At 38.2% G+C, this 144,179-nt stretch overlaps 7 protein-coding genes across 8 annotated transcripts; 6 read left to right on the top strand and 1 right to left on the bottom strand.

Annotated features, from left to right (window-relative positions):
• The first annotated feature begins 35,547 nt into the window (after positions 1 to 35,547).
• hey2 (hes-related family bHLH transcription factor with YRPW motif 2) lies at positions 35,548 to 43,605 on the top strand. Its single transcript, XM_026923851.3, has 5 exons — positions 35,548 to 35,848; positions 38,987 to 39,065; positions 39,176 to 39,259; positions 39,388 to 39,469; positions 40,928 to 43,605. The coding sequence occupies exons 1-5, from the start codon at positions 35,766 to 35,768 to the stop codon at positions 41,467 to 41,469; spliced, it is 870 nt and encodes a 289-aa protein (XP_026779652.2). The 5' UTR covers positions 35,548 to 35,765; the 3' UTR covers positions 41,470 to 43,605.
• A 5,207-nt stretch (positions 43,606 to 48,812) lies between these two features.
• pex7 (peroxisomal biogenesis factor 7) lies at positions 48,813 to 93,613 on the top strand. Of its 2 annotated transcripts, XM_026923339.3 has the most exons (10): positions 48,814 to 49,247; positions 50,206 to 50,263; positions 50,353 to 50,503; positions 51,089 to 51,166; positions 53,543 to 53,651; positions 65,754 to 65,860; positions 66,554 to 66,667; positions 68,504 to 68,559; positions 81,856 to 81,955; positions 92,158 to 93,613. In XM_026923339.3, exons 1-10 carry the CDS (start codon positions 49,142 to 49,144, stop codon positions 92,236 to 92,238), a joined length of 960 nt encoding a protein of 319 aa, XP_026779140.1. In that variant the 5' UTR covers positions 48,814 to 49,141; the 3' UTR covers positions 92,239 to 93,613. The 2 variants fall into 2 exon arrangements, with proteins under 2 accessions (XP_053098171.1, XP_026779140.1); XM_053242196.1 differs by lacking the exon at positions 81,856 to 81,955 and having other exon boundaries at positions 48,813 to 49,247.
• A 145-nt stretch (positions 93,614 to 93,758) lies between these two features.
• LOC113532199 (solute carrier family 35 member D3) lies at positions 93,759 to 103,410 on the top strand. The gene is made up of 2 exons (XM_026923435.3): positions 93,759 to 96,394; positions 98,444 to 103,410. Exons 1-2 carry the CDS (start codon positions 95,959 to 95,961, stop codon positions 99,256 to 99,258), a joined length of 1,251 nt encoding a protein of 416 aa, XP_026779236.1. The 5' UTR covers positions 93,759 to 95,958; the 3' UTR covers positions 99,259 to 103,410.
• Positions 103,411 to 106,392: 2,982 nt separating this feature from the next.
• Positions 106,393 to 112,225, top strand: pbk (PDZ binding kinase). The gene is made up of 8 exons (XM_026923384.3): positions 106,393 to 106,462; positions 106,629 to 106,702; positions 108,515 to 108,608; positions 108,695 to 108,834; positions 109,008 to 109,177; positions 109,793 to 109,922; positions 110,010 to 110,189; positions 111,770 to 112,225. Exons 2-8 carry the CDS (start codon positions 106,633 to 106,635, stop codon positions 112,003 to 112,005), a joined length of 1,020 nt encoding a protein of 339 aa, XP_026779185.3. The 5' UTR covers positions 106,393 to 106,462; positions 106,629 to 106,632; the 3' UTR covers positions 112,006 to 112,225.
• Positions 112,226 to 113,244: 1,019 nt separating this feature from the next.
• esco2 (establishment of sister chromatid cohesion N-acetyltransferase 2) lies at positions 113,245 to 123,056 on the bottom strand. Its single transcript, XM_034313826.2, has 11 exons — positions 122,881 to 123,056; positions 120,208 to 120,271; positions 119,046 to 119,919; positions 118,602 to 118,686; positions 118,477 to 118,513; positions 117,778 to 117,919; positions 117,561 to 117,692; positions 116,809 to 116,898; positions 116,319 to 116,462; positions 115,344 to 115,528; positions 113,245 to 114,011 (listed from the first exon to the last, which is right to left on the bottom strand). Exons 2-11 carry the CDS (start codon positions 120,264 to 120,266, stop codon positions 113,879 to 113,881), a joined length of 1,881 nt encoding a protein of 626 aa, XP_034169717.2. The 5' UTR covers positions 120,267 to 120,271; positions 122,881 to 123,056; the 3' UTR covers positions 113,245 to 113,878.
• A 584-nt stretch (positions 123,057 to 123,640) lies between these two features.
• On the top strand, positions 123,641 to 130,079 carry ccdc25 (coiled-coil domain containing 25). The gene is made up of 9 exons (XM_026923583.3): positions 123,641 to 123,807; positions 125,283 to 125,330; positions 125,418 to 125,457; positions 126,269 to 126,320; positions 126,408 to 126,483; positions 127,641 to 127,744; positions 128,060 to 128,262; positions 128,387 to 128,432; positions 129,491 to 130,079. The coding sequence occupies exons 1-9, from the start codon at positions 123,783 to 123,785 to the stop codon at positions 129,518 to 129,520; spliced, it is 624 nt and encodes a 207-aa protein (XP_026779384.3). The 5' UTR covers positions 123,641 to 123,782; the 3' UTR covers positions 129,521 to 130,079.
• A 4,241-nt stretch (positions 130,080 to 134,320) lies between these two features.
• Positions 134,321 to 138,779, top strand: LOC113532135 (uncharacterized). Its single transcript, XM_026923320.3, has 3 exons — positions 134,321 to 134,709; positions 136,884 to 137,092; positions 137,821 to 138,779. The coding sequence occupies exons 1-3, from the start codon at positions 134,460 to 134,462 to the stop codon at positions 137,995 to 137,997; spliced, it is 636 nt and encodes a 211-aa protein (XP_026779121.3). The 5' UTR covers positions 134,321 to 134,459; the 3' UTR covers positions 137,998 to 138,779.
• The last annotated feature ends 5,400 nt before the right edge of the window (positions 138,780 to 144,179 follow it).

Here is a 144,179-nt window from a genome sequence, read left to right as displayed (position 1 = left end):
TGGGTAAGAAAGTGTATAGTGAAAAAAACCTACATAGGATCAGATTTAATTTCCAGACCAAGCAGCGGTGATTGGCTCAAAACCAGATAGACCATGATCATTAGCAATATGCTTAGCATTCGGTGCTTGCTAGTATTCTGCGCTTGCTAGCTTGACGTAGCTAGTGTAACCATTACGTGTTATGATTATGATTTAAAAGTGTGTGTTCGACTGTTTTTTTTAAATACAACATTGCCTACTCCTGAAAGAATTTTGATCAATCGCGTCCGCTCCTGCATTTATTTTTGGTTGTACCTGCCCACGATATTTTCTAATATAAACAGATAAGTCATTTGAACAACAACAACAACAACAACAACAAACCTGACCAGTTATTAATGATGAATGAATGAATGAATGAATCCAAAAGTACAACAGATACAGTGTACATCCAATACACTCCGTGGCCTTTCTTTATCCTGCGAGCTTCATATCTGACCGCCCACTCCTGCACTTATTTATATATATATATATATATATATATATATATATATATATATATATATATATTTATTTATATATATTTATTTATTTATTTATTTATTTATTTTGCTTGGGTCCTTTAGGATCATAGCCTATTTAGTGCAGCTATTGCACAAATTTATTTATTTTACCATTATCAGTGTAGCATAAAGAAGTCTGTAAGATCATTATGTAACTGTACCATCAAAATAGTCCAAAAAAAAGTGATGTCCTGTATTAGTCTTTGCTTTAACTATGGAAGAGACAACTAGTCAACTGCTATTTTTAAATTATTGGTCAGCTAGTATAAATTAATAGTCGTGCAACTGCTAGGCATAACCACAATTTACTGCAGAATATTTTCTCGAGATTGACGTGTTCTGAAATAAGTAAGCTGAAATATTTACTTCTCTGAGCAAACATATTATATAGCTATTTTACTTGTCTTTAATGCAGCAATGTTTGATTGGTAAAACCATGGAGTGATGTAAGGTGTGATGTCATGATGTTGAGGATGTGACAAGCTGCAGAGAACGGAGTACACTGAAGAATATTTTAGTGAACAAAATAAGCAGAATATCTATTGAAATAAAAAAGAGGAAAACTGTAGCAGGAAGAGCATGGCCAAACATTTTCTTTTTTCAAGTAAGAGTGAAAATGTTGAAGTATAACACGTTCACAATGTTTCTTAAGTAAATGTAATAACTGTAAACAGAGTAACTATAGTGTGTTATTGTATATATGTGTATTCTGTGGTGTGCTATTTTCCATTTTAGAGTATGTGTGTATTACAATTCTATTAATTCTCCTTGCAAACTATTTTACAAATGTCCTTCTTGTTACCTGATGCATGATGATCAACCTCTGCCTGATCTTCTTGCATAGCGATCGTATTTAGTCTTTAAGTGGCCAGGAATATTTAAAGCAAACAAACAAAAAAAAAGTTTCAAGAATGCACTTGAACCCTCCAAGCACTAGAAATGCACTGGATGCTTGAGATACAAGATATCTACATGAGATATATCTCAGATTCCAAAGGTGTGGACATGGTGTGTGATGTGTGATCCAGCAGCTTGATCTCCCACCCAAAGTTGACACACCACTCCAACATTATTTCATCTGTGTAACCTGAAGGGGGAAAAGGCCCAGCCGTGCTCTGATAAGAGATAAGAGATGGAGAAATGTGCCGAGGCCTGATTAATCTGGGTGCTTTCCCAAACTGCTCAACATCCTCCTGCTCTGGTAGACTGCACCAAAATGGAAAGGACATTTACTTGGTAATTACTTGGTACTTACTGTATCAGTGGCTATCTATGAAACGGTTATTAAACTAACGCATGCATTTAGTCCCCGGTTACTCTAGTTAATAAAAACAAAAGAAAAGGAAAATACAAAATAAAATAAGTATGTAAGAAATTAAGTAAATAATAAATAAATAAATAAAATGAAATTAAATATTATCTTTGACACTGATAATAGAATTAAAACAAAAGGTCAAATCAAAATTGTTTCTGCAACTATTTATTTATGTAATTGAATAAAAACTGTTAAGTTATGTAAAATGTAATGTATTATTTATGTGAATTAAGCTCTAGTTAAGTCAGTAATAGTGTGAGTTTAATGTGGAAATGTTTTGAATATGGTATCAAAATCCAGGAACAAACTGCACCAACTTGATAGTGCATCTACACAGCAATTATCCATAAGCTTCCCAAAATAATTAGAATTAGAATAACTAAAACAGAGACTAAAATATCAAACAAAAATCATAAACTACAAAATAAAATGAATAGGAAGTAACCAAACCAAACTGAAAACTAACTTAAACTATTAGAATTTTAGATGCAAATTGAGAATGATATGAGCATCAAAATAATAATAAAAAAAATACAGCTATAATAATTTTGATTTAGAATAATCAATGTTTCTTACAATATTTTGTTACATGTTTCTTGCATATTTATAAGACATATGTGAGTCCTCTACCAAAATGTTTTAAAAACTAATACTAAACTAAAACTATTAAGTTTTACTCGACCGTACTGTAACATATCACAATTTAAAACTCAGACACATCGCTATCTGTGAAATACTAATGAAAATAAAATCTACTGTGTCTGATTATCTCATTTCCTTCCCATTCCTTCATTTGTTTTGGACAGTTCTTATTTTTGTTTAGTGGGAAACACTGATTAAACCAAAAAGAAAAAAAACCATCATGAAGTGAGCATGAAGGAATCCCTTCACTTGTTAATACATTCACATTGCAGTTCTGATTTCATGGAGGAAATTAGAGGACCTTTGCCAGGTGATACACACTGTTCCGGAGGAGACACAGTCCAGGAAACTAGCTCTCCTCTACCATATCACAGTGCACTACAATCTGAATCCCACAGACCGATGTCAACACGCTAATTCAATTAAAGCATGGAATCTGTCTTCCACACAGAGACATTGTATTGTCTGTGCGGATGGAAGTCACCAATATCTGCCATTTCTCATGCTTCTTATTTTAGACCTGATGGGAAATGGAGAGAGGTGGCATTTATGAAGGTCCTCTTTCATCATGGGCTTCAACAGAGTCAGGACCTGTGGGCAATGTGGGCCATGTGGGCATGGATGGAAAGTTAATTCATTCATTTTCAGTATCCGTTTCATCCTGGTCAGGGTCACGGTGGATCCAGAGCCTATGCAAGGGACACTGGGCATGAGATGGGAATATACATCTCGGATGGGATGCCAGTCCTTCTCACAACACCATGTACACACACATTCACACCTAGGGGCAATTTAGCATAGCTAGTCCACCTGGCATGTTTTTGGGAGGTAGGAGGAACCTTGAGAACCTGTAGGAAACCCACATGGACACAGTGAGAAGATGCAAAACGTAACAGTAACCCAAGCTCAGGATCGATCTGGGCATCCTGGAACTTTATCGTGGCAATGATACCCTCTGTCCCATGCCTAAAAGGAAAGCTTCAATTACAATTTCTTTACTCTTCTCCGAGCGTGGTAGCTCTGGACAAAAGACTTTAGATGTTTGTCTATTGAGGTTTTTCTAAACGATCTCTGAACCTGAGCTTGGGTTACTGTCTGTGAAGAGTTTTGCATTTTCTCTCCGTGTACACGAGGAAACTTCTAGTTTCCTCCATCCTCCCAAAAACATGCCGGGAAGTGAACTAGCTACTCTGAATTGTCTGGAAACTGCAGAAAGCCTACGTAGACATGGGGAGAACATACAAACCTCTGCACAGACTGTTACCTATCACCAGCTACTCTTATTTTTTTACTTGTTTTACGGATGTTTCACAACATAACTATAAATGGATAAAATGTGTAATGTCTCATTCTAATATAAATTTTTAATTGTTGACAAATTGTTGTAGTATGACACTTTGGGATGGTGAAAGTAACTCCATTTTTACATCAGGCCACATCATCCCACCTGTACTGATTTCCTATAATAGTACATCCCCAAATGTTTTATGATTACCTGATGGGGTTACTTACATGATGGGGTGAAAATAATGGGTTTTTTCCTGGTAGTCTTAGACACTTTTATCATTGTAGGCTTGTAAATGAGAGCAGCTTTCACACTGCAGCTCCTGATCCCAGCCTGTGTAACATATAGGTCCTGTTGCTCATTCATATGGCCAGCAGCTCCTCTCACGCTATTATTTTCAATGTAATCCAAGCCGCAGTATTGTGTAAAAGCCAGTAGAGTGTGTCTGTTCATGCAGCTACTTACTCTGATCGTATGTCAGGTCTGTGTGAGATTACTGTAGATGGTTTATTTATAATCCCACTTCCAATTTTCTTATGCTTCCTCTATGCAGTCTAATCTATGCAAACATCAGACTTGGGTAGGAGTGTGGCTTTAATCTAATTTAATCTATATGCTGAATGGTTACCAAATTGTGAAATAGTTTCCATTAAAGCTGGAAGTCATGGAAACAATAACATCGTCTGCATATAGTGCCAGTTTATGTGCTTTAAAAAAAAAATTTTGAAGGTGGAATGGTATGTTAGACTTGATTTAGATAACAAAGATCTGATTTGACTTGTAACAGGGTGTGTGGTTATCCTATCAAAGTTGATGCTTATTGGTTATTTTTCTACAATTAATAACATTATTATTACTGATAATAATAGTGTGTGCCAAAGCGTTTTATTCCTCTTATACCACAGCAATTTGCCAACACTGACAATTTTTTGTTTATTAAAGAACAATACGTCATAAGTTTTATCTGTTTATCTCTTAATTTTGTGGAATATCCATGAAACAAGTTAGTTCCTGCTCTTCACCGGCGTCTCTTTTTTCTTTCTCTTGAAGTTAATAACACAAAATTTGCATTTTGTCTTGTTACTGAGACCTGCAAAATACTCTGTTCTTCTGTTGGGAAACAATTTTTTTTCCTGTATCTGGAACTACTGTCACTACTGCTGCTAGAAAAAAAATTAATTAACACATTCAGACCAATCAGATTGAAGAGTTGAACAGATCCGTGATAGATGTACAGTACTGTGCAAAAGTCTTAGGCACATGCAAAGAAATGCTGTAGAGCAAAGATGCCTTCAAAAATAATGAAACTAAATGTTTCTATGTTTAAAAAAAATACTATAAAGTGCAGTAAACAGTAATAAATGAAAGAAAGTCAATATTTGGTGTGACGATCCTTCACTTTAAAAAAAATTAGTAGTCTCAGGTACAATTTGTGCAGTTTTATAAGCCAAACCCAGCAGCCTTCATTATGTATATTATTATACTAAAAAGATAGGGTGCCTAAGACTTTTGCACAGTACGGTATATTTAATACATTTATTTGTACTGTATGTTTATATTTCTGAACCAAACAATATCTTTTGAGGTGAATGTGTTATGATTTAGAGATGGAGTTTGCACAATGCTGAACATTTAGCCTCAAAACTCCAGGACATAACTAAAAAAAGAAACTTTAGATAGATGTCTTGGCTCATCAACTATATTTGCAGTACTGGGAAATCTGTGTAAATATTATTTTTAGCCAAACTATTGGGTTAACCATGATTTAGATCCTTGAATCATTCTGGATGTAGATGATCCTCAATATTTCACAATTGATCCTTTCTTTGCTCTCAATTTAAATAGGTTAATTATCATATTTAGCTGATGAGCTGTCAGGTGTGTATAAGCTGCAAAAATACTAAATGTGCAACACAATGCTCTGAAACACAAGGCACTTCCAACAGGATGTCATCATGGCCGGATTATCAGGCCGCAGTGACTTCAGGGTAGAAGGATGTGAGCTTTAAAAAGAGGCTGCTGACAGAGACGGAGACACTGAGTTCAACACGTAATTGCAATCAGCACTATCTCACTCCTCCGCTGCCGGCCACTCTAATTGTGTTGTGTTGGACGTGGCGCCTTTGGGCCATCCAACAACCGAAAAAAAAAACCAGGAAAAAAAAAAAACAGGCACAGCACCACAGAAAGCTGAATAGAAGCCATGGGGATTTCACTGAGCACCCTTTCCCACTGTTAAATATTCAACAGGTGGTGGGAGCATATGTTTCGAGCCCAGATCACATGAGCGTGACATACTGTAAGCTAATCACCTGAGCCGTAACCACAATCTCAATAAACACAGTAACCGCAATTAAGCAACCGCAGGCAAATGTGCGGTCAGCAGAATCAATTTATCATGCATTATTTTCTGTTAGATTTTTTTTCTTTAATCAATCCATCAATCATTCAATACCTGAATGAACACCTTCAGCATTAACTCTCAGAGGTTATGTCTACTTTTGCCTTATATTTCACAGATATATGTAGTGTTTCATATCTGTTTTTTTTTTCCAACACAGATAGGGTTATGTTAAGCGACTGCATAAAAAAGCTAAACCAAAAAAATACAAAAAAAGGAAGAAGAAATTATCATATTTTATTATATATATTTTTTTCTACTATTTTTTTGTAAAACTAACTTACATCTTAAAAATCCAACAGTGAATAAATACAAATTCAAAACCTGGGCAGAGTGCTTATTTATAAATCAGACAAAATAGCGAAAAAAAAAAAGTTGTTTTTGTCACTGCTAAACTGCAAAGCTATGGCCTTGGATTTGATCTCGGGTCTCTGTGACAAGATGCATTTAATGTTAAGTCTCTATGCCAAAAGATTTGTAAATTATTGAGCAATATGTAATTTATTGAACAATATTTACGATGTTTCATGTCACAGGCAACATTGCAGACCTCAGAAGGGTAAAGGAAAATAGTTTATCCTCATTTTTCCCTTGCAGCCTAATGATACCTCGGCAGTCACTAAAGCCGAGCGTTTAATCAAACCTCAGGCCACTATTGCTTCTAAAAGGCAGGACGCTTTCAAACTTTCAAAGTGTGATGCCAAGCTGTTGTTGAGTCTGTGCGTGAAATAGATGTGTTTCTGCATTGAAGCTGTAGGTAATGAATCATGGTTTACATGTCAGCTGAAAGAATGAAACAGTCTTGAATGTGTAAATATATTCAGCCTCCATTCTCTGCGAGCACTCTCTGATTTCCACCGCCTCTCATTAACATGGCAATTTCATTAGAGTCTCTAAATGAACCACAAAATGTAATTAACCTCGATTTCACAAAGCCTTCAGTGATCTCATGACATGTCTCTGGTTACAAGATTTATGCTCAGTCCTTTTGCACATGCACGTTTTGTCTTACACGTTCACAAGCGCCAAAAAAAAAACAAAAAACAAAACAAAACAAAAAAAACAAGCAGCCATTTTGAACACCATCAATAGGCAGAAAATGGCTGCACGGTTTCAGATGCTAGTTTAGTAATTTGCATGATGGTGGTCTGTCTCGTCTAAATAAAACTCATTTCATTTCATGTACAAAGGCTTTTTTTTTTAATTCAGGATGCAGAATACATCAGCGAGAACAATTTACATTAGCTAATCTACCGGAGATGGCAGCCGATCACGTTCTGCGCTCTTCGTTTGTGAACTTTCCCCACAGGCCTTGACCTTTACACAAATGCAGACTGTACCAGGAATTAAACGTGAAGCCGAATCAGCTGATCCAGAGAGAGGCTGCAACCTCAAGGTCTTTCCCACACCCCCTTCCTTCTCCTCAGGAATGTGCAGGACTCGAAACTCTGCAGCTCTGGAATGGGCGAGTGAGGCCACTTTAATAAAGGCCCAAGTCGCAAAATAAAGTATTTTGCATAATCATGAGCCACAGCGACGACTTCGGCCCATTGTGCAGAAAAAAAAACGAACCATCCTCTCTCATTGGGCGAGTGGGTCGGTGGTTTTGTGTGCTCCTGAATGCCAGCCATGTAGTCTATGAACTCGGATAATGGAGCTTTTCTTCATTAAACGTGACTGGATTACACACTTCTGCCATGCCCTGTCACCAGCCATTTAGAGATTTAGGTTTATATGGCAGATTTAAATATGGAAATGGCAAACAGCTAGCCAAAAGCCCTATTGCGATGGTAATTTGTAATGAATAATTCGGATTTCATTATAATAACAAATCGCAGGCTTGTGAAGGCAGTCCTGTGGTGGGAGTGTCGTCCGGATTACTTTCATGTCACACTGTAAAAGCGAATCGGACACTTGTAATTATTTATATTTTCAACGCAGGACATGTTTCCCAAAATGAAATGTTTGCTAAAGCAATTCAGACTCTTGATATTTCCCTCGCAAGTGCATGGACATGAAAACCATAAAGAGATGTGTATCTACGCTGCAGTCTCATAACACCAGGGCAATAAAGGATGCACAACACACACTTCCTCACATATTGCATTCAACATATACTCCAAAGTAAGCCATTAGCTTCCCTTCTCATGATGACTCATGATGGGTAGTCAAAACAAACGTGATATTTCATTATTCCCCAATCTACCAAAGCCTAATTAGAGGTTTCTGGCACGCCTGGGTCTTTTGAAACATTGGCCACAGCCTGTACCTATGGGACCTGGGTGGTTGTTTGTCTCTCACCGCTCTCTTGCTTTATAAATAGGCACGAACAATGGCTCAAAAAAAGCATTGTCTGCCCAGTAGACCACAAAAGTGTCACAAGCCGGAGGACTGGAATGACAATGGTGTGTGGCTGAGACAGAAATGTCCGCCGTGTGTAAAAGAGTGTATTCAGCAGAAAATGTGCTGCTTAAGGAAACACGTTTTTTAAAGCAATACATTATGTGCATTGCGTAACTGTCGTGTAGAACACGAACTACACATCTTAGAGTCAGTTTCAGGGTCAGATGAAGGATATTTCATTCAATATGTAATAAATACAGAATAAAACACTTGGGGCATGCTGGTATAGGAAAATGATTAACGATGGGATGGTGTGATGCAGCCTAATACAAAGCTGATTATTTTCCAATAACAGCACATTAATAATAACAATAAGTGTTTTATTCCTCTTATACCACAGCAATTTGCCAACAGTTACTTTTTTAAAGAACAATGTCATACATTTTATCCATTTATAGTTACATTTAATGTTCTGAAATGTTAAAGTTTATTAATTAAGTTTTAGCAGCAATAAATATTCCTCATTTCTCACACAAGTCTTTCCTTTTTTTTTCTCTTGATGTTAAAAAGGGACAAAAATCACAGCTTGTCAAGCCCTCTGTCCTGTAGACTTTCCTATGACAGAAAAATTACTGACTGTTACAAAGTGCTAACACTGGAGACTCCTTCCATAACTATTAAAAATAATCATCTTACAAGAAACCTTCACCATATCAATGATTATACATTTTCTTTGTTAAATAACAAGACATTTTTATGTTTATTATTAATCTTAGATAGATTATTCGCCTAACATGTCACTGTGCATGAGTTGCTACTATAGAAATATTAAATATTAAAATGAACTTGTTAATATAAGCATGTGAACTGAATTACAGCTGGAACTACTGTCAGAGATGCTGTTAGAGAATATTAATCAACACCTTCTGACCAATCAGATTCGCGAATGCAATGATGCTGTGGTATAAAAGAAGTAAATTAGTGTTCTGTATGCCCAGTTGTTCCTTTTAAAGGAACAGTTAAGCCAAGTAAATGATGGACATCTGACCCTAATTCGTATATGAAATGCACTCAAGAGCACACACTTAAGCCATGTTCTTCTCAGAGCACCATGCATTACTCATAGGTTTATTTCCGAGTCTTTGCAGTCATCAGTGCTCCTGCTATAACGCAATGTTTTTCCAGCTCTAAGTGCTGACACAGGGCCGTCCACACGCTGCTCGCTGTTGCTACTCGAGAGTCCACTGGGTCCATAAGAAAGCGTGTCTCAGAGACTTTATTTAGCCCTGAGAAGAATGTCTGCCTCCCTCCTGCGTGATACCATAGCCTTTCTCAGTACTTGGCATTCCCGAGGTGAGTATAACTTTTTACGGAGTGTGAAAGGACAAAGGGGATTTGAGCCAAACACAGCGCCTCTGAGGAATGGCATGGATCTGACAGAGCCTCTAAAAAAGAGGAATACATTTAAAAAGGTACAAACAACTAAAACAGAGTCTGTTATGAAACGATTAAGCTATGTGAGTCTAATAAAGTGAAGAGTACATAGCAAAAGCAAACAGTTCTAAACAAATGCTAAACAATTCTGGGGTTTTTTTTCAGCTTCTCAGGGCATTAGGTCAGTTTTCACTGACCAGCCGTTGAAAGTGGACGGCCAACAGCCGCCTTTCTCCCAGGCTCAGTGCGGCCACGTCTCATTACAGAGCTATGTGTAACACAAACAAAGTGGCGCTCCCAGGGTGTTTATCTCATGGCGCAGAGCGCAGTGTGCCCGCACATCAAAGACTGTGGGAACAGACGGGCACTCGGCGCAGCAGCTGCACTCGGATCCTGTCCACACCCTTCCTGTTTGCTGCCGTGCTCTACCTTGGGGCTATTATTTTCTCCACTAACGCCACCACGGTGGCTCCCTCCTCCTCCCCCTCCTCCTCTGTACACCAGCATCAGCAACATCACCACGGCTGCAGCAAGTCGACCCACGCTCCCACCGGGCTCTTTTCTCCTGAGACACGTCCATTGTTTCTCTCCTAAGGTCAAGGCTGTGATAAATGGGCCTTTAATGAGTCATTGAAGATCATTTAGAATATCCTAATGAGGATGCAAATAATAGTTGCATGAAAATGTTGAAATGTTTCTAAAAGAAAAAGCAAGCAAAGAAAAACTTCAGTACTCCAAATATAACAGCTGGGAAAAGAGGGAGTTCCTGGAAACGAGGGTCAACAAAGATGATATCCATCTCAGCTTACATAAAATAAGATTAGCATAAATTACACATTTTCTGTCACAAAATATGCAGGAAGTCTAAGATGTCAATGGAAAATTCATGTTTTTGGATCAAAAAGGGTTCTGAAAAATGAAAGATTAAATAATAATAATAATAATAATAATAAGAGTTTACTTTGTATTAATTATAATTTTTTTAACATTTAATGTTACAATTGTAATGCAGATCATCTTACATCTTGATACTTTAAAACTTTATTTCTTAACTTTTTATGCCATTTTTCCTGTAAACATCTTCATGACACAAATTTGAAGTAAGAATGTAGTGATATGTAATATTTAACGTATATTCCTTTACCAATTTGTTGTAAAATATGCAGATTTTGACAAGAAAATGATAAAATATTTGCATGTATGAATTGAAATATTAGTAAACCTACACTGATAATCATCTTGTCGTCGTAAGTCAACATGACTTTCAGTGTGCTCTTTCCATCATTTGAGGGGCTTCATCAGACATTTAGACTTCACTATACTGCTTTAAGTCTCCTCGAAGACTCTCATCATCTCTGGGATGAAGGTCACAGTGCAGATAAAGAAGTAGCAAGTGACTTTCCCTGAAATTCTGATGGACAGAGCAGTTGAGCAGGATGTGAGGTCGTGACTGTGTGGAAGTGACCACTCTGATCTATCGTAAACAGCTGCACGTCTGTCTTATGACATTAAATATGAGTTCAGACACTGAGGTGTTAAGAGTTCACTTCCTCTCCTTGTGTTGCCCTGTTATCCTTAAATGCACAGGTTGCTATTTGTATATAACAAGGGGATTTTCCATATTGTAGCTCAACATTTAACCCATTGAATCCTGGCAGTCACAGTTGTGTCGTTTGGGGGTTGTAAAGCTCTGCAATAGTTGTTGTCTTGATTTCACATGAACATTTTTATGTGGGAGGAATAGTTAGTCACATGATCAAAGTCATTTCTTTCAAAAATGACTTGAAATAAATGACTTCTTGAAAAATATGTACCTGAGACAGAACCTGCATTGGAGCTCTATAAAAGGGAATAAGTAAAACATCTAATAATACAGATACAACTAATATGTTTGGTTATATTTTGAGATATTTTAATATAACATTAAAATAATACCTTGTGATATTTTACTAGTGCCACATTATCATTCTCACAAATGAAGTGCAGGCTAGTGTGAATAGTGATTTACCCTTCAGTCACAACTTTGACCAAGAAGACAACATTTCTAAAACCTTGTTTTTTATTTTTAACCTTGTGCTAAAAATAATGAATTTCCTTTTAACAAAAGATTTACAGTAGGCTTCAAAATTCTAAAATTTATGGTAGACAATATGTTGGTAAGATTATAAATTCAATTTTAATTTTATTTATGTTGCCCTTTTAACAATGGACATTGTCACAAAGCAGCTTTACAGAAATCCGGATATAAATTGAAAATTGAACATTTTTAAATGTCCTGGGTTTACTATTATGGGACATTTCAAAATGACATTAAAACCCTCACAGACTATTACATAACCAACATATTTTTTCTTCATCACATGACATTCTCTCTGCTCTCATTTTTTATTCTTTTTGATGCATGTAACGCATGTAGTCAGAGGATTGTTTTTTTCAGCCTAGAAGTTATACAGATTGGCCCACCTCAAATGGTGCGTAATTAATAATAATAATAAAAACACAATATATTGCCTTCTTAAATTAAAAGCTGCCCTTCTGACTCTCCCTAATTGGGTTACTCTCTCTATATTCTCCACTGAACATCTAATACGCTTCGTACACTTTTCTGGCACAAGCTTCAGGATCTTGAAGGTGAAATCTGATTGGCTCTCTGCACTTCTGTGCACTGCTTTCCAGAGGAAAACCTGACACTACTTACTAATAATCTGACTGAAGAATCTACTGTATCAAGGGATCAGATTAATGTTGGCTAAAATGTTATCCCCTTATTATTATTATGGATTAGCGCTAAAAGACAGGGAGTACTATTTGGCTAAGCTAACACTTTTAAATGGTGTAACTCTAAAAGATCCTAATGGCTTAGCATCCTGTCAGTGGTTAAACAATGCCAAGTGGTGGAATGCTTGGATATATATACGTACATATCTCGTAGAAACTCTGAACTTTTATAGCAGAGAGAAACTGAAGATATACAAGTCTCCTGATGCTTACAACTTTGTTGTTTGTGGGCACATTCAAGATATGTTTATAACATCGTAAACAATGTCGAACAAAGTTAGTTTGCTACACACACACGTTATACTGTAGGCAACTCCTAAAGTTAGCTACTTTCCAAGCTCCTAATGCAACGATGCTCCTGCTAGCATTTCAGCAGCTCAGACTATGAGCCTATTCAATATTCTCAAGCCTTTAGCTGCATCCTCTTAGAATCCCCTCTTTATTTATTAAATTATTTTCTTCTTGGCAATTACTATTTCCTCCCGTTGCCAATCTCACCTACGCTTCCACCAACTGCAAGATAAAACGCTTCAGATTTAATCTCATACATGACTAAATATTTGTTTGTGATTTTGCCTTAACCCCATTCATCTCTTTGTCCTGTGTGTGAGGGTGTCTGTAATCCCATGTTTCCTGTATGTGACACAGCAGGGCAGGTTTATAAGGAATCAGAGAGTAATTGGAGCTCCAGCTGCTGTTACACACACACACACACACCCGGAAGGCAGAAGAGACGTTCACACGTGTCCTATGGCATCCATGCTGAGCTACATGAAGGCCTCAGTGGCCTGTCTGGACACTCTGTGTGACCTCACATGACCTCATGTGACCCAGGCTGTTTCCAGAACACAGCTCAGGGTCAGACGGTGTTAACACGGCTCATTAGTGCGTCCTGAATTTCACACCACAGCTGTGGAGGCTGCATCCCAATCCCAATGTTTTTCTGGCATTATCTGCACACTCCGGAGATAAAGGCTGGGCCATTCACAAGGAAGCTCCAGTCTGAGGGCCTTTATTTTGGCAAAATTTGAGGGAACCATTGCAGGTATCCTACTCAGTGTAAGCAAAACATTTTTCAACAAACATGGCGGATAAAAGTTCTTTCAAAAACGCAAGTGATTTACTTGTCTGCAAGCCACAACAGTGTTTGTATTTGTGTTCTTATTTTTGTGCTTAAAATTAAATAGTAAGCATAGCACAATCTTAGTTTATCTTATCCAGCTAGCTTAAATGCATCTAACTTGCTAGCCACCAAAGCTAGCTTGATAGTTGTGCAGAGTTCATGGCGCCTTGTAAGTGGTTATTTGAAGTTGTAATAATGTCATTTCCCACCTCAGAATGCTTCACGTGCGAAGTGGAAAACACTGTCAGAGCAGGTAAAGCTAATAAAAAGTTCCTTTAATGCACTTTTACAGTTACAGGCCTGAGTGGCTACTGATGCTGTTCTACTATAGTGAACTTCAAACATTCATTCTGGTCTGAAATTGCAGCACAGCAACAACAGCAGGCGCCTATCTCAGGGGACCTGGGGCACAAGGCGGGGGACACCCTGGATGGGGTGCCAACCCATCACAGTGCACAATCACACACATCTACTCACCATGGAAAATTCAGAGCCTACCACGCATGTCTTTGGAGGAAACCGGAATAAACCCCTGAAGCACAAGGAAAACATGCAAACTCCGCACACACAGGGTAGAAATGGGCTTTGGGGCTGCAGTTGCCACGAGCAGCTTCGTACTCAGGACTCCATCAGTGGACAGTGGATAGATTTTAACCAACCGGACTTCTTGTGAAAACTGTGATGAATTTACTGGTTGCTCAATTGCACTATTTGCCCATATAGTACACAATAATAGAAGGGATTTATTTATAATTGCACTATCCATTGCACCCAGATGAGGATGGGTTCCCTTTTGGGTCTGGTTCCTCTCAAGGTTTCTTCCTCGTATGGTCTCAGGGAGTTTTTCCTTGCCACCATCACCTCTGGCTTACTCATTAGGGATAAATTCACATATTTACTACGTATATTTTAATCCATTTATTTCTGTAAAGCTGCTTTGTGACAATGTCCATTGTTAAAAGCACTGTACAAAAAAAATTGAATTGAATTGAATTGAATAGAAGTGGGAACTGAACCCCAACCCTGGAGGTGTGAGGCAAATGTGCTAACCACTAAATCAACCACTAAATCTATACCTAGACCAGGTTTTGCTTAATGCACTAGTTAACGTGTAAGTTAGCACCACCTTGCGTAGCATGACTAGACTGTATTACTACAGCATCATAAATGGAGGAAAAGGTTTGTTTTGAGTTTAATTTCTGATTGCTTCCACACCAGCCATGATGTAAGTAGTCACCTACTCACTACTGTATTATTTCATATTATTATATTGTCCTATAATTGACAGGAAACTAAAACTCTTTTAGTCAAAGCACTTTAACTCGTCGTTTATGTTCTAATGTAGCAGAGGGCAAACCAATCAAAGCATGATGTATGGCCCTGACCTTTGCGACATCAGCCAGCGGGACAGGAAACACACACATGCTAAGGCAAATTAAGAGCAACACACGATTTCCACTTGATTGATGTGTTTCAGCTAAACAGACGCCCGAGGACAATACAGGTCTCTGCAGGAACCACACTCACAAAGAACCAGCATTTTCTAACAACTACTGTGTAGAACAAAGTGAATAAGAGTATAGGTTTATTTTTCTGGGTAGGATTTCAATAGTTGATGTTTGGTGTTGTGTATTTACCTTAAAATATTTTCATCCTGGATTTTTTTAAAAAGTTTTTGATCCTTAAATGTAAAAACATCTGTCGTACAAGACTAAATTTAACCTGAAAATTGTTAAAATTGTTAAACTAAATTTAACCTTAAAATTGTTATTTATCAAAACCTAAGCCAGTTTGGTCAGTTTATATTTCTCAAACAAGATTTAATTTACCATTAAAAATCTGTGATGGTGTCTGTGTGATGAAACATCATGTCTTGAATATCGTTTAATAATTTAGGAATTATTTTGCATAGAGTTTTACTTTAAATTTTCGAGAGATCCATGGTTTAATGGAGAAGAAGATTATGATTGCAAATTCATGTGTAGCTTCAGAGTTTCTCAGTAAAACAAGATATTATTTGGTTTGGATTAAAAACCAACACTCTGCAGAAGGTTTGTATTTTTAATTATTCAGTTTCTACACCCATCATACCAACAGGTTTGAGTTAATTATCTACCTATCTGTGCTGAAAACATAATATAAAACACCACATAGCTATATGAAATGGGAGCATTATTGCTTGTTAAACCTAGCTATGAAAAATTGGTAAGTTCATGGCTGTAAATCAGACAATGGTTCATAGTGGAACTTGACATTACCACTTTTAAATCATGCCACAGATTCTGGACAGAGTTTTCCCCCCTGATTTTCTCCCTAATTTAGTCTTAGTTCTTATATCAGATACAGTTTATCTAAGTAATCAAAGCAGTTCCTCGGGTGCACTCAGATTTGCCTGAATGACTAAGACACCCCTAACTCTCACCATCAGTCGAATGAAGTTCACAGTGCAGATAAAGAAGTAGCAGGTGAATCTTCTTGAATGTGTGTGATGAGTGTGATTCCCTGAAGGTCTGATGGACAGAGCAGTCGTACAGGATGTGAGGTCGTGACTGTGTGGAAGTGACCACTCTGGGCCATCGTAAACAGCTGCACGTCTGCCTTATGGCATGAAATATGAGTTCAGATGCTGAGGTATTAAGAGTTCACTTCCTCTCCTTGTGTTGCCTATTTATCCTTAAATGCACAGGTTGCTATTTGTACTTTACAAGGGGATTTTCTACAGACTACAATAGAAAAGAATGCTTTTAATGTCATTGTACAAGTACAATGAAATTAAATTCCAACTCCCCATGCTTATAAAGAATGAAATATATACACATAAGAAAAGCAGATAAGACAATACATATAAAAGTATCCAGTGTCACCATAAATACATGTAATATATGGCAACTACAATGTATAATAGTACTTGCTGTATAATACACATAAGCAGGGTATTTACCACAGCACTGTTGAATTCTCTAATCTGATTGGTCAGAAAGTATTGACTCATTTTCTTAACAGCAGCTCTGACACATTTGTATAGTAACAAATTACACAGGGACTTGTATAGCGAACACTCCACATATACCGATGTTAAAAAGTATGTAATTGTTCATATGATGTGGTTTCTCAGTAACATGACCAGCTACAATTTCTTGTCTTATTAACTTCAACAGAAAGAAAAATGAAACGCTGGTGGGGGAATTGCTGTTTCTAGCTGTTATATGTGATTACAAGAACTCACTTGTGTCATGGATTTTGCACAACATTAAGCATAACTACAAATGAATAAAAAGTATTATTCTTTTTATTTTTCAATGAAAGAAAGAATGACATACTTATAATAGTTGTTAAAGTGTATTTATGAAAGCATCAAACTGATGTGGTATAAAAGGAATAAAACACTTCAGACATGCTGTTATAGGAAAAGAATCAACTTCGGGGTGATAACAGCATCACACCACCCTGTCCTTGATTATTTTCCTATAACAGCATAACAGCATGCCGTGACAAATCAGATATTTAAGTTACAAATTTAAAATATGTTTTTTTACTGGCATTCCATGGAGTACAAATGTTAAAGTCTTCATTTTAATTATTGCCACATCCTACTGACTAACACATGTATTTACTTAATTAGTGTGTTTTTCTGCATCAGAGTGTTTTAACTCCTGTCCTGGGGACCCACTTCCTTTTGGACAAATTCTCCCTTCCCCCAATACACCTGTGATCTGGTCCAAACAAAATAACTGAAGAGTGCCTAAGGGGGTTTGAAGGCAGAACACACAACAACCGTTTGTAGGATCCAAACTCAAGTATGGAAAAAGGGCCTTTCTAAGTAGTTATTACTATAGGTGGAATATTTTTTTTATTCTGGAGATTCTTTACAGTGTATTATATTGAGTGTATAAATTGTGGCAAGAGGAATACTTTGAGTTCATTTTTAGGCCAAGCTCACGTACGAATTATATTATTGATAAAGTTAATAATAAAATGTGTATAGCAGCGGGAAAAATCCATGGAAAGATTCACATTTTCCCTCTTTTATTTTGGGAAATAAAACCAACTAAATTATTTTAAAAATATCACAAACAGGTACATAATAGAAGAAGACAAATAATAACTGCGTAAGATTCCCATGCACATCTCTAAAAGAGACCAATTATACCAAATAACTTGAGCGATGTAGCTGAGGTTGAGAAACTGTCAGAGCCAGAATTTACACACTATGCTGGTATTTCTACTGTACCTCTGTTTTTCTTAACTTAATTTAAAATAAAATCTCTGGTTTAGGTAGGCCATGCCCACTCTAGGTTCAAATCCAGATACAGATATGGATATTTGGAGCACTAATCAGATACAGATAAAGGCACTGTGTTATACCTCAGGTGAACTTGTGTTATTTAGTTTTTTTTTGTGGGTGTAAATAGCTGTACTATGTCGAAAATTCTATTTTTAAAACCCCAAACCCTAGGCATGTCGTCAATTATAGTAAGTGAGCCTGCCAGCTGTACATCAGCTTCTGCTGGTTCTCACACTTTCTCTGTGCTAGCCAGCTGCGCTATATACGCTGCTTTGAAGACTTAGTTGAGCCTCCACTTCCAGAGAGAGAGAGAGAGAGCGAGAGAGAGAGAGAGAGAGAGAGTGCTGCCTCATGCAACAGCAGCCACAGCCTGTCATATCCCATGAAGCAGCAGCACCGAGCTCCACGGCAGCCAGACACTTGCCCCCCACAGCTGTTTGGTCAATGGTAGTAATAAAAGTCTAGCGTGTCATTATTCTCCATAGCGCTCTGGCCTTATCCTGTTACTCGGCCAAACAATGAACTGCCACTTCCACCTCCATTCACTGCCCTCTTTCTCACTGACATCATCAAAATATTTTCTTCAATAGGCTGCCAATCTGCATCTCCGGTATCATTTACGAGAGGAACACTGAGGAAAAACAGTACATTAGCACATAAACATGTAAATCATTCACATGCAAAACAGTATTACTTTCCACTAATAATATTACTGATCTACATTTCAGTTCAATTCAATTTATTGATATAGCTTTATTTGTATAGCTTTTAACCACAGAAAGCGCCTGTAAAGAAATCCACACGTAGATTTAGATTTACAGTACAACAGTACTAAGTGTGTTGAAAGAATGTTCAGATTGTGAATCAGAGTCTTTGAATGAACACAGGACAATCTTTTATGATTACAGCAGCAGTTCTTAGGTACGAATCTACAGTATCCATCCAGGTGAGCTTATCCACTGAAGCAAGGGTGGGACTTGGGTTTACACTATTTATATCACAGATCCCAGGGGGTCCTCAGAACAACTGCTCAAGATCCACAGAAAGCCATAATAATCATTGTAATCAATTTAGACAGATAAGGGTTCCCACCAGAAAACATCAGGAACACAAATACACAAATAGAAACTAAAGGAACAGGAAGCAAGAGACTATGAGTTGAAGGAGATGCACTAAAATATACAGAAGATTAGAGTTTTGAAGGATTAATCACCATACTTACTTACTTATCCTCTTTGTCCCTGTTGGGGCTGCAGTGAGGCACCTGTCTCTGTCCTGGCCTGCTTCATGTACCACACCTCATGAGAGTCCCATTCTATCTAGGTCTTCTCACAGTTCTCCACCATGTTGCTTCAGGGTGACCTGGCATGCACTTCACTGCTGGTGTCCAATGTAGTGCCTTCTTTGAGGTCCTCTCAGCTGGCATCCTTAGGACATGGCCCAACCACCTCAGATGGCATTGCTGGATCTCCTGGACAATGCTGCGACAACCTGTCTTCTGATATAACATGATGTTGCTGATTTTGTTCGGCCAGAAGATGTTGAAATCGATGATGAAATGCTTCTTTCTGTCTCATATCTTTCTTTCTAACCCTCCAGCACTCAGCGCCATAGAGGAGAACGGACCTGCTTAGATCTGATTATCAGATCTGATCTGCTTAGATTTCCAGATGGATTGAAGTGGGCTTAAGGCTGCCAAGTCTGGTCTGGATGTCCTTTTCTGTCCTACTGTCATGGTTGATCACACTATGCATGATAGATGAAGGTAACCTCCATACAAAACATAATATGTAATACAAAAATTTGTGTATATATACAAACTGGGGTAACAGGAAAGACATGTGAGGAAAACTGATATACAAGCACACACATCTGCTAAGGGGACTTGGGCAAGACAGAGTAGAAGTAAACAGTATGGAGAAGTAATTGTTTCTAATTAAAGCATATTAACAATAGTTTCATGTAATTTATTGCTTCGACAACTAAAACCATCTTCAACTGAAGCGCTCCCATTAAGTGACCCTGCATTCGATGGTGATAAGCAGCTGAAAAAAAAAGCTGTAGGAGAAAAGAGAGTGGAGAAGGAGGGATCTGGGAGATGTCACGAACACCTCGCCCTCCATTTCATTGCTGGTGTGAAAGTGTGGAGATTCCTGATCGCAGCCCTTCTGATGACAGGTATTTTCCAGGCCTGGACCACCACAGTCACAGCTGTAGGGAGTGTAACCAGGTTTCCCCTGCTGTATCTGTGAAGGAATAGTGTTCACATAACTGATCTGGAGTCTGTGCATAGCTGTCGTGCCTAGCTCTCGGGCTGATAACGCCAGCTGAACCAGTGTCGTCACCTTCAGCTAAAGATTCAGCAGGATCTGAGAGTACAGCAGCAGGCCAGAGGTTTAGAGGGTCAAGCATGTGTGCTAGGGCTTTTCAGCAGCTCAGACCACTGATAAGGCCGAACTCCTAAACCAAGGCTGAGATGTTCAGTCAACAGCAGTGGTATTATAATGAAGAGATTATCAGTGTGAATATTCATAATGAATGTGCCATTTACTTAAGAAATACAGTACTACACTACCATTGGGACAATGAGCATAATTTACATCTGAACAATTAAACATTTACGATATTTGCTTATTGGAAAGATATCAGCACCAAGGTATTTGGTAATTCATTTTCATGATCCACAAATTTCTGTCAAGGCTTAATTGATGTAGCCCATTTTTTGGTGTTATTTAGTCAGATAACATCGTCAACTAACTTTACAATTTTTGAGGAACTTTACCTTATGAACTGCAGTTGAGGAACTTTACCTCAATGTGGACTTTGCTTCAAGAGCTCTAGCTGAGTTCAAAAAAATTTTTTTTCAAGGCTAAATTCACATATTTTATGAGATACGTTTGCCTGGTTAATTTTTATGAAGTATAGATGTTAAAGTTTTTTATGAGTTAAGGTTTCTCAGCTGCTGAGGCGAAGTCCTTTTTGTGTCAGCTAGATAAAATTGTTGACTTTAGTCGGCAAAAGAATAAATATTCGGAATAATATAGGTACATGCATTAACAGAGATTGAAAATCCATGTTGCAGTGTTGTTTCCCTATTATGCAAATAAGCTACTGACTGATTCTTACATTCCTGAGACACAGAATGTTATAAGGTGGACTTAAGCTAAGGGTGGCCTTAGCTAAATGATTGTTTTGAGAGAACACCATGAGTGCAGTTTTGGCAGAACTGTCCGATGTGGACAGTAAAGTGATGCTTTAATGATGGCACATATTCTGTTTAAATGGGGTGTACAATAAATAAGGGTTGTACTGTATATGGTACTAGTGTAGTCATCCATGCTGTTGATTAAAGCATGGAACCTATTTATAGTCAAATTTATCTGCAACAATTCCTAAAACTACTAATTTTAGGCCTCTAGAATGAAAACTACAGAATATATGTTGGACCTACAAACATTAAGTTCCTAAGGTTAAGTTGCTGAGCTAAAGTTCCTGAGGTAAAGTTCTGTGCTAAGATTCCTGAGCTAAAGTTCTTGAGGTAAAGTGTCTGTAATAAAGTGTTTGAGGTAAGGTTTTTGAAATAAAGTTCTGAGGTCACATTCTTAAAGCAAGGGTCTTGAACTAAAGTTCTTGAGGTTAAGTTTCTGAGGTAAAGTTCTTGAGGTAATGTTCCTGAAATAAAGTTCATTTAAATTTTCAATTTATTTTCATGATATATAAAATATATAATCCTTTTGGTTTGTTTACAACTTAATAATGGATGTACTTTTACTGCATCCCACTGACCTATTCAGTGAAATGTTTTTTTTTTAAATCTCAATTTTTAACAGCTTAAAAAAATAATTAGGGGAATTTAGCTCAAAACCTACCTTATTATCCTCAAGCGCAAAATAACTTACTGATATGTTTCTTACTGAGAACTTCCTGAGGTAAATTTGCTGGGCTCATGCTGAGGACACTGACTCACTGTCCTCTCACGTGCATTATGTTCTGTAGAACAGCTCAGATGAAGCTGGCTCATTACAACAACACCCGGTGTTGTTTATCACCAGCTGTCCATATCAGTGTTGTGGCGCTGCCGAGTCTTGCTCTGATAACGGGAAGTTTCCTGAACGGATGAAATAATGTGAAGGCCTCACCCAAGGAGAACTCCTGAGACTGGGATGCTGCTGTCTGGAGGCCACGAGCCATGTTTTTCATCAAAGGATGTTTGGGTTTCTTACATAGAAAAAAGGGAGCTGAAGGAATATGGTAAAATAAGCACGTGTCAGTGTTTGGAAATACACTTCACCTTGTACTCAGGTCATAGCTCACACGTTAAGTTCATTGTACAGGAAGTTACAATCTGCTTATTTTGAGATGTTTGTAATAATCAAATGTGGTCACATAAGGTGTCAGGGTAGGATTTATATACCATGCAGGATATTATTATAAATATGTAGTGTTCTGTTGCCAGTGTTCTGTATATCTTAGCCTCATTGTTTCAACAGAATTTTATATTGTTGTCTTTTATTTAATCAATGTCTTGGCACTACAATACCCAGCATGCATCACACATAGGATATTCTTACCACATCCTCCTGATCTCCACATTGATTTAATACCAATACAATGCAAAAATTATTTTTAAAAATACCCAGTGCAGGGTGGTGGATTGGGTACCATTGTCACGTCACAGGTCCTGGGTTCGATCCTGAGCTCCAGTTGCTGTCAGTGTGGTGTTTTGTTCTCCCCATGTTCACGTTAGTTTCCTGAGTTCTCTGGTTTCCTCCTACTTCCCAAAAACATTGTGAAATGACTACGCTAAAACTGCCCTTGGTGTGAATGTGTTTGTGTGTGTGTGTGTGTGTGTGTGTGTCTATAGTGCCGTGCAATGGACTGGCATCCCATCCAGGGTGTATTCTTGTCTCATGGCCAGTATTATTAATTAAATAAAAATTAAAATCACTTTTTTTCCCCCAAAGACTGATACTTTTTAACACTTTCATTTCACCTTGTTACTCTCAGTGTTAAATGATCAGGGCTGAGCGAGCAAAATGAAGACTCTCTCTCCCAGTTAAGATGATTATAACCCTACAATACTTTTGGAAAACTGAACATCTATTCTAAAACATAAAAAATTACTTTTATGAAAGCACATTAGAAAAATTGACCCACATGGAAATTTTCAAAAAATATTTTAATGTTGTTCCACTTTAAATAATGTTTTAAAAATGGGTTCATTTTATCCGAGCTGAACATATCATATCTCTGGTGATTGGGCCTAGTACACACAGAAGACCTGCTCCTAGGTAAAAGTCCCATGTTTATTTAGTTTGGGTGTTGGGTTAAGAATAATGCTCAGCACAGATGTCGACAGCTTCTCTGTCCTCGTTTAGTTTGATGTCCTTTGCAGAGGAGATGAGACATGGCTGTTGGTTGCGTTGGTCAGTGCCACGTGCATATGTCTTTCCCAGACTGTATCCTGCTGGCCGAGCCTGAGATTTCACAGCGGTCGGGTCACTCTATGTGTATCCAATGACTTCCTCCCCCTTGGCTGATAATGACTTTAACACATTTACTTCTAGCCATGGGTGTCCAGAGCAGCTGTAGTGTGGAGGCACGGGAGCAGACAGCCACTAATCCAGCTTCCGCTTATCCCAAACGTAGTCAAACAGCCAACATATTAGTTTTGCACAGGAGCTACAGTACAAGGCTAATATAGCTAACAAGTAAGGAAAGCTTTTAGCCTCTAGCTTAATGTTGTGCCAAATGCATATCTAAATCATCACACATTTGCTTTAAAACACATCCAAGTATTAGACTTGCTGATGACACTGTATGACACATAGTTTTATATATCTAAAAACTCATAAAAGAATGGATAGAGAAAGAACAGTCACAGCAGCCATCTTGAAGATGAATCCCTTTCTTCCTAAGCATATACTGTAGTTTGGAGTCACTCTGAATACTCTATGAACTCTGGCCCATAGACTGAAGGCAGAATTGTACATTAAGAGCTATTGGGATAATATACACTCACTGAGCACTTTATTAGGAACACTATACTAATACTGGGTAGGGCCTCGCTCTCAAAACTGCCTCAATTCTTCATGGCATGGATTTCACAAGATGTTGGAAACATTCCTTTGAGATTCTGGTCCATGTTCACATGAGTGCATTACGCAATTCCTGCAGAATTTTCAGGTGCACTTTCATGCTGCGAATCTCCCGTTCTACCACATCCCAAAGGTGTTCTAATGAGTTCAGATCAGGTGACTGCGAAGGCCATTGAAGAACACTGAACTCATTGTCATGTTCATGAAACCAGTTTGAGATGACTTTTGCTTTGTGACATGGTGCATTATCATGCTGGAAGTAGCCATTAGAAGATGGGTATATTGTGCAATCATGCCACTAAAATCATATTTGTTCCCCATTCTGATGGTTGATGTGGACATTACCCAAAGCTGCTGGCCCGTATCTGCATGAATTTATGCATTGCACTGCTGCAACGTGACTGGCTGATTAGATAATTGCATGAATGTGTAGGTGTACAGTTGTTCCTAATAAAAGTGCCAAGTGAGTGTAGTTCCAATGTGATTTGGATATTTATTTATATATATTTACAAATGGTGTTAATGAGGTAAATGATGTCTTTTGAGCTAAATGTATGATGCTAAATTGATTGTTCTAACCTTGTCTTACTTAGCTAGCTATGTTTATAGTTTATTTTTCTATGGCTTATGTGTATGGTCTCACAAATGCAATTTTCCAACACATATGAAGGGTTACAAATAGTTGAAGTAAGTGTGAGGGTGTGGGGATAAAGCTTATGGATTTCCTTATTTTGAGTGACATTGTGTGTGTTGGTTGTTTACAGAATTGGCCATCAAGACAGCAAGATTGTCATACAGTACATTTCATATCTGCTGAAAAAAAAACTCTTCCTAAATGGACTATGATTAATCTTTACCAGTAACCACTGGTTTCCTTTAGCCGCATCTAATGATATTACTCGTTAATGGAAACCATTAGGCCAGTTCTCTTCAAGAAGTGTTTTATTCTAGCAGCGATTATGTTCAGAAATAAGAGGCAAAACAGACACATCAACAACTTCAAAACAGCTCAGAGAGAAAGTGTGTGTGTTCTGCTGGTGCCACACAAATGTGTGTATCATTGGGAGGGGGGATTTGAGGGTACGCTTGAACAATGGGGGGCTGTATGCATAGAATGGAAATCCAAGGCTTCCTTAAGCTTATGTATCCTGACAGGAAGCTTAGGTCCTAGGAACAGGAAATAGAAAGAGGACACCTGTCTTGTATGTAAATCTCTTTTGTCACGTTGATTCAACCTGTGAATATGATCTATAGGCCGTGCATTAAAAGTTCTCATATTAATGTAACATTATGCACTTCTTTAAGAGCTGTTCTGTATTTCTACTTAAAAAAAAAGACAAAGAAACAAAATTCAAAAACACTCTGCAGCCACGCAGCAGCAGGCAGCAGCGGATGAGATTAGCTGGACTGAAATCTTGCGCTGAAGCTGAGAATGGCAGGAAGGGCCCTATTATTCTAAGCCATTCTGTGCAACGGTGAGCCGTGCGACGCCTGGAGCCCGTCTGCCATGTTCTCGCTCGCCAGGATATCCGACTCGCGACCGCCGCTCCCACTCAACGCCAAATATTTCACTCCTGAGACGGACAGCGCTTCCTGATATAGGATGCACTCGCTTGTCTCTGTGTGACCTTAAACAGTAATAAAGGGCCTATAATACGTCCCGGGAGTCAAGAGGTGCCGAGTCTAGCGGCCAGAGCTATTGTGAGGCTCCTGCTCACTGGAAAAACAAAAAGATGCTGGTTTGTCTCTGAGCTGCTGGACAACAATAAGAAAGACCTGAGTCTCTGTTTTCTCAGAGAGAGGCTGTTGTTTCAGTGAGTGTAAGGAAAACTCTTCTTGTGCTCATATTCTGATGGAAACAATCACTTCCTCGGATGAAGTCACACCATGAGCTTGTGTTATTAAAAGCAAGCAAAAAGGTCAACATTTGCCAAATGTCAAGAGTAATCAGGATGTCCGTGCATGGTGTACATTTCTGAATATCTAAATATTACACATGCACATTGTGTCAAAATCGTAACTCTGATACACTCCTCTGAACTTTCTATTTACTCAGACTCAGAAATGAGTAGTTTATGTGCAAAATGGATACGCTGACTGCTATGTTAGCTAAACCACAGCATTTTTGCCTGTCGCAGCCCAATAAACTACATTTTACCTTGAAAATGTATGTTATTGCTATAAATCGTATCATTTTTGCATAAATCCATGAATCCATTTAACATCTTGTGCTTCAAAAATATAGATATTAGTCCTTTTCCATTAGTCATTCATTATCAGTTATGAAAAAAAAATATATATATATATATATATATATATGCTAGTCCTGTTACTTGAACATATTCACCCCTGTGAAATATTTGGAATATTCCACAAGTCACATGTTCAACAAGGAGTTCATTATCAAATTTTCCGAAGATCACGGGAAGAAGAAAAGTAAGTTCTTCTATTCTATTTTTCTTTATTTCCAGTGATATTGTGACAATGACTGGCAAGGTCACATTGAAAGTAGAAATCTGTTACCTAAATTATAGATAGCATGAGAAATTTTAGTTAAAAATAATGCCCTTAATGTCCTCATACCATTAACATGGATGCTAGTTTTATGTATTTGCTAATTCTATTATATTCTAAAAAAATAAACTAAACCTTGTTACTTTCTAAAAATGAGATTTTTGTCTGAGATGAGTTTCCATGAAAAACAAGTTACACTTTTAAGAGTTACATGGGCTAAATGACACCTCAGAACCCTTTTAACTTTTCTACGATTTTACGGCTGAATTATTTGTTTGCTACTTGTTTGTTTGTTACTTTTTAAACACACATTGCAGACCCTACGCAGAAGAAGCTGGTGCCTGGGCAACACTTGGTTGCCACGAAGCAGTTAACTTTGTAGAAGCAAAGGCCACTTTGCAAGTGACTAAGGGCAGCCTTGTGTTAGGAGGGAGGGCTCGAGACCGTGGCCGCTGCTGTTGTTTTCATTGTGTGCTCGGGACGCGGGGAGGGCAAAAAAACAATAATGCATGTAATGCTGATTTTGGAACTCATCCACCTAGCTTTTCCCAGACTGGCCAGCCTTGGGAACGGCTGATAGCGTGGCACACCAGGGCCGGGTGTCTCTCTCTAGGCACTGGGGCCGAGTCGGTCGCCTGCACACGGCAACTATGTACGGGATGAAAGGAATCCTTCCTCCTGCCTGGGAAAAGAAGAAATGCACAAACACAGAGACTGAACCTTCACGCTGAGCCGTCTTGCAAGGCTGGAGCCGCTCTGAATCATGCTCTAATTATTCCCAGAGGGCACAGCGTCATATTCTCTGCTGGGGGCTGAATCAATCAGCTACACACTCCTGTCTCTCTACTAATATGAGTGGCTGTTGTTTTTTTAGGGGATGGACTGTGCAAGCAAACCAAATAACAAAGGGCGTAATAAAAGGAAATACAAACACTGCAATTCACAATTAACGTTCAATTCAGTTTTATTTGTATAGAGCCTTTAACAATAGACATTGTCACAGAGCAGCTATACAGAAATCAGGATGTAGATTTAGATCCCTAATGAAGAATCCAGAGACAACAGTGGAAAGGAAAACTACCTAAGAAGACATGAGAAAGAAAGCTGGAGAAGAGCCAGACTCAGAAGGGAACCCGTTCTTTTCGTGCTGCGTTGCAGGGTGGAGGAAGGCGCTATCTACCCTCTTCCACATACATGAGCTCACAGATGCCTTTGATTAGCTAGTGTCGCTATGATTGACAGGTGAGAGAGTATGCCATTCCTCCCACCCACATACCATGAACAATATTGCTTCCTTGGCTCTCAGCTACAGTACAGATGGCAAGGAAAGACATCTTTTTATTTTGATTTAAAACCTATTAGTAATTAAAATTTCATATCAGCTATATTAATGCCCACCATGCCTGTACTTATTCTGACAGAATAATTATTTAATAAAGACTTCATTCAATAACAAATGATCACTTTAATGAAAAGGTCATTTCCGTTTTGGTCCTGAGCTTTTTGAAGGCTCTATGGTTGACCACTTCCGCCACTTCAGAGTGACATTTAAACCACAATTTGTGCTTTACACAGACTGTAGGCAGTCCTAGTCACAGTTTGCATGATGATCTACAGCCTTAGCAAACTTAACGTTAATTTCAGATGCTCTGTGAAGGCATTTTGCGCTTCAGCTCTTGTCATACGTATATCTAGCCTACAGTCTGTAAATCCTACAAGCATTGAAGGTGTTGTCAGCTATTTTAACATAAGTTACCTAAAGGTAGATCTTCTTAAAAACAAAATCCAAACAAATGTTCCCTCCATGACACATGCCTAGGCTAGAACAGCTGAATGCTAGTGAAATAGGCGGAGCTTTCTGAACTGGGTGGATGCTGATGGTCCAGTTCTTTTACAAGAGTTTCTCTTACAAGGAAATATTTTAGTATTTTTTTAATTTATTATTATTATATTATATATATTTTATTTAGTATTTTTTAAAATTATTTTTATTTATTTTATTTATTTGTTATACTGTGCAAAAGTCTTAGGCACATGCAAAGAAATGCTGTAGAGCAAAGATGCCTTCAAAAATAATAAAATTAAATACACTGCCCGGCCAAAAAAGAAGTTGCTGTTTAGATTTTAATAGGCAAATACATAAGAGTCTATGAATGGATCATTATTAGAGTGATTATAATGTTTCTAGCATGTTATATGTTTGGCAACAGTTCTTTTTAATCTTAAAAGATCACAACATTTATTTCCATCAAGCGGTGCATCAGTTTTTGGTCAAGATCTTGTACTGACAATGCAAGAGATGAGCACTGTTTAAAGGCTCCTCCAGCACATCCCAAAGACTTTCACTGAGGTTAAGGTCAGGACTCAGAGATGCCAATTCATGTGTGAAAATGATTCTTTATGCTCTCTGAACCATTCTTTCACAATTTTAACCCTGATGAATCTTGGCAGTGTCATCCTGGAATATGGCCATGATACGTCTTTCTACATGGTTATTAAAGAACTAAAAAGCTACACACTTCATCTTTTAAGATTAAAAGAACTGTTGCCAAACATATAACATGCTAGAAACATTATAATCACTCTAGTAATGATCCATTCATAGACTCTCGTGTATTTGCCTATTAAAATCTATACAGCGACTTTTTTTTGGCCGGGCAGTGTATTTCTACATTTAAAAAATACTATAAAGAGCAGTAAACAGTCATGAGTGAAACAAAGTTAATATTTGGTGTGATGACTCTTTGCTTTAAAAAAATTAGTAGTCTCAGGAAATTAGCTGCAGAAGCAGCCACAGTTCTTCTGGAGACTCTGACTGTCACACTTGCTTTTTATTTTTGCAGCAAAACCCAGCAGCCTTCATTATGTTTTTGGTCTGAAAAGTGTCTCTTATGTAGTATGCTGCTTTCTTTACTGACATACAAACATTTTCCTGTAAAATTTTATTTTGTTCTGGAAAACTAATGTTTGGAAATCCCAAAAGTTTTTGTACTGACTTAATAATGTAGAAGTCATAAAATAAAAATCTATAACAAAGTTTGTACTACAAAAATAGGGTGGCTAGGACTTTTGCACAGTACTGTATATAACAAAAAGTGCTACAAAAATAAATCACCAACTCCAACTTTAATATTTTTAATATTTAGAGCCTAAAAGGGTTCAGCTGAGATTGAGGGCTGAAAATAGATTTAATGAGACTAAAAGGACTCAGACTACTTAGATGTGCTCTCAAATTACCATAAGATTCCAGCAAGTTCTGTGGGCAGCACTGTCCTTAATTCATAACCTCATAAGATTTAAAAAAAACCTTATAGAGGGACATCCATCAGCAAGGGAAAACGAGGGAAACTCCGGGGTGCGTAAAGCTGCTTTAATTAGCTCGTGAGTTCACACACACCTGGAAGAGAGCTGTGCTATGAGAGGCTGCTGACAGGATGATGGGCGGAGAGCCAGGGGCACGGGGTGAAGTCGGACCCATAAAATTTGGAGCTATAAAAGCTTCACCTGGTCACAGTGATGACAGGATGGAAAATATACTTTATCGCTCGATAAAGAAGGAAAACAAGAGGCACTCCAGCAGGTCTGGATTTACTGAGTAGAGCTCCAAATGAGAGAGGATGCCACAAAGGAGAAAAAAATAAAATAATAATAATAATAATAATAATAATAATAAAATCATATCTCTTTTATTTAAATCATTATATGACCAAAAACTTTTTTCTGCAAGTTGTTGATTCAGGAAAAAAAAAAAAAAAAAAACACTACTACAGATACCACGTCTACAAAAAAAAAAGCTAGACAGATAGTTTATGCCTGATAACCAGCATGAAGATGCTGAATTCTAGATTCTGATTGCTCAGAAAGTGTTGATGTATTTCCTATAACAGCAGCTCTGACAATGCTATACACAGTAGCTTGTATAGTAACAACTCATTCACATACATAAATTAAGCCTAATAAATACAGATCACTGTCGATATGGAGGAGTTTTCTGTTAGGAAACTTTTTTCGAAGCAGTTTCCAGTGTCACGATTTCTAAATGTCAGAGATATAGTTCTAACTTTAAGTTTTCCACCATAGGAAAGTCATCGAGACGGAGGACATTGTGCTGTTTGGCTTCAAGCGAGAGAGAAAAACAGGCTGGTGAGTGAACGAGTGTTTACAGCTGCTATAACGTACTTGATAACAGAAACAAACTTGTTTCATGGATGTTCCACAACACTAAATGTAACTATAAATGCATAAAAAGTATGGCATGTTATTCTTTAAAACCAAAGAATAAATGACTGTGTTATAAAGAAGAATTAAATACTTCAGGACAGGCTCTTACAGAAAAATAATTTACATGGTGAAAACATCACAGTACCCCATCAGTGATTATTTTACTATACCACCACACCCTGTAGTGTTTTATTTCTTAATTAACCAGTAACATTAGCAGGAAGGCTAGCTACTGTACGTAAGTGGTTTATATGGGTTTTTGCTGTAAAAGTAGATTTCTGGCATCCAGATTTTTCTAATAATTTGACTACTGTACATCATGATCTTGGAGTTCTCATTTCAGACCATACAGCAACCATTAGGTGCGACTTAAAGCATAAACAAGACACCTTGAAACATTTTAGCACCACAGGCAACTGAATTAACATGGTTGGTTTCATTAGTAAACTTTATAATAATCTCTCCAAACTGAAATGCCTAGCTGAAGTCCAGGCATAAATATTGGACCCCTGGCAGTTGCTGTATGGAACATGGCAGAATTATTGGCCATGGTACTTGTTGGAGCCTGTTAGCTGAAACATCATTCTTTTCAGGCAGCTGATTGAGGGGGCTGTGGCAGCCAAATCCGTTGGAGATCTTTGTGTGTAAAAAAAAAAAAAAAAAAAAAAAGGCTTGTTTTTGCAGACAAATCCTAGCTAGCTGTCACACTGCATGCTTCACATACCCAGTGTTCTCTATGTTGGTTGTCTTCTTGCCTCATAATATGGTTTGATATCGTTGTAGCAATAATGACAAATTTGACATGAATCAGTGATATGCATTAAGATGCTTTTTTTTCATCTAAAATGTAGCTAAAGTGTGTATTAGTGATCTTGCTTAAAGGGCCTTCAGTTCATGGAAAGTTTTCTCATAATATTGGTTTTGCTGTACTAAAATATCCTAATAGTTTTAGTATTTATTATTATTATTATTATTTTTAGTTTTTAGCCAAAGAGAAAATGGGATAAGTTGTCTATGACTTCTCACGACAGTTATGTACTTTCTCAGAAACAATCCAAACCACTAAGCTGTGAAAAATTAACGTGAGAAAGGTCAAGCACTGCCCTGGTTCACAATGGTAGCTGGGCATTTCCCTGGTTTTATGTCATGTTGGTTCAATTGGGCATAGAGCAAACACAAACAGTGTGGAGAATACGGTGGCGAGCGGGCGCCTCACGGCTGGCAGCGAGATCCCGGCGGCCCCTGACGGCCCTCGCTGTGCCTTCTCTCACATGGTGATTGGGTTTCAGTGTTGCGCCGAGCTGTGGGAACAGAGCCTGTTACACTGGCAGGATGCCTGGGAGAGTGTGTTACGCTCCACCAGGGCGAAGGCACATGACAGAGGGGGGTGTGTGTGTGTATGCGTGCGTGTGTGTGTGTGTGAAGGGAGGAGGGAGTGTGTGTTCCCCCAGACAATGTCCTGTTAACCCAGGAAACCGCTTATTGAGCTGGAGTCTCCAGTATGCGCTTGTATGGGTGCATGTGTTAATTTATGTGCATTGTTTTTTTGAATATTTATTCACAGAAGCACAAAAAGCAGACATTTCACACTGGAGACTCATTATATCAACATAATATACACAACTTAATTAATATAAGTTTCGTAGAAACTACAAGCATCCATATTTTATAATTCCTGATTAATTACTTGTTACCCAATGTATAATGTTGTTGATGTTATGTAGCCCACAGTATATTTCTTATATCTTCATATTTGAATAAAAAAAATGAAAGCCATAAATTGACACCTTTCCTAGACTAAATGCATAATGATATTCAAGACAATGAAATGTTTCATTTATAGTCTGTGTATTAGAGTCTCCATAAGCCCTCATTAGTCCTAGAATAAAACACATAGGCAGAATAAGGCCATGTGATCATCAGTAATTAGTTTGCCTGCCTTTAGATTTATTTTAGGGCTAGAAAACATATGGGGGGTTGTTTTGTTTTTGTTTTTTTAATGACATTTATTTAATCCTATATGTAGATGTCTTTATTATGATAAGCATAATCATGAAATATAACTAAATATACTTTTCGCCTCTGCAAACTTTTTTGGTACAGTTCGCCTTTCTAATACTTTAATACTGCATTTTATGCTTAAACAAGATTGACCAAGAAAGCACTAAGAACAGGAAAGTTTCATGAGTCACAGTGAACTTTTAATAAATACTGCTTTAATAAAATGACTTTGCCAGACCAGGCAAAAATGGAGATTTTGGATATTTGAACTAAACCTAGCATAAATATTGCTGTATTTTTGAGGCATATTTCAATCTCTGCAATATTCAGATACATTACAATATTCAGAAAAATGTTTTGTACTGATGCACTCTCTTAGCATTGAGTTTCATGGGTCAGGGGGAAAAATCTTTTAAACATTAATTAGTAATTAAATAAATAAGCTGATATCTTGCCTTAAAGGTGAAGTATTTATTCACAAAAGTGAAGTGTTTATTGTAGCTCTATAATGTGGTGCTCTAAATGACAACGATGATGCATTTTAAATTTACAACTAAGTGGATCCTCTACAGCAGGATGCAGAGTTTCTCAGTCCAAAAACTTTCAAGCACTTTGACCAACATTCACCAAATTGAATGGTTTAGTTCTCTCTCTCTCTCTTTCTCTCCCTCCCCTGAAGTCTTTTTCATGGGAGACTTTACGGCTGCACTCTCAGAAACTGCACTTTTCCTTGTCACTGTGGTGATACCATCAAGCGGACATGTTATACATCATTTGACTTGTAATACACATGCATGTGTTATACCTATAATTAGATTTTAGAGTAATGATTTTAAGATACATCAGTGGTTCTTTAGGTATCTTAAATTCTTAAGGTGTAATAGTTAAAAAAAAAGATATGTCTTCTTAATGCTACCACCAGAGCAACAAGAAAAGAGTATGTAGACATTACTTCATCCCATATACTGTACATCTGGCAAAAGTTACAGCCCGCTGATGAATAAAGCAAAACGCTTCAGAAGCAGTTTCTTTTCTTCTGCCATCAGAGAACTTATAACTGCTGGCTCTTTCAATCTGATCTGCTGTAATGCTTGCACACACTACACTTTATCACTCTGTTAAATCTGCACTCTGAATTCTGAAGATAATCACTGCTGTTACACATCGCCTTTATTAATCTGTATATAAATCTGAAGACACTAACAATAGTCAATCCGATTCTGTAGCAAATGGAAAAGACTGGAATTGGATTTGGAAAAGATTTTTACGGAACTGGAAATGTTTACATATAAAGATACATTATCAGACATTTTTTTTTGTAAGGATTGATTTTATTATATTTATACTTTATTATATTTATTATATTTGCCATATACAGTAGGATCCAAAGTCTGAGTACTAGTGAAAATGCTTCTATTTTGCATTCTTTTCTAATTTAATACAACAATTTTCATTACAAATGATATTATTGACAACAACCTGAGCGAAAAGTTGAATCTTTGAAATGTTTACATGAATTTCCGAGTTTCTCAGTATTTGGTTTGTCCTCTTTTTTGCTTTAATGACAGTGTACACTTGAGCTGGCATGGAGTCCACATGTTTGTGCAAAACCTTATGATCCATTTTGGATTAAATCCATCAGGGTGTCGTCTGAACACATGCTTCAATAGAAGAGATTAGGCCTGAGGAAAATCTGACCTTTTGTACAGCAGTTAACATGCTCAACATCACTCATTTGCTTATATTTAAATAAGGACCTAGAAATAGTGCAGAATCTTGAATAGTGAATATCCGAGATATTGAACATTTACTTTCTTTGTTTTAGATATTTTAAAATTCTAAAAACTTCTGTTTATTTCCAATTTGAAATAAAAATAATCCCAGATATTCAGTGTGGTCTCAGACATTTGGACTCGACTGTATATGTGACAGAGTTTAACTGAATTTAAAGAAAGCTGCAGTCTGGCGTATGTCGTCTTTTTAGCTATGCATTTTAATCGAAGTACATTTACATTTACATTTATGGCATTTGGCAGATGCCCTTATCCAGAGCGACTTACAATAGTGCTTTGAAGTCTATCAAAAATACATTCTGATATTGGCTCGCTTGGTCACAAACTAGGAATACCATCAGTATTCCTAACGCAGAAGTGTTTATATACTGGATATTAGTAATTTAGGTATTTATAAGTAATATTTATAAGTATATTAAGTTTTAAAGGAAAAAAATATGTGATGGGCATCGATATCGCCGGATATTCAAGCTTTGAGTATCGGTATTGGGAAAGGATCAGTGGGATCGCTCCACCCCTGATGTTGCACATCCTCTCCTGCCCTCACTCACTCAGTGTTAATGCACTTGTCTTGCACTTTGCTGTTTAGGTTATTGTTTCTTGCTGATTATTAAGCTATACAGAACTCAGTTAGCACGAAACACTGTTGTGTGTCAATAGAAGAATCCTGAATCGTGATTCTTGACTCGTTCAGAGCACTGAGTCATTCTCTTTCTCCTCCTGCTGCTGTTATGATGTTGTGATGTGGGCGTGCCATAGCAGTGGATAGTGGGCGTGTCCGGTAAGGGATGTGGGCGTGTCAGGAAAGCGCCCAAGGCTCGAGCGCTCCGTGGGAAAAGAAGCTCAGAGGGTTTCTGGAGGGAAGGGAAGAAAAAAAAAAAAACGAACAGATTACGCAGAGAGGCGCGCGCGCGCCACGACCAGCTGTGCGCACATCGCTCGCGCTCCGGTCTCTCAGCCCCTGAAGCTCGCGCTCGCGCTCGCGCCGACATGAAGCGGCCCTGTGAGGACAGCACATCCGACAGCGACATGGACGAGACCATCGACGTGGGCAGTGAGAATAACTACCCCGCGTAAGTGCACTGACATAACTTTATTTACATAGCTCTCAGCGATAGAACCGTGCTTCACTTTTATTCTGGAAAAAAAATCTATTATGCTTTAATTATCATTTGTTTATTGTTTATTATTGATACTAATGGGGGTTTGTTATAATCAAAAATGGAGACAGATACAGGTTTCTTGGGAAATCTGTGTAGGAAATGACACTGCAAAAAAAAAAAAAAAAGGGTTGATGAACACCTAATGAGATCATTTCTGTCCAGCTGGACATGTCAAAGTCCACATGCAGAGAAAGAGAAGTATAAAGGAGTGTAAAAGGTTTTGCATGGAGGAGTGTCTCTGCACAAGTGCCTCCAGCCTTGTTACAGACACTGCAAGACTCAGTGCTGTTATTCTCTTCATACTGAAACAAGTGCTCTGAAGAAGAAACTGCACTACTTAAGGAAGCATGTGTGTGTGTGGTGTGTGTGTGTGTAGTGAAATGAAGAGTAGTACAAGTGGAAAAAAATCCAAAACCCAAAACCACTGGTTTCTCTTCCAAAACCCTCAGAAGCACTTTGCATGGACAGCTGATACCAGACTTTTATCCAAAAAACATTCGGTTTCTCTGGAAATTACATTTCATTTGTATTACGTCTTCAGTTGTTGCTGAAGGACAGGTTTTAAATCAACAGGCTGAAATAGATGTTGCAAAAAATCTGGGTTGCTTTTTTGTTTTCTTGCTTTGCTTTGAAGGGTGCCAATAATTATCAAGCTGAAAGAGGCACTTCAACTCTACACGTGTTAATGCAGTTTTATAAGACTTCATAATAATTCGGTCCAAGTGGATATTATCATGTACTCCGTCATTCCAGATTGTAATATCATAATCCATGATTTGACCCTTTATTATTTTTAATTATATTAAAAAAAAAAAACAATAAAATGAACTTCATTGAAGAAAATGATGTTGGAACTGGCACACAACCAAAAAAAAAAAAAAAAGGTCCCTTATGGTTGATTTAACACCCACAATGTTCAGTTCTGTCCAGCTGGACTGCTAGATTCAAATAAATATATATAAAAGGTTTTCTTAAGTAGTTCAATTTCTTCTACTTTCAAAAGTTTTAGCCTGCTACAGTTAATATTTGTTGAAACCGAATCTCCTCTGAAGGGAATAGTTGGAGAAAAACAGCACTGAGGCTTATAAGCTATAAAAAAAAAAAGACTGGAGATAACATTGCAAAATATTTTGCAATCCTTTCCATTCTTTATTTTGTGTATGTGGACTAGAGGTGGGAAATATATCACATCACCATTCGCAAAGGCATTCCTACGATACACAATATGTATCGTGATATATAGGTTTGCTCACAAAACTGTTCGATGATACTTTATGGCTATAAAAAAATAATGTTGTTTTTTTTTTTTAAATATGTAATGCTGAAAATGGTAGTATGTAAAAATCTGACTAACATTTTGCCATTTTAAAGATACAAGTGCTTTCAATTATCTTGTAATTTTTTAAAATTCAAACATTTGATTAAAAAGGTATCACAATATCCATGATATTAGATGAAAAAACGCACTTATCGTGACATGTCGTGACGTGATTTATTATGATATCGACGTTGTCACATTATCCGTCCCTAATGAGGACACCATCTTTAACTTCATCAGGGTTCAACTCAAGAACGGAAATGGACACTACAAAAATCATTTTGTCCATTACGTTTGAAGGGTGCCAATAATTCTCAAGCTGAAAGAGACACTTTAACTCTGTAGGTGTTAATGCAAAAGTCTAAGATTTAATTCAATGGATTTTACCATGTACTCTGTAATTTATAATAATGAGCCTTAATCATTTTATTGCTGAATAATAATAATGAATAGAGAAGATAATTCAAATGAATCAGTTTTCAGGAACTGGCACACAAGGAAAGCCCCCGCTGAATTACACATACAGGGTTCATTAGTGTCAAGCTGGACTTATAAATATAATATAAATATAAGACTTATAATATATGAAGAATGTTAGAGATAATAAACAGTGTAAGAGTCAGTTCAACACTGTATGAGTTGATTCAACACTGTAAGAGTCAATTTAACACTGTATCAGTCTATTCAACACTGTATCAGTCTATTCAACACTATAAGAGTCAATTTAATACTGTATGAGTCTATTCTGTACTGAGTCTATTTAACACGAAGAGTCCATTGAACACTGTATGAATCTGTTCAACACTGTATGAGTCAATTTAACACGAAGAGTCTATTCAACACTGTAAGAGTCTATTCAACACTATAAGAGTCAATTTAATACTGTATGAGTCTATTCAACACTGTAAGAATCAATTTAATACTATAAGAGTCTATTTAACACTGTATGAGTCTATTCAACACTAAGAGTTAATTTAACATTATTAGAGTCTATTCAACACTGTAAGAGCCAATTTAACACTGTAAGTGTCAATTTAACACTGTATGAGTCTATTTAAACCTGTAAGAGTCTATTCAACACTGTAAGAGTCAATTTAATTCTGTATGAGTCTGTTTAACACTGGATGAGTCTATTCAACACTGTAAGAGTCAATTTAATTCTGTATGAGTCTGTTTAACACTGGATGAGTCTATTCAACACTGGATGAGTCAATTTAATTCTGTATGAGTCTATTTAACACTGTAAGAGTCTACTCAACACTGTAAGAGTCAATTTAATTCTGTATGAGTCTGTTTAACACTGGATGAGTCTATTCAACACTGGATGAGTCAATTTAATTCTGTATGAGTCTATTTAACACTGGATGAGTCTACTCAACACTGGATGAGTCAATTTAGCACTGTATGTGTCAATACCTAAAGCGTTAATTCAAAGGTAAAAGACTCAAAGATTCTACAGGTGTTAATTGCACATAGCACACTTCAGTTTAACACTGTAATAATCACTACATGTTATATTCGACACTGCATGTGTTAATTTGACTCTGGCAATGCTGGACTAATTGATCACTGGTAAATCGCTGTGGTATAAGAGGAATAAAACATTTCAAGAGTAGTAAGAGCAGGTCTGCTGTGCATCGGGTCGCACCACACCACGTTGTCATTGATTATTTTCCTATAACAGCACACCCCGTCATTTAATGAGTCCATTTCCATCTCTCTCGTTACAGCCAAAGCAGCAGCTCTTTTCTGAGATGTGCTTCTCCCACCACCACCTCACAGGTCATGGCCCGAAAAAAACGCAGAGGGGTGAGCAGCTCAACACGATTATTACAGAAAAAAAATATATATATATGTGTGTGTGTGTGTGTGTGTATACAATGAAATGTTTACACTACAGTGCTGATTTATTAATGCAGATCATCGAGAAGCGACGGAGAGACCGGATCAATAACAGTTTATCGGAGTTGCGTCGCCTGGTGCCGACTGCTTTCGAGAAGCAGGTGAGTGTAAATGAAATGATTAGGAGTGATATGTGTTCTGCATGTAAATAGCCCCAGTACAGGTCAAGAAAAAGATGCCTTAAATTAAAAATTGAGAAAAATATCAAAATAGATTTTCTGTTTCTTAGGGCTCTGCTAAACTAGAGAAGGCTGAAATACTGCAGATGACAGTAGATCATCTAAAGATGCTCCAGGCTACAGGAGGAAAAGGTAAAGAGTTAATTGACTTCCCCTCTCTCTCTCTCTCTCTCTCTCTCTGTGTGTGTGTGTGTGTGTGTTGTGAAACATGAGCGCTCGGCTCCTTTCGGCTCAGATTAAAGGAGTGGAAGTCGACGCTAATGGCAGGATTGAGCCCGTGGGAAAGCGCAGGCAGGACAAAAGCATCACTTGACCCCGAGCTTGTGTTTGCTTTGATAAACCAGTGGGAGGCGAGCGGGCCGCATTCACACACCCCACCGCTGGGGGTGTGTTTGCTCTTTACAGCGAGTGTAAACTCGGTGCACTGGGGAGACAAAACAAACACACAAACAGTCCGAGCGTTCGGCGCAGAAGGGATCAGCGCCATGCATCAGCTGTTGGCTTCATTCTGACCTGACTGAAGAGCCGTCTTCATAATCATATGTTCGGATAATGATAATCATAATAATCTTATTTATATTTTTATAGCACTTTTCATTTTGAGTCCAAAAATCTCAAAGTGCTGTACATGAAAGCTTTGAATTAGATAAAGAATAAAACAATCAAGAGTCATAATCAGTACATATCAGGAGACATGAAAATAAAAAAGATTTAAAAATATAAAAATTAAATGACTTAAATGACTGATTTTATATTTTCACTAAAATTGGAGTAATTTAAAAAAACTAATTTCAATGTGAACTGATAGATACTTGGCTCAGTTTTACTAATGAATCATTTTTTAAATAAGTTTTAGATTACAGAAATGATATTGAGATATTCAGAGACATATTCAGAGTAACAGAGAGAAATAAATGTCCTAATAAAAAATTTTTTAAAAAGGGTTAATTCGTCGTCACATTCCCTCTGTCTCTTATTTCCACTCCCATTATTTAAGAACTAGATTCTTCTTTTTTTACCAAATAAAACATGGGTAAACCTTTGAGGAGCTTTTTTTCTAAGAGTGTGGGAAATCTCTGGGTGAAATTCATAATATTTGAACCTCGACAGCGGATTTTTAAATCTCTAATAAACCACACGAGGGAGGACGTACCATAAAATTCTGGGACAGAAAGTGTTACCTCAGTGGGTAAGGCTATGGGAATGTTTCTGAAAGTTGTGAGCATCATTGAGAAAGATCTTTAAGCCCTTAATTGCTCAAGTTTTCTCAATTATAAATCACTTTGGATAAAAACAAACATCAGCCAAATGAATAAATGTAAATGTACAAAAATGGAAGATACCATGTTACCAGTGTATATGCAGTGAATCAGCTGATTGTTGGGATACACAAGTGTTTTTGTCTGATCTGCTTCCTGACACACTGGCCACACTTACAGCCAGTGAAAGTGTTGAATCATCCATGGTTCTTTGGAGTTTAAAAGGTTAAGCCGATAAACAATATCATAATATACTGTTTTCATGACCACCTTAATAACATAAGAACTGCCAGAGTAAAGGGTAAACCATGCTTTCTGTTTTTCTCATCAGGTTATTTCGATTTCCATTCTCTGGCCATGGACTTCATGAGCATCGGTTTCCGTGAGTGTCTCACCGAAGTGGCTCGCTATCTGAGTTCGGTAGAAGGACTGGACTCAAGTGATCCGCTGCGCATTCGCCTCGTCTCACACCTCAGCAGCTGTGCCTCTCAACTCGTCGCCTCATCCATCACACACCACCCTCAGGCCCTGCATCCTCTCCACCCGCTGCACCCGCTACCCGCAGCCTTTCTAGCACACGCCACACCATCGCCTTCCTCCTCATCTTCCTCTTCAGAGCCACATCGCGCCTCCTTCTCTCACGCCGGGAGCATAGCACCGCCACTCTCCACCTCCCTGCTCTCGCTCTCTGCAACCTTCCCCCTGTCTTTTCCCGCTGGATTCCCACTCTTCGCTCCTAGCATGACATCATCGGCGACCATCAGCCCCTCCATTTCCAGCTCTTCCACATCGTCGACGTCACAGCAGAGCAGCTCCAGCACCAGTTCTGCTAAACCCTACCGGCCATGGGGGACTGAAGTGGGAGCCTTCTGAGCGCTGAGACTGTGAACTATAAACGCTGCTCTTTCAGCCACAATCAATTCGACAAGTGCCTGGCTGTGTGTATCATTGAAGTAAACCTCATGGGAGGGGAAGACAGTGTGGATCATGTTTTGTACGCATCACACATGGATGATTGATTGGTATTTTCAATGAAATGGGCCCATCACTGTCTTTTTTTCTTATCTTTACCCTGACATTTCCCATGGAGAAATACCACGATTTTTGTTTCACACAAACTTTACATGAAGGGATGATGCTGTTCTGCAGGACGGTGTGACTGAAATGCAACTTAACACAACAGACAATAGCAGCTAAGATCCTAGTAATGCTGAATCGAATACAAGCTCGATAGTGTCTTTCGTCGGATTTGAACTCACAACCTTCCAGTCACCTTTACTGCTGAGAAACAACTGTCCTACTGAAATATCATGTCTGTGCATAAAGTCCCAGGAAACAGTGCAAAATATTAAAAATTATTTGTAGTATGTAAACATTGTTAGTTATATTAAATATCCAGAAAATGCTTGGATGAGGGAAAACTAGCAAAACACATTAACAAGCCAAAAACATGACAGCAAATTCAGAAACACAAAATGGAGAGTATAGTTCCTTATTAAGCGTCACATTCTTGCTGATGATTGGACATGGCGTATGACTATCACAAAGACAAAGAATTGCACTTTTTCAGTCTGGTATCTAGTTTAACCTAGTGAAAGTGATTTAATGAGAAGTTACTTATGTTATTATTTCTTTCCTTTAGGCAGGTTTTCAGCTCTGTGTTTTCATATTTATAGTAATGCCATGCAAAACTGACAGCATGTCTATAATAACATCATATGAATGCCCTTGATTTAAAAAAAAAAAAAAAAAGCACAAATAGAAGCGTAAGTCGATTTAGGCTCATATTCCTCTTACTGTAAAGATCCTTCAGCTTTTTGTTTTCCATGGTCTCTCGGACTGACACATGCCGTAACCAATCAGCAACGAGTATGTGACGTTCAATAAGGACATACCCTTTTTGACTTAATGTTGATGTGTTTTCAGATTTGCTGTTATGTTTTTGGTTTGTTAATGTGGTTTGCATTTATGGGCCATGGTTAAAAAAAAAAGAAAAAAAATTGAAATAAAATAAACCTGCTCAAACACAAACACTAACCACTCCAGCTGAATTAGTGTTCAGAAGTGTCCTATTGGGCGTGGCTTAGTATTCTAATGAGCATGCTTGAGTGACACCCGTCTCTCTCAGACACACCCAGCCTACTACACCACACTCATTGGTACAACTTTAATCAGACTCAAAGGACACAGAAAACAAGTCGTTTCTGAAAGCTGTGTGGAACAAGCGATATCAGCCTTGTGATTGGTGACGGTAAAACTGACAGCAAAGCTCGGGAAGTGGTAGCTCAGTGGTTAAGCTGCTGAAGTCCTGCTCAGAAGATTGAGAGTTCAAGCTGCCACTGCTGGGCCCTTGAGCAAGGCCCTTAACCCTCAACTGCTCAGTTGTATAAATGAGATGCTTGTAATGTGCTCTGGATAAATGCTATAAATGTAAAACATATGCAAATCTACCCTGAAATGAGCCCCGCCCACTTTACATCTGATTACATGTAGACCTACTGAACATTGTGCCCATAAGACCAACTTTAACCTTAAAAAAAAAAAAATCACTCACAGATTTCTCTTTCCTGTGACTTTAACCATCAAAACCACTGTCTGATTTTCAAATCTTCTATTTTCACTTTTAAAAAACCCAATAAGCCAAAGGTTTTCCAGATAATCACAGAACAGTTGAGGTGTGAATGAGAGTGTGTGTTGTGAGGAACTAACCACTCGGTGTGTAAATATGTACATGTGGAAGAGTGTAACTAGAGTTTATACTGGAGCTGTATATTGTTATGATGATGCACTTCGGTCACTACTGCCTGGAGAGACGGGATTCTCTCTACGATATCTGCGCTAGAGCTCTCTCACTGTTCGCTCGTGTTGTATGTCAGATTTGCCAGTAAACCCACACTACTGTATCTTTTTTTAATCCCCATCCCACTCTTTTAATATGTAACCGTTTTTCTATGCAAAATGAAAAAAAAAAAAAAGCAGATGTCACAGATTAAAATTCAGTCCTTTTTATTTGCCCTCGTCCTCATCCTTTCTTTCACCCTCGCCCACAAACCGGAGGACAGACTTGTTTGTTGAAACGCAACCCGAGTTCCAGAAACTATTTGGTGAAGGAAATAATATGCTTTAGTGTGGTTTTATAATAATGCAAAAAGAAACCATCAAAGGACAGAACAAACAGATGAAGTTATGTGTTCCACTTTGGAATGTAGATTTTCAGAAGCGAAGCACTTTCCTGATTTACTCTTGTGCATTTCAGTCTGAGCGGATACAACAACAATGTAATTATTGCCAGCATGCAAAAAAAAACACACTGCAATGTTGTTGAATGATCAGTTCTAGTTAGTCACATGGTGGTGATTAATTTTCTATAATAATAGATGCGTCAAATAAAAGAATTAAACACGTATAATCGTTGATCTGGTGAAGTTGTACGTGAGGAGATGTTTATTTAGCATTTATGGAAGGAGTCTCCAGTGTCAGGGCTTCGTTGCAGTCAGAGGTTTGTGACTTTATGGTTTCTGACATCTTCAGGACAGAGGAGTTTGTGCTTTGTGTGTAACATGACAAGCTACGATTTTTATATTGACTTGACAAAGCCAACATTCTGTTCTGCTGTTTAAGCTTATTATTATTATTATTATTATTATTATGAGACCCAAAATTTCTAAACACTACTTCTTTAAAGCTTTCAAGCTATACGCACCAACCTCGCCCCAGACCTTCAGTCTGTTCTGATTTAGTGTGCTTTGACTTTTCTAACTGATCGGAATTACAGATTTCCCGTTACTGAAGCTCAAAGTGGCCAAAATTCCCACTGACTTCCACTCTGGACTGTTACAACTCCTCAAGCTTTCAAGCTGCATTCACCAAACAGCACAGTCCTTCACGCTGTTCTGATTTCTCAAAGCTGTTTTTTTTTTTACTGATCAGACTTTTCAGTAGCAGATGATCAAAAATCCCAAAAACTCCCAGAGACTGGCAGGGAATGTTCAGAGCCTGGCTAGGAGTGTTCATGATTTCAAACCCCAACTATCGAAACTCACACACACACACACACACACACACACACACACACACTGTGTGCACATGGCCTGAAGCTCGTCTTCTCTCCTCTCTCTCTCTGTTAATGTACCTGTAACAGAGACTCTCACTTCATCTATCTCTCTATCAATGCCACACACACTCTCTCCATCCATCTCTCTATCAGTCTACCAGTAGCACACACTCTCTCTCTCCTTCTGTCTTTCTACTAATAACACACTCTCTCCATCCATCTCTCTATCAGTCTACCAGTAGCACACACAAACACTCTCTCCATATACTTCTTTCCATCAATCTACCTGTATCACTCTCTCACTCCTATCTGTCTACTAATAACACTCTTTCCATCCATTTCTCTATCAATCTACCAGTAGCACACACACACACTCTCTCTCCATATATTTCTTTCTCTCACTCCTTTTGTCCTTCTACCAATAACACACTTTCTCCCTCCATCTCTCTATCAATCTACCAGTAGCACACACACCCATTCTCCATATACTTCTTTCTATCAATCTACCGGTATCACTCTCTCACTCCTTCTGTCTTTCTACCAATAACACTTTCTCTATCCATCTCTCTATCAATCTACCAGTAGCACACACACCCACTCTCCATATACTTCTTTCTATCAATCTACCTGTATCACTCTCTCACTCCTTCTGTCTTTCTACCAATAACACTTTCTCTATCCATCTCTCTATCAATCTACCAGTAGCACACACACACACACTTTCCACATTTCTTTCTATCAGTCTACCTGTATCGCTCTCTCACTCCTTCTGTCTTTCTACCAATAACACTTTCTCTATCCATCTCTCTATCAATCTACCAGTAGCACACACACACACACACACTTTCCACATTTCTTTCTATCAGTCTACCTGTATCACTCTCTCACTCCTTCTGTCTTTCTACCAATAACACTTTCTCTATCCATCTCTCTATCAATCTACCAGTAGCACACACACTCTGCTCTCCATATTTCTTTCTATCAATCTACCTGTCTTTCTCACTCCTTCTGTCTTTCTACTAACACTTTCTCCATCTATTTACTTGTGTCACTCTCTCATGCCATCTGTCTTTTTTACTTGTATCACTCCATTTTTTCATCTATCTTTCTACCAGTAACTGTCTTATCTGTCTTTCTGTCTGTCTGTCACCCTTTCTTTCTTTCTTTCTTTCTGTCTTTCAACTTCAAACTATCTTCAAGCTTATGAAACAATTTCACCCTTTCAGACTGGCTTTGTCAAGCCAACATCAAAGTTTGCCTTGATGAACTTTATCTACAAAGTTTGTCTTGTTAACTTAGAGAGAGAAAAAGAGAGTCTGGTGAGGGAACGACTGTTTATAGCTGCAATAACATTACAGAAACTACCTTGTTTTGCAGACACTCCATAACTATAAATGGATAAAAAATGATGATGTTCAATAAGTAATTAAAAAAAATTGCAATCATTGGTAAATTGCTGTTGTATAACACTGTGGGACATGGTGTTATTGGAAAATAATCAACTCTGGAGTGGCAAGAGTAACTCTGCTCAGGGTCAGGCCTCATCACACCACACCATTATTGGATTATTTTCCTATAACTGCATGCCCTGAAGATTGTGGCCAATTGACCACAAGTGGGTAAGTGGAATATCATCATGCTTTTCATTATTTTTCACCAAACCATCCTTTTAAACACTGAGTACACTTAGAAAAAATTAGATCTAGAGCTTTAAAAGGTGGAGAAACTGCTAAAGATTGACTGTTGATCCCTGCAACAGTATGTTTTCCTGTCAGAAGTGAGTTCCAGGTAGAACCCTTTATGAAAACACTTAATTTAAAAAAAAAAAAAATTCTTGATGAATGACATGAACTTCACATGTGAATAATATATTAAATTCACGCATGTGCCTTTATGATATTTCATTTCATTTTCTACATTTTTCACACTTGGCCTTTTTTATTTTTCCCACATATGATTTTTTCAAGATTCATTTATTTTCATGTTAATTTTTCCCATGTAGGGCGTGTGGTTTTATTTTCATTATTCCCAACATATTTTTTACATGATGTCACATGTGCAATTTGAAGCCATACCATGCTAAAATGCAGCTTCGCATGTTTTCCACATCTGATCACATACTGTATTATTCACATAATGACATGTCACGTGAAATGTGTGTGATTTTTCTGTAAGGAGGTACTACAGTCCCAAGACCTGCTCTCTGATTAAAGCAATATTCAACTGATCTACTATAATTAAAGCAATTTCACTGGCTTTTCTCAAACATTCCTAATGAACTCCGTCAGAAGACGCCGTTTAAGCCGTGCAAAGAGCAAGAACGCGTCTTCAGAGTGAACTTCAAGCTGACACACTTATGAACTGCAGCCGTTTTGGTGTGTGTGAACCTCCGGCCTCAAAACTTGCAACCTTCAAAGCATTAACTGAGAACAAGAGAGGTCACTCCTCCCCAGAATGGCTCTCTGTGCCCCTCTAATCCACTCCCTTTATGCTGGACAGTTTTACACGAGTAAATCACTGTCACGCCATTAAACCCTGTCCTTACATTCCTAAAAGGGAAAAGTATCAGCATTTCCAAGTGAATAGGGATTAGGGCAGACGGCGGCTGCAGACCGCAGACACGCATGGGAACGGAGCGGGGCCGTAAATCCGCTGCTTATCTGCTTTAGAACACTGCTTCTCAGGCCCATGGCTTTGAAGAGGCCGTCGTATATCAGGGACACACGTGATCTTCACATCGCACACCACTAAAAACACCGGGGTGAGAAAATCCAGCTGGGTTTACAGTGTTCTTTGCACTATGTGCTTAAATTAGCAACAGAAAACGAGAAAGGACTTGCATATTAATCTTCAGAATTATTGTAGTGCCAGTGAGATTTCGCTCTCGCTTCATGTCTACCTAAAGAGAGCGATGCAGCAGCGCTTTAGTCCTTCAGTCTGTCCAGCTCTCTCACCTCCTCATTTATACACTCCGCTCAAACAGATCAGCATCCAAACTTTCATGCTAATATCTCCGTCAATGTTATCTCCATCACGCTCGTCATCCTGTAAAAATCATTAACTAATCGAGTCTCTGTCGTAACTCGGCGCAACCGCATCCGTATAGCTGCACTGCATTCTGGGACTTTGAATCTAACGTTTGCACCAACATCTCCACTACTTCTCGTTAATATGATGTTGAACGTCGCTGGTGAGCGAGCAAAGGAACCTGTGCTCTTTTGTTTTTAGACTCTAACAGCGAAACCTGACTGTTATTGCTTGTGTTTGAGACTGTTGATTTTTTTTCCTCCTATTAAACACCATTGTAACTGTGCTAGCAATGTCACCCTGTGACATCAGAGCGATACAAACGCACTAACTTCTCATAGGAGTAATGAGAAAACAGCACCAACCAACAAATTAGCACCAGAATCGCAAAGAAGGTCACAAACATTTCAATACAAACATTTTGAATGTGTATTAAGCTGGAGTTTTCCCTTAAAATGAAGCTATTTGCAGTGTTTGTAAGAACACTGGCGCCACACAGTGGAGAAGCTGTGTACTACACCTCATACCTTACACGTTCATTAAATAACCTGAAAGTGCTTGAGTAAATAATGTCAGCTTGAGAAAACTGAAACAAGAGACAAAAAAAAAACCTCTTGCTACCAATTTAACATCTTTAATCAAGAAGTCAAGGCCATAAAAGCACTTTTTCAACTCATATAGCGCTCTTGAATTTTGTGTACTGCCTTACTAACAAGTATACAAGTGTAACATCCGGGAATTTTTTCCAGATTCTCGGTTGCTATGACGACTGTAAAGTAAGAGCCCTTGCACTAACGGAAGTGTGTGGTTTAACCGTCCGTGTAAGAAAAAACACTGTGGTACATACGCTTTAATAAACAAAAATAATAATAATAATAATAATAATAATAATAATAATAATAATATCTATTTCGCTGTAGCCTTTAGTAGAGAACCTATGACAAACTTCTAGGCCAATGAATGTCCTTAATGTTGACTCTGTAACTACAAATCCACCAATAACCGCTCGTCTCTCAGGGCTGAATCCCAAACTACCTCTTCTTGGCTAGATAGTGCGCAACTTAAGGGTTTATAATCCATTATTTTATAGCCTACATAGTGCACATGTGTAGAGTATATGAGCTATTTGTAATTTGGCCTCTCTTCCTAAGAACCAAAACAAGGAAGGAGTAGGAAACATGTGAAGCAGCGATGTTAGCACTGGATAGTTTATACTTTATACACTGACTGATTTTATTTACTTAAAATACACAAATTACGTGAAGTAATATTTTAACGAGTCGTATAATTTCGTAATTCTTGTTGTATTAATAGGAGTGTGGATATTTTGGGCTAAGAATGGTTGTTAGCTAGCTAGTAATTAGCTCATTTGAAATGCTGTAGCAGTAATAGCATGAGTTAACGGTGAGGCAGTTTCTCTGGATGTTTTCGGAGTAATGTCAGTGTAGATGAAGGAGAGAGAGGATGAAGTGGTTCCGGTGTCCAGCTCGACACGGTTATGCGGTGGAAATGTCCCCGTTTCTCCCCAACACACTGGCCTGCGCTACAGCTCAGTATTACGGCATAGCAGGTATTAGAGCTTTATCCTAGCAGCTGCCAGCTCTTTTCAGGGGAAAGTAGCTCATACATGCTCAGAATGTCGCTAGAAGTCGTCAGATGACGCCATACCCTAATTTACATATTCATTGCCTCGTCATAATCATTTGCATATCAAAACGTTGATTTTCGTACAGCAATGCGTCCCAAAGGGCTTTATTCCTCTTATACTTCAGCAATCTGCCAACAATTATGATGTTTTATTTATTAGTTGACCATACATCGTACTTATAGTTACATTTAATGTTATGAAACATTCGAGAGACAAGTTAGCTCCTGTTATCACTTACGTTATAGCAGCTATAAATGGATGTTCCCTCACCAGCGTCTCTTTTTTTCTCTCTCTCTCTCTGTTAAAGTTAATAAGGCAAAAAAAAGTGCAGTTTGTTGTGGTACTGAGAAAGCGCAAAGTGCAAACTCGGTTAAAACAGTTAGCCAAAGTGAAAATACATCAAAATATCACTGAAAGAAGTTTAGACTAAAAAAACTCAATTCGGAATTTCATTTTAAACAAATCCTTGGGGGTCACGGTGGTTTAGTGGTTAGCACGCTTGCCTTGCACCTCCAGGGTTGAGGGCTCGATTCCCGCCTCCACCCCATGTGCATGGAGTCTGCAAAGACATGCATTGTAGGCTGACTAGCATCTCTAAATTGTCCATGGTGTGTGAGTGTGTGTGCGATGGGTTGGCACCCCGTCCAGGGCGTCCCCTGCCTTGTGCCCGGTGTCCCCTGGGATAGGCTCCACGCTCCCCGTGGCCCTGTGTAGGATAAGTACAGGAAATGGTTGGATGGAAATCTTGGATGCTATTGAAGGTCACATGTTAATTATATAAACCAGTATGCATGTCATTCAGGGTAAATCTTTCCTTTAATGTAGCCAGAGTGCATAAAGTGTTTATTTTGAGTGTTTAAAATTTCGCTGTACGTTTCAGGATGTGGAACGCTGCTGGTGCTGGAGCAGAGGGAAGCGGATATTGTGCTCATGAGAAGGTTTAGTTTGGACATGGCTTTTCCATTTCTGTTGATTCATTTGTCACAGAGTTCTTAACCCCTTGCTGTGTGTTCTTCCTTATGCACAGCTTTGACTGGAACGATGGGCTCTTTGATGTGACGTGGAGCGAGAACAACGAGCATGTGCTGGTGACCGGAGCTGGTGATGGCTCACTGCAGATATGGGACACAGCCAACCCACAGGGGCCTATCCGAGTACTGAAGGAGCACAGTCAAGAGGTGAAATGCATGACTTAGTTATTCATTAGGATTCTATACATGGGGGAGCAATTCTGCGTGATGTATGTCAGAATGATCCAAGTGAAGTTTTATTAAAAAAAAAAAAAGGCAGCTCTGTTTGGGCTGGGAGCAGAGCTAATCTTAGGGCTGGAAAAATATACAGAAGAAACCAGCCAGATTTCTCTCATAGCACTGTTGTGACAATTTTTCTAATCTTTGAAATTGCTATTATATGTTGAGAAACACTGTTAAACATCACAGATTGCACTGTTATAATTATATGTAAAGGACAGAGATGATGGTCAGGCAGTTTTGACCTGAGATTAGGTGAAATAAAAAGAAATGGCAGCTTTTATTGCTAATCCCTTGAACTCGTAAGAGCATCCCAGAACATTAGAAGAACTTTCTGTTAAAATGCAAAATTTTAATATTGCTAATAATACATATGCAAATCAAACGTTTTTGATATTTTACTATTATTTCTCCCGGTGTGCTTTACAGTTTAAAGACACTGCCTGAGTCAGTGAGACATTTGTAAGAAGTAAACAGCAGAGCCGCAGTGTTGAAGTGTTACTCTGTGTTCAGGTGTATGCAGTGGATTGGAGCCAGACACGGACCGAGAACCTGGTGGTGTCAGGATCCTGGGATCACACCGCCAAAGTGGTGAGAAACACAACAAATCCTAATTAAACTTCACTTTTTTAGATAAGATTATATTTTACATGCATTACCAGTCAAAAGTTCTTGAACACCTGAGTGATTTAGGATTTATTACAGTTTGATTAATCACTATTACTGCCACACAGCACAGAATATAACACACAAACAGCAATTACATCTGCAGAACATATTAACTGCTCGCTCTCAGATCCTCATGCGACTGTAAATGAGAGGTTTGTTAAAGTCAGGAGAACTTGAAGAGTAAGATTTTTAAGCCTGTAGACAAAACATAAATTAAGGTTTTTGCCTAGATTAGACTAGATCTAGATTTTTGTTCAATTAAGTCATTGCTTAAGGAAACGTTTAATAATAAATATTTCTCGATTCACTTATACCAAATCCTTGATTAGTTTTTGACATTTTAGAGTATTTACACTACAGGGTCCCTGGAGGACTAGTGGTCAGGCCACATCGCTCTCACCGCTGCGGCCCGGGTTCATTTCCCGGCCAGGGAACCAACTCCAGCTGCTGGGGTTGCGTGCAACAGTGCGCTCTCAGTGCTGGTCCCAGGCCCAGATAAAAATTGTGTCAGGAAGGGCATCCGGTGTAAAAACTGTGCCAAATCAAATACACTGACCAACAATCTGCTGTGGTGACCCCTAATGGGAGCAGACGAAAGAGGAACAACAACAACAAAGCATTTACACTATGCTCATTTGAGCAAAAATGTTAAAATATAGTCTGCTCACGAACATTTGATTGGCATTTTATGTAAAACATAATGTATGTTTTCAAGTTGTTGAATGTTGTCTGGGTGAAAATAAAGTTAATATAATTCACCACAGGCAGTTTTCTTTCACCAGTTTTGATTAGTTGTTAACTATACTGTTGACAGTTATATCAAATTATTCCTAAAACGATTTAAGAAAACTGGGCTCCTTTTGACGGAAAATATTAGGGACAAAAAAAAAAAAAAATCAGAGCTGACTGAGCGAATATCAGATGTTGTTCATTTAGAAAAACAGTAGTTAACACTGTGTGTTGTGCTGCAACTCATGAACTTGGAATTATCAGCAAATCCCACTGAACTCGGAAGTCAGAACGTAGGGTAAAATGCATTCCAGTGTATTTACTCAGGAAAACCGAAACAAACGAACGGAATGTTGGACTATGAATTTTTAGTCCAAGGTCATCTTTTTCTTGATTTACACGTACAGTAAAGCGCAGCTCACACCTGAATTAGATACATGGTGTCACAACAGTGTAACAGAATGAAGTAAATGGTGTGTGAACAGTGGAAACAAAACGAGACAAACCCACCGGTAATATTAACATTTTCCTCAGATATGTTGACAAAAAAATGGAGGAAGAAGCTGTATAACTAAAATTACACTGTAATTACACTTAACATCGGCTGATATCGCCAACAATGCGAAGCAATAAGTAAACTCGTAAGCCATCAGAAATTTTCAAATATCACGAGAGAGCCGTTGATGTGGAAACTTCTCATAAACCGAGTGAACACAGTGACACTTGAGGTTTCACATTTGATACGCGAAAGTGATATTCGTGAATATTAAATAAAGGAGCAGTCTTTACATTTCATATTTTTGAAAAAAAAAAAAAGTTAATTAAATACACTATGTACAGGCTTATACTGGGAAGCAGCCGAATTTAATTATAATTTTTTAATTGAGAAGAAATTCCTAGTCAGCTTAAAGGTGCAATAGTTTTTGCATTTTTTTTCTTACTAATAACACGAATAAGCTGGAGAGTATGTAGAGTGTGTTAAAAAATAATGATGGTTTAAGCCGTGACCTCAGGAGAAAAGTATAACATGGCTGAGAAAACTCCTTTAGAAAACCCCAGTCCAGAAAGTATGTTTGTGTTTACATGGCCATCCTGTCAGTGATTTTATAGACACTCCCTCACACCCCTTCACTCCGCACCCTGCTAACATGTAGTGCTCATGAGAGATTATTACGAAGAAAATAGGACAGTGGCTGCACTTGTGACCATTCTTATAAATCAATATGAGCCAGATTTTGTGTGATTATAATGTTATATATTGCACTTGAAAGTGATGTCATGCCAATCCTTTATAATGCTTTCTCGAGTTGAACCTCTGCTTTGTGTTTATGGGTGGGGAAAAACAGGGTGGGCTCAAAGTGTAAAAAAAAAAAAAAAAAAAAAAAAAAAAAAAAAATCAAATCTTATTCAGCTCCAACCGCTTAACCAATAGAGACCTAATCTCGACAAATATTGAAAAATCTTATCCAATATAAAATTAATATCTCACTTTAGCCCATTAAAAAATGATATGTACTGTAAGCTGTGAACTATATGGCGTGTGTTTGCAGTAAAAAAGTGTTTTCACAGTGGGATCCAGAACACCCTCAGTCCGTGTGCACACTTCAGGGTCACGAGGGAGTCGTGTACAGCACCATCTGGTCTCCACACATCCCAGCCTGCTTCGCCTCAACCTCAGGTAAGTGCAGGACACACCGACAACGTTTGGCGTTTTGGCATTGTGTACATTTTTACTGGTCCACAAGCATTGTGTTACTGGGCTCACTGATTTCTTGATTAATGCATGGAAAGACATAACGTTATAAAAAAGAGCCACAATGTAAAAACAGGACCAGTAAATGCCAATATATACAGTACATGCACCTGTAGACATGCACCCCATGAGGTTGCCATGTTTTATATGGCTCAGTAACAAACCCGTGCTAAGGTCTAACAAACACCACCATGTTAATTTACGACATAAAGAGACAAACTACTGTAACTGCTGGAGTAGCACATCTACCGTAAATACTGTAAGTAAGGGGAAACTGTTGGAATAAAATGCCAACACTAATAAATACACACAATGAGCATTAGAACAAATATAAAGACTCAGGAAGAAGGAGAAAGAGCTGTGCTTTACAGTCTGTTTTTATATCTGTTGTTTTTCATAGGCAATAGAAGATAATGGTTTGCCATAAAGACAGCAATATGCTAGTAATGAAAACTTGAATCTGTATAACGTTAACTATAGGCATAACTACAGTTAAGCACATTGGTCATTGGTATTAGTATGATTAGGACAGATGTCGAGGCTTGTAGGCCTCAAGAGCTGCTACTGGATGAGAGGACGAGCTTGTGATTTTTAGGATAGGTACCCTGTGATTGGATAGACAAACAGAGACAAAACTGTGTAGTACAGTGAATCAAAATTCTTAATCTCTTTAAGATGATCTGAGTACCACTAAAAGAAAAGACCTAATAAACCGCATACGTATGAAGGACCCCTGAGACGACACCATCATCAGCAACCTCCAGTCATCAGATGTGAATAGAGTAGAGCCCCACCATACACACACATCACAACCTCTCCGAAAGTATTGGAACAGCAAGGCCAATTCTTTTGTTTTTGCTATACACTGGGTTTGAGATCAAAAGATGAATATGAGATGATAGATCAGACTTTCAGCTTTCATTTCCTGATACTTACATCTAGATTTGCTAAACTTAGAACTTGGCAGACTACCAAATTTTCAGGTGAGCAAAAGTATTGGAACACATAGTCTTAAAGTAAATAACACTTCCTCTCATCGTAAACCTGTGTGATGTTTGGAATGAAATATAATGTTCTTTCTGTCAGACAAAAGGATAAGTATCACAGTGACTAATGATGCAAAAGTCAATAATTACAGACACACTGTACAGTACTGTATACTGTACTGTAGTACTGATACTGTAAACTCTGTTAATAGTGCTGAGCAGCAGTATGAACATGTCAAGTGATTGTGTGTGCATGTGGCTTTGTCAAACATTATGACTTTTTCATAAAGTGATCTGGGCTGTAGAAGGTTGCTGTGTATTATAAGATGCTCGGACATTATTTAAATACTAAGCTGAATAAAGCGTTGTGCTCAATACGTAGAGTAACTGGAAACCAACGTCAATGAAATAGGAAGGGACTAATGTGTTTAAACATTTCTAGCTCTTATAAGGACCTGGGCTGCTGTAGTTTAGACTAACTGGAATTTCTTAATGGATACATTGGCATTCATGCAGAAGTGCATTACAGTAATTTAATTCAGAGTAGAGCTGCAACAACTAATCAAAAAATTGATCAAATTCAGTAATAAAAATATCTGGGAATGAATTTCATTATTGATTAGTTGGACTGTGCTCTGAAGCCTGCTGTAGTGCCACTTCACTTCACTCAGACACATTTGATGTAAATGGCTGGGTATAATAACACAGAGAAAACCTCCTCTAAAGTATGGGAACTCTTTACATGACACTACACTGCTGTTCTCATGACATAACTGATGTGTGTTTTCATGTGAGTAATATTTTGGTTTTAATAACCATTTGTTTGAGGTCATTGTGAGAAACAGTGGAAGTGCGATGTCTCAGGTCGAATCATGCTTATTAACCACAGTATAGTATATTGAGTTGTCCTAGCTTATCCAGTTTTCTAGTTATATCTTATATTTATGGTCATATTTATCGATCTTTCTTGCACTATCAGAAAGCATCATTTCATAACTGATGCTATTTGAATCAGTTAGCTTGTAGTTCAACTAAATATGTGCGTCAAGTCTTCAAGTCTCCATCCTGCTTTCAGTTCACATCGAAGTCGATCCCAAAAAGAGTCGATTCACTGATTCCAGGCATTGAAGCTAAGACTAAGAGGCAACCCTAAAGCTTTGGAGTCAATTCCACACACTGAAAATGATTCACCTCATGCGTGCGCACACACACGCGGCAAGCAAGATGAATTTAGCCTTGGGGTGTTCCAGCCAGAGAGACAGGCAGTGGATATTTATTTTGCCTTTGTTTTGAATTTGTCTGGCTGGAATAGAACAAATTAGAACAAATTAGGGATTGAAATGCAGATAAAACATACTGTAGGTGTAAAAAAAAAGGGTGCAGAACCAGTAAAGCCGTACAGAATACAGTCACCTTACGTTAGTTTGGGTCTCATTTAGTTGACAAAAGCACTTCTCATGCTGTGACAGATTATCTAATAAATGGCAATAATGTTGTACTGTAGTTTAGTGACCTGTTATTTAATTAAGCCTAGCTAAGAGTTCTATAGTAGTGCTTGTTGTTCAATATTTTTTAAAATAATTTTTACAATTTAATATATTTTAAATAATTATTTTTTTTAGTCAAAGTCAAAAAATTGATTAATCAAAAATAAGGAATTGATAGATTAATTAATTATCAGAATAATCAGTAGTCTTAATTCAGAGCTGATAATCCCTGAGCTGAACTTCTCTGCATGGTGCATGGACATGTTCCCTGTTTTGACAAGCAGAGGGCAAAAGTGCGCTGAAGAGACGTTGTAGTAAACTGGGGTTTAAGTCCGAGCATCAGAAGTTGTCTGTGCTCTTCTGTAACACATAACGTGGGTGACGGTGCAGTAGATTTCGAATAACTGATAATTAATAATAATAACTTGTATAAGTAAAATAACTTAAGTAACAGTAAAAAAAAAAAAGTGCAGTAAAAGTAGTCATTGTCATATTTACGTGAAGCGAGGTGTTGTGCAGTATTGATGGTGTAGTCTGGTACGTCCTGTGAAGTGCATGCTGCAGTATTTTATGCATTCAGTAGTGCACTATGTGTAAGGAGAAGACAGAGATGGGCGTGGTGGATGGTGGATTTCCTGGATGTTCTTGCTGTAATGCTTTAGTTCTCTTTACCAGGCTTTATGAGTGTGAGCCGTCCCTGTGATTTTCATGGCTGTGTGGATCACCCTCTGTCCTGTGCAGTAAAGTTGCCAAACCACATGTCAGAGCAGCAGTTTCATATGATCTCTGTGCACCTGGAGATGTTTTTGAGGATCCCAGGTGACATGCCGAATTTCCTCAGCCTCCTCAGGAAGTATACAGGACTAGCTTTTCCTTCAGCACGAGTTTTTCCTGTAATTTCCCACTTGAGGTCAGTGCCGAGCACCTCGTCATCATCATTCACGCACTCTCTAATTCACTGCACAGAAAACAACCTTTGACTGTTTTAGCTGCTTTAGTCTTTAGGTGTACACGTCTCCAACAGCCTTTCGCAATAGTGTTGCTGTTTGTGAAATAATTAGGTTAGTTACACAAACGCCTGTGCCCTGAGCTGCTAAAGTGAACGAATACAAGGTTTTTCATTTAGACTTGTTATTCTTTTGAGAGAAATATTAAAAATGATTTTTTGTCATCAGAAAAGCGAGAGAGAAAGTTGAGAGTGCTAGAGAAAATGCTGCATGTGTGTGTGTGTGTGTGTGTGTGTGTGTGTGTGTGTGTGTGTGTGTGTGTGTGTGTGGAGACACTGTACTGTACTTCTTGAGTGCATCATAAGGTTCTGTCATCATGTCCCGGAGTTGTTCAGCTCCCAGCTGCTCTGTTCAGATCTTATCAGCTCACACAGAGAGTCTGCAGCTCATGTGCTTCGTTACCTCAATGTTTCAGCCAGCGGCTGTGTTCCAAATAAAGCAACGCACAACCCTGCTGAGCGCCGGTGCTTCAGAAATAAAGCTCTCAACGGTGGCTGCCTGTATAGCCGGAGGTTATCATTGATTCTTTTATTTTATAGTAGATAAATATAAATGTAGCAGATCGTGAATAAAAGAATGGCAAATTGTTTGCATTTATTTAAAATTTTTCTTAGGGGTGTCAATAATTTATATACACACACTGAGCACTTTATTAGGAACACTATACTAATACTGGGTAGGGCCTCGCTTTGCTCTCAAAACAGCCTCAATTCTTCATGGCATGGATTCCACAAGATGTTGGAAACATTCCTTTGAGATTCTGGTCCATGTTCACATGATTGCATCCCGCAATTCCTGCAGAATTTTCAGGTGCACTTTCATGCTGCGAATCTACTGTTCTACCACATCTCAAAGGAGATCTGGTGACTGGGAAGGTCACTGAAGAACACTGAAGTCATTGTCATGTTCATGAAACCAGTTTGAGACGACTTTTGCTTTGTGACATGGTGCATTGTCATGCTGGAAGTAGCCATTAGAAGATGAGTAAATTGTGTCCATGAAGGAAAACACATGGTCAGCAACAATACTCAAATAGGCTGTGGCATTCAAGTGATGATTTGTTGGTATTGACGCTCCCAAAGTGCGCCAAGAAAACATTCCCCACACCATTACACCACCTCCACCAGCCTGGACTGTTGACACAAGGCAGGTAGGGTCTATGGATTTGTGCTGTTGGCGCCAAATTCTGACCCTACCGTCTGTGTGACTCAGCAGAAATCAGACCAGTCTATGGTTTTTCAGTCTTCAACTGCCCAGTTTTGGTGAACCTGTGCCCACTGCAGCCTCAGCTTTCTGTTGTTGGCTAACAGGCGTGAAACCCAACATGGTCTACTGCTGTTGCAGCCCATCCGCCTCAAGGTTATGCATTCTGAGATGCTTTTCTGCTCACCACATTTGTGGTTGTCTGAGTTATCTTTCTGTCAGCTCGAACCAGTCTGGCCGTTCTCCGTTGACCTCTCTCATCAACAAGGCGTTTCCGTCCGCAGAACTGCCACTCACTGGATGTTTTTTCTTTATTGCATCATTCTGTGTAAGCTCTAGAGATGGTTGTGAGTGAAAATCGCATGAGATCTGCAGTTACGGAAATAATCAGACAACCCTGTCTGGCACCAGCAATCATGCCCCAGTCAGAATCACTGAAATCACATTTTTTTCCTCATTCTGATGGTTGATGTGAACATTACCCAAAGCTGCTTGCATGATTTTATACATTGCACTGCTGCCATGAGATTAGATAAGAGCATGAATGAGTAGGTGTACGGGTGTTCCTAATAAAGTGTTCAATGAGTGTTTTTGCTTATTTTTATGAAGTTTATACACTCTCCATCCTCTTGTTGATGAGAGAGGTCAGAGTAGAATGGTTCGAGCTTACAGAAAGGCAATGACGACTCAAATAACCACTCTTTACAACCGTGGTGAGGAGAAAGGCATCTCAAACCGTGCAGCATATTCAAACCATGAGGCAGATGTGCTCCAACAGCAGAAGACCACTGTAACTGCACATTCAGGCCCTTGCAGGGTTTAATAGCTCACTTTAATGCACAATTATTAATAAATTGTAAATTGCTCACATTAATGCGTACGCATTGCTTTATTCCTGCTGTTACACACAGATGTGATGTTGGAAAGCCCTTTTCTTTCTTATTAAAATAGGAGCACCAAAGCCATAAGCATGTGTGTAATGAAAGATGTCTGAAAATCAATGCGAAAGCCCCAATGCTGAAGCAACACTGAATTTGATCATGTGGAAAAAGTGTTTGTGCCTCTGCTGATACAGCGTTTCTCAAAGGTTACAAACATGCTGTGCAGCCCGTCATTTAAAAAAACACTGCTGCTTTTGATCAATATTTATTTTAAGAGTGTTTTGGATATTTGCAAAGAAATTTGATGGAATTGTGTTTTGTAGCTTGGTTTTGTGTTGTGTTATATTGGAGAAATGTGTCCTCTTTATACTGAGGGAAATGATTGACTCTAAAAATTGATCTGTGCATCATTTGTGTGAGGAACATGCATAATTTTATATTATCTTTCTAAAAGATCAATACTGCCAGGAGGTCTCATTTCTTTTACCGTGATTACATAGTCCATAGGATTTGAGGACAAAATGCTATTAAGTTTGATGCCAATTCTTTTTTTGTTTTAGCATGTTCCTCACTAATAAGGCCTTTTTATAGAAATAAAACCTTCAGAGTGGGAACAAAAAAAAAATCACATATGGCTCAAAATATTTTGTATGTATGTACTTGAATAGTTTTTTTAAGCTATATGTTGCAGTGAATATATTGAATAATAATATTATTCATGACAATCCTAATTAATATAGCACTCTTTTTGACTCAAAATATTAGGACTTTATGCAGAGACATCAAATAAATAAAAAAAAAAAAGTTATTCATGCAAAACATAAATGATGCATTCTACATTTATTCATAGAATAAATAATAATAATGTAAATGAAGGAAAATTACTGCAATGAACATAACAAAAACAACAAATAATAATAATAATAATAATAATAATAATAATAATAATAACCTAGCAGCTTTTAATAAGCAGTTGTTAGTTATAGCTGCCAGGCTTATTATTATTATTATTATTATGCAATATTTTTGCATACCAGCGCAGTCTGGAGTGTGTTTTTCCACAATGATTTGCCAACGCTTACAATGTTTCATTTATTAATGAATGAAACGTCACATTTTAACGATCTGTAGTTAAATTTAATGTTGTGGAACATCCGAGAGACAAGTTAGTTCCAGTTCTCTCTTATGTTATAGCCATCATAAACAGTCATTCCCTCACCAGGCTCTCTCTTGCTCTCCTTCTCAAAAAACAGCTTTTCATTTTATCGAGAAACCAGGAAGCGTAAAGTCCTCTGTCCTGAAGACTTTCCTGTGCTGATAAATTTTACAAAGCTCCTTCCGTAAAGATTTCTTCCCTAAATGTTAAATAAATGTTTCCTAACAAAAAAAATGGCACCACAGTAACAATAATAGTAGCAATAATTTGACTTTGTTAAACAACATGCTTTTTAAACTCTGGTTATTATTAGTCTTGGATTACCTGGAGGGTCCGCCCTGTGTGTGAGCTGTTACTATAGAAATAATAACATATTAGAATGAGCTCATTAATATATACCTATTATTCAGGTTACAGTCAGAACTGCACATTCTGTTGTACGAAAATAATGCACACCTTCTGACCAGTCAGATTCAAGCATTCAACCACGCTATGGTATAAACTGATTTAAAAAAAAAAAAAAAAACATGTTGTTTAACAAAGAAAAAAGTTTGGTACTGTAAGTAGACTTTATTAAACATTTATGGAAAGAGTCTCGAGGGCCAGCGCTTTGTAACAGTGAGCAAGTTTTCCACGAATCAAGTCAAGACAAGTGAGAGAAACAAAAAGAGGCTGGTGACAGAATGACTATTTATAGCTGCTATAACATAAGTGATAACAGGAACTAACTTGTTTCGCAGACATACCACAGCATTAAAAATATAAATATAAACGGTTAAAAAGTACATCATTCATTAACATGTTGGCAAATTGCTGGGGTATAGGATGAATAAAACACGGTAACTCCACATCATTACACCACCCTGTCTTTAATTAGTTTCCTATTACATCACATCCTGAGTGTTTTATTCCTTAAATATAGAGCTTCTTTTCATAACGTTCTCTTAGACTGGCTGTTCTCTGGCTTGACTCCAAACCATTGACGCATCCCATTCATGATCGCTAAAACATTTACATACATAGGGCAGCGTAACACACTCGGAGGAAAGTGCCGTCTGCCCTTTTTCGCATACATGAGCTCACAAACGGCTACGATTGGTTAGTGTTGCTGTGATTGACAGGGGAGAGAGAGTGTATCATCCCTCCCATCCAGAGGGAACGACCAGTTTTGCTTTCTTGACTTCGGACCACATATTGCTGTAGCATCGTTGGGATTTTAACTGGTGATCTCCTGACGACAGGGCGAGCACTTTTCTAAGGTACTTATCAAGTAGATAAATTAATTCACTAAATGAACTGTAATCACACATGACCAGCAATATACTTCATGTGCTTAACCAACCCAAGTTTTAAGCCAAAGTTATCCATTAATATGCATTAAACTGGGGTCCTAGTATATCGAACAACCACTCACGCGCATTAATTGTGAGCCACTCATCATATGCACTACCATGAAATTACTTTCTGTCCTTTACTCAATGATGAAAGAGCGCCTGCAGGCTGGTGGGTTCAGTTCACACCCCCGGCTGCAGGAGTGTGGCCCAGAATAAAGTTCCCTCGTCAAAGCGTTAAAGCGGATCATTTGTATTTACATCAGTAGTTTCCTGGTCATGCCTGTGGATTGTTCAGTAGTAACAATCAGGAAGGTTTAGGAAATAATATTTACAGAGTATGGCTTTATATTCTGCTGTCTATGACCTCCTCATTATGTTTTCATATCATGTTTTGCATTTTCATTACATTATAGTGCCATTAACTGGCGATGTTGTTGATGCAGAATTTTACATACGTTTGCCCAGTTTTACTTTTACTCTTCTAGACGTTTCTTTCATATCTGAGCTCTCTGTGAAGTTCGCTCAATAGTACATGCTAACATTTTGTTTAAATGTTGTTCTCCTCCCCTTACTTTGCGTGTAATGACATTTATGCAGTTCATCTTTGTAGGTCACCTTCAACACACAAATGTAATATATCAGATCGCACTTACAAATGAGCATCTGTAATTGGGATCTTAGTAAATCATGTGTATATTGATTATTTCCTAGCTGATTGCTCAGACGTCAGTCAAGAGGATTTTGCTTGTTTTTAAACCTCAACAGCTCTAATGTGATAAGATCATTTTTGTAAACTCACAGATAATAATGGTTTATAAGGTTACTTCTTTTTTAAATATTAGAACATTCTAATATTTGAGAAATGAAAGTTTTTTAAGAGCTTAATTTTAGTAATCTATTCTGTCACATTCTGTCATTGTTATAAGAAAAGCCTCTTGCTGATTTTAATGTAAGTGGCTTCTTAGTGCTGTGTATCCAGCTTTATTGTTCTACAGGAGCACTGTGGCACACCGCTGAATGATAATGTCATTTACAGTGAAGGTTTGCTTTGAAGAGCTGCAGAGAGAAACAATAGCGGTACTACAAGATTAAAGCTTATCAGCGATCCTGCTTTTTTTCCCCTCGCACACTGCAGATACGGACTTCCTCAGCCTCGGCTGGCAGCCATGCCATGAAAGCTTTAAAGGCAAAGGCTTAGTGTGCCAGCAATCTCGATGAGAGATCCATTTAGCTGCAATTAAAGTCAACAGCGCGCAGAGCGGGTTGCAAATCAAAGGTTTTAACTAAACGCTGCAGCCCGGCCCTGTGCGAAATGCAAATTTATCCTCGGAAATTGGTTTCTTTTGGAATCTCTGCAGTCCACTTTAGGAGAATGGCAGTAGTTCCAGGAACAGAAGTTTCCTGTCCTTCTAATGAGAATGCGTAGAATGCACCAGGCTGAATAAAGCTGTCCATTTGGACAAACATGACATTCTGCAATAGACACGTTTTAGTTTTGTGCAAGCATTCATTTGGCTCGAGCTCAGCACTGCGGCTTTCTGATCGACTGCGACATATTGTGCATACTGTCTGCATAAAAGCTCCCGAGCTGTAGTTAAGTAAATTGAGGCCATTTATTCAAGTAGTGAGTTATTGAATTGTCAATGAGAATATTTTGGTTGCTCTATACTTAGCTGTCCAAAGCAGAGGCTTGTTTGGTATGCAGAGAGGTGAACGCTTGTCACATAAGCATGGAAAGTTTATAAGACTCTTGACTACCATGCTTAGAAACTGCCTTTAAGATAAACATTATGATAAAAGAGATGTTTATTACACAGGGGTGTCCATTTATTCAATTGCATTGTCTTTTCTTCTGAGTACAATGTGCATTTTAATTCGGGATTACTGATTTAGTGTATAATGAGTTTAAAAATATATTAAAAGCAACTATTCAAAATGAAAATACAGTTCAGAGTCACTGAGACTGAGGCACAAAGCCACACCTCCTTCACTGGATCTGTCAAGGTACATAGGCCACACCTCCTTCACTGGATCTGTCAGGCACCCAGGCCACACCTCCTTCACTGGAACTGTCAAGGTGCATAGGCCACACCTCCTTCGCCTGAGCTGATAGCCACCCAGGCCACACCTCCTTCACTGGATCTATCAGGCACACAGGCCACACCTCCCTCACTGGGACTGACAGGTACACAGGCCACACCTCCCTCACTGGGACTGACAGGCAGACAGGCCACACCTCCTTTACTGTGACTGACAGGCAGACAGGCAGACAGCCCCACACACACCCAAACCATTAAAGGCTTAATAATTATCTGATCGCTTGATTCAGGGGTGCGAGCGGGGGAAAACTTCAAACCAAAGAACTGAAATTAAGACTCTCTGACTTAGAGAACAGTAGAAAATGCTTGATGAGTTCATCGATGCACAGACTTTAACTCAGAGCATATGTACAATAATCAATGCCACTAGAATGATGTTTTTTCTGGTCAGCTCTAGACTGTTTTTCACTGGAGTAAACGGTGCTGATGTTGCAGGTCTCCACGGACACGCGTGCTATACGATGAATGGCCGACACACAACTCACTTACTGCTGACTACAGAATGTTAAATGTAGTGTTGAATTACAGGGCCTTATGAGGCAATCCCCTCCTTTGGGGGTTTCTGTTATAGGAATGAAGGTCATAGAGGGTTTTACAGAGAGAGAGAGAGAGAGAGAGATGCTTGTTGAAATTCAGTGTCTAGCTGGTACATTTTGACACACTGACGCATCGTCTTGGCAGTTTTGCTGTTCGTCCTTTCATGGCTAAGTGTTCCTTGAAATGAACGTCATGGTTCACAGAATTCTGTAGAATGGTCGGAGAGGGAATATTTCTGAGATTTAGATACGGTTTGCATTTGCTGTACTAGTGTGTGCGCAGCAGTTACAGCATTAGTGCAGCCTGAAACTGCAAGAGAAGTTGGCAGGACCACCATTTGCTGATTGTAGCGTACCGTTTAAGAAGAGCGGTTCAGCTAAAAATGAACTGTACGCTGCGTTCCTCTATTCCCCAAATGCAGTCGATCAAGACTCAAAAAGTTCTTCTCAAAAAGCTCTAAAGTGCTTCTTTAGATTTGCACTGGAGCTACAAGACTAATGATGCTAGATTGCTAATAAACATGTGCAAGCTACCGGGTCTGAATCATCACGCACTCGCCTCTGTCGAGTTTTCATATTTGTTTACGTAGTTTCTGCACTTATCATTTCTATAGTGACAGCTAATTCACAGGGACTTGTATGTTGGACGCACCACATAATCTAAGAGTAATAATAAGTGGTTTTTAAGAAAAGGTATTTAACAAAGAAAAATGCTTTTCTCTAAGGAGACTTTTTTAATGTTTATGGAAGGAGTCTCCAGTGTCAGTTCTTTGTAACAGACAGTAAGTAAGTCTCCACAGCAAGAGACGCACATTGTGCATGTTTTGTGCTTCTTAGTTTTCTTTGACATATGAATTTAGATTTGATTTGTGTCTGGTCTCCGCCCCTGCCTGGTGATTGGTGTTGATCCCTGTTTAGTGAATGCTTAGTTTGTCTGTTTACACACTCATGTGCTTTCGTTTTGTTGCTAAAGTCTCGTCATATTACTGTATGTGTGCATTTCTGTACTCTTATGTTTCAGTGTTCCTTCATTTCCTAGTTCCTCATATGACTTCCAGGTTTTGACCAACACCCATGTTAACGTTTATGATTACAGATTAAGATGCTTTCTAATACTGGTGCTGCCCTGATAAACACTTTATATGCTGCACATTACAATAGTAAAATGTGCTGACGTTATATCTTAGTGTATAGACAGTTTTCAGCTTATGTTGCAAATGATGAATGGTCAACCCACGAATTACTGATATATCACATGTGGAATAATTGGCTATTTTTCAATGCGTTACTAAAATCACGGTCATGTTATTAATAATACGCTGTTGTCTGTGTTTCTAGGAGATGGCACGCTGAGAGTTTGGGACGTGAAAGCAGGCTCGTGTCGACTGGCCATTCCGGCACACAAAGCCGAGATCCTTAGCTGTGATTGGTGCAAATATGACCAGGTGACCTCAGTGATGCACATGAGGGTTTACTTTCATTCATTCTCTCATGTCATAGGAAAACACGTTAGGTTTCACTCATTATCCATGGAGATGAGTTAATAACAAAAGGCAAATAAAAACATGAGAGATGAAAATAACACTCATACAGGGAATAAAACACTTACAGTCAACTAGGTTCATAAGTAAATATTTAAAAAGGTGTAAGGTTCATTTGGTCTGTTCATAGAATTCATCAGTAAACCCTTTCTAATTGAAATCTGAAAGTAAATCTATTTGATTGCCTTTTGTGTTTCTTCATCCATGTTCACATTGTATGTAAACGTGAATATCAGTCTTAGAGTATATTATACTTTCAGTTCTTTCATTATTATTATTATTATTATTATTATGTCCATTTTTTAAAATATTTTTAACCCGGTAATCATTTTTATTATAGATTTAATGAACAGTTTAGAAAACACTGTGGATTTCCAGCAGTTTATTTTTATTGTAAAGACATTTCGTGATACCGAAAATAAGTGCCAGTCATGTTGTGTTTTTGATGTTTAGTTGTGTGTAACCTTTGCATCTTTGACTGTTGTACTTCTTCTAGGATGCCTGATGAAACTCTTTCTGACAGTCAAGACTTTAAATTTAATCCGTATATACATCCTAATGTGACCTGTCAACATTCAGACATTTTATTCTTTACAGAATGTGTTGGCGACGGGAGCCGTTGACTGCAGCGTGTGTGTGTGGGATCTGCGAAACGTCCGCCAGCCTGTAGCTCAAATGCTGGGCCACTCCTATGCCATCCGGAGAGTAAAGGTAACGTCGAGTAATTCATTTTATACCACGGTGCTGAATTCTTGATTCCGCTCTGCAGTTTTTTTGTCTTTCTAACTTTCCAGAGAGAGAAAAAAGAGAGACTGGTAACTATAAATGGATAAACAGTATGAAGTATCAGTCTTTAATAAATAAAAGATTGTTAGCTTTGACAGATTGCTGTGGTGTAAGAGGAACATGCTGTTACAGGAAAGTAATCAACTTCATGGTAAAGTGCTGAATGACTAGTCTAGTTTTCTCCAGTCATACAGAATCATCCGGTGAAATAAAAAGTGTTGTTCTGAAGCGTTAGCAAACTGCAGTAAGTGGCATCATTCAGCATATCTGGGATTTTCATTTTCTTTTCTCAGACTGTACATTATAGTAACGTGACCCTCAGTCATGCCAACACACAGCCATTATGGCATCACCTTGTCTTCGAGAAATGGTGCCGATTAAAGCCTGAGGCTCGGTGAAGTTGGCAAGCGCAGATTAAACTCGTGATGTGAGCCTGTGTGTGTGTGTCTGTGTGTGTGTGTGTGTGTGAAAGTATCAGTGTGCTCTTTTTTTGGTTTTGATGAATGCTGTGGATTTTCTCTAAATCCTCTTAATAAAGTCCAGTGCTGGTGCCCAAACTGCCAATAATTAACTAGATCACACTGTACCACACACTGTACCACACACTCAGTGTAATATGCGTCAAAACAGCCTGTAGCTGTAGCTAGTTCCACAGTCATAAGTTTATACACCCCAAAAAATGGTTTCTTAGCAAGTGAAAATATCTTGAATAAAGGCACTTTTTTTTTTTTTTTTACTAATTTCAAGCTGACTATTTAAGCTCGTTAAAATTGAAATGTTATTAGACCGAGTACATTAATATAAACCTGTGACTTGGCATTGCACTACTGTCATAACTACTGTCATACTTGCCATAAATAAAACCTCACCATCTCTCCAAATCCTCTTCACTTTTGTAAAACTGATTAATCAGTTAATCTAGAACACATTGTAACTCCTATAGCTACTTTAAAGCCATGCCATCATCCTCTACAGTTAATGCAAGCAGGGATTTGAAAACATTTTAATTAAAGGTACAATACAATAATATTGAGCTGATTAGTAAATGACCTAACCCGTCAGTAAAATGAGAAAGGCTGGGCGTGAAAGGCCAGAGTAATCAATAGGTTCCTCTAGTTGTCGGGGCTTTTCTGTTTGAAGTCGTCAGCGTGTTATTTTAGCCCGCTAACCGCTATAGATTCCTGCATTAAAAGCCTCTCATCAGCGTTCCCCAGACAGCTTTGATGAGTGGATAAATGAAGTGAAATATACAGTAGCTTGTGCAGTTAGTTGATCTGTGCTGTTATAGAGTAATAATACCTGACAGTGCATCAGAGTATAACAAGCAAAAGGTGGATCCTGTAGATCTAAAAAGCTAAACATCCTCCATGAAACATAAAGTGAATTTGGCAGAGAAATTTTTCTTGCCACTGTTGTCTCTGACTTCTCATTAAGGATATAAATTTACATCTGGATTTCAGATGTATTATTGGGGTGGTGGACCACAGAATGATGTTCACTCCTGTGTTAAGGATGGTCCATCACCCGTTTAGTACCTGCTCAGCGGTGGTGCTGTGGTGGTCCCTTTCTGCTGATGGCTAGAAGTAGGGGTAGAGGGGGGTTGGTACATTGTGAAAAGCAACAGATTGATTATAGTCAGTAATTGATAACACAGCAAATCAGTGCATAATCAAGGTCATATCATTTATTGCTTTATGTTATGTTTATGCAGCAGTGGTGTGGTGTATTCCTTCATACAGCTGTGGTATTATTTATTTACAGTTCTCCCCATTCTGCAAGACCGTGCTGGCGTCCTGCTCCTATGACTTCACAGTCAGGTAAAGCAAATAGCAAACAGCATGCATGATTTACAACAGAATTTATTTCATGGTCTTCATAAACAAGTCAGGTTCTCGTCATATACTTTTAAAAAATTTGTTATTTTTTAAAAAAGGTTCTCATATTTGTTGGCATGTTTTTGTGTTAACAACAAAAAAACCAAAATCTCTGACTTTTCATCAATGATCATCAGTAGATACTGAATATACAATTATTCACTATAAATATATATAAATATTATAATATAAATATTCAATATTATGCACTTTACAATGCGAAGTAAAGAAACAAAAGGTGGTCAACAAATAAAATAGAAAAATAGGCAGATAATAAAAATACAATAAATAATATCAGTGAAAGAAAGAAAATATTATAATAAATAATAAATATGAAAGGTGGGAAATATATATTTATAATAAATAATATAATAAAATTTTTAAAAAAAGAATAAAACATAATAATTTTAATAATAAAAGGTAACGTAAAAGTAACATGGCAGTAAAATTAAGGCAAATAATAAAAGCTAGCTAAATATTAATTCACTCATTTTACACATCCTCAGTAAGAGCTTTATGCGCAGTGTATCCGGAGCGTATCCCGGGAATGCTGGAACGGTAATGATATTTACATATGTTAATGAGAGATCATCCATCACACACATACATAGGAAGAACTCAATATTCTGTGATATTTTCCTTACATTTACTTCTAATTACCCCCCAGTGCTACTGAACTGTGACGTTTTCGGAGAGTTACCTGTTCAGACAGATCAGTATTTGTGATGCTGAGCACTGATATTTCATAGCGTGGGGTGTGTTTAAAGCAGGAGGTCAGACGCTGCGAGGATGGACGAGTCGGTGCTGTTTCAATCTAATGGAGCTGTAAAACATGCTGATTTAATTTCAGGCTAGACCGGTTTATTTGCTTTGTAGACGGCCATCAGCTGTGTTCATAATGCATGTGGAGATCATATTTGCACCTAAAGGCTGTGAAAGATATTACTGACTTCATGCCTAATACGGTTCACTGCTCTTCAGCCAAGCAGAACTGTATTCTGATTAAAGATCATTATTATGGCCTGGCCTCTGATTGTTATACGCTTACAGCCTCAGTTACTGCAACTGTGTGAACTGAAAATGAGTCTTTTACGTTATTGCATTAGTGCAAGCCATATTTATAGTATTATAGTATTAAAGAATTATGTGTAAAAGAAATCATGTTTTTAAACTGATTGCAATATGGAAAGCAGTTTAAAGAAGAAAGTCACCGATAATCATCCATATGTAGTTTCATAGAATGTTGGTTAGCTTAAAAACTGCTAAAATGGTTCTGAATTATAAAATAAAGTGAGCAGTGTGTGTAGTGAGGCAAGAATTTTACAGTGTGCTGATAGTGTGGTGTGCTTCCTATTTCTGGCTACAGAGTTTAATATATATTTAAAAAAAAAAACATTTCAGTTGTAAGGATAAAGCCGTCCTTCCTGAGATACATTTAATCCTGTCATCCACAGAAATTGTTTTATTTAGTTAAAATTGTACTATTTATAATTTGTTTTTCACCTGGAAGGTGGGAGCTGTCATGGGCAGAGCTTACAGTAGCGTTAGAAAAGGAGAAATGGGCTTTTGGGTTACAGCATATTATGCTGAGGAGCTTGGCACACACACGTGCCCACATTGTTAACTCATTAATAATCCATGTCTTTACATATTTCTCGGTATAAAACAGTGGTAATGTTTGTGTGATGTATTGTAAAAACTAAGTTTAAAATGCTAAATACTGCCTTCTGATGTGTGGAACTGATCTTCCATACATATAAGTATTCTGTCGATTCTGAAGAGTTTCACGTATTATCTATTTGCATGTTATTTTTAGCTAGAATGCACTTCAGCCTTCAGTAATATCGTATTCCAGGGTATAAACTCAATCTCACAGGAGAATTTTAATACTGCCCAATCCTACTTAGGTGGCAATACTTAGCTGTCCCTGATTGTGACATATTATATGGTTGTGAGTTGGAAGGCACAGTGGCCTGTTTGGGTAGAAACCAGATTTTAGGTCACAACCTTAATTCTGAGTTGTTTTGCAGCTGTATTGATTTTCCAATTAATTAAAGTTGATGAGGAGTGCATCGATACTGGTGCTGGCATCAGGTATCAGCCCCATCTCATACTCATGAATAATGCTCTGATACCAATATCCAACAGCATGTATATTATTTTATGTAAGGAGCATGTGACTGACAGATGTTTCTAGTTGCCCACATGTGTCCTGTTAGATTAATTGTTTAAACAATAGCTCTGAAAGTCTACTCTTTGTCTGAGCCCTGGGCTTCACCTGTGAAGACTGCATTTTTTGTTAAAAAGGATAAACCAACATGACCAGACCAGAGAGCAGTCTATGGGAGAAAAGCAAGCCATTTTGAAGCTGAGAAAAGAGGGAAAATTAACCAGAGCCATTGCACAATCATTGGGCATAGCCAATACAACAATGTGAAATGTCCTGAAAAAGAAAGAAAACACTGGTGTACTAACAACCAGACATCGAAAAGATCAGCCAGTGAAAACAACAGCAGGTGATGACAGAAACATTGTGAGAGCTATAAAGAAAAACCCCCAAGCAACAGTCAGTGACATCACGAACAACTTTTGCTTACCTAAAAATTGGGTGGTCTGCCACCAAAAGTGGCATGTTCTAAGTTGTTTAACACATCTAGCTGGAATTCTGATCTATCTTCTCATCTCAAACCCAAATGTCTTAAAAAAAAAAAAAGAATTGGCTCGCTGTTCTAGTACTTTTGAGGGTGAGTGTATTTCACGATTAATGATGGTAGTTAAATAAAAACAGGCTGCAGACTGTGTTCTGTGAAAATATCAGGAGAATGCAATCAGTGTGCAAAAAGTGTCATCTCATCAGTATCACCCAATCAATAATTAAAAAAGGGCCAAAAAAGCATAATGTTGATTAAATGCTCCACTTTTATTGGAATATTGTACTGTATAGTGACAGGTGACATGTTAAATATCTAATGTGATATTATATCCACGTAATAATATTGGTATTAACCAAATGAGACTTTCTCTCTTTACAGTATTAAAATGTTTATTTTATACATAAAATTGTTGGAGTAGGTTGCATTTAGCCTCACTGTACATTTCAGTCATGTATGTTCTCTGGGAAACCAGTTCAATATTTTATATTTAAAATATAAATAATAAGCCTTTTAAAAATATAAGTAGTTAAAATAAAAACAGATGTGTGCTCATTGTAAGCACTTTTGCTTTAGGCTATTGCACTAAAAGCAATAGTGCAGCATGTACAGCTGACATATGTGCAGGAATAAATTTACAGCCTGAAATAACAGTTTCATAGAACAGCTTTTAACCAATGTGTTGATGATGGATTCAATGTTCAGAATAGCCCAGGTTTATTTTACATGTTTTACAGCACGTATGTTTCGTAATATAGTATGTAGTGTAGGACCGGATTATCATACAGTGCAATACTATTTATTACTGAGTCATATAGACACAGCCTGTCACAGTGTGTGTGACCACTACGATGAACACATTGTCAGAGGTCTGGTTTCTTCTGTCATCAATTTTCTGCTTACATAAGCAATGCTTGGCCTAACTACTATCACCACCTTCAGCCCTGTTTCCCACCTTTCATTGCCATCTACAACCATTTTACATGCTTTTCTCACACAGCTACCTTAATAACTCCATCTACACCCCCTGTTAGTTGATAATCAGTTGGATAAAAGTCCATGCAATCTACTGAAACTGGTCTTCTTGCAGTTACTGAAACACTGAAGAAAAAACTTTATGACCTTTGTCCTTGTAAACATTCACCTCGTTTGCGTTTACCTCATTCGACTGACGCTTTTATCCAAAGTGACTTGCGATTGAAACAGGATACAACTGAGTAGCTGAGGGCTAAGGGTCTTGCTCAAGGGCCCAACAGTGGCAGCTTGGTTGTGCCGGCATTAGAGCTCACAAACTTTGAGCTCACAATGATAAAAGCTTCTGATCAGTAGCCCAGTGCCTTTGCCACAGAGCTACAACTGCCCCACTTTTCAGGTGCCTTTGATATGATGAATCACCAGATCCTTGTGTCTGTGCATACTGACTTAGGCATTGGGAACAACACTCTTGCACAAACACATGACACTATGTACACAATCAGTCCTACCATGAGGTGGATACAGTAAATCACTTGCTCGGTTCAACAGGGCAGGCACAATTTGTGTCTGGGCTACTCAATTTTTTATTAATAGTTGCCCAGTGGACAAATAGATTCAACAACTGGAGAAAGAAAATACACCCTAGGAAGTTTTCATTTGGCATCTAGCTATGTCTGAACTTGGACTTTGCAGTGGCTCCACACACCTTGATGCAGTATCTACAGCAGTATCTACTCGTTCTGAATCCCACCACCTCTTGCACTACACACAGATTTATTTTTATTATTTAGCCCACTTTTTAACCACCAACACACTGGTGCTACGAATTGCCCTGTACTACACAGCATAGTTTAGTTTCATCACCTCACAGACTAAATACTGTCTGTATTGAGTTCCCCAGGGCTCAATTCTTAGTCCACGCTTGTTTTTCCTTGTATGCTAAATCTCTGTGCATAGTGAACAAATTTTATTGGCCTGCTTTTATGACATCTCTTCCTGACTGTAAACCCAAATGTCAGCCTCAGCAAAGCAGAACTTACCCACCTACCAGCTAAGAACCCTATGGTGCACCTATTAGTGACCATCAACACCCTCACAGTCCATCAAATACATGACAAAGAATCTTATTATAGATAACAAGCTCAACCAACCACCAGGACCTGCAGAATTCCTTATAGCAGCATTATAAGAATACAAAATTTCCATACTACAAAATACTCTCAAATTCTCATATAAGCTCTAGTTATTTCCAGACTTGACTACTGCAACTCTCTACTTGGTAGTCTCCCTTCATAGTCCGTGAAAATATCAAGAAGAAGAACTACAGCTTTTTTCTACAATACAAGTAACCTGCATACACATTTTATGGTGTTTAAACAGTGCGTGGATGGCTGACCTGAGCGCACAGAGCCGTCTCAGGGATCATGGTCATTAAAAAGGAGCGCAAGGTGCCATGAATTGCATGCATACAAATGTATTTTTGAGCTTGGAGCAGTGAAGGAAGTGCGCAGAGAAACATGTGAGAGCACTTCAGTTATGAGAGCACTGAGACACCCATCACTTCTGCTTGCTCTCCAGGTTCTACACTTTGCTCGCAAGTCAAAGCGCAATTCATGGCACCTTGCACCCTGCACGCTGCACGAACAGGTTGGCTGTCCTTGCGCTCTTTATTAAAGATGCTGTTTAAATGCCATAACATCTTAAATATAAAACTGTGGAGTTCATTGCTAGCAGCACACTACAGCATCCAACATAAACAGAGCTAAATATAATGTTCCATGAGGCCTCTGACTGATTAATACTAAATGGGTTACTCATTTTGGTATTAGCATCAGTACCAAAAAAAACATGCACTCATAACCGGCCTGAAAAAAATGGTATCGATGCATCCCTAGTTCTGAGCAGTGTTTTATCTAAGAGTTATCCTCAGAGTTACTCCGGTTCGGTTCTCTACTTTAAAGTTATTTGAGTTCCAGGCAAATTGTTTTCCAGACATTAGTACCGATCCCAGAATTAAAACTTTAAAGACACCCACCATGACGTCCATGATAAATAGCTCGATAAAAATCATCCAGTTGCTCTTGAATTATTCATGGTTCCCTCCCGAGGTTGTTACATGAAGATGACAGAATTAGAGGAAATGGTCAGCAGTTCACTTTAAAATGTTTGTTTAGTTAAAGCGCTTACCGCCAGTGGGTAAATTGAAAAAAGCTTTAGCTGAATGTTTGCAGAATTGTTCACTAATTCTTAATTTACATCAATAATGTGCCTTGTTGGGGTGTTTACCATGAAGCTGAAAGACAAACAGTTGGCAATTTGCTTAATGCAGAGTCATTACACTAATTTTTAATGGAGAGACCTTATTGACAATGTCATTCAGTCTACACTTGGGCTTAACTTGTACCTGGAAACCCAGCTCATGACTCTTTGAACTGATGCCAGCTGTGTGCTGCAGATCATTTATTGCAGTGACAGCCATTTTAAAGGAACATCATTTGGCTGTAGTGCGGTAATCGTTGCCTTGGGCATTCAGGAGCAGGTCAGTGTGTTTGTCTTTCAGTGGCCAGACCGGCTAGCCAGTTACGTTTATATCATTATTGTTTCTTTGTATTTGTTCAAGCAGCTGCACACACAGTCACACAAACACACACACACACCGCAGACAGGTCCAAAAACACAGAACAAAAACCATTTTCTTCTGTTGTGAACTTTCATGTACCCTTGGAAAAAAAATGATAGGAAAATTTTGTCACACATTCTAATTATAAGCTGCTAGTAATTCTTCTTATTATTGATATATAGAAATACATTTTTATGTTCAAACCATAAATGGACACTAATAGTTTCATGAATCAGGGCTTTACAGTGTATTTCTTAAACTCAATTATACCACAGTGCTGCTGAATTCTCAAATCTGATTAGTCAGTAGGTGTTGATTAATTTTCAATAACAGTAACTTTGACAGTAGTTCCTGCTGTAATTCTGACGATAGGCTTATGTTAATGTGCTTGTTCTAATATTTTATTATTTCTACTGTAACAGCTCATTCACAAGGATTTGTATGGAGGATGTTCTACAATAATCTAAGGCTAATAATAAACAAATTTTTAAAAACATATAGTAAATGATGTGGGTGTCAGCACTTTCTAACAGTCAGTAAGTTTTCCACCACGGGAGAGTCTTCAGGACAGAGCATTTTGTGCTTTCTGCTTTTTCGTTAACATGACAAGTTGTGTTTTTTGTCTTACTGACATCAAGAGACAGAAAATGTGATGCTGAAGAAGGAACGCCTGTTTATAGATGATATAATGTACGTGATAGGAGGAGCTTACTTGTCTCGTGGACATTCCACAATGTTAAATGTAACTATAAACAGTTAAAAAAGCATGACATGTTCAGTAACAAATAAAATTTGTAATTGTTCATGGTACGAGATGAAAAACACTTGAGGATGTGCTGTTATAGGAAAATAATCAACTTCAGGGTGGTAACAGTAACTCCGTTTCAGGTCAGGTCACATCACACCAACCTGTTGTTGATTACAAATCTATATCTATATCCGGGTATATGTAGAGCTGCGTCGTGAAAATGTCCGTTGGTAAAAGCACTATAAAAATAAAATGGAATTGAATTGAATTTCCTATAACGGCACACCCATGAGTTTTTTTTTTTTTTTTTGCTTAACAAAATCCAATACAAATGTATGAACACGCTACATTTATAGATATAAGCACTCAATCAAAATTTAAAAAGTGTAAATACGGCGAGCTCTCATAGCGCTTAAATCTCAAATGAGCACCTTTAAAGTTTCTGTCACCTTCTGGAGGCTCTTGAAGGGCAAAGCTAAAGTTTCACCCTCCCATGAAAAGATTGCTCAAAACCCATTTCGAATCCTAGGAATGCCACAAAAATGACTTTCTCTGAGTGATTAGCACCCTGTAGTGTGTCTGGTGGTGGTGGTTGTTTTAATTTTTTTTCAAAATAGCATCACATCCATAAATGTGTTTTTCCTGTAGAATATATAATGAGACATTAATGGTGCTTTATCAGCGTGATTTCTATCGATATATCAGTCAGGCCCTAAAGGAAAAAGTGCTATACCAGAAAGCATCACACACTTGCCTCAGATCTTGCTCAGGATCTCAAACAGACTTGCTTATGTGACTTCTGACACTCTTAGGACACACTGTTATCTATCCTTGTGTTTCGTGTGAACTGTATCTCACTGTATAATCACTGCCATTGTGAAGACCAAATAGTGGACTGATAATCGAATGCCCTAATGTACTTCACTATTTACAGTACATCTTTAACAAGCAGCAGTGCAGCAGATCCTGCTTGTCATACTGCCTTGTAGCTGTTAGCTAGCTACATTACGGGAAAACTGAGAAGTTGATCTTGACAGCAAGTATTGCTAACATTGAGGGTTTCAGAAACTTCTGATCTCCTGGGATTTTCATGCACAGTAGTCTCTAGTGTTTACACAGAATGGTGCAAAAAACATGCAGTGAGCAACAGTTTTGTTGGTGGAAATGCCTTGTTTATGAGAGAGGGCAAAGGAGAATGGCCAGATTGGTTCGAGCTGACAGGAAGGCTATAGTAACTTAACCATTCTTTACAACCATGATGATCAGAAAAGCATCTCAAGCCTTGATACAGATGGGCTACATCAGCTATAGACCACATCGGTTTCCACTCCTGTCAGCCAAGAACAGGAATCTGAGGCTACAGGGGCACAGGATCCCCGAAACTGGACAGTTGAAGATCTGTCAGGAATATATCAGATGTATTCAGTCTATCTTATCAGCTTTGCTGAACTACCATTTATTTACTTCTGATGAAGTAACGTGAGTCATTTTGGCCATCTTTCACAGTTAGTTGTTGTGCAGCAAGACCAGAAATTCAGTTCCAAATATAGAGAAAAATCACGCGACTGAAACGCTTGACTATAAATGGAAAAAGGACATCACAGAGCTGAAAAGAGTGGTAGACATATTGAAAGTAAATCACATGCTTCTTCAGCACATAGTTTTTATTTACTTTATACAAGCATCAGGCTTGAAAGGTGAATTGTGCGTATGGATGATAATATAGGTCCTTAGTTTGATATTGGTATTTAATTTGGTATTTAATTTCATTCAGATTTATTCTGTTTTATGAATAATGTACAAATGATGTTTCCAAACCAAATGTTGCATTTTGAGGCAAATGTGTGATTGTTCAGATGTGCAGTTTGTATAATGTTATAACCTTCCAGTAATTATTGGCTACTCTCCCATTGTAGTTTCAGTACAAAGCTAAAGAAGCAAACATCCTTGGGATATTGTGTATATTTTTGACCAATCTATTCCTTTTAGCATTGCAGGTTGTAGCTGATTCTGTTATCTGCTTTCCGAGATATCAGGTTTGCTTATTACAGGATGTGTGTTACAGCCAACTTGCAATTTAAAAATTATAGAAATGAATTAAGCTTGCGCCATGTTGTACTAATCTCACTGAGGCAATAAAACTGATTTTGCATTTGCATTTTGTATATTGTTTCTGTACTGTAACGTGAAGCTTGTTTGACTGGCCCGTCTTCATTTGTAAAGGATGACGTGCACAAGAGCGTGAGAGGCACCTGCTGTCACACACACTGCGCTGTTTGCTTACCCGAAGTCTGCTCATGGCGCTTTCAAAAGCACGAGGTCTCCATATTTACCAGAGATAACGCTTCCTATTCCTGTCACAATAAACTGCCCACACGAGCAGCCGTGCAGAGGCTTAGTCATAGAAACTGGCCTGTTTACATAGGGTTGGTTTCAGAGGGTCAATTTTGCATTATTGAAGAGTTAATTAGGAACGGAAATTGGTTCTTCAGTCTTGTCGCCACATGGATATTAGGAAAGTGTTCTGATTTTTCCAAGCCGGTGACGTGTGTGTGTTCTGAAAGGATTGTTTAGCTAAGATCTAAATGACAGGAGTTCACCTGTCATGGAAAACACATGAAACATTGAGAAAACAGGTCCAGTGTGCTCAGAATATTAGTGGACCGTTAAGCTACTGAAATTGCATTTGACAGGAACAAAAATCATCACAACCTGACTTGTGCATCATCACATATAAGATAGATAGTGCTTGCATGCTGGATATCAGTACAGCTGTGATTGTTGTCCAGCCCCAACAACCTAAAATACAGTCAGGTCTCATACATAAGTATTTGGACCGTGACATAATTTTTGTAATTTCGCGTCTGTAAACCACCACAGTGGATTTTAAAAGAAGCATTCAAGATGTGATTGAAGTGCAGACTGTCAGCTTTATTTCAAGGAATTTAACAAAAATTTTGCATTAACTGTTTAGCAATTACAGCCATTTTTTACAGAGTCCCTTTATTTTCACAGGCTCAAACGTAACTGGATAATTGACTGATAAGCAGTTTCATGGCCAGGTGTGGCCTTTTTCCTTGTTATTTCATGACAAGGAGATAAGTCTGGTGTTGATTCCATTTGTTGAATTTGCATTTGGTAGTTCTTCACGGGGACGCTCAATATGCGGTCCAAAGAGGTGTCGCTGCAAGTGAAGGAGGCCATCATTAGGCTGAAAAAACAAAACAGAACTATCAGAGAGACAGCATAAACTTTAGGAGTAGCCACATCAACAATTTAGTACGTTCTTAAAAAGAAGTAATGCACTGGCAAGCTCAGCAACACCAAAAGGCCTGGAAGACAACGGAAGACAACTAAAGTAGATGATCGCAGAATTCTTTCCTTGGTGAAGAAAAACCCCTTCACAACATCTATCCTAGTCAAGAACACACTGGAGGAGGTAGGCATATTATTGTCAAAGTCTACAATCAAGAGATGCCTTCATGAATGTAAATACAGACGGTTTACCTCAAGATGCAAACCACTGGTAACACTCAAGAACAGAAAGTCCAGATTAGACTTTGCTTTAAAAAAAAAAATAAATAAAAATAAAAATTAAAAAAAGGCCTGACCAGTTCTGATCAAGATTAACTTGTACCAGAATGATGGGAAGAGAAGAGTATGGAGAAGGAAAGGAAGGGCTCATGATCCAAAGCATACCACATCATCTGTCAAACATGTGGAGGCAGGATAATGACCCAAAACATACCGTGAAAGCTAACCAAGAGCTTCTTAAGGCAAAGAAATTAATGTCTTAAATGTCTGATGACCTGAACCCAACTGAGCTGCTTTTCACTTAATGAAGACAAAACTGAAGGCAGAAAGACCCACAAACAAGCAGCAACTGAACACGGCTGCAATAAAGGCCTGGCAAAGCAGCTCATGGGAGGAAACTCTTCATTTGGTGATGTCCATGGTTTCCAGACTTCAGGCAGTATTTGACTGCAAAGGATTTGCATCCAAGTAGTAAAAATAATTCTAATATTTATGATTGTTAGTTTGTCCTAAAACTTTTGAGCCTGTGAAAATGGAAAGACTTGAAAAAATGGCTGTAATCCCTAAACGGTTAATGCAATATTTCTGTTAAACCCCTTGAATTAAAGCTGAAAGTCTGCACTTCAATCACATCTTCACTGCCTCAATTCAGATCCACTGTGATGGTGTACAGAGGCAAAATTATGAAAATTGTGTCACTGTCCAAATACTTATGGACGTGACTGTAGTTCTGTTATGTATGGTATAAAACTTGACGAGGTGGTGTGATGTCATTCCAACCCAGAAAAATAATTTTTCAATAAAGCATGTCCTGGAATGTTTCATTCCTCTTATATCACAACAATTTGCCAACGTTAACAATTTTTTTTGGAATTTAAAATTTAAACTCGGAATTAAAAAATGACATCATACTATTTAGCGGTTTATAGTTGCATTTAATGATGAGGAATGTCTGCGAAACAAGTTTGTTCCTTTTATTACATACTTTATAACAGTTTTAAAGTCGTCCCCTCTCCACCCTCTTTTTTCCCACTTGCTTAACGTAAATAAGATACCAAGAAACTGCAGATTGCAGCTTCTCTGTCCTGAAGACTTAACAGTGAGGGAAAATTTACTGCCCATTGCAAAGCACTGTAACTGGAGACTCCTTCTATAAATGTTAAATAAACATGACTTTACAGTGAGCACCACCATATCAACGATCAGGCATTGTTCAATAACAGCATGTTCTTATACATTTTTAAATAACAGCATGTTTTTAATCCTCCTCATTTATTACTTGGATTTTGTTTACATACAGTACTTCAGTTGATTTGATTGAGATGGAGTCTCTTTTGCAAAAGAGACCTGTTGAAATTCAGACCAGATATTGATTCATATTCATCCAATATCTTAGGTGTAAGATTGTTCTTATAGTGTTCATACTTTTTTTTGTTTGTTTCTTTAGTGTATTTTTGTACGTTTTAAAATTAGCCATTGTTTTAACCCCAGCTTGGTCTCTAACAGTGAGTAAGCCTCTAGATTTCACTACTTATATTTCAGTAAAACTTGGTTGAGGAAAAGTTTTGGTTCAATCAGCAGCAGGTTTGTTAGAGGTTTGTACTGTTGGCTTTAAAGGAAAACGCCACCCTTAAAAAACATGTTAAATATATTATTGAAACATTTGGGACGTTTTTAGTGATTCTGGGGCGAATTTGTTGATTGGTGCTGTATTTGCATTATCACAGCAATCAATATTCTCAATTATTCTCAAAGTTCCAGAATGCAATGCAGTTAAACATCACAGTTGCGTTAAAGCAGGGACTCGGCTCAGCCGGTTAGCGATCTACAAGATGACAGCGTTGATATTAGGATGAATGTTGAAGCTTCGGAAGCTGATCTGTTTGAGCAGAGTGTACAGATGAGGAAGAAACAGCTGGACAGACTGAAGGACTGAAGTGTTGCTGCATCACTCTCTCTAGAGTAGAGATGATGTGAGAGCTAAATCCCACTGGCACCACTGTCAACAAACAGCATTGTGGGTAATGTAGGAAACCACTAACCAAAGTAAAATAGACCAAAATGTAAATGAAAGATGTTTAAACTAAAAACAGTCAGCTGAGAATACCAGTACAAAATAAACCCTGGACACCACTGAAGATCACATCTTAATGATAAATATTAATATGCGTTAAGTTATTTAGGGTAGATTTTTCCTTTAATGTTACTTTAATGTTAAAAATGTTGGTAGATGATCTTCTATGAGCAACAGCTTTCATGAAATTGGTTTCCTAAAAATAAAGGACAATTCATATAAATCGGTTCATGATTGGTTTAGTGTTAGACACAAAATCTTTTCAAGGCTTTTTTTTGTCTTATCTGTTCAATAGTGATTTGTAAGCTTATTTTCTTACAATGCACCGCCATTGTTTTTTCTTTCTTTAATTCATCCATTATCCATGATTCAAACTGACAGCTTTTCCTAAAAGACCATCACGCCGCAGTCTTATAGTGCTCATAAGTAATACGTTTGCTCCAGCTCCACGGGTGACACTAGTATTAATGCTCGCCTAACGTTCTGCCATGACCAGGGAGGTGATTTAATCGTATTTGCTGAATGGATGAGACCAGGCACATTGAGCCAGGGCTGCGTCAGGGCTTTGAGCCATTCAGCCCGTCACAGAGGAAGAAAAACGACCACTCAATTAGCATGATTGCTTCTCCATCTGCAGGGTCTGGGATTTCTCCAGGAGTCCGCCGCTGCTCGACACCATGGAGCACCACTCGGAGTTCGTGTGCGGCCTGGACTTCAACCTGCACATCCCCAACCAGGTAATCTCACAGTAAAACAAAATAAACGTTTTATGAAAATAAAGCACTGTAACAGAGCACAAGACAAAAGATTTCCATATTTCAGCTGAGTGCAAAAGTTTGCATACCCTTAATATTAAATTAGGAAAAAAACATAGACATTGTTTAATGTCAAGTGTATTTCACAGATGTTCTTTCATTAAGTCGTAAAATAGTGTATGTTAAGATAACAGTCTGCTCCCGATCATGAATGTGATATAACTATTCTATAATAGTTTTCATGCCCACCCTCCATGGATTTTTCCTTACTGAAGTTTTCAAACGTACTGAATGCAACAGAAGTATCTCAGTTCAGCTTAATTTTACTTGCATATCACTTTTACCAGTAGACATTATCACAAAACAGCTTTAATGAAATACAAATGTAGATTTAGATCCCTAATGAGCATGTCAGGTTCAACAGTGGCAATGAAGATCTCCCTGAGAGGACATGAGGAAGGAAACCAAACTCAAAAGGGAATCCATCCTTTTCTGAATGACACCACATAGTGTGTTTATAGTTCATTAGAGTATTCATGGGTAGACGAGTAAAGATAACCAGTACTAAGTGTGTTGAAAGGATGTTCAGTATGAGCAGAGTCCTGGGATGAGCACATGACAGTCTTTATGATTACAGCAGCAGTTTTATGTAAGAACATATACAGTCTAGGAGAGAAGAAACACTGAAGCTCTTCCAAAACCATAATATGAAACGTGAAAGAATGTCGCAGATCAACAGATTTAAGCACGACCAGAAGACATGCACAAAATGATTTTGTGAATCCGATTGGTCCGAAGGTGTTGATTCATTTTCTATAACCAGATCGCTATGACGGAGTGTCGGCTGTTAGGTAAATCACGGGTGTATATTAATCGGCTCATTTTTTCAATTATCTTATTGTTTCTATAGTAACAGTTAATTCACAGGGACTTGTATGGCAGACACTCACCAAATTTGAGCCTAACAATAAACACATTTTAAAATAGTGGTATTACATAACAATGTAAAACTTATAGATGTTAACCTGGTGAAGCTTTTTGTGGAGACTTTTAACCATTTATGAAAGAAGACTTCAGTCAGTGTCATTTCTTTTCCTCAGTAACAGGATTTATTAACTTAAAAAGAACAAAAAAAGAGGCTGATGAAGGAACAGCTATTTAAAACATAAGTGATCACAGGAACCGTCTCGTTTGCAGACATTCCACAATATTAAATGTTACTATGTATGGATAAAAAGAAATACTTAAATTAATAAAAATGTAATCTTTGAACAATCAAGATTACAAGAGGAATAAAACTTGGTCTGTTGTAGGAAACAGATCCACACTTTGGAGTGCTAATATCAGTTCAAGGGCCACATATCACCACCCCATCACTGATTATCTTCAGCACGCTCCCTTCATGTTTTATTCCTTACTTGTAATACTCCAATTTGTTAAAGTTTTTTTCCCCAACTGCTGAGTAAACAGTAGTTTAGAGTCTGGTGTTATTTTGATAAAAGCCAGATTGAGGCAAACTGAATATCCAGCATTCGTCATGCTTCTCAAGTTCCGCTTTTGTTGCAATGGTTTAGTGTTGTGACTTCTCCAATGTCTGAACAGTGGACTGCGGTCCAGCACAACTCGACTTGCCTAGTCCTGTAAGCGTGCTTTTCCAGCAGTTATGATGGATTGCGAATTGCTGGCCGGAAAATACAGTAATCAGCATATATTGGTTAAATACATTCACAAATGTGTAACTTCATTTCATTTCTTTGCTTACTGACCTTAATCTTCCCAGTCACGCAAGAGTTTTTCTTCATGGCCGAGTCAGTTTATTGAAAGCAAACAGCTATTAATCTCTGAGACCTTCATCGTGGTTTCCATCACGCCATCCGAATCTGCTTTTGTAGTAATAACCAGGCCTAATCAGTGATTATACTTGTGACATTCTGATTGTTCCTGGGGGAAAAAAGCTGGTGTCACACACACACAGAAGCAGGTCTCATGATGAAGCCAGTGTGTGTTTGGCAGCGGGCCGAGATGTACCAGCCTACGCAGAGCACAGTGTGTGTTGGGGTAGCAGTGTGAGCCTCGGGCCTCAGGGGATACGGCCCTGCCCGACTCCAGCACTCACACTGATGAAGAACAAGCCTGAGGTCTGATCATTTAATGAACCGTCACTCACAAACTCAACTCATCAGCCACATGATGTCCCACTGAGCTGCATTTTGCACAAAACACACACCCTTTCAGTACTGCTTTGAAGTCTTTCAGTATGATCAATATAACAGGCTCATTTTTCTCCATCTCGAGCTGTGGAACTGAAACATGATGGAAATAAAGCGAGTATTGTTCATGTGCTCTGTGGGTCACTGCTTCAAAGACTTCAAATATAAACTGAAACATGACATTATAGTGCACGGTGCAGTGGTCCAGACATTATTTACAATGATCAGTTGTGTTCATGTAAAGAAAAATATGGAAAAACCAGCATACTGTCTTAGGTGTGTTAGGCCACCATGAGCCACCAGAATAGCTTCAGAGCTCCTTGGTGTAGATTCTGCAAGTCTCTGGAACTGTACTGGAGCGATGAACACCGTTCTTCCAAAAGATATGTACTGTACTGCGCAAAAAGTCTTAGGCCAAAGTAAAAAAGAAATCTGTAAAACAAAGATGCTTTCAAAATAATAAAATATATAAGTGTATACATGGCCACTTTATTAGAAAGATTAGATTAGATTGGAAAAACATTGACTGGTATTTTTCTAGTCTTCAACTCTCCAGTTTGGGTGATCCTGTGCCCACTGTAGCCTCAGATTCCTGTTCTTGGCTGACAGAAGTGGAACCCGATGAGGTCTTCTGCTGTTGGAGCCCATCCACCTCAATGTTTGATGTGTTGTGTGTTCTGAGATGCTTTTCTGCTCACCGCGGTTGTAAAGAGTGGTTATTTGAGTTACCTGAGTTTCCACCTTCATAGCGGTCACTCATTGGATGGTTTTTTTTTTTTTTTTTTTAGTTTTTGCACCATTCTGTGGAGAAAGTTGCGTGCGTGAAAATCAGCAGTTTCTCAAATACTCAAAACATGTTTCATCTGAAAAGTGGTCTTATACCAAATATCCTCTTTTCTTTAAGAAATGTAAACAAGCCTTTGTAACATTTAGTTTTTTGGAAAATAAATGTTTGGACATCAAATTTAGCTCATTTCCATTGACACACTAATGAAAAAGATATAAAATAAATATTTAAGACTAAAATTATGAAAGAATTATTGGGTGTCTAAGACTTTGGCATAGTAATGTTTGTGAATGATTTTGATGTTACGGTTTTATGAATATAAGCTTCAGGCTTGATCCTGGCTTTGGCCATAAAACACGTCCTGTTCTGGCATTAAAAGATTAGCGAGGTTCATGGCAGCATATAAGCAAAGAAAAAAATCCTAAAGATAATCAGAATAATCCTGTTATTACATTACATAAGGTAAGATGAAGGTTCACATGCTCCATCTTGCTGGAATTGATTTTGGTTTTTTTTATGCCTAGATAAGGAGTGAAAATGCAAACTGATGATAAAGAAGTGTCGGGGGGAAAATGCATATTATTCAAGAGTTTCAAGGGCTTGGGGGGTTGCCAGGTTTCAGCAAAATTCCCACCCTAAATACGACTCACAAAAACTCACAAAAGGAGTTGAAACTACCCCAAAATGTTCATACAAAGAAAAAAGGTAGATGCATGTTTCTTCTTTTTCTCAGTAAAACTTTAACAGTGGTGCACATTTGTGATTCACAGTACCTATATGCAATACACTGATATTATATGTGGAACCTGGCAACCTTGGTCTCAATCAAAGATCAAGTCAGATCAAGCTCAAGGGCTAAACATAAATGAATGTTTTGAGCGGTTCGCCCTAGTAATGTGTATTGATAGTCTCACCCAGAATCTGTACATGTATCTTGACGTGGTTTAGGACACATTGTCACTTACTATAATCTGTAAACATGAACAAAACTTCAGTGTGTCTGAATGCTGTAATGTTATGGGGCAGCCATCTTGGACACCAGGAATCTTAGCCCAATTCAGTTAAGTTCCAGATCCCTGTGGCCCTTTTTACTTTGCATCCGCACCTTGTAGCCTCACCAGCCATTTTTAATCACACACATCTACCATATAGGTCACTTTGTAGGTGTACCAATCTCTTATGTCCCAGATATTACTTCAGCAGTGGCCCAATCTCAGCACAGAATTCTTCCACAGCGCAGAAAGAAGCTGCGAAAGAAAACAAAGAATATAAAGATGCTGCTTGATGCCCAAGCCAAATTATAGGATGAGGCTTGGAAGAATAAAGCACGTGTGTGTAGATTATTTCTTTTTGTCCATTCCACATCAGAACATTCATCTGTTGACAGCCTGTGAATGGAGTGGGATGTTCATTACAGACAAGGCTGCACAGCTTAACAGGTTTTCTCTGCTGTATCCCCCTACACACAATCACACACATCCTGACTGTCACACTCTTCTGCCTCCCACCCTGTCAGTTCCACTACATAGGGTCTGCTTCCACCCCCTACCATTATCAACCATACCAATAGCTGATCCTTCTTCTGCTCCCTGCTATATACACTATATGGCCAAAAGTATGTGGACGCCTCACCATTAAAATCATATGAGCTCGTTGAACATCCCATCCCATTCGCATTCTTCCACTCCATCTTTTCAATTTATGTCTTCATGGAGCTCGCTTTGTGCACAGGGGCGTTGTCATGCTGGAACAGGTTTGCGCCTCTTAGTTACAGTGAAGGGAATTGTAATGCTACAGCATACAAAGACATTTTATACAATGGTTTATTTCCAACATTGTGGCAACAGTTTGGAGAAGACCCACATGGGTGTGATGGTCAGGTGTCCACATACTTTTGCCCATGTAGTATATATATATATACGTTGTGTTCACGATGGCGTTGATGTTCAGAAGATGTTCATTTTCAGTAAGACAGGAATTTACACAGACACTAGTCATAGAGACCATCTCTGATGTGGACAATGTCAAGCAGATTTTAACTATGTGCAAAAAGGAAGTGAAGCAAAGTGGCAACTACTAATGAGAGTGAGGGCCATAGAACTCTGAATGCTTCAATTATCTACGTTTTTTGGCTCAGATTTCTTAGTCAGGACTTCAATTGAAATAGAACCATCTTGGTTTGGTGAGTGCATAAAAAGCCTGTAACAGATTATAAATTTGAGTAAACTTGGGCTTTTTTCCACTGTACAAAGTACCAGAACTTTTGGCACCAGAAAACTGGAATTTTTTAGCTTCTAAAGGTCAGTATGAACCAGAACTACTGGTACTCATGGGTGGGGCTAGATGCAGCTCATTAATGTGACATCATACACACAGACAAACAGAATTAAAACAAAAAAAGAATGAAAAAACCTGCACAGATGGTTTGAGTTGTTTATTATTATTATTATTACTATTATTATTATTATTTGGGCAGTCATTTTGTGTTCTAATGGTACCGTTTTTTTTAATGTGTTGATAACATCCATACAGTTTTATTTTCATTTCCTCAGCAATCAGCTGAGATTAAAATATTTGTCATTTTGGTACTGTATAGATTTTTAGGGGGCCAAGCACCGAAGGTATGTAAGCTCCCTATTGGAATTGTATGTTTTCTTGTTGTTATAATTATTATTTTGTGTTGTTGTTATTATGAACTTTAAACCCCTTCATCAGCTTGCCTTTTTCTCTGTGATGTTGCTGATGTGAAATTTATTAACCTAAAGGCCAGTCAGATAAAGGAACAATGTTAAAGCTTCATTTTATTTTATTTTTTATTATTATTTATTACTTCATTGTTGAACTTTTCAGAGTCACTGATATGCTTCAAAATGATGATGCAGTCATTTTCACTGCTGTCACTATGACTGTTCCCATCTTCTCTCAGAGGAAATAAAAAAAAAAGTTCGAGGAAGTTTCAGGAAAGATCAATTCTGGGTCAATTTTTTTGAATGTGTGCAGCCAAATGTTTTCTTTTTGTCTTCCAGTGCAGGAAAAGCCATGATTTAGTGCAAGTAGTTATGGTTTAAGCAGAATAAAGCACTCCAGGACATGCTGTTCGAGAAAGAAATACTACATTTCAGAGTGGTAACGCATCACACCACCCAGTTATTGATTTATTTTTGTATCAGAATTCTTTTACTGAAAGTTGCGCTCACGACACTTCACACTCCCACCGGCCGCTAACCTGCAGCCCCGTGTGGTCATTATGACTTTTCCACACTGCGGTTATATCCCATCAGCCCTTCTGGTATCACATCACACACAGACAGCCAGAGACGGGAACTGGGACCTCTCAAAAGGATCACTTCATGTGGCGTCTCAAATCGAATCTGAGCACTCACCCTCAAATGGAACTTTCCTTTGCGCGTTCACACCCACTGGCTCGAGTCATTACCTTTGTCCCTCCTCACTGCGGCATGGCCTCTCTATGCTGTCCAGTCTCACTAGTGTAGTAAAGTAATTAATGGAAGTCGTTTTTCCCTTCAATGGATGAGTCACGGGCCTGGCAGTGGTGTGCACCGGCTCTTTCCTACTCCGGAATAATGAGCTTCCCTCCCTTCTGAGACAGAGACGAAAGAACAGCAGCAGTGAAACAGGGCCGAGCCATATATCATCTGTCCTAGACCACTTACTTCACTAGATCATTGTGCATTATGCTGAAGCAAGCCTCCACACTCTTTTCCTTGTCCTGTCATTCCATCTGCATATGCTGCACTTGGACAAAGGGAATGTAGTGCCCTCTGTTACTTCTCGTTCTTTTGCAACGACAGTGTAATGTATCTCATGGCTTATTTTAATTAAATGAATGTCTCCCCCATACTTCCTCTATAGGACAGAAGCCAGGATGGAGAGTGGGCTGTACACTATAACTGCCATTTATTTAAAGTCATAGTTCAGCCAAAAATTACACTTACACTGTGTGATATTAGATTAACTTCTGTGGTCCAGAATGGCTTTCCCAGTGGGACAGAAAACTGTTCTTTAGAAAACTGTTGATGCTCTTTACATCACTGCTTGCAGTGTATAAGATATATTGTGTTCCTCTGAGCAGTGTATGGGCTACCATTTTTTAAAACATATAAAAAATCCAGGCGCTCGAATTTGTGTGATGTGTGAAAGGTCAGAATAATAACTCGTGTTGACCAATCCCGAAGTGTGAAATCTCAAGGAAAATTTCTCACAAGCTCCAAAGCAGAACTGAACTTTTAGCACATCTGGAAAGTAGGCAGTAAGCTACAATTTAACCCCAAACTGTGTAACTTATGCCTGTAGTATATAGTATCTTATACCACAGTGATGTTGAATGCTTGGTTCTGATTGGTTAGAAGTAGTTCCGGCTGCAAGGTTTATTTTATTACACTCGATCTAATATGTTATCTTTTGTGTTGTAATAATTCCAGATTGGTACGCCATATAAATAAAAATGGATAAAAATGTGTACTGTAACGTGTAAGTGTTATTTAGCACTTTTGGAAGGAGTCTCCAGGGTCAGCGCTTTGTAACAGTCAGAGGTAAAGCGGTAAAGTTTTCCAACATGGGAAAGTCTTTGGGACAAGAGACTTTGTGCTTTGTGATTTCATGACAAGCTGATTTTATGTCTTATTAACATCAAGAGAAAGAAAAAAAGAGGCTGGTGAGAGAACCACCAGCTAGCTGCTATAACGTAAGTGATTACAGGAACTAACTCTTTTTCCAGCATTAAATATAACTATAAATGGATAAAAATGTATGATGTCATTCTTTAATAAACAAAAATTTTAATTGTTAGCAAATTGCTGTGATCTAAGAAGAATTAAGCATTTACCTGTTGTTATTGGTAAATAGTTAATTTCAGAGTGATGAAAGTAACCCCGCCTCACGTCTGCTTGCATCACATCACCCTGTCTTTGATTATTTTCCTATAACAGCATGTCCTGTCATGTGTTATTCCTTACATATAAATAGCACACTATCACTTGTTCATATTTGGCATACTACTTTGACACACTGTTTAGTACAGTATTATGTGGTTTGGAATGAAACCCAGTGAACTGTGTATGTTATAGAACCCATGTTCCTTGTTTCTGAGTGAACGTCCTGCCAGCACATCAGAACTCAACGTTAGGAAGCTCATAGAATCTTAACTCGTACAATCTTAAATGCCTTCGTATGGTGTATGAGGACACACATTCTCCCCGATGATGGAACTTGTGTATTGCACTTCTGCCCTCACCCCAAATGTAGTCAATTAGCCAAGACATGTTTGGCGTCTTTCATTTGTGTCTTGAAAAGCTCAAACACTGCATCCTTTTCTGGACAACCTCATCATTTTGTGATGCTTTGTTGCTTTTTTATTGCTGTCTAAGAGAATAAAGGAGCGGTAAACACAAATAAATTTCATATGCACTTTCAGCATGCAAATTCAACTTCATTTTTCATTCTTCATGCTTCGGTCTTTGAAGCTGCTTCAAAAGAACAAATGGTGTCTGTCCTAGATGTGTAGTCCAACCTGGAGCATATTGTGCCAAAACGTCCTTATCATGCATTTCAGAGACGAGACAAATGCCTTTCACTCAGCTAGTGTCCTTTGTCCAGACTCAGAGCTCAGTTCCCTTTAAAGCAATGAAGTAAAGAAAACTAGGATTGAATTTTTATTGTCCTCAGCGATGGTGCTTAGTCCATTAGAGTGATACCGTCAGTGCTGGTGCAGCATTGCTGGACTTGGCAAAGGCAGTCTGCGTCGCTCTGTGAAAGCCTGCTGTATTTTATTCTCTAACGCTGCATATAAATAGATATGGATATACCTCAGAGAGAGCAAACTTGTCCTTCACAGTTAACACTGACTTCAGTTTTCACTTCCTTATTGTGCTTCATTCTATGCATAGCCAGGGGTCACTGAAAGGGACAGCATGCCATGTTTATCCCTTTGCACTGTAACATATTCTATCCTTTATCTTTAATCTATAAAATTAACTTACTTCTTAACTTATACCCATGAGGCAGCACACTTTTGAAAGATAGCATGGCTTGAGAACAATTTTGGCTATAAAATGTTTTCGTTTAGTCATTCATCTTCTGTAACCGTGTTATTCTGGTCACGGTTGGAGTGGATCCAATGTCTAGCCCAGGAACACTGTGTGCAAGGCGGGAATACTCTTCATCCTGGATGGGAGGCCAGTACAGTGCAGGGCACCATGCACTGACTTTTCAGAAGACTGGATTTTTTGAAGTCATGGACTGATGAAAAGATGATGATATGATTACAACCAATATACAATATATGGCCAAAAGTACGTGCACACCTGACCATCACAAAAATATGTGGGTCTTCCCCAGAATGTTACCACAAAGTTGGAAGCATACAATTGTATATGATGTCTTGTACGCTGTAGGATTACAATTTCCCTTCACTGGAACTGAGAGGCCCAACATGCCTGTTCCAGCATGACAATGCTCCTGTGCACAAGGCAAGCTTCATGAAGACATACTAAGTCTACTAAGGTTGGAGTGGAGGAAATCGAGTGTCCTTCACAGAGCCCAGACCTCAACCCCACTGAACACCTTTGGGATGAACTGGAACACTAAGGCGCTAAATCCATGCTCCAAAATCTAGTGGAAAGCCAGAAGAGTGGAGGTTATTATAACAGTAAGTGGGGACTAAATCTGGAGTGGGATGTTCAAAAAGCACATGTGGTTGTGATTGTCAGGTATCCACACACTTTTGGCCATATAGTGCATGTTGAGTATCCAAACAGCCAATCAGAATGAAGCTTGGATCAACTTTGCTCAGTAGTACTTTCTCCCTGTTGAACTTGATAATCAGTAACTTTTGCTGGTTTTACTTAGCTAGAGGGATGAGTATGTTGCTACGCTAACACTCAGTGACTCATACTGTACTTAAATCAGATGAGATTCAACACCACGGGTGTTATCACCAGAACCACAACCAGAGATTAATTTTCAATGAAGACTGATGCTTTATCACGTCGTCCGATTTCAGTAGCACGTGAAATGGGCCATAATCAGAATTAAGTACTTTAAATCCAGTGTGATTTCTGTTCCTACGTGCTTTTAATTTGAAATATATGTTTTAATCCAGTATTATTGTGTCTGTTTTTTTTGTTTTTTTTTTTTGTTTTTTTTTTGTTTTTTTTTTTCCCCTGTAGGTGGTGGACTGTTCCTGGGATGAGACGGTAAAAATCTACACCCCTCCATGTCTGGCTGCTATGCAACCCAGCTCGGCGTAAAGAGAAGATAACGTCCTGACTGCAGCGGGGCTTTGAGTCTACAGGATTGCCACTGCACTCTTCCTAAAGGAGGAAAATTCCCCATGTGACAAATGCAGTGTGAAACAGACTCAGGAAAGCTGCTGATGAGTTTTAGAGTGCAGAGGGTTTAGCAAAACAAGTCTTCTTATCAGCGTGAACTTGAAACCTGGTCTTGTAGTCAGTGTGGAAATCTGTGTGTAGCGTAAAGTTCCTCCAGAAAGACCCTTCACTGGTCCACATGCAGGTTCAGAGTCCTTGATGAAGGTTGATGCTAAGCTGGGTGAAATCATGTTGGCTCCTTTTAGGTGATACACATATGATATGTAGACTCCTAATGACTGATCCATGAAATCAGTGTCATGTAGGGAAAGTGACTAATCCAAATAACAATTAAAGATTTCTAATTTCTAAATAAATTGGTAGATATTCATCATATTTGTGTGGCGGCCTGGGAAAACCTTTCGCACAGTAAAATTTTGATATTTTCTGCTACATATTCTTCTAAAACCTACAGACTTACTTGAACTGAAATGTGTTTCTCTTTTGCATGTATCTCAATCGGAAGTTTTCAAGTCTGGAGCATGGCGGACATTTTGACAGCAGGTGTCTGATTATAAATCGAACTGATTAGGCTTATGTCTGTTTTTGCTGTGGCACGTAGCTATACAACAACTTAATCAAAGTGTGACATTCACACAAGGTTTTAGACGTCTTCATCAAGGTTTTTATCCACAGTTTTTCTTCACAGTTCACAAATCAGAGCCATTAAGAGCCACTAACAGGAACCATAGGGTTTTAGTTTAGCACTGCTTTTCACGCAGGGAAAACTGAGCAGCTCAGGCCTACAAATAAAGACTCGGATCTTGGCTTTGATTGTTGATTGTGATCGTAAATGTATGTGTGGCTAGAGCAAGTTTTCCCTTTTATTGATTTTCTGCTACAACACCGCAGGCAGTTGTCCTGTATTAGGAAGTTAAATTGACTCTTGATCCAACAGGATGCTTGCAGAAAGCCTAGGCAAGAGTCAAAGGAAAATAAAAACATTTCCACATAATTGTGGTGAACTATATTTATACTTTCTTAAAGTTGTGGTATCAGCATATGCGCAAAAATGAACTTTTTTTTTTTTTTTTCATCTTTTTTGGTTGTTTGCTAGAATTCAGCCACAGCAACATCTAACAGGTTTTCCCAGACCGGCACACATTTATAAATCAGATGCCTGTACTGGCTTTAAAATAAAAATCCTGCTCTTTGTGTTTATTTCTAATGGATGAAAAATCGAGGGTCTTGGATGTGTTTAAAGCTAAAATAATAATAATAATAATAATAATAATAATAAATAAAAGTAAATTTACTGTGTCTCTCACTGCTTTTGAGGTGTACTTTATCTTCCTACAATCTCCAAAGGACTAAGAGGAAAAGTGCCCTTTCTCTGCCAGTAGGAGTGTGTTGCGCTGAATGCAAATCACCCTGTGTAATATAATAAAGATGCGATTCCTCCTCCGTAAGGATTTACAGCCTGTATAAAAGGTGAAGAACAGAGTGCAAATATATAAAGCCTACATGAGTGTATATTATCTCTTCTTCTTTTGGTTAATATTCATCTTTGCACAATATCTGGCTGAAATAGTTGTGTGTGGGGGGGATTGTGTGTGTGTGTGGGATTGTGTTCAGTGTTCTTCATTAGCTTTGTAAGAACATTCAGCTTTTCATAATGTACTGTATATTATGTAAGGAATATCACACTTTAGGCATGCCATTACAGGAAAATTATCAACGACAAGGTGGTGTGATGTGGCCTGACTCGAAGCAGAGTTACAGTTACCATATCACAGTTGATTATTTTCCTACAACAGCATGTGTTTTATTCTTCTTATACCTCAGCAATTTGCCAGCAATTACAAATTTTTAATTATTAGTGATTGACAAATACTTTTTATCCATTTATAGTTGCATTTAATGTTGTTGAACGTTCATGAAACAAATTAGTTCCTGTTATCACCTACGTTACAGCAGCTTTAAACAGTCGTTCCCTCACCAGCCTCTCGGCCCTCTGTCCTGAAGTTTTCCCTAGGTGGAATGGTACAGAGCGCTGGCACTGGAGACTCCTTCCATAAATGTTAAATAAATAAGACCTCCTGTCTCCTCACAGAAAATTTCACCATATCAACAGTTTATCTTTGTTAAAGAACAACACTTGTTTATCCGTTTATTGTTAGGTTTAGATTATATGGAGCGCCTACTCTACAAGTCCCTATGAATGAGCCGTTACTATGGAAACAATACCGTAATATAGCGAGTGCATTAATATAAAACTGTGATTTAGCTTGTAGCCAGAACCACTCTCAGAGATGCTACTATAGGAAATTAATCAACACTTTCGGAACCAGTCAGAATCGAGAACCACAACAGCGCTGTGGTATGAGCAACAGATCACGCCCAATGAAATGTCCTGATCTCAGGACAAAGACTGAGGATGTTGTGTAGGTTTTGCTTCCTCATAACTTGTCTTTTTATTTAGCTTCATTTCATCATTAGTTTCTTATATAAACAGGCTAAACTTATAGGATTGTTGCTATTGTTATGTCCTGGAGAGAGTTATCTTGCTCTGCTCTCATCACATTTGAAATATTTCCAAGCACCTTATGCTAGAAATTATTCCTTTCTACATATTTATTACATAAAATAAATACAGATTTATTGTGATCACAAAGCAGCTGCGTAAATCATTATTTATGCTGATTGTCAGGGATACTTATAAAACTTATAAAAAGATTCTGCACTAGAGCTGTGTTAGAAGTCCCAGAAAATAACACACCCCTGCCAGCCAGTCCAAATGTTTATCATAGCAGTGGCCTGAGAGATTTGTAATAAAACCAGGGATAGAGTCGCATGAAAAATTCAAGGTGTGATCAATCCAAAATCACTTATTTTTTGTATTTCACACTTTTAGAAAAGACTTTATTCAATTACACTTTTAACTTTTACTTTTTCAAATTTTAGACTTTAAACAAAAATGCAAAAATTGCATTTTTTATATTGAAAAAATATAAAATATGTTCTCTCTTTAAGTAATTGATGTGTTGCATATGAATATAAATTGACTGCACAATATTTTTGCTTAATGATTTTTATACTGAATACATATTATACTTATAATGAATACATCATCATGCTCTTAAACTATTAATATCTATGGTGTTTTTTTTAATAAAGTAAGTCAGTCAGTGAAAGGAAGATGATTGGCTGCAGTGAGTCTCAGTCTCAATCAGTTCACATCCTGCAGTTATGAAGCCAAGTGGAGCTGCAGGAGGCGCAGTGTGTGGCGCATTGAGTTCACACACACACACACACACACACAGGGGAGGGAGGACACACACAGGTTTTTTTCTCTAAGCCCTTACAGAGTGTGGACAGAGTGCAGAATGAGAGAACAGGGCTGCAGGAAATCCCCGGGCTTCGTGTCACCGGGACAGTGGGATGAGTGTGTGTGAGTGTGTGTGAGTCTGAGTGTGTTTGAGTGTGTGAGTGTGAGTGGATCTGGACTTTGGGTTGGATGCAGCATTTCGGAGCAACTTCACCTGCCAGGTCTCATTTAGAGCTCGGCATTTTTAATACCTCACACACTCTCAGGCAGGAAGGAGACACGGATATTTTCTAAACTACAGAAAAAACTCATTAAAAAAAAAAAAGTGCAGGATGGAAGTTTGCAAAGGGAGAATGCTGGGCATCTCGGTGGCGATCGCGCACGGCGTTTTCTCCGGCTCGCTCAACATCCTGCTCAAGTTCCTCATCACCACCTACCACTTCACCTACCTGACCCTCATCCAGTTTCTGACCAGCTTCACGGCGGCGATCACGCTGGAGCTCCTGCGCCGGACCGGTGCCGTGAACATCCCGCCGCCGAGCGCGCGCCTGGTCCGCGTGTTCGCCGGAGTGTGCGCGCTCTCCACGCTGCAGTCCACGCTCACGCTGTGGTCCCTCCGCGGCCTCAGCCTGCCCATGTACGTGGTGTTTAAGCGCTGCCTGCCGCTCGTCACGCTCTCGGTCGGGGTGTGTGTGCTGCGGGACGGAGCGCCGTCGGTCGGGGTCACCGTGGCTGTGCTCATCACCACCGGCGGAGCTGCACTGGCGGGTAACTCTCTCTCTCTCTCTCTCTCTCCCTCTCTCACACACACACACACACACACTGTACTGATAAAGTAAAAATGCATGAAGTTGCATGCAAATCTCTGACTGTCCTCTTGCAGCACATAAGCATTGACTCAGGTGTGTGAGGTGTGTGCAGTATGACCAAAACATCATCATATCACCATACCTGAACACACTTCCAGAATCCAATCAACCAAACTTTTAACTGTGAAATAAACTCCACACTACAGATTTACTTCATGAACATCATTTCAATGAGTGCAATAATATACTGATTAGAGCCGAGCTTTCTCATCCTGAGCCTTTCACTACCAGAACACTTTCAGTCCAAACTGACATGATGCAGACATGATGCAGACATGATAGGCGACTTGTTTTTCAGATCTGAGTTAATCTCTTTTAGTGCACGTGTCCAGGCTAATAACTATAAAAGCACAATAAATATAATAATGTTGATCTTGGTGAGTTGTGATTTAGGCAAGATTTCCCTCAGCTGTGCCTCATGGACCCCTGTGATCCACACACCCCACTTTGAGATTATTTAGCCACTGCAATAGATTATTTAGGCTTGTTGGAAAAAAAAAGTGACCTGCAGTGTTTAGACGCACTATTAAAAACTATGATAATGATCAGTCAGATTTTTATGTCTAGAGAAGATGATTTACTGACACCTGATGATATTGCGATATTCTTTGTGAAGCACATTGCATAATTTATCATATTGTCATATTGATCAGCCGTAAATAATAATTATTCAGTGCACATTTCTATTTTCATGTTGACGCTTAAAAAGACTCTTAAACCACATAAAATCAGACTGATTGTGTGTGGAACCTGTAGATTTTTACAACGAAATGCAAAGCAATACAGAAAAAAACCAATACATTGGAAAGACCAAACTGTTGCAATCATGTGAACTGGTAAAATGATCAGTTTTTTATATTTTGTACTGTATATTTCCCATACACAGAGTTTATTAGGTACACCTACCTAGCAGTGACACTTAGTGGCTACAAGGCAAGTGGACCAAAGCCAAAGACAGGATCAAAATTTTAGTGAGGTCAATAATGTAGAAATGTGTCATAGTTAATATATCAGTGCTGAATATGTACTTCATTCATTCATTCATTCAGCTTTTGGCAAGCGCTTTATCCTGAGCCTATCCTAGGAACATCATGCTCCTCATATATTAATAATGAGTAACAGTTCACAATAGAACACAATAGAATAACTTAAAATTAAACTAACATGAAGTGTTTATTTATAGCTAACTACAGAGCTTGTGGTATAACCTAATCAGCTAACATTTCTGCAACTAACAGGCTCATTTTTCTAGCAATGTTACAAGTAGTCCAATTAAAATATATATATATATATATATATATATATATATATATATATATATATATATATATATATATATACATATTCATTTCACAAACTGTAACACTCACAGTTATAAGTTCTCACATTAATGCATACATCTTTATCATATCCATGTCAAATGTTAGCTTTTAATATGTTAATATGTGCTCCTCCCAACAAGGAGTTAAAGTCGGGTAGCGTAGCATCCAGAATTGGCGATTAGGTTTATAGGCAAATCTATAAAATGTCCTCCCGAGCTGCTCTGAGGTCAGTTGTGAACCAGTCTGATTGTGAACTGCTGATTGGGTCTTGGAAGTTTTTCCTCATAGTTGACAACGTAATGACACCACATCAAGATGTCAGTGTTTGGATATTTAATTTAACAGCTGGATATAGGCTGCATTAAACAAAACCGTCAAAAACTCGAAGGTCTGGACTTCCTCATAGCTAGTTACAACCATGCTAACATGTAGTGACACTTAGTGGCTACAAGGTAAATGTACCTAGCACTTTATAGGTGCACAGCTATTGCCTGTAACCCATCTGTTGCTTTGCACAGTTTATCAGCACTCTGTGTCGAAAGGTACCACTATAGGACCACTGCTGACCAGATACAGTGTTATTTTGGTATTGAATTTGGCGTTTTCTGTTTGATTGATTGGTGCAGGTGCAGGAGATCTCACAGGCGACCCCTTTGGCTACGTGACAGGCATTTTAGCTGTGATTATCCACGCCTCATACTTAGTACTCATCCAAAAGACGAGCGTGGACAGCGAGTACGGCCCGCTGACGGCTCAATACATTATCGCCTTGGTGGCCTCGCCCGTGCTGCTTGTCTGCTCCCTCGTGAGCATGGACGCCATCGACATGTGGACCTACGAGGGCTGGAATAATCCATTCATCACGGGAATCTTCTGCGTCTGCGTCGTGATTGGTTGCGCCATGAACTTCACCACGCTGCACTGCACGTACATCAACTCGGCAGTGACCACCAGTTTCGTGGGGGTGGTAAAGAGCATCGCCACCATCACTGTGGGCATGCTGGCCTTCAGCGACGTCGAGCCCACCAACCTGTTCATAGCCGGCGTGGTGGTCAACACCATCGGCTCCATCACATACTGCATAGTGAAGTACTACGAGACCCAGAAGAAGCTCAGCTACCAGGACATGGACAAGTCCGTGAAGGACGAAGAACCACCTGGAGAACCGTACGTGGAACCTCCTCCCAAACCTGATGGAGATGTGGAGAGTTTTCCAAACGGCTGCATGACTGAGTCGTTGGACGACAGTGGCCTGGGTCATGTGTGTGACAATAAAGTTGCAGAGTCTATAGAGTTACAAACATCAGCGCTGGCGCCAGAGAGCCAACCTGAAAACCAGAATTTAAGTGACAATTTTGTGGGTGTGTGGAGATCAGTGCGCACCTTAAAGTTCCTTAAGAAAGACACTTTACTGGACAACATGGAGGTGCAGAGTCCTTGATGAAGGTGAAGACAGATGCATGCTAAGTTCAAACATTCTCACAGACTGACTGTGAGCAAGAGGAATGTTGCCTTTTATTACTCACTCTCTTAAACCTGGATTTATGGAAACCTAGTATTTTTTTAAAAACACCTTATGATGTGTTTGTATGTTGTCTAAATCATATACTGGCTGTTTTTAAGAATGGGAGTTTCATGATGACTGATCAGTTCTCTCATTGTCTTATATGGCAGTTGACTGATCCACATTAAATGAGTGTTTCATCAAAAAATGAAATTTACACAGTTTTGCTTACGGCTTACATCAGATGTAGTTGATCAGCCAAGACATGACTGGTGTCCGAAGTTGACATCACACTCAGAGACTTTCTGATGCGGTTTAGGACACAGTGTGACGGCCTGTAATCTATAAACATGAACAAGCTTCACAGTGTAACAGAAAACTGTGACAGCATGGCCATCTTGATGGAACCCAAAATCAATTTTCACCTTTGTTCAGTTTGTATTCAATTGTACTGAAATTGGAATGCACTGAAATTTGCTCTTAGAAATGGTTATTCAAGTGATCTGTAAGAGTTCACTGGATAATTAAGGATTCTAAGCTTCCAAAAGAAGGCTATTTATAATGCGTTTTGACAGGTAAAAACAGGTAAAAACACTGTTGTAGGGGAACCCTTAAGCCTTTTCCAAAGTGCTTGTGAAGAAGTGAAGAACCCTTAAAGGTTCTACATTTTCTAAACAGTGTAGTAGTTGTATATTCTAGATCAGACGTATTCAAACTTCTTCCCAATGAAGCCCACTTCTCAGTTTTAGGAGAACTTGCAGCCCCCTTTTCCCACATTGTCACCACCATCCTACAACCTCCGTTCTAGACAAATAATGTAATTTTTGAAAGGTTTAATATTTTCTTATATATTTCAGCTCCATTTTATGAAGCAGTATCCTATTGATAAGACTTATTTTTCAAGAATATTTTTTGATTATCTTAAAATTTTTCAGTTCCTCAATAATTAATTACTTTTTAATTATTATAATTTATATAAATTAATTATTTTTAAAAGCATAACAATGAAAATACATTATTATGTTAATGCAACAGTACAGAAATAGAATTAATAATAATGATGATGATAGAAATACAAATCCTTTTTTTGTTTGTTTGTTTGTTTGTATGTTTCAACCAAAGATTTTTATTTCGGTGCATCAGTAACAGTTTGGCATCATTTCAGGATCCCGAAGTCTGAAGGAGGAATTGTAGCAGAAAGCTGGAAGTGATGTGGATGATAATATAATTCTACATTGAATTTAAATTTGTAAATACAGACTGCTTTTTTAACAAAATCATTTATTTAAAAAAGCAGTTATTTATGTCATTTGAGGCAGTATATGAAGGTTTGGGTACGGATTTGCTGAAAAGAATTTATGTGAGATTTATATTTTTTGTTAGTAACAGCGATTGACTGGTAGCGCATCCAGAGTGTGTTCCCACCTCACACCCGCTGTTCCTGGGATAGACTCCGGATCCACTGAGACCTGATCAGGATAAAGTGCTTACTGAAAGTGAGTGTGAGTAGAATCATAGCTATGGTGCAAAGCTATGGAAGCAAACTTCACACATCAAACATGTCTTGGCTCACTGACTATATTTAAGGGGTATAAATGTGTAAATTTGATGTTTTGCCAAACCATTCTTTTAATGAGAAAATTGTGATTAAGAAAAGAATAGTTTAGATTTTCTGATAATCAAATCAGAATCTGTGAATCTGATTTCCTATCTAGTTTATTTTTAGGATTTATTTGTATTTCCTGCACGCATCGTCTGCCCCGGTCTGGGTTCTGTTCGAGCTGAGAAAATGCGATATCAAAAAAAGAAGCCATGGTCATTATTTGCATGTGTTGTGTAAAAGTAATCTCAAACAAGTTTTATATGGAAAGCTTGAAATGCTCATGTCACTGTTAATGATAGAGTGTTTATTGGAGATCCCTGCCAGCTGCCCTGCTCATGCTGTCATTGATGAATAGTCCTGAATTGCACACAGATGACTGTGATAAGGGTCACTGAACATGAAAACAATCTGGATTCACTCTGAAAGATCCGCTCGGGGGCAAGAAGACATCCTCTTATTCTTTATGTTGAAGTCAGCATCATTAGAGAATGTATTACCTCAGTTTATGTAGTTGAGGGGGGTCCGAGTCAAGACACGCCGGGATGCGACCACCTTCTGAGACCGTGAGCACTGCGATTCTTTTACTATCTCTGACTCATACGAGGATGTTCTGTGTAAAGGGATGTCTTTGTGATTAAAGGAGTGCATATATGAATGTGAAAGCTTCCCAGATTTCTTTTAACACTTAATGAACTTAAGTTTCACTCTTTTCCTTTTTACTCTTATAATATTAGCTTAATCATTTTGCATTTTGGAGCAGTTCCTGGATAACGAGGCTTGGGGTTTGAAAATGTACACAAGTATAAGGGGTTAAATTTCCTCTTATCTAACACTCACACACAGAGTGGATGTAGTCCCTGTAGGTGAACACCAAAATGACTATAAAATACTAAACTGAACCCAGAAGGAAAGAAAATTGACTTCCAGGCAGCAGGAGATCAGCAGTGGTGGCTCGGTGTTTAAAGGAATACTCCAGTCATTTTCACCCTCATCTCAATCCACTACAGCTGTATGTATGAGTGATTACCACAGACAATAATTCCAACACATTTCCCAGTACTGAGAAAACGAAACAGAAAACCAGTTTATTCGAAAGTCACTTATAACTGAAGTCTACGGCAGTTGTTGAATTGACTCAATAAAAGTTTATGCGAAACTGATTGCACTCATTTTTTCCATTAAAACTATTGGAAAATTAAGCCTTTAGTCTCTACTTTTTCAAAGGGAAGAATATGTGGTTATGTGCTACTAGCGTTACCGTCTGTGTGGAGTTTCTCATGTTCTTCTGTCCATGTGGGTTTCCTTTGGGTTCTACAGTTTCCTCCCAACTCCCAAAAACATGCTAAGTAGGTCTATTAGCTACTTTATATTGTCCACTGGTGTGAATGAGTGTGTGAGTGTGTGTGCATGGTGCCCTGTAATGGACTGCGATCTCATCCAGGGTGTATACCAGGATAGGCTCCCTTATAAAGTGACCCTGACCAGGATTAAGTAGTTACTGAAGATACATGAATGAATGAATGAATGAATGAAATATTTTATGAATTTGTGCTTATAGAAATGGGAATTCTTCAGACGGACAATTTGCAGTTATGTGTTACTAACAGTAGTTGTGTTGGTCTGTTGAACACAATAAAATTCCTGGGAAAGTAAATAATAACTTTTTACTGTGTTGGAAAGTTTCTATCACTTTCTCTCACCTTTGTCTCATTCTGTCACCTTTCCTGTTAGTGTAGTTTTGAATTTGCATAATGTAGTGGCATATTTTTAATATTTAACAACGGAACTTAACAGCTGCCCTTGATTTATAAATGAATTTCACCTGAACTGAATTTTATGTTTTTTTATGGGGTTTTCACTGCACAGAAATGTGGTATAATTTGTAGTAATCAATAATAAGCTATAGACACAATAAATAGAGATTAGGTTGAAAAAACTGGAGTATTCCTTTAAGAAACAGCTGTTGGACCTTTGAGCAGCGACGTTAACTCTTCTCTGCTCAGATTAGTGCTTTGATTGGATTCTGCCTAACTTGTAAGTTACTTTGGATAAATTAGGGACTGGAAGGCCAAATGAGAGAAAATGTAAAGATGTCAGTATAAATAAACTCCTGTAGAGAGGAGAACAGAGAGACATGTTTAACTCTGTGGGAGCTGATGTAGAGGGGCTTGTTAATCCCCACAGAGAGTGTGTTCAAAATGTCAAAAAAGATTTTTTAAAAAAACTTCATAGATACAGAGTGTAAAGTGTGTCTTTTCTCACAAAGTTCCACACAGTTTCCCGGCTTTTCATGGAAGAGAAAACGCTAATACAAGCGCGTCAGCTTCTTCACAGCTTCATCCTTCTGTTATATCTAAACAACAAAATGTGCGCCTTCACTTTCCCTGTATAACTCCAGTACACACCAGGAGCTCTTACCATGTACAGTTAGACCAGGTTAAGTGCTCCATATGACGCATTATAGTTTTTGCCTCGGGGAGTATTATGAGTGGATCATTTAGCAGAAACAGTTATGACAAAGGCCCTAGAAGGCAAACACATGAAAAGTTAATGAAATGAAAAGCTGGCCTCAAAGTAACAAAAGAGAGACAAAAAAAAAACAAGACACTGGCTCCCCAGGAGCATCATAAAGCACTCACATACTTTAAAGTGTTAGAGAGAGTTTTCACAGTGATCCATTTCACTAACAATCTACAGAGACGTGGTTGGGAAAATGGGCCCTCACTCGTGACATCTCCATGCGGCCGAGGGTAGAACGTGATGGAGCATTCTTCTGCGATGGTCCCACTTTCCCCATGCACACCGAAGTGTTTTGTTGCCACTTCATGTGAAAAAAGCAACCCGACTCCTTGATCAATTGATCGCAGAATTAATTAAAGGAATACTTTGACCAAAAACAAAATGTACATAATTTTCCACATAAACCAAATGTAGCTGATCAGACATGTCTGGTGTCTGAAGTTTTCTACTTTTACACCGAAGCTACAAGGCTGAAGTTTAGCATCACACACTAGCCTCAAAAGACATCAGTTGGCCTCATAATACTGTATGTACATGCACTATTTTATAAAAGAGCAGAATAAGTCGTGTAATCTGCACTGCAGGACTCCAAACGTTCAGAAATGTCACTGGATAAATCTAAAATTGTCGGTAAACTCCTGTAGAGTAGAGAACTGAGCTGATATAGAGAACTGAAACTGATTTTGATGTTCAAAATGTAAAAATTTTCAGAGCCATGGGTAATAAATGGATTTGTAAAGTGTATCTGTGCATTTTGCATAGTTTCTGACTGGGTGTGGTATTTTTGGGAAAGAAAATGCCATTAAAAGTGCGTCAGTTTCTTCACTTATTCATCCCTCTGTTATTCCTCCACAACAAAGTAAACATTGTTCCTCATTTTATTTCAGACTCGAAAATAAACTATATGAAACAAACAGGTAAAAATAATCCAGATTATGAAGGATTTTCTTTCTTTTTTTTCCCTTCCATCCCTCCATCCCCCTGCAGACTCCCAACTAGGTTATATGATATACAGTACATTTTTTGGTTGGTTTCTTGGTATTTTTTAGATGTATGCAATGCTGTTACAGTTCATCTGACCTGTTCATTAGCGTTAGTGGTGAGCCGTGTGCTTCACTCTCTGCTTACTGCTTATTCTGCTTATTGAAGATGTACTCAAGGGAGGTGATCAGTTACAACTATTTAAATACACAATATGGCCAAATATATGTGGAAACCAGAGCATGACATCCATATATGCTTGTTGAACATCCTATTCCCAAGGCATGCCATTCATATGGAGTTGGTCCACCCATTGCTGTTATAATATCCTCCACTCTTCTGGAAAGGCTTTCCACTAGATATTGGAGCGTGGCTGTGGGGATTTGTGTTCATTCAGCTACAAGAGCATTAGTGAGATCAGGCACTGATGTTGGTGAGGAGGCCTGGGGTGCAGTCGGAGTTCCAGTTCATCCCAAAGGTGTTCAGTGGGGTTGAGGTCAGGGCTCTGAAGGACACTCGAGTTCTTCCACTCCAACCTTCACACACCATGTCTTCACGGAGCTCGCTTTGTGCACAGGGGCATTGTCATGCTGGAGCAGGTTTGGGCCTCTTAGTTCCAGTGAAAGTAATTCTTGTAATTGTAATTCTACACCATACAAAGCCATTCTATACAATCATGTGCCTCCAACTTTATTGCAAATGTTTAGGGAAGGAACCCATCTGGGGGTCACGGTCAGGTGTCCACATAATTTTGGCCACATTGTGTATATTTTGTAAATTTAAAGTTATGATAATTTTTTATTAAATGTTAGCGTAAGAATTCTTGAAACAATTCTATCCATTAGAATACGTCAATCATTGGGCGAAATATTGCAAACTATCTGATTTAGAAAAACAAAGAAACAGAAACATTACAATGAGCCGAAGGAGTCGACTCTTATTGGTGAGTTGATTCAACTGATCTGACTCAGTAAAAAGAGTCGAAATAACCATTGCTAGAGTTTGGTGTTTGGGGTAAGAGGGGTATTTAGGTTTAGAGGGGTGCATGGATCAGAGTGAAGAGGACAGCTCTGTATACACATCACTCAGCTAAAGTGCACATGGAGACAGGAAACCCTGGGGCAGTTATCTACTCTGCAGTTTACCAGGAAAAGCCAAGTCTCTGATGTAAGCCTCCATCTAGTGGCCATTGGTAGGTTCTTCATTTAAATAATATCACTGATAGCAATAATTATGTTTTAAAATTTCAGTTATAATAAAGACTGGACTATATTATAACTATAACTAACTAAATAACACCTTAACTAAGAACTGAAAAGACTACAACTTGGTGATTTAACCAGTACAATCAGTGATAGTGATTTAAAACTGCTTGACTGTAACACTGCTTAACCCAAGAACCAGCAGATTTCTGCTTCCCTTGTTACTATATCAGGGCCAAACCTACATTTTAGATTTAGATTTGAGCTATTTAGATTAGATTTGAGACCCCCAGGTAAATAGCATATACACAAGAATAAATGGGCTCTTCGTAAACCAAATTTTCAGTTTTACCAATGACTTTGAATTAAACCTTTTGGAAGAAACTGAAAACAAAAATACAAAAAAACAAAACAAACAAAAAAAACCCTAAAAGCACTGAAAACGTAATGTTTTAAAATAACTAAATTTTGTCTGGCAGTATTAATGTTGTAACTAATGTGATTATGACTATGTATATGTGTGTATGTATGTGTGTGTATATATTTATATAAAAAATATAAAATATATATGTGTGTGTATATGTGTGTAATTTCCCCACCTGTTTCGTAAGATTTTTAAGATCCCGCCCCCTGAGCTACTATTGGCTATGAGTTCATCCTTAACGCGGCTATTGGAATTATAACCAATCATAACGCAAGACGCCGTAGCTTAGTAGCCAATAATATCGCGCAAAGGCACAGTTTACTCTGTATTCGGGTGCGGGGGGCGGGGTTAAGCAGCAGCTAAACCAATCGGAAGACTGTTGAAAGACGGGCGCGGACTTTCAAAAACCAGGTTTGTTGTTAGGGAACTAGTTAGCTGAGTATCCGACTAAATAATAAAATAAAGACAGTCTATTTAACAGTGTATGTATGTAATATATATTTATATATTTGTAAATAGAGGTCTTCTGGGTTCTTGTCTGTTTAGCAGTTACAGTGTTTATTGTTTTTAATTTCAGTAAAATGGAGGCCGAGATTCAGTCACCGGACGCGTTTAAAACTCCGTGTAAACCGGCGAAGATGAAGAGTCCAGGTAAAACCTCATAAACATGACGTGTAAAGCTTTTAAAATGATCAACTTTACTACATAAAGATTGTATTTTTGTCTCAATGAGTACAGCTTCTGTTGTTTTAGCTAGCTAACACTGGTGGGCTCATCCTAGTGACAGGGCAGCTAGTTTGCTAAGCACATTTTCACCACTAATGCAACCTTAATAACACAGTTTAATGAAGGTTTATTCAGCAATATTTATTAAATATTTTCCAAATAAAAGTATAAAATTGCCACCAGTTGCAAGGGAAATATGATGGCCATAGATAGTGGACTAAACAACAGATATCACAGTCAGTTGACTGCTGATAATCTTACAGGAAGTACGTTTATTTATGCAAATTAAATATGCATAAATTTGCATATTACGTGAAAAAAAAAAACTCCAGGGAAAGACTTTTACAAAAAAAATAGCATAAGATTTTTTTTCAAATCAGAGAGTGCAGGTTTTTTTTATCATTGTATAATAAAAAATACTGCACTCTTTGTTTTAAAACAATCTTATGCCATTTTCTGTATAAACTCTAAAGTAAATCTAACAGTCATTTTGGGAAATTCTGTAATTTCTGTAAAAAATTTCTGTAAATTCTGTAATATAATTCTAATGAGGGATAGGAATAAGGATGGAGGGAAAGACTCGGATAGTTAGTGATCTATGAGGTGTGAACCGCTGGTGTGGATGTTGAAGCTTTAGAAGCTGATCTGTTTGAGCAGAGGTTACAGATGAGGAGATGCGAGAGCTGGACAGACTAAAGGACTAAAGCGCTGCTGCATCGCTCTCTTCACATAGAGATGAAGCGAGGACTTGTGCTGCATTCGACTTACTTAATAAATGGAAATTCGCTTGTCAGAATGATATACAAAATGGGGGGAAAAATGTGGATGCTTCCATGTTTGTAATTTGTTAGCAGCAATGTAGTCAGCTAACTGTTATGTTATGATCATAAACGCAATGAAGTGTGTAGTCAGTGTTGTAGATTTGACAAGTGAATGTGTGTATGTAGATTGATCTAAAGGAAATTCTTGTATGTGCAGTATAACTCATTTAAAAGTAAAGAAGTGCTACTTTGTTTACTTCTGATGTTGTGAGCAGCCGTGTTGACTTGATGTCACTCCGTAAACAGGGAAGGACCTGGTCGTTGAGAAGACAAGGTTTAAGGTGGCGTTTTCTTTTGCTTTTATCGGTTCGATGTTGGGAATTACAAGCTGTGACTGTGAGTCGAATGCAGCATAATTCCCACTGGCACCACAATCAGCAAGTAGATGAACAGCATTGTGGGTAATGTAGGAAACTGTTAACCAAAGTGAAAGTAGACAAGCTAAGCTAAAAGTCAAGTCAGAATTTCATTACGAAATAAATCTTGGATGCCTTTGTTTCCTTGTTTAATTCTAAAGATTAATATGCAGGTCATTTTTGGTGGATTTGTCCTTTAAGAGCTGCGCTGTTCACACAAAATCCAAATTTACTGACAGAATTGATCATTCTGACCACAAGGTATCCCAGTGTTCAGAGCACAAAAAGGTGGAGAAGTTGATGCACTTTTGAGATTTTTCAAAAGAGTTGTGTACATTTTACAGAATAAACATGCCTGGAGAAAAACAGAAAACAGCTTTTATACATTGTTTTCATAAACTATTGAAAGCCAAGAGCAATCCTAAACACAAGTTCACTTTGAAACAAAGCAGTTTCACAAAATATATCATTTCACTGGCTTCACGATTGGATGAAAACTGTGCCAGTGGATTAAACAGTTAATCATACAATAATCAGTGGGTTTCTTCTCCCCCCTGCAGTTAGTGCATGTGGAACCCCGGTCACTATTCCAGCATCTCCGTTTATGAAGAAGCTCGGCTGTGGCACTGGTGTGAGCGTCTACCTCATGAACAGGTAGGATTGGTTGAAGTCTGTGATTTGATTAGCTGATGGATTGAAGGAACGCTGTTAACACTGGACTGTCTCGAAATTGCTTTCAGAAATGGAAAACAGACTCACTCGCCCTGGGCCGTTAAGAAGATCAACAGCAAGTGTGCAAAGACTCAGAAGAACGTGTACCAGAAGCGGTTGTGTGAGGAAGCAAAGATCTTAAAGGAACTGCAGCACCCAAATATTGTTGGTAAAAATGTCTTTCTCTCTCAACAGGACTTTATAAATCAGTGTTTAAGAATCTTTGCTCTATGGAGGAAGTGGGATATGTTTCATTTTAGCTCACGCTGTTCTTTAACCCTGCTGCGGCTTTGTGCTTGGGCTGTGTTGCATAAATAATGCTCCCTTTTTTTTTTATGGCAGGCTTTAGAGCGTTCACCACAGCGAAGGATGGCTCGAAGTGTTTGGCGATGGAGTACGGAGGGGAGCAGTCTCTCAATGACCTGATTGAAAAGAGGAGAGAGGAGGGCTTACAGGCTTTCCCAGTTGCCACTGTTGAAAAAGTGGCTCTTCATGTAGCTCGTGGTTTGCAGGTACTAACTGCACAAATAAATCCTTCTTCCTTCCTGTTATAGTTTCCCATCATCATCATCATCTGACTCAACCTTTAGGACACACCTGATTACGTGTATGTTTTTTTCACACTCTTAGAGACATTTTGATCTTTAGATTTAGAGCTAAAAATATGTTTATAAGGCTGTAGGATAATGATTAAAATGATTATGATGATTCTATTTTTAAACTTAGAAAATTTAGAAACCAACTAGTCTTCTTGCATTTTATTGATTTGAATCAACAGAAAATATAATCTTTACATTGTACACAGTGTGTGTGTGGGTTTTATTTTTTTATTTATTTATTTTTATTTTTTTTATTTTTGTTCCTGTTCATTTGTGTGTTAATCTTTTAAATGCTAAAGTGGACAAAGTAAATAAACAAACAAATCACGGTACGCAAGCAAGTAGACTGGGACATTCTCAGTTATGATTGTCCTTACGTTATTCTCTTAAATGAACTGTACACAAAGTTTATATAGTGTGCAGTGTAAAGAAAATCCACCACTGCCAGTAAATTATAATGTACTGTACTGCTCATGTATCGCCTTTTATTCCACTGTGTAATAAACAACACTACAATTTTCCCCATAGTATCTGCACAATGAGAAAAAGCTTCTGCATGGAGACATGAAATCCTGCAACGTCGTCATAAAAGGCGACTTTGAGACCATCAAGATCTGCGACGTCGGAGTTTCCCTTAAGTTAGATGAAAATATGCAAGGTAAGTAAGCCTTATGCGCTAGTCAAATAAAACTGATATTTAAAAAAAAATCTTTTCATAATCTGTTTTTCATTTGTGTCCTTGTAGTGAGCGACCCGAAGGCCTACTACATCGGCACAGAGCCATGGAAACCCAAAGAGGCGCTGGAGGATGGACTAATCACCGACAAAGCAGACATCTTTGCGTATGGCCTCACCCTGTGGGAGATGATGACTCTCTCTGTGCCTCACCTAGAGATGCTCGACAGCGAGGGTGACTGTGATGATGGTTAGATATATTTTTATTTACACGATCACTGAACATTTACTTCCAACATTCAGTAGTATTGATGTTCTTAGACACTAGACATCTATGGAATTGTTATCTGTTTAACTCTTTCTCCAAGTCACTGATGTCTTAACTCAGATTGTCTTCTGTGTGACTGCTACTGTGCTAAAATGGTTAGGTTGCTGTACAATATATAAATATTACTGATACTTTGGTTTTAAATCTCTCTTCTGTTAAATAGTATTTTTAATTAACTGTCCATATTAAATATCCACTATCTAATTCCAGACACTGTTTCTTTAAAATTCATTAGTTAGCTAGGTATTTTGGCAAAGTTCCTTCTACATATAAAGCATTTTTCATCACTTTTAATAAGCAACGTTGAAGCTTGCCAGACTTCTGACTGTGGTTTAATGTGCACATAAAACAAAGCTGGAGTCAGTTTTCCATTTTTCTAAAGCCCTCTCCAGACAGGATTAAATTTACATCAGGTCCTGTACATTTTACAGGTGCTACTCTGTGATCTTTAGTTTTGTCCTGATACAGATGTCGCCTTGTGTTGGAAAAAGAGATGTTTGACTGTTGCTACTTGCAGCGTGCGTATCAGTGACCTTCCCCCAGATATTAAACATTTCTTGAATCAGGAAATGTAAAATGGATCCTTCTTGTATACTCTGTGGTTATTGTTTTGTTGCTGGAACTTTGTTTTCCCCAAACTGAAATAAGAGCCAGTGTCTCTTCTCTACTCCAGTGCCTCTTTCAAGGCTTGGATGTCATGCTGTGAATGAAGCGTGATCATATGACCACATGACACAAACATCTGGATTCACAGATAATACTGCCTGCTAGAAACTCAATCCTCCATTTTATTGCTGTCAGGATGTAAGGGTTTTATCATTGAGGAGACGTGTGAAACATGTATTACCAACGTCCTCCTGATAAAATAATCCAATCCGAATAGGGCTTTAATCAAACTCTGTTCATGCAGTAAGCAGGAGAAATATGTGTCTGCGCTTAATTTTTCAGTTTTGTCAGTATACACCTGCATACCTGCATGTTCCTGGTTCTGAAATCGGCCTAGTAAAAACTATACTACTGTCAACCAGGTTGCTCTTGGTCAATGTGTGTAGTGCAGCAGGCAGTAGGATTCGGAAATTTACAGTACAGTATTTAAACATAAATGGCAAATGAAAACGTTTCGCTGAAAAATGTTTCCCTGAAGTCAGTAAAGAGTTGGGTTTTTTTTTTCTCCTCTTTTTCTGGTTGTTGAACTTGTCACTCAATCAGCCAAGAAGTTTGATGTCTGAAGTTTGCACTAGAGCTGCTATACTAAAGCAAGATGCTAGGATTAGTGTTGTGAAAACTAGTGTTTAGTGTTGGCTCGGTGATATCATTTACAGAATATTGGTCCTTTACTGTATGTTCATAAAGATTTTTTTAGTGAGCTCATGATATGAATCAGGTGTGTGAATAACAGTGCAGTGATAATCCAAGACCAGGATGAGGAAATGCTGATTATATCGACCACTCTTTTTCTCTATTAGAAATATTTTCTAAAGCATCCACTTCTCCCCCTCTAGACGACTCGTTTGATGAGGACGACTTTGATGAGGATGCGTATTACGAGAAGCTGGGAACCCGACCTCCGCTGGACGCAGCCACTCTGGGCGGCGCCTACCAGAAGATGGTGGAGCTTTTCTGTCTCTGTACTGAGGAAGATCCCAGCAAAAGACCTTCAGCTGCTCACATCGTTCAGGCTCTGGAGTCCAACAGCCAGCTGGATGATAAACGCAGTGAGGTGATAGTTATAGATTAACAGCTGCTCACGTGTCTGATGGATTTTCCGTAGTCTTTTCTCACTGTACTGTCTGTCTGTCCTTGTTTGAGTGTAACTTCTTTTCTGTCCTATTTTTAAACCTCTCTCTAAATCTATATAGAATTCACTCTACAGCTATCACCTACAACTTTATTATTGATTTTACTGTATGTAGATTTAGACTTGTGTTCCAATTATTAAACAATTCTTAATTAAATAATGTCATCTGTCTGAGTTGTGGTGTGTTCCATGAGCTTAGTAGCCTTTTTAAATTAATAGATTTCACTAGATTACATTTCACGTTATTATTTACAAGTCTAGCATCTTGTGCTCTAGCACTACAAAGGAGTTACAATTTATCATTTTTATAAATATAAACATTTTCATAAAAAAAAAAAAAAAAACGTACTTCACAACAGCTTCTCTACACCCTTTTGAAAAGCTTGCTAACTTTTAACAAATCTGTCTGTCTGTTGTTTAGTCCTACATAAGTGATGCTGGAAGCCTCAGATACAAGATAAGTGTGCTCAGTAAAATAATAGGCCACGCCCACATAGATATCAAACTGGCCTGAGAAGTGAATTTTCCTGGCATTTATACTTTATACCTTTCTGGCTGTTGAGGAGAAGACAGTTTTGGTGTCATAAACATTTTGTAGTATGTTTCCTTAAAACAAACAAAAATCATCAAACCTGAACCCTTTCTGAAATCCTTAGCATGGCCAAGGGACATGCAGAAGTAGCTGGAATAGGGAATGTAGGAATACAGAGTGGGAATGTGAACCGCAATGAAGACAAAATTAAAAGCAATTTTACTGTGTTAAACTGAAAGAGTACAGAACAGTAATAAAATGTATTAACAGCAGAGTATCGGATTGGTGAATTTTACTGAACACCAGTAAGCTGATTTATTAATCCTGTTTGTACACAGGAAAAAGTTCTCTGTCGACTGTCCCGTAGATTGTCCTGCAAGCAGAACCTTTAAAATCATGAGTTCCATGTGAAACCCCTTTAAGGAAGCTAAACACTTAACTATCCAGAGAAGTGTATAGCAGGCCAGTGTTTCTGCTTTTGCCTTTCATGAGACAGTCTAGACTTGGGGCAGGAGCCGATATATGCAGGAATGGCTTGGTGATGGTGTTGGGGGAGTTGATATTCAATGATTATTACCCATGTGGCACTCATGTTTATACAGGGTTTCATCACTTCCTATTGAACATACGACCACACACACTACATGCTTAGCAGCAACATTTATTTAAAATATTTACAAATAAAGACTGCACATAAATCATTTATACTAGCAGACTGTTCTCAGAACATGACGGGTCATCAACTCCCAATTCATTCATCTTAAAAACAGGAGATAAAACATGAACTTGCCAACTTGCCTGAGTAACAAACTTGAAGTGAAAAATTCACATCTAAAAACTAACTTGGAAAGTTTTCCACACAGATTGAACTTCATGGATTAAGCAAAAAATATGAAGTGTACACTATTTCCCACTTATCCTTAATGTAAGCACTGAGCTGAGTCATGTTTCACTGTCTGAATTTTGCTTCTTTGTTTGGCACTGAAAAGTGTGTGCATGTTTAAATAACTGCATGTGCACCTGATTTTATTTGTATATATATTTTTTATATATATAGATTTATGAAACTGTACAGATTGGATTACTGAGCCAAAAATCTTTCAAGGCACGTGTATCAATTTGTCTTTTTTGACCAACTGTTCCATTAAATGCGTGTTGGAAAAAACATCCATTAGCACTGAATTAATCTGTTAAAAACATTATAAAACAGAAGAGCAGCAAGTTATTTATCAGTCTACAGAGTATAAAACAGTGAGCAAACATTAAACCAGTTTTAAAAAATTAGCCAATGAAGTTATAGACCAGGAACGCGGGAGTTCCACAGTACTTCGTAGCAAAGAGCTTGCCATCAGGAGTGGGGTCAGAGAAGGCGATTTCTTCTTTGGTCAGTGGGCTTCCATACATGAACGATCCCCTGAAACAAGATAGAAGAAAAAGGTTAAAATAAAGCCCCTTTTTGTTCACACACAAATGTACACTTACTTTAGATCCATCTACATGGTCATACTTAAGAAGAGCTTACATAGCAGTGCTTGATAAGTGAATAGTAATTGTCTTAATAGACAATTATACAAGAGTTAGTTCCAGTTCACTAATTTGATTGGTCCAGCAGCTTTCCAAGAGTGCTTATATTTCCTATAACCGCACTGGGACGCTTCACTCAGTTTGTCTGTGTTCTCCACATAAAATTCCACTTCCCAGTTCGAAACGGTTACTACAGTAGAGTTAGCGACATCATCAGCAGACATGGCAAATGATACTTTTCGGGAATATAACTTCTGACATAAAATATGAAATCTCGTCAGAAGAAAATGAAAAGGAAGAAGGGACACCAGTTTCACCGGAAGCACCTTTAACGGGAACGTACAAATCAGTGAGTGAAGCTTCTTCAGGATTTCTACTAGTGAAGCAAAAATAAACAGAATATTTGGCCATATTGTGTCCAAAATGTCAGTTTCTCAATATTAATTTTTTGTTTATAGAACTGTTGTATAAAAGCGATATCACACTCGCAATCATGTGGTTATACTGAATATCGGCACAGTTGTTACCTAATCACAGCGGTGCCGATATTCAGTATAACCACTCTCTTGCTTGTGCAATATTGCTCATTGATAAGGTACTTTACACTTGGTTGAAGCTTAATACACAGATTTTTAAAAAGTTATTTAACATTTCATTTAATTTGTAATTGTTGATCTGATGAAGGTTTCTGTACAGACACATGTAACATTCATGAAGGAGTCTCCAGTATCAGCACTTTGTAACATTCAGAGGTAAAGCTGTAACTACGTTTTCTGACACGTGAAAGTCTTCAGGACAGAAGAATTGGCAGTAACCAATTGTGTTGTGATAAGCTGTGTTTTTTGTCTTATCTTCAACAGAGCTGCTAGAACGCAAGTAATAACAGAACTAACTTGTTTTGTAGCTGTTCCAGATGATTAAAAGTAAATATAGTGTCATTGTATGATGTGTCATTCTTTACTGTAAAATACTGTAATTGTTGGTAAATTGCTGTAGTACATGAGGAATAAAGCACTTTGGGACATCCTGTAATTGGAAATGAATCAACTTTGGGGTGGTAATGGCCTCATATCATACCATGCTGTTATTGATTATTCTCCTATAACAGCATGGCTATAACACATAAAACATGGTACATGATAAACATTGTGTACTGGCCACAGCTGCAGCAGAATAAGTGCTTTAAGACCTGCTGACAGTGTCCTTAAGTGTGAATGCATACCTGACGGTGTCTAGCAGACGTGTGGCAATGCTCTTTCTCCTCATCAGGCTGAACACCCAGATTCGACTCACTCCACAAATGGCCTTCTCCGGGACGCTGGAGCAGCACCAGGCTCTGTGGTGGTCCATGAAGTCCTCCTTGGTCATGTCTTTGGGCTTCTCTGGCTGTGCCAGCACTCTGAACGCCTGCAAGTCAGAAAGCCTCTATATTAACAGACATTGATTCACTTTAATCATAAAGCTGGCTGCTGGAACGCTGGAATAAAAAGCACAGGTTATGATGTGTTCCGTTTGATCTCTCTGTGCTTACTTCTCCGTGATTGTCCACTCCACCCGAGTGGGAAGTTAACATTCAAAGTGAGAACTAGTTAGAGCTAACACAAAGCTGATAGAAATGCAACTAATTAGAAAATACTCAATTTCTCACCACAGTAAATGAGCAATGGCCAGCAATGTTACAAAAACATCAAATAAACAAAAAAATAAGGTTAATTCACTAATGAGGCATTAAATCATAATGCAACACCTGAGCTTGGTAATGTAAATAAACATTAACAAGCTCAGGTGTTGCATTATGATTTAATGCCTCATTAGTGAATTAACCTTATTTTAAAGAACAGAAACTATGGAATGTATGACAGTTGTAATTTTTTTTAGATTAAAAAGAACTTTGTTGATTCACACAATGCTACACAAGAAGACTTTAGTAGTTAAGCTAAAGCAGTTGCAGGTTCTCTCGCTTACAGTTTGGTCTTTGTGCCAATTGAGCTAGATGTAGATTAATTATACATAATTTACCAATTTGAGTCATGGAAAAATAGTTTGCACGCTACATACAAAAAGAATGCTACTTATTACTATAAATATGTATGAACGTAATAGAAATGACCAAAAAGTGGTAACATGAGACTAGTGCATATGGGATAATATTATCATTAACACATAGTGGAAGTGAGCATCACTAACACATACACACCTGTCTTATGGGCTCTGCCACCAGGCAGCCCACCACCATCTTGTCACTGTTGATGAACAGGTAGGTTTTGGCAGCACTGGGGCTGCTGAGGTTGACTTGCTGAAATCCAAGCTCACTATCTGCAATACGTCTCACGTCCTCTGCCTGAAACCAGACATCACAGGTTACACAGATTCACTTTAACCCCACTGTATTGTCTGTCAACAGGACATAATTAGCACAGGCCATGTCTTTAGATTTTACAGCAATAAAATGCATTTTAATATCCTCTATAAATTCTACCTTAATTAAACAAATATTAGCAATATAAAGTATAAAACTCTTCCCATGCCTGATTAGGTGGTAGATAAACAGAAGAACCTCCACTAAACTCCCTATTCTCTTTCAGATATTCTTTAATAAAAATTTTAACTTCTGGCAAAATATGAATCCTGAACAGAACATAAGGCTTAATAATGGACTCATTAATACTGAACACCCACACACATACCTTTTTAGTTGCATACTTTGGGTCTTCAGGAAGAACAAGGATGATTTTTCCATCCCAGAATTCTGCCACAACCCTCTCCTTCTTCCAGCCCTTCATGGAATGACAGGAAGATCAATACTCAGCAAACATATTGCATATTTGCATGTCTGTATATTTCATAGGCGTGTTCCTTCATTTGTCCAGGTCTCGGTGGATCTAGAGCCAATTCTGGGAACACCGAGTATGATGCATGAACACACCGTGGAATACACCATCACACACACGGACCGACTCATTCCCTCCTTGGGGCAATTTTAGCGTTGCCAATTCACCTACTTGCATGTTTTTGGGAGGTAGGTGGAGCATGTAGGAGGAACAGGTAGGAGGAGAACCTGGTGGAAACCCATACGGACACGGGGAGAACTCCTTACTGACAATAACCAGAGTTCTGGATCAAACTGGGGATGCTAGAACTCTGAGGCAGCAACATTACCAATGTACCTCCATGCCGACTTCCACAAAATCAAAGTTAAGGTAATCAGAAAGCTATTACAAGGTTAGGTTTAGATTCTCTGTGGATTTAGCTGTAGTGGTCTAGAACCGAGATTTTCTTCTGTTAAGTTGGTGGATACGGAGGCTTGCATCACTACGTTTAACAGCTCTGTGCCGAGATTGTATCCTTCTTATTTGTATACAGCATTAAAGCGTCTTCCAAATCAATTACTCGGTGCAAATTTATTTCAGGCCTGTTGGTGACAAGTGTGTTTCCTCACCACAAACTTGATGGTGTCGAGGAAGCGCTGGTGGAACTGCGTGTGCTGGAAGTTGTCCTCTGGACTGTCTGCACTGTACAGCATGCCACATGAATTACATGTAGTAGCACCAAACTGCTTCTGGCCAGCATCCTGTAGGGAAGGAGAGGATCTTTCAGCTTACACAGCATAAATCTGATACTTTTTTTTTCCCATTAACTTTGTTACTTCGACTCACAATGATGAGCTGATCATCATCATTCTGCTTCTTCAGCTCCTTCTTCCTCCTGGAGCTCCTTTCTTTAACCAAGAGAGACGGCGTGCCAGCAGACGGAGTGCTGCAGTTCAGAGGGGAGGACAGACCACACTTCTTCTGAGACCTACAACAGAAAATACTACATATTAACATAAAGAGCATTAATCACAATCAGGGCCATATGTGTGTGTAGTGTATCTATCAGACATTTAATGCCATCTTGTAATGACCTTGATCAATAGTACAGCGTAGTTTAGCATGCAACACTGAACACCACTCAGATTTCCACACAGTGTTTAGGTTTCGATGTTGTGTTTGTAAGTTTTGCTTTCTTTACTCTTGTTTTCACTCACCTATGTGTCTTTTTAATTTTAAAGTGTGTACATGTAGCACCGAAGGTCTCACTACCTCATTTCCTTGTGCAATATCCATAATTATAATAAAGTTAACTGAGTTAAAACTACACAGTGAAATGTGTTCAGTCTGTCTGTGTTTGTGTCAGTGTGTTGCCATAGAAACGACTCATTTCTGAGAACATGATCAGCTGAAAGTCTCAGATATGTTTTCTCATAATTAGTGTAATTTCAACATAACTCAAACTTTCTAATATTTAGATGGAGACACATACACTACGCTCTCATACACACTTTGACTTCCCAACAAACATGTTTTATTATTTACCTTCTGGAGCCGAAGATGGGGTACACGGCTGAAGTTTCTGAGAAGACGAGACACATCATGTCATTACTTGTAAAATTCAAACACTGTTTGTTTCGTTCATTTGTTTCCGAGCAGGTCTAACTTACCGTTATCTGAACAGCTGCTGTTATTTGAGTTACTGATTTCACTGGCGTCCAGCACCGTGTCTGAGCCAGGAGTGGCAGGTGTGTCCTAAAAAGAATTTTTTTTTCAAATATTTAAAGGAAAAACAGTTCAGCCAAAATCAAGATGCACACAGTTTGCCCTTCAACCAAAATGCAATGCAATCAATCAGCCAAAATGTTTGATTTTTTGCACTTAAGCTACAAAGTTAACGGAGCTTATAACATCCAAGTGGCATTGTTTAATGTGTGTCAAGGTTAAGCTGTGCAAGTTTTTATCTGATATCCTTTTGTCCATTTTTAAAAATAACAGTTTTATAAATAACAGTCTCACAGCTCCAATACAAAACTAACAAAGAACCGAGCTGTTCTTTCCCCAAATGAGCTCGGACATCACTATGAGAACCAGGATAGTGACATGAGACTTACCTGGTGATCTGAGATTAAGGATTTGATTGGTGAATGAGGTTTCCTAGTTACTGCCTTGTTAACCTCAGCAGTCTGTGAGAGACTGTGAGAGCTCAAGGGCTGAGGATGTGATGTCTGTTCTGCGCCCTCAGAAGCACCACAGTCTCCGGGTTTAGACAGCAGCTGAGGATTCGGTTTAGGTTTATGAATAAAAACAGCCTGGCGCACTGGAGATTGATCTCTCTGCGCTGGAGCCACACTCTTCTCCACTGCAGGTTTTTGAGAGGTGGCTTGTTTGGGCTTCGGTTTCGGAGCGTGAGGCTTGTACATGGACGCTGGCTTTTTCCCAGTGCCGAAGAAAGCAGCGCCGATGACGATCCTGGGTTTGTTTTTGGATTTCAAACTACCGAACGTAATAGAGGTCTGCTTCTTCACCTCCAAGGTGTTTGTGGATGAATCTGCTTTCGTGCTCCAGGTGGGTTTAGGTGCGAAGTAGCCCTTTAGGTTGGATTTCTGTGCTCTCACTTTCTCCTTCTTTTTAGGCTTTTTGGTTTTGATGTTCCCTCCTGATGACACAGGAGCGCTCGGCTGATCTTGGTTTGAGGGAGGCGACTTGGTTTCCTTGAGCACCTTCCTTTCGAGCGGGGTGAGGTAAAGGGGTTTCTGCTTGCTGTAAAACGACCCTGCTCTGAGTGTGGCTTTGAAAGGAGACGCTCTTTTAGGAGGAGACTCCAACGTGGAGGTGCGCGGCATCTTTCTGGGTGTACTGGGAGAGCGCGATGGGGAACGCATCCTTTCAGGGGAATTCAGCAGAGACGGGCAGTTCTCCTTCAGCCGAGCGGACGTTCTCTTTGCGTAACTCTCCTGTCTCAAGGATTTCTTCTTCGCTGGATTACTGTGAGGGAAATTACACAGCTTCAGTGGGATCAGGGAAAAAAAAAAAAAACATTTCTACCGGGTGTCTGAAAAATCAGGAACCAATGAGACTAAAAACTACATATATGTAATTTTGTATGTATTATATACAACACATGATTTACATGTTTCACCTTTACGCTCTACACGTTTTCACGAACATCCGTTTTACACGGATTTTGCTCAACATATTCCCTTTGGTTTGTGACTTTTCAGACACTGTGTAGACTAATAACATTATATGTGAGGGGAAAAAAAGGGCACACACCTTTCAGTGTTCGGAGAGCACTGTTTTCTCTTCTTTGATGTGCTGGTTGACATTTTCATGTCGCCTGAAGCAAGAAAGGGAATAAAACCAAAAACCTTTGACTTCGGTTGGCCCCAAAAGCAGTGGGGTAGAACAATATGAGCTCAATATTACAGTTATTAGGATATCACCATGCCTGCTTACAACTTCATTGTTAAATTGTTAAAGACGACAAATCTGCACAACAGACGAGAAGACTGCATACGAAACTGTTTGAAGCAGGACTGCCAGATGCGATTTAGCCATAAACTATATATCTGCTTTATTACTTTAACTTGATAAGTGCATCTACTTTAAAGATAAACAGCAGTTCTGGTTGCAAGGTTTATATTAATGTACTTGCTCTAATATGTTCTCACTTCTACAGTATGAACTTACACATGTGGGATGCTCCACACAGACAGATTTCTAACAGATTAATTGTTGACATGGTGAAGTTTTCTGTAAGAAGTAGTTTATTTAACATCTTAGGAAGGAGTCTCCAGTGTCAGTGCTTTGTTACAGTTACCACTTCACCTCTGACTAAAGTTTTCCAACATGGGAGAGTTGTCAGGATGAAGGACTTTAAAGGTTGCGGTTTCTCAATAACATGAAAAGCTGTGTTTTTTTTCTCGTCTTATTAACTTTAAGAGAGAAAAGATGGCGATGGTACAACTGGTTATAGCTGTTAAAACGTAAGTGATAACAGGAACTGACTTGTTTCAAGGATGGTCCAAAGCATTAAAGTAAATCTATATTAGATCATACCTGCAGTCCTTGATTATTTTCCTATAACATCACACCTTGTCCTGTTTTGTTCTGTATTTATACCAAACAGTTGAGTTTTTTGTTTGTAATTGTCATAGGAAAAGACTTTCTTTGGAAGCAATATGATCTGCCTGCACTGTTGTGTCTTTCTGTGCTTCTGTAAAAAACATGCTGCTGTCTGTGAAGCCCATTCAGTTTTTCCATCACAAGTCAGGTTTAGCTTATATGCATATCTCTCACAACGGCCTAGCTCAACCAAGGACTAATACAGTCACACAAAGTCTTCCATCTCTCGAAACTAGGTGTGACAAACTGAAAGAAAAAAAAACCTTCTGTTCAGAGCACTTCAGCAATTTTATGAACCCTTGACGGGCCATAACGTGAGAGTATTCATTTTTTTAAAACATATATCCTATTCTATCAATTGACACCAATAATCGAGGCTGTGAAAGTAGAACAGGATGGTTATAAGAAGAACGACTAACAGAAACTATTCCACTGTATGCACTATGTGATAACTTTTTTAGTATCTGTTTTTCGAATATCAACAATATATTTAATGTTTAGAAAGATATTTAAGATGAAACACACAGATTATCTCTGCTATGTCATTAGTCTCAAGATCTTTACAGACCCGCTACACTACGGCTGTGAAATCTAAATGTTACTGTTCTAGGGTGAAAATGGTGAGTTTTATTATGTGAGGAATATTACGGGTTTGTGTTTTTTTTTTTTATATTGGAAGCTCCTTAGATTTCTGTAGATCTCATATAGTTTGATAATAAGGGAGATACAGGAATGAGGTTGCTATGGGCTGTTAGGGGATTTGACGAGTATGACGTGTATGTGTGTATAATGAAGCGTCAACAAAGAAGCACTTCTCCAGCTTTTGGTTTTTGGTGCATCTTTTCCAAGAATATAAGAATAAAAAAGGTGGGAATCTATAGGACTATGGTACAACTGTGCAAAGTAAACAAGGAAATGTGCTGTATTTGGCTCATAGGCCTTGAGTTTGATACCTGTGCTCTAAACTCTAAATGTTTTTATTATGTTCAAATCTTTATAAGAAGCAGCTAGTATTGGATTTGGCTAGTGCATTACAACAGTACAGCATTATATTTCCCAGGAAAGTTAATAAAGCCCAGGAAAGTTTAATCTGTCTCTCATCAAGAGTCCTGAACGTCTCATTAATGTTTCTGAGATGGTTAAGATGAGGTGTTTGCTCAGGGGTTAAGTCTACAGCTGAGCACTTTGTGGTTCAGGTGTGATGGTTAGGATTTGAACTCTGATCTCTAGTCTTAAATCAGATTCTGACAAACAAACAAATAAAAAAGATCAGTGGCCTGTTTGCTTCCCCTTCAGATGACTTGAAGCTGATGTGAAGAGGGAAAACTGACTCATGTCTTCTGCAGGGATTTAGGTCATGCAAAAAAGCGTGAACTAAGCAGAAATGTTGTTTTATTTATATGTATATATAAAAAAAGAGTCATTGTAAAGCAGCTAGTTCACTTCACTTTAATTTAACGCTAGCTAGCTCACATTCGCCTTCAAACCACAGCACAAGTTTGACCGCGTTTTCTGTTCTGCGTCTCTACATGACTTAGTATTAATTCTATCAAGATACTGATATTGATATAAAAGGTGGAGGAAGATATTTATCGCTGTAGACATCAGTTACAGACGCTGTTTTACTGTGAGGTAAAATGTTGTTAGGTTTAACTTTAGCTAGCCAGGTGGCTAACATGATAACGCGCGCGCGAATCACAACACCGGTCAGCTGTGTGTCTGTGAAAGTGGCGTTAATAACCTCACAAACACGGTGTGTGTGGGGGGAGGAGGAGGGGATGTGAATAATGATGATGATAATAATAATAATAAAACACTTACTGAGATGATTCGCGGATTAAACTCGGTTCTGTTTTACTCTTAAACAGAAAAAAGACTCCTGTCTGTCAGTGTCGCTCTTCTCTCACTCGCGCGCGCGCTGACAATTCTGGCTTTTGAACCGCGCGCCAAACTCAGCTTCTGCGCGAGCGCGTGATACGACTTCCGGTTTGCTTGGGGAGATGATTTCAGAATAAAAGTCCTAGTAGCCCAAACGGGAGAAAATATATATTAAAAAGTAAATGTAGACCCAAGTACAAGATAAATATGAATGAAAGTAAACTATAACACATTAAAACGACCAAAATGGAAAATAAAATCGCAAAAAAGAATGGAGATGTGTATCAAGAGAATGTTGGACACTAGAAAGCTAGGAAACCAACACACTGTAAGAAATAGAAACTTATATATTCTTCCAGACGTTCAAATTTTTTAAGATCTGAAGTATCGAGTCTTCTGTTTTGTCCTGTCTTTTCATCTGTGGTTTTGTCTTTTACTGCTTTTAACTGTTTTATTCATTTGTTGAGTACTTGATTTTACTGTGCAGCGTCTTTAAATGTGCAATATAAATAAAGGTGACATTAAAATATTATGCGATCAAAGTGTAAAATAAAACCTGGTTAAAAAAAAATATGTACGTGTCGGAAATTAATTGGGAGCGCTTTTGACTTCAAGGAAATTGAAATGTAAATAAGAAATAAAAACAAATAAGTAAATAAGAAGAAAAAACGTGGCGGAAATGACCTTTCCTTAGCACAGCTGATCTTTGATTCGCTTCCGGTGTCAGTTTTGTCAGTGCTCCTAGCACGCTAGTTACTAGGTAATGTTGACCGCCTGCGTTCACTGTTTATTTTCACACCTGTCTCTTCTTTAATCTGAGGGTGTTTTCTTCAAGCGCCATAAACATGGTTTTCTACTTCACCAGCGCAGGTGAGTGCTCTTTTTATCTGAACTGAAGAGCTGGCGGGATCTGATAGAGTTACAAACGCTATTTATCCACTCGTATTCGGATAAGGCCCGCCTCCTATGCTGCGATTGGCTAATGGTAGCCCGTTCTGTGCTGCGATTGGCTAATGAAACTGTTCCGTTGGCGCGTAGCTCGGAGGTATGAATTAATAACCAATCAGAACGGAGGAGGCGGGATTTGTCGGAATATGGATAGGGAGAATTAACATAGGATAGAAAAATTAATAAAGTAACTGCTTATCTTAAAACAGGAAGAATTAAAGTTATAGATTGTGTGTTTAATGACAGACACACACATTGTTATTTTAGCTCATTTTTAGTCTAGATATAAATATAAATATACTTGATCATATATTAAGTGATAAATCAAACACTCAATGGGTGTGCTGTTATAGGAAAATAATCAACAGTGGGGTGGTGTGATGCAACCCCAGAAAAAGCACTGTTACAGTCTCAACCTCACTGTTGATTATTTTTCTATAACTTGTTACGTTCCCCTCCTGTCTAGGGGATTGTGAGGGGAAGTAGCAAATGAAAAAGCATAAAATTAAAAGGAAACGGCAAGAACACACTTCAGTCCTCTGCCCCAGAGTGAAGATGACACCAAGTCAGATGTATACAAAAGTGGAGATTTATTTACAAAAAAAAAAGACAGTAAGGTTAACATAAGGGAGATAGGGAGCAATGGCTCAGGAGAGAGCAAGGCCTAAAATAACAAACACAAGTAGTTCTCTAACTAGGTTAGGGAGCAGCACTAACTTACCTCAAACACCCAAAAGAAAAGAGAAATAAACAACATAAAACTTCCCTCAACTCCCTAACTGAACCAAAAACAGGGATGAAAGTAGTATTTAAAGAAAAAGGCACTCTCTCCCTACAGCGTCCCTTTTCACTCTCAGCAAATACAAACAACAGAATTCAAAAGAACATGATCTTGTACTTATCTTAACTAAGCAGAACAAGAACAAGAACTACCTCCAGACACAGTTCACAACTGTAGCACTATTAACCACTGCTAATTCACAACTCAAACTCAGGTTAGCAACTATAATCCTGAAACCACTAAATTCAGTCTGGAGCAGGGGAGAAGTGTGTCTCTCTCTGCAGCACACGCTGGACTGCACAATATACTCCACCCTCAGTCTCAGGCACGCTCTCACAACGAGCTACAGGTAGTGGTGATTCTGCCTGAGAGAGCGAGCGAGAGAGAGAGAGAGACTGCGCACAATCGATAGCATGCAGTACAACATATAAGACACATGCAAATGCAAATAAAATAAAAATAAAAGAATAACTTACGTCCAGGGACGTAACAAGCTGCATGTCCTGAAGTGTTTTATTTCTCTTCTTCCACACGCTATGTTATAGTGAACATTTAACTGTGTAAGGAAGCAGGCTTTATAGTTTATGCTGAACAGGTTTTTTCATCTTGTTTGCAGTTGTCACACCACCCTATACCATCTACATGGGGAAAGACAAATATGAAAGTAAGTGCTCGTTCTCTCACATGAACGTTTGTGTTCTTCTTCTTTGATGGTTGTATTTTAGTGACAACGATTTTCTTTTCTCAACAGACGAGGATCTCATAAAATACGGATGGCCTGAGGACATTTGGTAAGGAAACATGGTCTCGAGACTTTCCACTGAGTGCTAGAGTACCTCTGTAAAGCACAGATGAACAAAATGCACTCCGATCTATAATTATTGGCACCCCTTAGGAAACACAGGTAAACATGATCATCCAGGGATTCAATCTTTCCACTCCAACAATTCGAGAAACAACTTACATTTGCTGTTTTAAATTAAAGAACCATAAAATACTATTACACACAATCAGGGTCATAATAGAACATTTTTAAAAAGTCTATTGCAGTTGAAACAAACAAACAAAAAACCTCCAGGAGGCTAAAATTTTCAACAAGAGGATGAGCCCAAACATACAACCAAATCAACAAAGCAATAGTTACTGAAACACAGAATTAATGTTTCTTGCGATGAACGTCTCAGTCTCTGGATTTAACTTGGATGAAATAAAACTGTGGTCTGAATTAAAGAGGAAGGTGACTTATCCAAGATTCTTCTAGACATCTCTCCAAGTTTGTTAGACATATAGGGGAAAAATTAGGGGTGCCAATAATTTTGAAACCAGTGTTGTAAAGGGAAAATATAACATTTTAAAAATTATTTTTGATTTAAAAAAAAAAAAACATAATACTGTTAATAATATTACTCCTGTGTCCCCATTTGTCTAAACTCGTTGCATGTGTTGTTCATTTTCTGTGTTGTATTGCTTGTGTATGTTTCCATGAAGGGTGCCAGTAATTCTGGAGTTGACCCTAAATGAACTCAAGGCTGCCCATAAGTTTAAGTCTCAATCAATGGCAATAAAGCATAAACAACGATCTCCCAAATCATTGTGTTTCAGGTTTCATGTGGATAAACTCTCCTCGGCACACGTATACCTGAGAATGCCCAAGGTGAAGTTTTTATTTATACAGCGATGCATAAAGCTCTGGATTTCTTGTTCTTATAGTATGTTAATGAATTTTGTTTTTGCATAAAAGGGAAAGATGATAGACGACATACCCAAAGAGGTTCTGATCGATTGTGCACAGCTCGTAAAGAACAACAGTATTCAAGGTAAAGTTTATTATGTTTATTTGACAGAATAAACACTGAGTTCTGTTTATGTCTAGAGCACCCATAATAGAAAAGCATTAATTTGCACCAAAATCACATTGTCATTCCACTCTTACGAATTGGTTCAAATACTACTATTGCATTATTATCATCAAATCTTTTAAAATAAATAAAAAGCCACAACAAACATTAATCTGTGGCATATTTTTAAGAATATTACTCTTTTGTTTTGAGATAAATGATTACATAGCCCAAAGCAATTTAACATTTCTCCCCAGAATTACAAAACTTTCAATAACACTGATTTTCTTCGTACTCACAAGCGTGTGTTGATAAATTTCAATGACCTGTAAATTACCAGGCGTGCTCACAGCACAGCCGGTTTACATTTAGTGCCACCCACAAAACTCCACAAAAGGCAAAGCTCCCAGAGCTGAAAAAGAGAAAATGACAACTAAACAGTGAAAGAGTGCCTAAACATAGCATGTGCAAAATCTTCCAATAATGCAGCTCAGCCACTGCAGCATGTCAGCTACAATAGACACACTCGCGGTCCCTTTTGGAGTGTGCCATTATTTTTGTCCTCATTTTGTCCTCATTGCATGGCAAGTCTTATTTGTGGATTTGTTTTGGATTGCTTAATGTTTTTTTTTTTTTCCCCTCAAATCATTAATATGAAATGACTGAGTTTTACAACATTTTTCATTAAATTTGTGTGTGTAATGGAAAGAAATAAGCGATTTAAACATTATATAGTGTAATCCGGATATAAAATTTTGGTAAATCATCTCTGGTTATACAGTTTGAAGTACAAACCTGAGGTTCACTTTTGTTACTATGCAAATAGACACACATTCAGGATCTCTCATAGGATATAAATATATTTTTCCAAACTAACTGGATTGCCATGAACCACATTTCCTGTAGTTTATGAATTATGAATAAATTTGTTCAGTTCCAGCTTGATGTTTTTTGTTTTTTATCAAGTGAGAGAAGTAAGAGCTCAGCAGTTTTGGTTAAAAGTCTTGCTCAAGGGCCCAACAGTGACTCTGTGATATTCCTGCTATTTGAATTCACAACATTTTTGTCACTAGATCAGATTCCACTGTTTTCGTATGTTGTCTTGATTTAACACACAACTGCTTTGTCACTGACAGGCTGCAAAATGAACAACATCAATGTTGTTTACACGCCATGGGGCAACCTGAAGAAAACCGGAGACATGGACGTGGGTCAGATTGGCTTTCACCGTCAGAAAGAGGTACAGAGAACGTGATGGAAAAGTAAACACTTACCTCACATGTAGCTGATCAGCCAAGACATGTCACTCTCTTTTTAGTTATCACTGAAACTGTGTAGTTATTGCATCAAACCAATAGTAGAAGTAAAATCTTTCTGTAAATATCTGCCTCAGTCCATATGCAGTTCTTCAGTGATGTGTCTCTGCTAAAGTGTAGGACACAGTGTGACTTAGTCTATAGACATGAACAAACCTTGGTATCAATCCGCCGATATACATGGCGTTTAGAATCGTGTAAGGAAGTACAAGCGTAATTAGTTATGATGTCATTAACAGGTGAGAACTGTGGCGGTAGAAAAGAAAATCAACGAAATCGTCAATCGGTTGGAGAAGACGAAGGAGGAGAAGTACCCCGATCTCGCAGCAGAGAAAGAGTCCCGAGACAGAGAGGACCGGAACGAGAAAAAGGCTCAGATTCAGGAGGTGAAGAAAAGGGAAAAGGAAGAAATGAAGAGGAAAAAGGAGCAGGAGGAGCTGAGGTATCACAGACTGTTAGAGCACTCAGTAAATCCTGAAAAGCTTTCATATGTGAGAAAATTTATGTCGAGTTCCATTTTAATGATGCGTAATTAAGCGTGCAGCCAAAATGTGTTTCTTTCACAGGAATTATTCTTCACTTATGAAGAGCGAAAACATGACCACAAACGAGGTAGGACCTTCATCTTCTCTCCTATTTGTGCTCTTTTTATTCATCTTTGTTATCTTGATCTAAGATTATTAATACATATATAAAACTGACTTGGGTTGGTGTGGAAATTTTCAGTACTGGTATGATTGCTGTCAAAACACACGATATATCGAGGTGTGGCTTTTTTCCCTATGTGTCATAATGTAGCAGCAACTTTGTCAGAGGAAAATCTGACATCCTCTAAGTAAGGACTAAACCACAATGACTATGCTGTTGTAGGAAAATAATCCATGCTCACACTGGAGACTCCTTCCAAAATGCTAAATGAAACATCTCTTCAAAGAAAACGTCACCTTATTCACAATTACACAAGTTTTTAAAAAAAAAAAATCCATTTATGTGGAATTTCCACCATACAAGTCACTGTGTTATACTGGCTAGAATGTGTATATCAAATATCTAATATGTGTTTTTGTGAAGTATTGTGGCACTTTTACCACTAGAGGGAAAAAAAAAATTAAAATTTTATGTCACATGCATAACAATACACAGTATGACTTGCAGCAGTGAAATGCTTTATACAACTGTTTCTAAGAAAATATAGCAAATTATTAAATACAAAGAAAAATATACACACAAAAATATATATGAAGGGATTAATATATATATTATTAATATATAAAAGAATATGTATGATCTTACTGTAAATATTGTAAATACTGTAAATCTGTCGTAAACATACAATATAGTGTGTAGTATGTATAGTGTTGGATGGTGGCAGCAGCAGTCTGACAGTACAGATATAAAGTGCAGATATCTGCAGTTTTGTGCAGATAATGTGCTGATTAAAGCAAGATTTGTTGATTTCTCACCATTCTAAAGCATGCAACTATTGAATCACTCTTTGTTTATGTTATATTTGTATGTATATTATTTGTTGGTAGCCTATTAAATGCAGGTCCTACGTAGTTTTATTTCATTTTAAGATTTCTGACAGTGTGGTATGAGTTACACTGGTGTACATAAAGCCCAAGCTTTCTATATAATGTCTAACCTTTACTATCTACCTTTTTTTACAGGATGGAAACGATTCTGACGATTTTATGTAACTGGAAATAAAGATTTGCAATGCAGACCTGACATCTTAAACCGTGCGCATGCTCAGAGGAACGCCACTGTGTGTGCTGTAATGGAGGAACTTGCTTGCTGTGCATCGTAAACACTACCTGTGCCAATAAAGCATTCTGCCTGGACCATATTGGAGCAAATTTACCTATGGCTCCTTAAAAAACACCAAACAAGAAAAAAAGCAACATCTGATGTGTTGGGGCTTCATGAAGCGAGGATTTTTTTCTGGGTATCTTTGTTGATTTTTCTACAGTGCAAATTTTTATTTTCAGTATGTGCTTTGGAGGGATGGAATGGCATTGTTTTATTATTCCTTAACTGATTCTCTATCAGTGATGCATTTCTTTCCAGATTTTTCCAGATCAGGGCTTGGATGGATTGTGTAGTTTCATGTGCTGTAAATCCTGGCTCAGTTCTTTTCTTTAGGCGTGATGAGAGCCAGATGCTACTACAAGCCCATTGACTCTGCGATGCATGGCATATATGCTAGCCCTGGTTCATTTCTTGTTTGGATGCAAGACAATAAATCTTAAAAAAACATACCTTTCCTTGTTTACGGTTGATTAGAGGGATTATATGTAACAGACACTATATTATATCTAAATTCAATCATTTCTGAATTGTGTGAAGGTTATCTGGGAAGCTAATACAGGCTAGTTTTGTTTTGTTTTTTTTATAGCTCCTGCACTTCATGAGTAAAAAGCTTTCAGAAGACATCAATTCCATGAATCTGTACTTTATTTGGTAACCTACCAAGCAGCCTACAAAACACAAAATCTGTGTCTAGTTTTGAGAAAGCTGATACCAGAGATAATATAGCTGCATTTTGCATGGTTTTTTTTAAATGTCCGGTTGTTCCACAGCTGCAGTTTCTTTGTTAGTAATATATCTATCACATCAGCAACATGTACAGAAGAAACTGATTGCACATTTACTAAAGGAATTGATGTTCTAAAAATTGTTATACATTTGACTGTTACTTCCTAAGATAGTGTAAGATTAGAAAGTGATTGAGGGTGGTAACCTGGTCCGTCAGAGCTGTGTATATTTTCTTTTCATGTTCACAATTTGCATAAGATACATTTACAGCTACAGGCAAATTAGAGTAATATCACTCACATTTATAAATTTGCAGACTCTGTTTCGTTGACTACGAGAGCAATTGACTGTCAGCATTTTACAATTGGTGTTAATGTTTCCTTGCACGGTAGCCTATAAATAATAACTTTTTCTCATTTATTTCTACATTAGGCATGTAAATGTGCCTGTTAATCCTGATCATTGTTATGGTCATGTTATAGGTTATTGTTCCACTTACATTGACAAGATCACTATGATCAGTTTTTGGCTGGATCTACTTTACAGAATCCAAATCAGAAAAGTGCACTCCCATGTACAAGGCATTTATGTCTAGATTTCGTGTTTCTGTAGTGGGACAGGACAAAAAACCCTAACCCTAGTGTAGTCCACTCTCAGAAATAAAGGTACCACACTACTTTTCCTTGCTGCAGGGGTGGTACCTTCAAGGGAACATTTTTGTACTTTTACCTGGGAAGGTGCATGTGGTGTACCATTAAGTAAAGCTTTAGGCTGTAGGGAGGCACAGCGGTGCAGTGGGTAGCACTGTTGCCTCACAGCTGCAGGGTCCTTGATTCGATCCTGATCTCAGTTTACTGTCTGTGTGTGTCCATGTGGAATTTCTCCACGTTCTCCGGTTTCCTCCCAAAAACATACCACTAGGTGGATTGGTTAAAATAAATTACCATGGGGTGTAAATGAGTGTATTGGCATCAGATCTATGGAATAAAATTTTTGCCAAAAGTATTGAAGGTAACTTTTCAAGAAACGATGAAAAATATACAGTGAGAGAAGAAAAACACTCTGAAGCTGAAAACAGTGAACTCTGTGCCAAAAATGTAACATGGTCTTCAAATAAACAGCATTCTCTAATCATGGTTTATGAATGCGCTGCCAGAGTTTTCATTTACGCTTTCAGAGTTTTCGTTTACACGCCACAAGTTTTCATTCGCCATTCTAGCACAAACCTCTTGTGTGGGCGGGGCTTAGCAGCAGCTTAGTCTCATTGGTTAGTGAGATTTGGATTGACAGCTCTCTGACCTGGAAGTAGAGACTTCAGTGGTGTGAATTCTGGAGTACTTTGTAGTTTACATTACTTACTTACCGGCCTGATCCCTCCTGATGCCCTACTTCTGGTTGGAGCTCTCATTGGTTGGAGATCGCTCGCTGCTGCTGGTGGTGGCCCCACGTGGACAGCATGAAGATCATTGGGATGGCTGGGGAAGGTGCCGCTTGGGGGCCGTGGAGATGGCTTTGGACTGTGGTTCATTTGGGCAGTTGTACTGTGATGGCTTGGAACTGCGATTGCTGTGGTGGCTTTGGGGCTGCGGTTGCAGCGAGCAGTTTTGCACTCAGGTCTCCATCAGTGGACAGTGGATAGGTTCAACAAAACAGACTTCCTGTGAAAACTGTAATCAGTTTCCTGGTTACACAATTGCACTATTTGTCCATGTAGTACACAGTTATAGAAGGTTATTATTTATAATCGCACTATCAGGTGTCACCCAGATGAGGATGGGTTCCCTCTTGAGTCTGGTTCCTCTCAAGGTTTATTCCTCATATCATCTTGGGGAGTTTTTCCTTGCCACGGTCACCTCTGGCTTACTCATTAGGGATAACCCAGCAAACACAGAATATTCCCCTAATGTTAGAAGATGGTTCCCATTTGGTTATTTTTTTGGGAACCAAATAATAATGTTCTAGGAATGTTTTCTGTAGGTTCTTTTTTTTTGTGTAACCAAAAGCTAACCTTCCCAGAACCTTGCAGGGAGACTTTTTGTAACAACCTAAAGAGAACCTAAACAGAACATTAGGGGAACGTTAAGAGAACGTTAGGGAAACGTTAAAAGAACGTTAAGTGACCCTCAGGGGAACGTCTGGGGAATGTTAGGAGAACGTTAAGAGAACGTTAGGGAAACGTTAAAAGAACATTACGTTAATGTCAGGGGAACATTAAGAGAACGTTAGCAGAACGTCTGGGGAACATTCTGCAAACCTGGAAACAGCATTGTTTTTCTGTAAAGAAAACTTTCCTGGCTAACCAAAAACAAACCTTAAAACCTTCTGGTTCTGGGAACCAAAAATTGTTGGCTGGGAAATTCATACATTCACAATTTATATCCTGAATATATTTTTTTCTGTAAAGTTGCTTTGTGACAATGTCCATTGTTAAAGCGTTATACAAATAAAATAAAACTGAATTACATTAGTTCGTAATTAATATTTGAGGTTTGGGTAGTCTCATATGACTGTTTTTTCGAGCTGAGCTCTCAGGAGCGGCATCATCATCATCATCATCCTCCTAGTGAGATCCAAATCTCACTAGCCAATGAGAGTAAACCACTGTTAAGCCCCGCCCACACGAGAGCTTTGTGCCAGAAGGACGAATGTAAACTAGTGATGGGAAGTTCCGATCATTTTACCGACTCGGACCTTTGAGTCTCGTTCAGCAAAATGAACGAATCTTTTTTCGAGTCATTTCGTTCATTTTAGCAAAATATAATTAAAATGTTACGTGTTACTTCCCTAACACATCTACTACTTACGCAAACGTTGATCACACTACAAACAAGACAAAACTATAATGCTATAAGAAACAGAAAACATTAATTCATTGTTTACCTGGAGCTTTAGTCTATGATTAGCTCACCTCACCTCTTATCTCACCTCACCTCTTATCTGACAAGTCTTCGGGTTTGAGTCGTTCATTCATCACGTGACAGCCCCATAAGCTTGACCAGTGCAGTATGAGCCGGAAAGAAAATTGATTAGTTCATCTCTCGAGTCTTTATTACCTTTACCACATACAGTGTTATGGAAAAGAACTATCATGACAGAAATTAAAAGCAACAATTTGAGACCAGAAACGCATCACGTAACTGTAAGAGTAAATAATAATAATAATAATAATAATAATAATAATTACTATGCACCCGTTTGTAAGGAAGGATGTAAATTAACTAATTTCTCTATCCAATGCTGTCATGTCACGTGACAAAAGAACGAACGACTCGAAAGACTCGAGAGATGAACTAATCAATTCTCTTTCCGGCTCAGGCTGCATTGGTTAAGCTTATGGGGCTGTCACGTGACGAACGAACGAATCAGACCCGAAGACTCGAAACAGGTGAACTAATTCCAGTACAGAACCTGTAGGATGTTGCGCATGCGCGACTGAACGAATCACTCCCCGAGTCGACTCGTTCTTCCCGAGTCACATTAAAGATTCGTTCAAAATGAACGAATCGTTCAAGAACGACCCATCACTAATGTAAACTTGCTGAGCGTAAACGGAAACTCTGGCAGCGCGTTCATAAACCATGATTAGCGAAAAGGAAGAATGCTGTTTACTTGAAGACCATTTTACATTTTTGCAACTGAGTTCATTGTTTTCAGTTTCAGAGTGTTTTTCTTCTCTCATTGAATATTTTTGTTCGTTTCTTGAAAAGTTACCTTCAATACTTTTAGCACAAATTTAATTCCACATACTAAAGGTACAAAACAGGCACACTCAATGCTGAGTACATTTTGGTTCAGTTATTTCTGAGACTGTAAGAACAATAAAACAATAAATACAATATGCTGACTAATGTATACACACACACACACACACACACACACACACACACACGTGCACTTCTTCCAGCCAATCAGAAAGGAGTATCTTAGCGCGTTCCTTGTTACAACCAATTAGATTTAGTTTCACTTTGTTGTTCCAGGTCATAATGAATGTGAAAAGTGAAAGTAAGCGTGGTTTAGGAATACGCTATGTTGGAGTAAGAGGCTGGAAGAGGCTAGCTTTCCTCACTGACGTGTTTTAGACTAACTTTATTCCCCGAGAGAATGACGCATCATAACTGGCTACTATCAACAATTCTTAATTTTTTTTACAAGCGCGTATCAGCGACCAACGTTTGTTTTGCAAACTACAACAGTATCAGGAAAACCCGTGATGACATCATTAGCCGTCTCCGTGCATTGCCGAATATTACTGATGTGCATAATGAGGAGCAGTGCGATGTGAAAGTGGCCTTCTGTCCGATTGTGTCTCGCGCAGGAACCGACCTTATGGCAGCTCTCTCGGGACGGTCGGGTGAGTCCAAGCTGCACAACACACACACACACACACACACACATACACACACAGGGACAAAATGGCTTCCTCCTGTCTGCGTGCACCAAAAACTAGCACAGCTAGTGAAGAACTTTTATTTAAAAATACATGAAGGAAAATAGCTACTAATATTAAATGTATCCTATTCCCCGCTAATTAAACATATATGATTAAAAAGAGTATATTTATAAACCTGCCTAAGGCAAATTTATTTAACCTAAAGCAGGACATGGAGCATGTCACTATAGCACCTGATCTAATCCTGAAACTGAATTTCATGGTTAAAGGTACAGTCGTTGATGTACAAATAACCTGGAAATATGCAGAATATGATAAAAAAAAAATAATAATAATGGTTTAAGCCATTGCCTCGGCATGAATTTATTATTCAGCTGGAAAAAAATAAATAAATTGTAAAACATACACTTCAGTCCGGACCGGAATTGTTTGGTTAGGGCTCCTGTCAGTCATTTTATAGACACTCCCCCAACACCCCTTCACTCCGCCCCCTAACACAGCTTCCTGGGAGAGAAAAGAAACATGGCCGAAGGCTGTGCAAATGAAAATAAATAAATAAATAAATAAATAAAATAATTAAATGTGCAAAAATAAATAAATGTGCAAATATAATAAAATAAAAAAACTTGAAGACACGCAGTGACATTGTAAAAAACTTGACATGAAAAACGCTTAATATGGCTTAATGCACTAAAACAACCAGGGAAAACCATTTTTCTCTCACATTTCTCTTGTCATAAACACTATATATTGCTAAGACAACGGCACTGTAATCCAAGTGGAAAGACAATATTTTTATGTTAAGCGTTTTCTCCCCATAGAAAACCGTTGTAATAATAATAATAAAAAAAAAAAAAAAAAGCTTATCATGACTTAATGCATTAAGACAGTGATATTAAAAGACCAAATTGGGTTTACACCTTATTAATAAAACATACTATGTACAGGCAAGCAGATGAGCCCAGAATCTGGACAAAATGCGCAAAGTTTCACGTTAAGCTTTTTTCACGCTAAGCGTTTTAGAATGTCCTCACGCTGGCAGTGCTTATCCAAGATGGAGTATTTTGAGTATTGGAGGAGTTAGTGAAGTTGCTCCTGGACAGGTCTGTAAGCACAGTCTGTAAGCTCTGAAGTGTTTCAGTGGCCTGTTTTACATAATGAATCCAGTAGATACATTTTTATTACTTAAAGAGTCAAGTAAGGAGATACTTTGGATTAACCACTTTTAAATGTAAGTAATGTTAGATAAATGTGTAGTTCCGCTAACTGCTAACGATACTAATACTAGTAGTATAGTTTAAGCTGAAAATTGCTGAGAACTTGTTATAAATAAACGACAGGGCCTTGGAGGCACTCTTAACCATCCTCATGAATCACAAAAAGTAAAATTTCACTTATTTCTAGTGCTACACCTTGCCTATCACACTGCTGAATGGCTGAAGGGGAAAAGCTAAGTGCTAAATTGCTAACATCAGCCACGTGGCACACTGGAGACACAGAGCACCAATGCTACCTGCTGTAACAAGCAGAGTACCTGTTTAACATGATAAGTCACTCAGGATATTAATCATAATGTGTGCCAAATTGTGCGTGTATTCATGCTTTAACTTGGCTTTCAAGCACTTGAATGACTGTGGGCAAAAGCTAACTTCAGCCAACTTTTATACAGAGGTCTGCTGCAACAAGCAGAGTGCTTCAGTAACATGATTAGACGACAAGTCACTCATGATAAGTGAAATATAATTGTCATAAATCATTGTGAGCTGATTTTAGCCTGTGTTTTTTGTGCTATAACTTGGCTTTCAATCACTTGAATGCCTGAGTGGGCAAAAGCCAGTTGCTAAAATGCTAACATCAGTCAGCCGTTGCTCGCTGCTCTAACAAGCAGAGTACTTAGTACTGTAGCATTATAAGACAATAAAGTCAATCAGGATAAATGAAATATAATTGCCATTAATCGGCAAACAATAAAACAGCGTCTGCTGAGGGGAGATGCTAATCTAAGAGCTAGGTTTGTGAAAGCCAAGCACAGATTTTTTTTTTGATCAATTGAAGTAATTAATTGTAAAAATTGAAAATGTAAGACTTGTTTGTTATTGTGCAATTGTATATAATTCTTTTATTTGACTTTCTAGATGAAAAGCCCACCGTAATGTTTGTACTTCACCACACCTTCAACCCTGACTACACTGCACCAAACAGCAGCGGGTATGACCGGAACAATTTGATGATGGTGGACGTCTTGTTCCACGAGGACTCGGGACTGCTGAACTGTTCAAAGAATAATAAAGCAATCGAGAAGGCAGGAAATTACCTAAAGAAATATGGCAAAACTCAGTATAAAGTGAGTACCAATGAGTAGAGAAGGTTTAATTATTAGTGTTATTATCAGTGTTATTAAGTGTCATTTTCCACTAAGAGCATTTCTCAGTGCTGTAAGTCTTTTATACCTATTATACCACAGCACTTTGATGTTGTAATCATTGTAAAATGATTCAATTTTTTTATTTTAAAAGAACCTCAAATTTTTAATCCATTTATAGTTATTTAATTATGATAGTGCTGTGAAACATCCATAGTTCCTGTTAGTTCCTGTTATCACCTAATAAGTTCACTGTTATATCAGCTATAAACAGTTGTTATGTCGCTGGTTATTGAGGACTCTTCTGTCCTTAGTCTTTCCCATAGAAGAAAAATTAAAGGAACATCTTTACCTCTGACTGTTACAAACCTCTGACAGATTTTCTTTCCAAAAATAAATATGCTGTACTTCTCTTTACAAGAACAAACTCACCATATAAACAAATATGTGTTTTTCTTTAGTAAATAACAAAACATTTTTAATTACTTTATTGACACTTTACAGTTCGCAGTGAATTAGCTGTTACTATAGAAACAATAACGTATTAGAAAAGAGAGCATTAATATAAACCTGTGATTTGAATTACAGCCTGAAATAAGGCCAGAGCTGATGTTATAGAAAATTAATCAACCCTTCTGACCAATCAGATTTGAGAAATATAAAATATTTATGAATGGATATTATATTAATTAATGCCTTATTTGTTGCAGGTGAATGTTAAGCGTGCCTTTGCTGTGATTGCAGTTGTTGCTATGATTGGAATAGGAATTTGGTACAGAACACGGAAAGGATCCAGTGTCTTTCCAAAAACAGATCCAGGTTCTCAACATTTGGATCTGGCTCTGCCAGAATTAGGACCAGATAAAAAGTATTTTAAAGTCATGTAGACCTGATCCATCGTGCTTATTTCAGATTTGGATTAGCAACTCATTCAGCAGTGTATTTGTTTCATAGTACATTTGAAATGTAATTTAATTTACATTTAATATTACAATAAACAATGAGGATTTATTATTATTATTATTACTACCAGTAACTTCTATCATTATTATTATTATTCCCAGTAACTTCTTCCATGTGTGAATATGCCAAGTATGAATAATAAAGATGAACAAAAAAACAAGTTATTTTTGTCTGTGTTTGCGCTTGGAGTTTGTGTTTAAAGAGAGTGTTGATAGGATAGTTTAGATACAGGATAGTATACAGAGAGAGTTTAGTCTTTCCTCACAAGATAACGCATGATAATGATAATGCAGGATAATGCATGAAGATTGATCTAACCACAATAATGCTTCACAATAATGGTGTCTCTGGTTTCCTCCACCCTCATAAAAACAGGCCAGTAGACGGACTGGTTAAGAGAAATTGCCGCCAAATTTAAACACCATAAAATGTCTACAATTTAACAGTCAGTTACTAGATATAAAATTGACCAAGTTAGTTAATAATCGAATACCAGTTAGATTTAGATTTATGTCCAAAAAAAAGAAAGAAAAACAGAAAAAAACAAGAAGTCTAGGTCATGTCCATAGGCTGGTCATTAGGGGCTTACAGCTGATGGGGGTGCCCCCCAATCTAATCTGTGGTCCCTGTTTATCTGTATGTTGGTGTATTCTTCTGTACTCCAGACCTCTGTTATTTACATCCTGTATTACTGCTTTGCTGAATGAGTATAAATAAACTGTTAAAAAGTGAGTGTGGGTTTTCACTTAGTAAGAAATAGTAAAGGTTTTCACTTAGAAATAGTGAAGAAAACGTGACTTCTCTCCAACCCACTAGGTGTCAGCATTTTATTTTACATGTCTTGTAGGACTACCTATGTCCTAGTATGAAGGACCTTACAGACTAAATTAAATAATTAAAAAAGAGATTAAATATATTGTGTAAACAGACAATAAATGGATAACACTAAATATTTTTGTTATACAAATGTATAACTTATAAAGCATATTATTCATTTTATTATGAATTTCATTAATTATTTAATTATCTCTTGAAACTGAAATGGTCACCTGCCTCTAATCAAGCTACTGAGGGCTTAGTGACTGGTCGAGCGTTTCTTACAGCCCTGACTCTCTCTCATAGCAGCAGTCTAGAACAATCACGTAATGAGTGTATTGCAAATTCTTCAGAAGAAATTCTCTTTTTGTTCTCTAAAACTGTTTATATCTTCATGGGGAACATACAAGGGAGCCACTTGCTTTTTTCTAGGGTATGTAAAGTGAGAGTTTAGCCAAATGTCAAGACATGTTTTGTATGTGTGAAGTTTGCTTCTTTAGCTTTGCTCTCAGGAGATCACACAGAGTTCAGATTTCACACTGTGAGGCTGCAGTTATGGCTCAATCAAACTTTAAACACCATCATACTAGGAGAAGAAAAACTGCATAGTGACAATTCAGTCAGACATACTGTAAAAATATAAAAGCTATACCAGATTAAATTTATCCACTTTGCTGATTCTCTTTCAGGCGGAATTCCGTAATTTCTGTGTTAAGAGTGAAATTATGTACATTTGGACAAGCTACTGTTTTAAGTACAGTGATACAAGAATCATGGGTCAGCACTGTATTACGTATTTAATTACAAACACACAAACAAACACATTTTATTTCCTTATAAAAAGTTGCTACATACTCGATGGTGGATTTTATTTATTTTAGAAAAGCACACCAAACCCTTTGACTCATTGGGGTCACTAAGGCCATATGTTTTGCAGTCACAAAAGAAAGGAGTCATTTTTAGGAGGAGGTGTTTGTACATTGGCAGAGCTCAAGGCCAGACTGGATACTATGACCTTAACTGCCTAGGATGGCCTTAGCTGGGTGGATTGCTCCAGTTTGTGTTTACAGGAAAGATTTAGTCATTGCAAAGCACATGACATGACCCAGGCATTGCTTTTTAATAGCTAGGGGTTTATATCTCGAACAGGTCAGCTCACTGGAGAGCTGCTGGTGATGATACCCATCATTATTGAGTTATATAAAGCGGCACACCGTCCATAATTATTATTAGCAATTTGACTTTTGATAAAGTTTTCTATTAAATGTATAGTTTTATGGTAAATGAATACATCAAGAACATAATATTTGCCCAAAACATACCACATGCTCTGTCATGTGCTGTCATGTATTAAGCTTCATGGGGAGGCTGAGGTTCTGTATGGCCCCAGTATACAATAATGGTCCATTACTCTCTTGTTTAAAAAAGACAGGCAAGGTCTCCATAGTTGTGGCTGCACACACCAACCCTGGTTAGCTATAGCTTCACCTCAGAATTCACTATAACATATGCTTGAGCCAAAACACTGTGTAAGGACCACACACACATACACAGGAACTAAAAATGAGTAGGAAGACTATAGCTGGTGCGTGGTGTGGAGTGTAAACTGCCACACAAATAAAAATGGATGTGCTCTTCAACCGTGTTCCCTCTTGCTGACATGGCCTCCAACAAAAGCAAATAAGGCCATAAAATGCAGGCGGAGGAGAACGACTTTGGAGATGAGCTGCTGTGATGCAAGGAAATATGGTGCACACATGGGGCTGATTGAACAGTTCACGCACCAGGGGGTGGAGGGTCAGACAGACAGCGTGGAATTGCATGGATAATGTCATTGTAAACAACATTTAAAAGGTTATGAACCTGAAGTAACGCAGCCTAGATAGCACTCTCATTGACTCAGAAATATACAGTTAGATTAACATAAATAAGACACAAAATATATACTATACAATATACCTTTAAAAGCGTTCTCTGAACAGTTATGGGTATACAGTATGGCTTCCTGACAGGGTTCTACTTGGAACCTCCGTAAAGAGGCGATCTGATGTAGGGTTCTATATAGAACCTTTAAGAGTTCCCCAGAGGAATAACCAAAAAACCCTTAAGAGTTAAGGGGCTATGTGTATACTGTGCCTTACATAAGTACTCACCACCCTTGAACTTCACATTTTGTAGTGTTACAACCTGGCACTGAATAAATTTAATTTTATTACTGAATAAAAGTAATATGTTATAAACTTAAATAAAATAGTCCATAATATTGTTGATGATAAAATCAATGTAGTTTGCTAAATAACTGAAAAGTAAAAAAAATGGAAAAGCTGTGACTGCATATATTCAACCCTGTTGTTGTGAAAATGGTGCTAGTTCTGGAGCAAGTGTCTAGTCTCCATCAGAGATTGCATAATTTATCTGAATGGAGTTCACCTGTGTGCAATTAAAGTGTCATGTGATCTCAATATAAATACACCTATTCCTTCAAGGCCCCAGAGTTTGTTACAGTGCATACTTAAACTAGCAGCATCATGAAGACCAAAGAGCAACAAAACAAGTCTGGGCCAAAGTTCTGGACAAGTATCAGTCAGAGTTTGGTTATTAAAATATCCCAAACTTTGAAAATCCTGTGGCGCAGTATTAAATCCATTATTAAAATATGGCACAACCATGACTCTGCCTAGAGGAGGCCATCCACCAAAAGACAGTTATAGGGCATTAGTCAGAAAAGCAACCAAGATTCCTTCTGATGCAAACTAGTTGTACCAGAACACCAGCAGGGTTATATACTTCTGCGATCACAAGGGATGTTATTTGTAAACAATTTTGCAAAGTATATTCCTACCACTTCAATATCATAAGCTATTTTATATAGATTCATTACATGTACTCCCAATAAAGTCCATTTAAGTTCCAAGCTTTAACGGTACAAAATGTAGAAAAACACGGGGGGTGAATACTTATGCAATGCACTTTATGTCTATGAAGCTATTTAGTTGTCTAGGGATTTACAAATATCTACTGATAGCAAATTAAGATGGTGGACTGGACTTTTGGTATAATCTTGATGTTTTGCCAATTATTTATGGAGCTTCTGCAGTTGTGATGAAATTTTGATGAGCATATGAAGATTTGAAGCTTCTTGAGAGCAGATTAAAGCTCCTCACATGACTGCTGCAAGATTAAATTATACCACCACTTCAATCTTTTTAACTTGCTACAAGAAAAATCTACCCCATGACCACCACTGACTGGGTTGAATATGAATGCATGAAGCTCCATTTTGTGGTGAATTTCACGATTCCCAGTTTACACTTTATTTAGCATATTTCCTCCTGCTGATTCACACCAGCGGCCTCTGAGATGGCAGAGACTTAGCAGGCTTCTCCAGCTGACAGCACAAATTCCTTTGGCACAAACCGGCAGCTTTCCACCAACAGCATGCGATGTTCAGTGAAAGATTATTTATCATTCCGTTTCCTACCTCTCGCTAATTTGTGCTCAGTTGTCTTTCTCTAATGATGATCATGCTGTGCCATCTGAAAGTGCAGGATACAGTATCGTACCTGAGACAAAGTATGCTGACCATATTAAATGAAGGGTGATTGAACTAGATCACCTCACACTTCACAGCTCATAACACGAAACATCTTTTCCTGCTGAGCATGTGGCATGCGGGAAACAGGAGAGCTGTGGGTTGAAATCTGGAAACACAATTTCAGCCATGTGATGGCTTCCTGCTGTCCAGAAGCACTTGGGTATGTCTGCATTGCTCGACATTTGCTTGGCAGGGTTGCTTTTGGATTTGACTTTGGATCTTGTTTTTCATAAGTAAGAGGTTTTTTTTTGCAATAAATAAATAAATAAATAAATAAATAAATAAAAATTAACCATTTGTGCAGGTCACATTCTTCACATGTTTGTCAGCTGGTGGTACTTTATGAGATGTTTCAGAACAAAGTCCAGCATTTGGGCCCCACATGGTTCATACCAAGCCCCGACAGTCAGGTTTTATTATGCCATATGCAAGCAAAAGTTTGAAGTTTGGCCTCATCTCTTCCATTGGTGTAAATCACATTGAAAGTACTTAAGCAAGAGGCAGTATGGGGGTGGCATAAGAGTCAGAAGTGTGGTTTTGGGGATTGTCAGAAAGAAGCATCAGTGTAGTTTCCATAGTATTGAATTCATTCCCAGCCGGCTAAACAAGCTGTTTTATTACTATCCATTGTGAAACAAAGCAGACTTATTGTGGCTTTGTGTAGTGGTTGCCATTTCATTCAACAACTCTGGACAAATGGGTCTGGATTAGGACACAAGACGCCATAAGTGTTTTAGAAGAGTTTTATTTGTTGGTGAAAGGGCTGTTCAAAACAATGCAGATAGTAAATGAGTGATGTCCCAGTGCTTTAGCACAGTGCTGGACCACTTTTATCTGGCCTACATACATTCCATGATAAACCCATCCAAATTTAGCTGTCAGAATTGAGCCACAATTCAGCATTAGTTGGGACCACATGTCAGGCTTGATTTGAACTTCCAGATGGGCCATCTTTGGGCCAAAACTGAAAAGTTGTACACACAATAGCTACAGTTAGGTGCATTTGGGGCACATATTTAAAAAAAACCTTAAATGTGACTGCTAACAGCTGGGTCACATTTTGGCCCTATGATACACATACCATTGCCATAATCAATCCTTATGTGCATAATGTTGGCAATATTTGGTCTGGAATCATCAGTTATCTGGCTTGTCTTGGATGAACCTTACTCATTTCAGGCTGTTCAAACTGTAAATGAACTGTAAGTGATTTTTAGAGAACATACCATTTATGGATAATGGTACATAGGGATGGATTGGCCCAATTGGGCACATGCCCGTTTAATTGAATGATTAGACTGATGAAATGCACATGCCATAAGATGAAATGCACTCACCAGTCATCAATATAAGTTTCTTAACACAGTGTTTAAAACTAAGCTAATATTAGGCCAGCACTTCAGCATTACCCTGGGCCAATCCATGCATATTTTTCTTGGCTATACTTCTCACACAGTGAATGTTTCACACATATCACAGGATACTTTTAGCTATTGTAATGAACATTAGGGATGCTTATATATGCTTTCTTGGCTATTGTTTTAGGTGCAATCCATAGGCATGAGAATGGGGAGACCTAGTGGCACCTACAAGCATTTGAAACAGCAAATATATTTATTCAAGAATTATATATTGAGTAAATTTGCTGAAGAAACATAACGTTCAATCAAGGGTGCTTCCCACACCTTTGGCAAG

Source organism: Pangasianodon hypophthalmus, chromosome 19 (assembly GCF_027358585.1).
Source record: "Pangasianodon hypophthalmus isolate fPanHyp1 chromosome 19, fPanHyp1.pri, whole genome shotgun sequence".
NCBI classification, from domain to species: Eukaryota; Metazoa; Chordata; class Actinopteri; order Siluriformes; family Pangasiidae; genus Pangasianodon; species Pangasianodon hypophthalmus.
The sequence above is the reverse complement of the archived record's forward strand: the minus strand, read 5'-3'. Positions and strand labels throughout refer to the sequence as shown.

Coding starts and splice junctions, on each gene's coding strand:
- hey2 (XM_026923851.3), top strand. CDS start 35,766: ATGAAGCGGCCCTGTGAGGACAGCACATCCGACAGCGACATGGACGAG. Junction 39,066..39,175: donor CCCGAAAAAAACGCAGAGGG/GTGAGCAGCTCA, acceptor TTATTAATGCAG/ATCATCGAGAAGCGACGGAG. Junction 39,260..39,387: donor CGACTGCTTTCGAGAAGCAG/GTGAGTGTAAAT, acceptor TCTGTTTCTTAG/GGCTCTGCTAAACTAGAGAA.
- pex7 (XM_026923339.3), top strand. CDS start 49,142: ATGAAGTGGTTCCGGTGTCCAGCTCGACACGGTTATGCGGTGGAAATG. Junction 50,504..51,088: donor TGAAGGAGCACAGTCAAGAG/GTGAAATGCATG, acceptor CTCTGTGTTCAG/GTGTATGCAGTGGATTGGAG. Junction 51,167..53,542: donor GGGATCACACCGCCAAAGTG/GTGAGAAACACA, acceptor GTGTTTTCACAG/TGGGATCCAGAACACCCTCA.
- LOC113532199 (XM_026923435.3), top strand. CDS start 95,959: ATGGAAGTTTGCAAAGGGAGAATGCTGGGCATCTCGGTGGCGATCGCG. Junction 96,395..98,443: donor CGGCGGAGCTGCACTGGCGG/GTAACTCTCTCT, acceptor TGATTGGTGCAG/GTGCAGGAGATCTCACAGGC.
- pbk (XM_026923384.3), top strand. CDS start 106,633: ATGGAGGCCGAGATTCAGTCACCGGACGCGTTTAAAACTCCGTGTAAA. Junction 108,835..109,007: donor GCAGCACCCAAATATTGTTG/GTAAAAATGTCT, acceptor TTTTTATGGCAG/GCTTTAGAGCGTTCACCACA. Junction 110,190..111,769: donor CGAGGGTGACTGTGATGATG/GTTAGATATATT, acceptor CTCCCCCTCTAG/ACGACTCGTTTGATGAGGAC.
- esco2 (XM_034313826.2), bottom strand. CDS start 120,266: ATGAAAATGTCAACCAGCACATCAAAGAAGAGAAAACAGTGCTCTCCG. Junction 117,920..118,476: donor CCCATCTTCGGCTCCAGAAG/GTAAATAATAAA, acceptor TTTCTGTTGTAG/GTCTCAGAAGAAGTGTGGTC. Junction 117,693..117,777: donor ATGATGATCAGCTCATCATT/GTGAGTCGAAGT, acceptor CCTTCCCTACAG/GATGCTGGCCAGAAGCAGTT.
- ccdc25 (XM_026923583.3), top strand. CDS start 123,783: ATGGTTTTCTACTTCACCAGCGCAG. Junction 126,321..126,407: donor TATACCTGAGAATGCCCAAG/GTGAAGTTTTTA, acceptor TTTGCATAAAAG/GGAAAGATGATAGACGACAT. Junction 127,745..128,059: donor GCTTTCACCGTCAGAAAGAG/GTACAGAGAACG, acceptor TGTCATTAACAG/GTGAGAACTGTGGCGGTAGA.
- LOC113532135 (XM_026923320.3), top strand. CDS start 134,460: ATGACGCATCATAACTGGCTACTATCAACAATTCTTAATTTTTTTTAC. Junction 134,710..136,883: donor AGCTCTCTCGGGACGGTCGG/GTGAGTCCAAGC, acceptor TTGACTTTCTAG/ATGAAAAGCCCACCGTAATG. Junction 137,093..137,820: donor ATGGCAAAACTCAGTATAAA/GTGAGTACCAAT, acceptor TATTTGTTGCAG/GTGAATGTTAAGCGTGCCTT.